Source organism: Mytilus trossulus, chromosome 5 (assembly GCF_036588685.1).
Source record: "Mytilus trossulus isolate FHL-02 chromosome 5, PNRI_Mtr1.1.1.hap1, whole genome shotgun sequence".
Taxonomy (NCBI): Eukaryota; Metazoa; Mollusca; class Bivalvia; order Mytilida; family Mytilidae; genus Mytilus; species Mytilus trossulus.
The window spans coordinates 56,625,063-56,752,192 of NC_086377.1; the positions used below are offsets into that span (position 1 = coordinate 56,625,063).

General features: G+C 32.8%; 5 protein-coding genes across 12 annotated transcripts; 3 read left to right on the plus strand and 2 right to left on the minus strand.

The window, feature by feature from the left end:
- The first annotated feature begins 28,106 nt into the window (after nucleotides 1-28,106).
- LOC134719738 (heat shock 70 kDa protein 12B-like) lies at nucleotides 28,107-37,329 on the plus strand. The gene is made up of 5 exons (XM_063582699.1): nucleotides 28,107-28,269; nucleotides 30,413-30,729; nucleotides 31,545-31,763; nucleotides 31,957-32,092; nucleotides 36,220-37,329. Exons 2-5 carry the CDS (start codon nucleotides 30,430-30,432, stop codon nucleotides 37,263-37,265), a joined length of 1,701 nt encoding a protein of 566 aa, XP_063438769.1. The 5' UTR covers nucleotides 28,107-28,269; nucleotides 30,413-30,429; the 3' UTR covers nucleotides 37,266-37,329.
- An 8,522-nt stretch (nucleotides 37,330-45,851) lies between these two features.
- On the minus strand, nucleotides 45,852-58,301 carry LOC134718946 (uncharacterized). The gene is made up of 3 exons (XM_063581814.1): nucleotides 58,098-58,301; nucleotides 48,929-49,061; nucleotides 45,852-47,095 (listed from the first exon to the last, which is right to left on the minus strand). The coding sequence occupies exons 2-3, from the start codon at nucleotides 49,058-49,060 to the stop codon at nucleotides 46,169-46,171; spliced, it is 1,059 nt and encodes a 352-aa protein (XP_063437884.1). The 5' UTR covers nucleotide 49,061; nucleotides 58,098-58,301; the 3' UTR covers nucleotides 45,852-46,168.
- LOC134718944 (uncharacterized) lies at nucleotides 58,245-79,535 on the plus strand. Of its 8 annotated transcripts, none has more exons than XM_063581808.1 (4): nucleotides 58,245-58,421; nucleotides 67,540-67,680; nucleotides 73,689-73,826; nucleotides 74,509-79,535. In XM_063581808.1, exons 2-4 carry the CDS (start codon nucleotides 67,663-67,665, stop codon nucleotides 75,514-75,516), a joined length of 1,164 nt encoding a protein of 387 aa, XP_063437878.1. In that variant the 5' UTR covers nucleotides 58,245-58,421; nucleotides 67,540-67,662; the 3' UTR covers nucleotides 75,517-79,535. The 8 variants fall into 8 exon arrangements, with proteins under 8 accessions (XP_063437878.1, XP_063437876.1, XP_063437877.1 ...); XM_063581806.1 differs by having other exon boundaries at nucleotides 58,404-58,508; XM_063581807.1 differs by lacking the exon at nucleotides 58,245-58,421 and adding an exon at nucleotides 58,431-58,514.
- A 2,715-nt stretch (nucleotides 79,536-82,250) lies between these two features.
- Nucleotides 82,251-89,953, minus strand: LOC134718107 (uncharacterized). The gene is made up of 6 exons (XM_063580600.1): nucleotides 89,851-89,953; nucleotides 86,917-87,047; nucleotides 86,154-86,278; nucleotides 84,646-84,877; nucleotides 83,222-83,386; nucleotides 82,251-82,457 (listed from the first exon to the last, which is right to left on the minus strand). The coding sequence occupies exons 1-6, from the start codon at nucleotides 89,951-89,953 to the stop codon at nucleotides 82,251-82,253; spliced, it is 963 nt and encodes a 320-aa protein (XP_063436670.1).
- A 7,673-nt stretch (nucleotides 89,954-97,626) lies between these two features.
- On the plus strand, nucleotides 97,627-101,967 carry LOC134718947 (uncharacterized). Its single transcript, XM_063581815.1, has 3 exons — nucleotides 97,627-97,780; nucleotides 99,079-99,213; nucleotides 100,686-101,967. Exons 2-3 carry the CDS (start codon nucleotides 99,082-99,084, stop codon nucleotides 101,682-101,684), a joined length of 1,131 nt encoding a protein of 376 aa, XP_063437885.1. The 5' UTR covers nucleotides 97,627-97,780; nucleotides 99,079-99,081; the 3' UTR covers nucleotides 101,685-101,967.
- The last annotated feature ends 25,163 nt before the right edge of the window (nucleotides 101,968-127,130 follow it).

A 127,130-nucleotide genomic window follows, 5' to 3' on the forward strand; every position in this document is an offset into this window, starting at 1 on the left:
TTCATAATTCAAAAATCACAACCTTCATGAAAAATTTGTTTTCCTGAATAATCTATTGAAATTTGTGGGATTTTATATACAACTATAGCAGAAGATTTCAAATACATAATTTTCGGCATTATTTTGTTGTGTAAAAATCTAAAATCACACAATGACTGTACCTTCTTAGTTAAAACATTTATAGTGTCTTGTAAAAATTGAAAGTTTTCATTTGATATAGCACTGACTTGTGTTTTCTCGTTTTCTTTTTCTTGGTGACATTTTTCAGCAGTTATTGCTGCTGTTCTTAACTCAATAATTTTAGGGTCTCTTTGAACTATAATGGATTTTAACGAGGTTTGAGATCCTTTCTTTACAATTCTTAATAATAAGTGTTCTGGAATGTTTTGATTGTTTGCTTTTATTTGCAACCTATCTAGAAATTTTACGGCCTTTTCTGTTGGTAGCTGTGCAAGAAGAATATCGTCATCTTCATATGTATTCTTAAACATATCCTTCAATGCTGTTGTTAGGTGATCAAAGTTTTAATTGGTTCAGCCAATCCTTCAAACCATGTCTTAGCGGCCCCTTCAAGATAGAAGGGTAAAGCATAACAAGCTTCCTTATCGGATATTTTTTGAAGATTTTTCCATCTCATAAACTGTCTCACCCAATTGTCTGATTTTATGTTGCCACTGAATTTGTTTGGCTGTACCGGTATTGATTGAAAAATATTTACCTCATCATTACAAGGCATGTTGATTCCAACGGCTTTTGGTTCTGTTCTGCTCCCAGATCGACTACTAGTAATTATTCTGCTGTTTCCTCTGGAGTTAAGCCTGCTGATCTGAGTAAATAGTTTGATGGCTTACTCATGTGTAATAAACTATGAGGAACTGGTTCGTTCCCGTTTGCCTCCACCATAATATGTTGTGCTGATTGAAAGGGGGTTCTTCTTTTCTGTATTGTAAGTTACTAAAATAGACAGAAGTTCTGTAAAATGATGTTTTATTTTCAGGTTCTAAATATCAAGTCTACATTGTATATTCAATAAACAATGACAATCAATTACGAATAAACCATGCATCAATAAACAATGATCAACCTTTACAGTCTCACATACATTTGTAGACGAAACGCGCGTCTGGCGTATAACAAAATTTAGTCCTGGTATCTGTGATGAGTTTATTTATTATACAACTTATTTCAAAGGGGAATAGTTAATCAGGGGAATTAACTTGTAACTTTCAATAGTTATAATTTTCATGAGGACGTGAAGCTTCCAATATGAAATATAGATTATACTAAGAAAATGATTAAGATATAAATCATGTTTTTCTAAAATTTCAAATTATTTTCTGCATTGTCATTGTTGACATAAATGTCATGTTGAGGAATTGATTTCACCTCACCTTCGTCTTCGTCCGGTGCATTTGCTTCAAACCAGTCGGCATTACAATTTTGCAATTAAAAGAGAGACGAAAGATACCAAAGGGACAGTCAAACTCATAAATCTAAAACAAACTGACAACGCCATGGCTAAAAATGAAAAAGACAAACAGAAAAACAATAGTACACATGACACAACATAGAAAACTAAAGAATAAACAACACGAACCCCACCAAAAACTAGGGGTGATCTCAGGTGCTCCGGAATGGTAAGCAGATCCTGCTCCACATGCGGCACCCGTCGTGTTGCTTATGTGATTACAAATCCGGTAAATAGTCTAATTCGGTAGGTCAAATTCATGAAAGGGAAGGGGATTGTAGTTACGACGTAAGGAACATATCCGATATCATTTGTGAAACGGTTATTCCATAACGGTCAACCAACTCGTGATGGCGTCCGTAAAATTTACGAAGGGATGATTTCAACTTCACCATTTGGAACTCTTGATTTAATAGCTTCCTTGTGAGCATTAACCCTCTATCAAGAAAATCATGATAGGAAATGCAAGCACGGGAATATCGTATCAATTGAGAGATATATACCCCGTATGCAGGTGCTGCTGGAATGTTGCTACTTAGAAATGGAAAGTTCACAATTGGAAAGCTGAAATCATCTCTTTCTAACTGTCTAATAAAAGTTCTAGTTTAGAATTAAAAAAACTCTTTCTTTTACTCTAGAGGTTGCATTATTTCCCTGTTTAACGGGAGTTTTACCTTTTTATTTTTGCCTGGTCTCTTAGCTGGGCCTTTTTTATTGTTTTGTTTACTTAAGCCTCAATTTCTTGGTCCTCTTTCATTGTTTTGTTTACTTCATTTTCTTAAGTTGGTGGGGAATCCCCCCCCCCCCCCCCCCCCACACACACACACACACACAACAGACATTAGTTGTCTCATTTTAGGTATTATATGAACCAACTCAGCCACTTCAGATAACTCAGAAAAACTAGCGTCGTCACCCGACGTTAAGATGAACACAATGTCCGCTGCTACTTGGTTGTCTTGTGTAAGACCCAAGTCTATATTAAACATATAAAGGACACGATTCGTGTCTTTAGATTCAGCAAATTGATTTTACTTGTTCGCCGTTCCAGCCTTAGAATAAAATGAGTTGATAAATTCTGTCTCCTAATCGAAGCTAGGGGATCATATAACCTCCTTGGTTTTATCAATAATAAATCAAAACGAAAAAAGAAGGAACTCATTGAAAAAGTGTCGAATTGTCAAAACCCCCGCTTGGTCATTCTAGGTTAAAGTGTTCATTGATAACTTCGATTACATTAATGGACAGAGACAACTAATTATTTGTTTGTTGTACAATTAATAAACTATTGTCTAAATTCTATAAGGCATTCAAAACTTTATGATTGGAAGCTCATTTCCCTAATCACGATATAATAAACAGTGATATAAGTAAAAATAAATGTTCCTGTCATAAACAATATTACCTACGGGCAATATCCCCGTACTTAATCCTATTGATTTTTAATTACTGATAAACCAAACTATAACACGGTAATTAACAACTTGCAGTTATTTCTCATGAACAGTTTAATCAATTTTAAAAAGTAAATTATCACTGACATTCGATATATTTATTATAGATTTAATCAAAATACTTGTTTCTTCTTTCAATAAAAACACGTGTTATGTTACAATGTTTACCGCTAGTCAACGCTATACTAGAACTGTATAACATAACCGGAAATAAACATCCGACTCCATTTACATTTCTCTGGATCATTCTTCGTTGAATTATAATTCGTGGTTCGCGGTGACCCACGAAACCCACGAAAATTGGTATACCACGAATAAAAATGAATCCACAGTATTGAAAAAAATAACTTAAAGAACATAAGTAGTCATGATTATTCAGGGGCGGATCCAGAACCTCTATGACTGGGGGCCACCATGGAAAAAAATAAAAGAGCTGTATACAAATTTATACTTGTTAGTTGAAACAAGAGGCATATAAGCATGTGCACAATAGAGTATGTTCAATAAAGTTTATCTACCAGAATGTCTTGTAGTACTATTCCCCTTGTATTTCTCCTTGCATACTGCATCACCACCTCCTTTGGATTAACATTCATGTTCCTATGGGCATACATCATGCATAGGGATGGTTACCTGCTTGTTGACGATGTTGATCGTTAGTGTGTCTTCACAAGTCTCAGTCTGCTTATACTTCTCTCAAACTCACAGGAGGTTGCTGAAAATACTCTACAAAATTAGGAACCCATTTGGAATATAATATTGTTACGGTTTTGTAATGATGTGTTTATATCAGAAGGTGGACCACACTCTTTTGCCCATTTTTACTCCCACATATGCATTTCTTGCTCCATTGTTGATGGAGATGGAAAATCATCCATAACGTACTGAAAATCATTAGTTGACGATTGATAAATCTTGGCAGGTATTACCTGACGTCCTATGGATGTCTAACTTTGTACGGCAACCCAATTAATAAAATCAACGGTACCAATTTTGTTGCACCAGATGCGCATTTCGACAATACATGTCTCTTCAGTGATGCTCTTTGCCAAAATATTTGAAATCCAAAGCATATATAAAAGATGAAGAGCTATAATCCAAAAGGTCCAAAAAGTATAGCCAAATTCGTGAAAGGAATCAGAGCTTTGCATGAGGGAGATACATTCCTTAATTTATAATAATTTCTAATATTTTGTAACAGCAAATTTAAATAACACAAAAAAATCCGTATTTTCATGCCAGTACCGAAGTACTGGCTACTGGCCTGGTGATACCTTCGGGGACTAATAGTCCATCAGCAGAGGCCCATATCAAAATGTTAAAAGCGAGATGTTTAAAAGCTTTAGATATTTTAAAAGTTGTCGGCAGCACCGACTGGGGTGCTGATCGCAACATTTTACTCAATTTATATAGATCTCTAGTTAGATCTAAACTAGATGATGGCTCTGCAAGGAAGTCCTACATACAGATTCTCGATGCTGTGCATCACCAAGGTTTGCGTCTCTGTCTTGACGCATTTAAAACCTCACCAGTTGAGAGTCTGTATGTAGAGGCTGATAAGCACTCACTCTCTGACAGACGTTTGAAGCTTGGACTTCAATATGCTGTCAAACTAAAAGCCCATTCAGATAATCCTGCCTACAGCTGTGTTTTTAATCCGATTTATGAAGATATTTTTGCAAAACATGAAAATAAAATTTCTCCGTAAGGTATACGTTTAAAACCATATTTAGCTTCTTATGATTTAAAATCTGTTGCTCAAGTTACAACTTGCAAATGTCCTCCATGGGAACTTCCCAAACCAAAAATGATATTTGATCTCCGTGAACACAATAAAAATAAAACAAATCCTCTTTTAATTCAGCAACACTATGCTGAAATTAAAGCCGATGATCTAGATTTTTCAACTGTCTATACTGATGGATCAAAAGATGGTGATAGAGTTGCATCTGCTGCTGCCTTCAGGGACAGAGCTGCAACCCTCCGTTTGCCATCTGATGCATCCATATTTACTGCTGAAGCAGAAGCAATAATTTTGGCTTTGAAATTTATTGCTTCTTCAGATAAATCCAAATTTATTATATGTTCGGATTAACTTTCATGCTTACAAGCTATACGAAATACTAAAATTAAAAACCCAACAATCCTGAAAATTTTATATGTAATGAGGAATTTAAAAAATTTTCTGAAAGAAATAATATTTCTATGGGTTCCGAGTCATGTTGGAATCCTTGGAAACACAGCTGTAGACCTTGAGGCAAAGAATGCCCTGGGTGACCCTCTATCTAACTGTGATGTACCATATACTGATTTTAAATCTAATATTAGAGAATATGTTTTTAATTTATTGAAAAATAAATGGAGTAAAAAAGACGATAATAAATTGCATGAAATTAAACCTAATTTTGGCAAACCTTTTAATAATATTATGTGCAGAAAAGATCAGTGTGTTATTACTAGATGTCGTATCGGTCATACTAGAATAACACACGAGTATTTTTTAAGAATGAAGATGAACCACAATGTGTTCCTTGCAACTGAAAGTATACTATTAAACATGTTTTAATTAATTGTATTGACTTTGCTGACATTCGTAAGAAACATTTCAATGTCAATAATATGTATGATTTATTTAATAATGTTCCATTTACAAATATTATTGCTTTTTTAAAAGAAATTGGAATTTATTATAGAATATAAAAATGTTATTATATTTAAATCGATTTTAATTTTTTATCACGTTATTTTACTGTTGATTTTTATTTGTATATACTCAATTTGCTTTAGTGAAGAATTTTAGTACATTGAAGGACTTTTTGTCTTATTTTAAAAATATGCTTTAAATTGTAAAAAAAATCGAATTAGCTCTCGCCGCGATATAGCCTTTTTGTGCTAATGCGGCGTAAAGCAACCAACAATCAATCAATCAATCAATTTAAAAAATGAAGATGAACCACAATGTGTTCCTTGCAACTGCAAGTATACTATTAAACATGTGTTAATTAATTGTATTGACTTTGCTGATATTCGTAAGAAGCATTTCAATGTCAATAATATGTATGATTTATTTAATAATGTTCCATTTACAAATATTGTTGCTTTTTTAAAAGAAATTGGAATTTATTATAGAATATAAAAATGTTATTATATTTAAATCGATTTTAATTTTTATCACGTTATTTTACTGTTGATTTTTATTTGTATATACTCAATTTGCTTTAGTCACGAATTTTAGTATTTTGAAGGACTTTTTGTCTTATTTTAAAAATATGCTTTAAATTGTAAAAATATTCGAATTAGCTCTCGTCGCGATATAGCCTTTTTGTGCTAATGCGGGGTAAAGGAACCAACAATCAATCAAACAATCCTATGGATGCCAGGATTTTCAGGTTACCAAACCTTGAGTTCACTTATGTTAACATGTGATCAAGCAGAGGGATAGTAAATTGTTTTTTTTAATAGTCCTCTGTTGATTCACATGGCACATTTGATCTGGTTGTCTCCCTGCCACATGTTCTTAGTTTATATGGGGTTAAATCTAAGGCCAACCTTAATATTTCTGTATACCACTTAGCATGAAATTCACCAATGTTGTATCTAACATTCTAAAAGCTTCCTTGGTGAGGCCAACTAATTCAAATGCATTCACAACAACAACAGCTTTACCCAAAGAAAAAAAATATATATGGTTTATTAGACTTTATGATATTCTTTTTGTTGTCTGCCATTGTAATTACTGAGCTGATCAATGCCCCTTTTATAGTTGCAAAGCTGGTCTGTTGTAAATAGTTCTAGTAAATAGTGCATCAGCATAAAAGTACCAGATGATCCCGGGTTTGTATCACAGAAGTCATTTTCTGTTAGACGCACATACTAAGGAATGTGGTTGAATAGATGCATAGGCAATACTAGGCGTTGCATAAGTGCCTGAAGTTGAGGCGAATCTGGAGAGATTATATAGGTGTTAGCGGTAAATCTGGTAGATGTTGAGGAATTCTCGGAGTTGTAGGTGTAGTTGGTGTATTAGGTTGTCCGATAGAAGTGATTAGTAACGACGTAAGGTGTGTTTTATCTGTTTAGAATCAAACTCTTTAATTACATTGGCTTGGTTTGTCATTATGCGTTCCATCTCAGCTAGTCTGATGTTGTTGAGTTCCAGCTGTTTTTCAATAGCTTTGAAAGACTGTTGCATTGATAAAGCCGGTGGGTCCTTGTCTGTTGGTATTGTTTGCGTTGAAACTGCTGCATACATTGGTAGCATAATTGCTGGAGTAGTTGTTGGAGCGGAAAGTTGAGGTGGTAGTTCAGGCGAAACTGACGGCGACATGTACTGGTACGGGTCGTTGATCTCCTCTTCTGTGCTCAACATAGCTAGTTGTTAGACCCTCTTAGATTAGTTGAGGAACGAACCACTATTTGTCTTTTGCGTTTATTTGTGGTATTTAGTTGCGACTCAGATGATGAAGCTGATTTAGCTGGCAACTCTGTGGGGATGGAGGTGATAACGGTGTAACTGTATACTCTGCTTTCATTTTTCATAAGGATGGTATCACCATTGTCTTGTATAGCAGCTGTTTCCGGGTTGTCGGGAATATTACCGTAAATGACGGGATACCGCCCGCGCTTTTAACAAATTTTATTCAAATTGTCGTATATTAGTTATATAAATAAAGTTGAATTCTTTGATTCGCTGTTTTACGTCATTCCTGCTAACAAATTGAAAACTGTGCCTTTACGCCTTATTTTTTGTCAATATTTTTAGTATTTGTATTGTTATCTTAGAAAGTCTTACTGATTGAAATACTACAATAGGTAACAATTTGACAATTAAGTAGTGTCAACACTGTGATTATGACCCGTGTATATAGCATATTAATCATGAATACACCGTTTGGTGGTGCACCTGTCAGATGTGGAACGTACAGATAAGGTAATAGGTAACAGGTGAATATACTATTGGTATCGGTATCGGACTCGACCCGGAACTTGTTAATTATTGGTAATATTAATTATGTGGAAAACAAAAGGGGTCTGGAGTGGTGTAATTTTTAATCTACACCTTTGTACTATATTAGTTGTATATAAAATTGAAATCTTTGATTCGTCGTTTTAACGTGATGACGGCTGACAAATTGGACCTCGTAATTTTAGTATTATAGATATATATGTATTTATAAATCAAAAAACGACCAACAACACAATGACCAGATACTGTATTTTGCATAAATTTGCTACAACTCAAGAGACATGACTTTACCATTATTGCGGATAATTTTAAAACATGTCTTACGAGTTCATCATCAAATGAGTCACGTCTTTCTGTTATAGGAGCTTCATGTACTTAGCATTTTCTTTAACTTTCACTTCACTGCGAGGTAAAGTTCGCTGTAAATGATATCCTATTATTCCTTTCTACACTTTTGTATCTTTTGTAAGTTTCAACAACATTACTTCTATGGCCACTTCTTGGCGTTACCGCGGTATTGTCAAAACCCTTATTATATAAAGTGGTCACACAAGTAACCTTACCAGATTACGGTCAGTGTGGTCTACGTTTATTTCTTTACATCAAACTTATAATAGAATACAAAAATCTTAAAAGGCTGCATTTTAAGAAATAATATATAAAACCACAAGAAGAACAAAATAACATATGCTAAAATATATACATGTACATCTCACAAAACAATGATAAAATATAACCTTTTTTGCACTAAATGCTTAATAACTTTTTTCACTTTTGAGATAAGCACTATTTACATATCAGAATTGAACTGGTAAAAACAGATAAAAACATCTTTTGTCTCAACACATAATATAACACATTTACATTGAATGTCATGCACAACATGCACAAAGAAACTATTCACACACTCATTTTAATTTAACCAAACATTTGCATATAGGATGTATTTAAAAAATAATATATAACACACTTTTAAAGACAATCAAGAGCACTATTTACAAGATGTTTTCTCAAAACAATATATTGCACACTTTTGAAGACAAGCAAGAGCACTATTTACAAGATGTCTTCTCAAAACAATATACATGTATAACACAGTTTTGAAGACAAGCAAGAGCACTATTTACAAGATTAAAATTACAGTGTTAAAAACAAATGCGTTATATAAGAAAATATCCTTTAAACAAAATTGAATCCAAAATGTTTCAAGAATGTTATAACGAAATTGCAAGGAGAGCATTCTGTCAGAATTTTCTTTATATTGAAGTTGAAAGAAAATAATACATGTAATACTAAAGCACTAAACTGTCATGAAATTGAAATAGTGACCTAACAATACACTATTGCAAAAGTACTAGTCGTTATATGACATAGTAAAGCTATGAACTTATAAACACAGCTTTATAAACAAAATAAGACTAGCTTCCATGTAGCACTATATATACATACATCTATTATATACATGATCAAATTTACGTAAACAACCAAATACATGTCACACAATTTAGTGAATTAAAACATGAAACCAAGCTGAATAAGCACTTTTTACAGGATTAAAATCATATTCTTTGTTTTCAAAATTCCCATAGGGAACATACTTTATATAATCATATTGTAAAAAAAACCCACTGTGTTCATTTAGAGATTTTTTCTTACAGTCACAGTATCAGAGAGGCATTTTCACTGTTAATGAATCGCATGAAAAAAACATTAACAGAATACATAAAGAAAAAGTGCTGCATGAATCTCTTTAAAATATATTAAAGCACTTCTATTGACTATAGTATATCTATTGATCTGTGTGAACAGCAAACACGTTTATTTTTTATAGAATTTTGGTACAACACAAATTATATTAGTAACCAAGATCATTTGCATTTTTACGATACGTGTAGTGATCCAAGTATGGTAATCACTTCTTGCCAATTATCAACAGCAGATTTATTTATATCTTGGAATGCTGAATGGTATCTTCCGGCTACAAATTTAAATGGTCTCAATTTCCTTAGATCAGGAATCATCATAATCTCATCACCTGCAGCATCTCTATGTTTATACTTCTTACAATAACACCGGAAATACCTTCAAAATGTTCAGCAACATCTCATAAGTCTTACACAAAGTTTTTGTATGGTTTACTAAATTTAGTTCTGGTATATATGATGAGTTAATTTGCTATGTTTTGTTCAGATCTATTTGAATACATATGTTTTATGTGTTTTTTTTTATGGTTTCAACAACATATTCGATCTGCAGATCTGCCGGTATATGTCCATCAGGTTTTCCAGTTGTATAACCTCTGCAGCTTCTTTCTCTGACAAATGTACTGATTTGTTGTATTAATAACCTGTGTATTTCAAAAGCATATTTGCTATTGTTTGATTTTGCTTAAAAACAGCCATGCTGTGCTTCAACAATCGCAACAATTTATTCTGGTCAGGGGACATGCACACATCAAGTAATTCTTTGAATAGCAATCCCAGTTCCAGAACCATCCGACCATAGTTCATCACTTTATCTGTTTCAGGTGGTGTTTCTTTGTTCTTTTCTGGCAGTCGTGGACTTCTTTTCCATTAGCAGCCGTACTTTCAAATTCATGAATTGACCATCCATCATTGCAAAAAAGAAAATTCTCTTCAAGTTGATATATTCATATACATGTTTGCTTGTAATGCTCGAGTTCAGACAGTTCAATAGGGTTATATATTATTTTCAACCAAACTGAAGTTAACATGTTTTATTACAAGAATTATATATACATGTATTTATATATATATGCACATTGCTATTTGAGTCAGGGCTCCCTATTGACGGCTGTAATGCTTATTTTTAATACTTTAGCTCTTGGACGTGGAAAGTTTTCTCATTGGCAATTATACCATTTTTCTCATTGGCAAATTCCACAAAGCATACCACTTTTCTCATCGGTAATCATATCATACATGTGTCTTCTTATGTTTACAGTACATCTGACAATTACTTTTTTGAATTTTACACACATGTTGAAGAGTATTCCTATCCCATACTAACATACATGTACATGTAGACAAAATATATAAAAATTGAGAAAGTATTAATAATTTGTACATTGAGAATGCTACGCTTATATTAAATTTTTAACTTGAAAGTATAAAATATTTACATATTTACACTGCTGTTGAAAAAAAGATGAGGTCATCAAAACATACATGTAAAAACGCACCTTCGTGATCTTATTTCATATATGGGTTCTAATAAATTTAGTCGTACATGTTCAAAGAAATAACTTACCAACAGATATGTCAACAACTGGATTTTTTGGTTTATGATTGGGCTATACAAATTCATCAACCATCTTTCCAAAAGCATCCACAGTCCATTGGTTCTTTTCTTCTTTGGTAGTAAATTCTGGTGGAATATTCTTTGTTGGCTGTGAAAGGTGGTCATCTAATCCAAAACACTCTGTCACAAGTTCCACAATGTACGCTTCGCAGAAGGATAGTGCAAAGTCTTTGTCTGCATCATATACATTCTTTACATCAGAGTTTACTTGAGTTCTCATTATCCGATTTATCTCGCACCCTATTGGCTAATTACATGATAAAAGATGGCCAGTTTCATCATACTGAATATTCTTTTTGCCTTGTTCATTATGTTGAATACTATTTGTTGACAATTTAAATGTTCTAATTTTTGTGCATTTGTTGATGGATAATTGTATTATGGGCAATCATACCAATATACTCTAGTATAAGAAACAAAAAGATGATACTTTTTTTATATTTTTTATTTATTTATTCAGTCATACAGATTAACACATAACCAAAAAATATAAACCTTACCTCATACATACAACATACACAAACCATTCATATACATGTAGGACATTCATCTTATATACATTTTTTAAATTAACAATCTCATACGTTTTCTCTCATATGCTCTTGTCACTCATTCATTTATTCCACTGCATACACATTTCTCCCAATATTCAAACATTTATATTCACACTCACACATATAACCTTTATCAAAAAGCACTAAAATACATAAACATGCAGTTATAAAAGTCACAACATAAACATGCAGTTATAAAAGTCACATAATAAACATGCAGCTATAAAAGTCACAACATAAACACGCAGTTATAAAAGTCACAACATAAGAACGCAGTTATAAAAGTCACAACATAAACATGCAGTTATAAAAGTCACAACATAAACATGCAGTCATAAAAGTCACAACATAAACATGCAGTTATAAAAGTCACAACATAAACACGCAGTTATAAAATTCACAACATAAACATGCAGTTATAAAAGTCACAACATAAACACGCAGTTATAAAAGTCACAACATAAACACGCAGTTATAAAAGTCACAACAAAACATGCAGTTATAAAAGTCACAACATAAACATGCAGTTATAAAAGTCACAACATAAACATGCAGTTATAAAAGTCACAACATAAACATGCAGTTATAAAAGTCACAACATAAACACGCAGTTACAAAAGTCATAACATAAACACGCAGTTATAAAAGTCACAACATAAACAAGCAGTTAGAAAAGTCACAACATAAACACGCAGTTATACAAGTCACAACATAAACATACAGTTATACAAGTCACAACATAAACATACAGTTATCAAGTCACAACATAAACATGCAGTTATAAAAGTCACAACAAAACATGCAGTTATAAAAGTCACAACATAAACATGCAGTTATAAAAGTCACAACATAAACATGCAGTTATAAAAGTCACAACATAAACACGCAGTTATAAAAGTCACAACAAAACATGCAGTTATAAAAGTCACAACATAAACATGCAGTTATAAAAGTCACAACATAAACATGCAGTTATAAAAGTCACAACATAAACATGCAGTTATAAAAGTCACAACATAAACACGCAGTTACAAAAGTCGCAACATAAACATGCAGTTATAAAAGTCACAACATAAACAAGCAGTTAGAAAAGTCACAACATAAACACGCAGTTATACAAGTCACAACATAAACATGCAGTTATACAAGTCACAACATAAACATACAGTTATCAAGTCACAACATAAACATGCAGTTATAAAAGTCACAACATAAACACGCAGTTATAAAAGTCACAACTGAAACAAGAGCACTAAACATACAAAAAATCACTATATTACGATCATGAACTCATTAAAGTTACTATTTTAACAAAGCACTAGTATACACATAATAAGCAAATATATGAAGCTGTTTGAAACCGTATGGGATTATTCATTGTCAAAAAAATACCTTTTTTTTTTATTTTTATTATCTTCTTATTTTGATTTTATTATTAACTATAAAATATATTACTAAGAATTAATACCTTCTACGTCATTGTTTGTCCTCACTGAGAGCCGATGGACAGACCACTGTTGAACCGTCCAGACTGTGTTGTTGAACCAGGTACACTTAAAGGTATGTCATCAGCTGCTTGATCTGTGGTGATGCAGTTGCAGTGGTTTGAAGCATCTCAGTAAAAGCTGGTCTGATGTGGTCAGATGGCAGGTATGGCAGAGCAAGTAACTTCCTGATGAAGTGGTGAACACTCTTCTTGGAATCATAGGCGGTCTTCAACCCCAACATGGCAACCTTCCGCATGACTGCTTGGCACCAGTGGAATGAACACTCCTTTATCTCGGCTGTAGGTAAGACGGTCTTGATGGCTGACCCGGCTGCTGTAAATTTAAATGACACATATTAGTGTATACATTATAAAATTATATGATGAAGAGATTATATAATAAATGAAATTTTACACTTATGCCACTTTTTGTTTAGAATGATTGAAAATGAAATACAAATGTAATGTCAGCCATGTAGTTCAGAGGAAAAATAAAGAACTGAAGAGAGTCAATGGACGAAATGTCTTGAAAAATTGGTTTATTTATACAATTATACAAAGTATGTTATTTTGAATTTTAGAAACAAGGACTTTTTGTTTTGCCAAGGCTCCGTGTTGAATGCCGTACCTTGACCTATAATGGTTTACTTTTATAAATTGTTATTTGGGTGGAGAGTTGTCTCATTGGCACTCATACCACATCTTCTTATATATATCTATATTAAAACTCGTTGGCGTTTATATCACATTTTGTTGTATTGTAGTATACTATGTTTATAAAGAACATACCTGACTCAAAGTCCAGACAGAAGGCTTGCACACGTAGGTCTGGTACTACCTGCTTTAATCTTTCGAAAACCTAAAAATTTAAAATAGTAAATTTAAGTTCGTGTTACATATAAAAGATATATAAATGAATTATTATTTAAATGTTAAAAGTAATATTTATAAATCTTGTAACATTATTTCACGTGAACAGCTTACTGCATTGTTCCTAAATGTTGTCTTATAATAAACTTTTACTAGTAATATTATAGGAGACCACATCTTAGTTATAAGAATAATGATTTCATAATCAACTTACTGCCTTGTAGTCTCTCTTCCTTTTGCGTGACATCAGCACAAACACTAGAGGAACCTGCTTGGTGGAATCTTCTTTCTTCAAAAAGGCGTATACAGTGATGTAACTGCTCGGTTAGCAGTTACATCATTTGAAGTTTGACCCTGGGACCTGGCGTGGGACTCTGCTTGTTCAACAGCTTTTTGGCCGAAAAAAAAATTGAAAATATTTTCCACACATGAATAAATTTATTATTACAATTTATTATATGAGCGTGACAAATTATTTATTATTAAATAAATATCTAATATTTATTATTAAACACATTAACTGTCATTTTTTCTGCAATTATATATTTTTTGTATTCCTTGTATCCTTCATTTATTCAATCAGTATTGTATTCTTCGATTGATGTTCTTTATAGTTTTGCACCTTTTTATTCTATTTTTTGTGCACATTTTTCATATAATATTGTTTTTCTTATTCTTTCTAAATCTCTATTCTGTTTACCCATCCGAACCCTCGAGATATTGATACGGTAAATTTTGATTAAACGAACTTTTTTGTACGCTCTTTCGCTTTTCAAAAGGATAAAAAATGAAAACAAAACAGTTACTAGAGAAAGTGAAAGTATTCATTTATCTATCATTTATTGTTAATTCGGCATTTGTAAAATCTTCATTTCTTGTGGTTCGAGTTTCATCACATTTGTCGTTGCGAGGAACTCCCAAAAAAACTCTGGTTAGATATCTGTCTCTTTCTAATTCAGTTGTTGATAATTTTTCTCATTAATTTTTAATTGCAATATTTGTTTTAACATCGTCAACAATCAGCACTGAAAATAGACACTAAGCATCTATTTTTACGATTTCTATGAAAGAACTATTTTGATTTGTCATTTCGTTTTTGACCAGAAAATTTCACCTATCTGCACGTAGTTTATATAAAAGCTGATGGGAAATAGACATACCTTTATCTTCGGGTCGTTACATAAGCCAAAGGCTTTTACTGACCCCTCATCTTGGATTGCCGTATATGATTTCTCATCTCATAATAATATATTTATATATAATATATTAAATTTATCAAAAAAATACACTTATTTACGGGTTCGCAGCTGAAACACTTAAGGGCAAACGATACAGTTTTGATCCTGTATTTACAAGTTCATGAAAATTTGCGTATAGGCTATTTTTTACCTGATTAAATCAAATATGTAATAAAAAATATACCTTCATGTGCTACTTTTTGATTAAAATGAGGTCGAAATTTCGTATATTTGCTCAAAATTCAGATTTGTGGCCGTAATTTCTTTTTTGAAAGGAAGACATTACTTTTTTGTTGTAAAAGATAAACACAAATTGTTTTTTGTTAAATAATCGGTAATTTCTGTATTTTATAAAAATCCTAAAAAAAATATCCAATTTTTAGTCAGAAATAGCTCATATTTATCAAATGGTCATGATCCCCAAGGGTGACTGGGGTATAGAAATATGGTCACTTGGTCTTCTCCCGACCGGCAGTAAAACGCTTGCCGAAGTGGGGCGTCCGTTTGGCTGTGCGGGATGTATCAAGTTCGCAGTCACGTCCGGTCAGAAGGGGACGTTAAATCCGATGCCTCGTGTAAAGAGAGCGCCACGCTCTTTGCACGTTAAGAACCCTTGCAACAACTCTTTGAGGGGTCCGTAGGTGGCCTGTTGCAAGGCAAAATTTCTGTCCCTATCCAATATACCCTCCTTTTCCGGTGGCAGTCCAAATTTCTCCTACCATCATCCCAGAGGCCCAGTCCAAATTTCTCCTACCATCATCCCAGATGGCCTCTATTGTATCAACCTACCTATTGTATTTATTGTGAACTTGTTCTCGTCCTGAATATGCATGAAATATTTGCCACTGGACGTTAAGCAACCAACAATCAACAGTCAATCAAATGGTCATGAATTGAGGAAAAAACGTCATTTTTTACTGCATGTTTATCAAAATTAAAAAAAATCCTCTATTTACAGTTTTATAAAATTTGGGTCACATAATCTCCCTGCAAAATGAAACAAAATGCCGTTTTGAAAAAATAGGGGTCCATGAACTCGTTTTCAAATTAAATCAGTTTGAATGATAAAAATCAGTCGAAAAATACATCTTTTCCCGATATGTCACAGTTTGACGTCGCGAAAATAACAAATTACGTTAGCAACGTCATTACCTTCCCTGTAACTGTATCGTATGCCCTTAACACGAACATATGAAATTATATGTGTTCCATTTTTCGCCATTTAATGAAGACTTAAAATTATTCAGAGTCTTGCCGTCACCGTTAAATCTGACAGGCTATTCCACTAATCCACTACTCTAATTAAAAAAGTTTTTAGTCTATGTGTGGTCTTACACTGTTTTTTAAACAGTTTTAATGAGTGACCTCTAGTATTATTAGATGGTGCTAAAGGAAATAGGTTCATCCATTCGATGTCATCTATACCTTGCAATGCTTTGTAGACTTGTATCATATCATTCCTATCCCTCCGATATTCCAAGGTTGCAAACCCAATGAACGTAGCCTGTCTTCATAATTAAGATGAGAAATATGTTTTACCTGTTAAGTACAGATTCCAGTTTTCGGATGTCTTTTTTAAGACACGGTGACCAGACACATGTCGCATATTCTAGCAGCGGACGCACTATTAATTTATAAATAGCAAGACACATATCTTTATCCATGTAATCAAAAGACTGATGAATAAGAGACAACACTCTCTGCGCTTTGTTATAAATATTACTTATATGTTTTTCAAATTAGATTCAAAAGTTACTCCCAGATCCTTTTCTTCGTTCACTTTAAATAATGCAATCCCATTTTCGGATTCATCCAACATGTTATAACGATATTACAGGTCATTGTCAAGATGAATGTGCAATACTTTACATTTAGTAGCATTAAATTTTAGTTTCCACATATCTGTCCATTCACATAATATGTTCAAATTTTTCTGTAACTTACATCGCTCATAATCTGACGATACTTTAGAACAAACTTTTAAATCATCAGCAACAACTTTCACTATACCCTCTACTACATCAGGAAGATCGTGTATAAATGTTAAGAAAAGAACTGGTCCTAAAACACTTCCCTGAGGTACACCACGTCTGACTATGTTATTTATACGAACACATTGCTTACGCCCAGATAGACAACTTTTAATCCAATTCAAAATGCAGCCCTTTATTTCAAGTTTCAAAAATAAACGCTGATGTGGCACGGTATCAAATGCCTTGAAAAAATCATGGAAATTACTATCAATTAATTCTGACCACTCATCCAAAACCTCTAGGATTTGAGTAATACATGATCTACCCGGACGGAATCCATATTGACTACTAGTAAAGAGATTGTTCGTGAGAATAAACTTTATATAATATTGTCTCTAATAATGGATTCACATATCTCACATTACACTGGTGTGAAGCTTACAGGTATTTAATTACCAGGTTTCAGTTTTTTTTCCTTTCTTAAATATCGGTGACACTATGGCATTTTTCCAATCTTCTGGAACTTTGCCCTCTTTGAAAGACTTATAACATACACATAACTGTCAATACTAGTATTTACACGCTGTTGATCGATATATTGTGAAAGGGAAAAAATCACAAGTGTTGAAACCAAAGTAATTTAGATTTCCGCACAGTCATCTAGCATCTAGATAATCGGAATGTGCCTCAAGAAAATTTCGTGATAAAAAAATTGTGACCTGCCCCCTGTTCTCCCGGAAAATCTGCCGCTGTTATGAATTGAAAGAAGATAATTACGCTAGCTTCAATGCTAATTACTGTTGAAATTATGTCATTTGCAGATAGTTCTATTGATTGTTTGAGAGAAATAATTTTCCATTAGCTCGGTTGTCTATTTATTCGGATGATCTATCAGTGTTCGATTATATTGTCTCGCTATTTCTTGATAATGCATTCACATTACAATCGAATGTCGGGATTTTCACCGGGCACTCAACCAATACAAACTGACTGCCAAGAAATAGCCTAAACGCGGTGCTTGAAAATGGCGTTAAACACCAAAAATCAATCATCAATAATTCACATTATAATTTGCTTTATAACAGAATTTATGACTAGTTTTCTTCTTTTTTTTCACTCATTGGTCGTTGAGAACTAACATTGGTATAATCTTTCAGAAGAAATACCAAGGTGTTATTTTTGGGTTTTATTTGTAAATGTTTTTGGAATAAAATATACTAAATATAAAAAATGAATATCCAATAAGCGTTATGCTTAAATGATACAGTTTTAATTCTTTACAAATTATAAAAATATACTTCTTGCAAAATACCAGTAAGCTTAATATTCTGAACCATGCTAATTGTTTTCTATTCACGATGTAACAAATTACAATTACACATTATTCAGTTAAAATACTAAGTAAAGTAGATTGGATGCTGCGTCAGTGTTGTCCATCACGTTGATGATTCATTACTTGTATATGTAGGAGGTAATTCTGGTTTAGATTGCGGAATTCTCGTAGATGTAGGTGAAGAAGGTATTCTGATAGGAGTGTTTGGTAACGGCGTAAGGTCTGCTCTTTTCTTTTTAAAAGCTTGATCGTTGTGTTGTCATTATGCCTTTCATTTCGGCTAATCTGGTGTTGTTGAGTTGGAGCTGTTTTTCAATAGCTTTGAACGATTTTTGCAATGAAAAAGCCGGTGGGTCCTTATTTGTTGGTTATGTTTGGGTTGAAGCTGTTACACACATTGTCGTCGAAGTTGCTAGAGTAGTTGTTGGTGAAGGTGATGTTGTAGCAGAATGATGAGATGGTAGTTCAGGCGAAACTGACGGTGACATGTACTGGTACGGGTCGTTGATCCCCACTCATGTGCTCAACAAAACAGCTAGTTGCTTGACCCTTTTAACTTTAGTTGCGGGATGAATCACTCTTTTTCTTTTGCGTATTTAGATGATAGAGGTGATGACGGAGCAACTGCATAGTCTGCTTCATTCTTTTTCATTAGGCTGTAATCACCGGTGTCTAATATCTCAGCTGTTTCTGGGTTGTCGGAGCCAATGCCGTAAATGACAGGATACCGGTCGCCGATGCGGACACGGCCATTTGTAACAATTGTTATTCTAGGACATGTGTAAGTAGTGTCCTCATCATACTGACTCTGAACTCTCGTGTAGCAGCTCTGATAGCCATACTGATTATAATAAATGATGAAGATCTTAGTTTTAATTAATAAAAACAGCTGAAGTAAAATATATATCATTGATGAAAAAATAGACAATCTGCAAACAAAGTAAAGAAAAACAAAAAAACAGACAGAATACAAGTATGATTTTTCTCACATCAAATAATTACATGGCTTGTGTGGATTTCCTTTGATCTATCTTTTCTATTTTTCAATACTTATTTTCCTTTTTTGTTAAATAATTAACTATTATGTTAAGTTAATATTTCTAACACCTTATTTTTATAGTTAGAAATTTAAAAATGTGATTTAATCTTCAATTTTCCTAATGGAATGCCTGTACCAAGTCATGATTGTGACCGTTGTTTTTCATTCTCATGAAGTGTTTGAGCTTTTGATTTTGCCATTTAAAAACGGACTATCGATTGCAAAATGTTTGTGTAGTGTTTTAAGGTTTTGTTACTTTGCTTTGTAGGAGTTCATTTATTGATTTGTCACTTTTTTCTTTTTGTCGAGTTCATCTTTCATCCTCTGTGGCTCAGTTTTGAAGCAGTGTGGTGTGATATAGAGTTGAACGTCACTGTGCTTAAACGGCCGTGGGTAACTTAAGTTACCCACAGCCCAAGATGGAGCCGCCTGGCTTCGGTTAGGAAGTTTGTTCCTATATAATTACAATACCATGAATACAATAGAAATGTTCAGTAATTAAAAAGTTATATAAATCTTTTAAGAAACTCTGCAATGTAAAACGTGGTTTGTTACTACAAAAGAAACGATTACAGCACGATTTTCCAAACCACTTATGATGTTCGTAACTTCAAAACAACTTGTCCGTAACTTTTTTCCTTATACCAATAGGGATGTCCGTAATTTTAGCATGGTGTCAGAAACTTTCAAAGAATTTTTATTCGTGGATGTAATTATTTTAAAAAAGAAATGATAAATAACAAAAAAACGAACTCCTAGAAATGTTTTAATGGGAAGTCCTTTATGGATTGGCAAAGCCAAAAGCTCAATTAAACACACAAAACGAATGGAAAACAACGGTCATATTTCTGCCTTGGTACAGGCATTAAAAAGTAAAATTACAAAAATACTGAACTCTGAAGAAAATTCAAAAAGGAAAGTTCCTTATCTAATGGGGAAATCCAAAGCCCAACCGAATGAATAACAACTGCCATTTTCCTGACTTGGTACAGGTATTTTCTTATGTAGAAAATTGTACGGCAAAATTAAAATATCTTACATTCTACTGGCTTTATAGATTGTTTACTGCTTAAGTTTTAGATGATAAATCATGACATGCAGGTTATAAATCTCACCATTTCCAACTGTAGAAATTACATTAATAGGAAACATATGAAAATCACCTTAGGAGAACAAGTTCGGTGGTCAATCCTTAGCAGAAATACATAGATGAATCAGTCCAAACCTCTAAAGAAGATATGTATGATTTGATACCCGATCTTATTGAATCCCTGAGGTCAATGAAACTTTTAGAAAATTTTAAATCTACCTTTAATTTATTGCTATACTGTGGATTCATTATTATTCGTTGGATACCAATAATCGTTGATTTCGTGGGTACAGGTGAACCACAAAATTAAATCTTCAACGAATAACACATTTTCTATAGGGGTGTATACATACCTCAGCAAAACCACGAAATTACATATCCACGAACATGCAAGTTATCCTTAACCCACGAAATTTGGTACCCATGAAAATAAATGAATCCACAGTAATAAACTGACACCTGTTTAACAATAAAGCCTTCCATCTACTCCTAGATATTGGCATTTTTTTTGCTCACAATCAACAACACATCACACTAAATATAGTGAAGAAATCATACTTTTTTCGCAAACAATTCAGAAATTATTTAAATCATTAGTGAACAATCTATAAAGCTAGAAGTATGTTAGATAAATTTCACCGTACCATCAGATCCTGTTTTATCCTAGGAATAATTTTTAAAAATTTAATGGGAAATCCGTGACATTCTGGTTTTCTTTTTTCTCTCTTTTAGTTTGAAGCATATCGTTATTGTATAAATCTATGTATTAAGTAAGGGGTTTGGTAGTGTTTATTGTCCTTTAAGTGTTGAAATTGACAATCTTACAATTTTTTTTTAAAAATATCCACATCCGAAAATGAAGTTACGGACAGTCTGATTATTTTTGACTTTTAAGTCATGGACATCTTATGCATTTTTTTAAAGTTGCCTTGCGCTAAAGTGAAGTCAAAATTAACAAATTTGTAGTGATGGTAAGTGATTTCTTTATTAAAAAATATTATCAATATTTACATAGATAATGAAAAACGTTGCAAAAAGTAGATTTCGTGTCAACTATCATCTCAACGAGTTTAGAATCCGCCATCTTGGGTCGTGGTTACCCACGGCCGTTTAAGCACAGTGAACGTGTATCGTATAGATCATTGACTCTTTTGACAACTCCGATACGAGTGACATTTTAACAGAAAATCGTTATTTTTTTATAATCTAATATGGCCGATAAATGGGGGGGAGGACAGGGGGTACCCTTCTCCCACCACTCTTCTCCTTTCTCCTACCTCTCTTCTCCTTTCTCCTACCCTCTTCTCCTTATTTTTTTTTTTAATTTACCGGACAAAAGAGAGATTACTCCCTGTCTCCCTTACCCCTGTCATCCCCCTCATAAATGCAAGGGGTTTTTTTTCAGAATAAAAACAAAAATCGCTTAAAGTGTAAAAACAAATCCCCTAATTTGTACGTATTTAGAAGTTTAATTGAAAAAAAAGTTTTATAAATCCCGTTTTGGCAGGAAGGTTTTATTCTATATACAATTCCCTTTTTAACCTTATTTTTAACTTTATTGATCAATTGTTGTTTCTTGTTGTTGTTAATATGCCCCAAGATCTAACTGTACTAAAAGTATTGATCTCTTCAATCGTAAAAAAATATATTACTGTAAAAAAAAAAACGAGGAACTACTACGAAACAGACATATATATAAACATACTATTGCATGACAATGTATCATGTGATAAATTCCATGAACCAAATAATAGTTATCAAAGGTAACATGATCATAATTTAGTACGCCAGATCCGCGTTTCGTCCAGATACATAACACTCATCAGTGACGCTCATATCAAAAAAGTTATAAAGCTAAACAAGTACCAAGTTTTAGAGCATTGAGGATTCTAAATTCCAAAAAGTTGGACCAAATACGGCTAAGATAATTTATGCCTGGGATAAAAAAAAAAAAAACACTTAGATTTTCGAAAACATTCAAAGTTTTTGTTAACATTTGTTATGTAAATAAATATATATTTTTACAATAAAATTGAGAATGGAAATGGGGAATGTGTCAAAGAGACAACAACCCGACCAAAATAAAAAACACAACAGCAGAAGGTCACCAACAGGTCTTCAATGTAGCGAGAAATTCCCGCACCCGGAGGCGTCCTTCAGCTGGCCCCTAAACAATTATATACTAGTTCAGTGATAATGAACGCCATACTAATTTCCAAATTGTACACAAGAAACTAAAATTTAAATAATACAAGACTAACAAAGGCCAGAGGCTCCTGACTTGGGACAGGCGCAAAAATGCGGCGGGGTTAAACATGTTTGTGAGATCTCAACCCTCCCCCTATACCTCTAACCAGTGTAGAAAAGTAAAAGCATAACAATACGCACATTAAAATTCAGTTCAAGAGAAGTCCGAGTCTGATGTCAGAAGATGTAACCAAAGAAAATAAACAAAATGACAATAATACATAAATAACAACAGACTACTAGCAGTTAACTGACATGCCAGCTCCAGACTTCAATTAAACTGACTGAAAGATTATGATTTCATCATATGAACATCAGGCACAATCCTTCCCGTAAGGGGTTTAGTATCATACCATCATAACATATATGAGAAGAACATAACCCGTGTCATGCCAACAACTGTTTTTAGAATAACTGTGTTTAGTTCCGACGCAAAGACCTTATCAGTGACTCAATATTAACGCCAAAATATGCAATCTTTAATGACTTGACAACAGTATCGTAATTATATCCCTTCTTAATAAGTCTATTCAAAGGTTTTGTAAGTTTATGAGGTGAATACTGACACCTTTGTGCTTTATAAAGAATATTTCCATAAAAAATTGGATGTGAAATACCTGAACGTATAAAAAGTCTGCATGTTGAGCTATATTTACGAATGATGTCTTTATACCGATGATAAAATTTAGTAAATGTTTTGACTAGTTTGTGATATCGAAAACCCTGGTGTAATAATTTTTCAGTAATACATAAATTTCTCTCGTTAAAATCTAAAACATTGTTACATACACGAGCGAATCGTACAAGTTGAGATATATAAACACCGTAGATGGTGACAAGGGAACGTCACCATCTAAAAACGGATAATTAACGATAGGAAATGAAAAATCATCCCTTTTATCATAAATTTTAGTATTCAGCTTTCCGTTAGTGATATAGATATCAAGATCGAGGAAAGGGCAGTGGTCATTGTTAGTATTAGCTTTATTTAAAGTGAGTTCACCAGGATAAATTTCATTAATATACATACTGAAGTCGTCATTATTGAGAGCCAAAATATCATCCAAATATCTAAAAGTATTATTAAATTTGTTTATCAGATGTTGTTTTGATGGGTCTTTGCTTATTTTTGTCATAAATTGTAACTCGTAACAATACAAAAAGAGGTCCGCAATAAGTGGTGCACAGTTAGTCCCCATTGGAATTCCGATAATCTGACGATATACGGAATCCCCAAAGCGAACAAAAATGTTATCTAGTAAAAATTCAAGGGCATATATAGTATCAAAGCATGTCCAATTAACATAGTTTTTTTGTTTATTGCTACTAAAAAATGACCTAAAAGAGTTTGAACATATATATTCACATTCTGATTTTTTGAATGCCCATTTAATTAGGTGTGTGAATTTTTTCTTAATGAGAATGTGAGGCAATGTGGTATACAGGGTAGAAAAATCAAAACTTTGAACAGATTCAAAATCACCAATATAAGCATGCAATTTATCAAGTACTTCCAACGAGTTCTTGACACTCCAAAAGTAATTTATTCCACTATTTTCGAAGGCCTTATTTGAACAATTTATTATAAGGTTTTTAATTGTACCAAGTGTGCTGGTAAGAATAATAGACAATTTAGTAGTTGAACAATGACTTGAAGACGAAATAAATCTATATTTGTAAGGGGTTTTGTGTAGCTTCGGAAGCCAATACATAGTTGGAACTTTCATTGTATTTGGCTCTGCTTGTAAAGCGGAGGCTAAAAGTTTATGTTTGTTACAGATTTCGTTTTCTGAAAATGGAGTCAGTTGGAATGTTGGTGAATTGGTGATTTCCTTTTTCAGAACCTCGATGTAAAATTTACGTCAAACAATAATAATATTATTAGCAGCTTTATCGGCCGGGACAAAAACAAATTCCTTGGCTAGTTCTTTTAGTTTATGTTTGATACGAGAAATAGGTTTATTGTGGTTATTGTTAATAGTAAAATGTTCTTTAAAATGTTGAATACGTATATCAACTATCTTCATTACTGAATTAAAAAAAGAGTCCAAAGATTTTTTGTCAGCTTTTTCCCGTTTTACCCATTTCATACAGTAAGTATGGAGTGAGTCGTGGATGATATTACGACACTCATTCCAATTAATAATTGACGGGGGACGATATTTAGGTCCTTTACTGAGAAATGATTTTAACTCTCGGTCTTGAACGATGTTAAGATCTCCTGTTATAACATGGGAAATGGGTCCATAAATATATTCGGAATTACTGCAATTACATGAAGTAGGTGTATTTTCACTGATATTAACATCTTTACACAATTGACTATAATTAAACACAAATTTCCGGGTAGATTTCTTGTAAATATAACAAATAAGAGGTAGCTCAGTATTGTCAAAATATCCAGTTTATCTACAGTTGTACATTACTTTAGACTTATTGACAAAATTGTCTACACATTTGAAGCATATAAGCTTCAAATAGAAATCCTCCAGAAGACTTAAAAAAAATAACATCCTTACAGTATTACAGCTGATACACTATCTTGACCAATTCCCTTTATCAGAACTAGACAAAACAAGACATCTGACTCTATCTTTAATTACAGATAATTAAACTAGCCATGTGTCTAAATAGACTTTCGACATGAATTTGATCTGTACACAAATAAAAACACTTTATAAAGCCAAACTAACCAGAGGTCATTATTTGCAAAACATTAAAATTTACATTATTATTGGTTGCTGATGTTCAAAATGCTGTTATTGATATTTGTTGTGCTCAATTCATTTTGAATGCATATGTGTAAAAGTGTATCCATTGATAGATAACTTCATATCTGGAATTAGTGAACCTGTTCCCGTAATTTGAACAAACTTACGACTACGTGCTTGAAAAATAGTTTCCAGAGATATATCAGGAAAAGGGGGGCGGGGTAAATTCCTTTTTTAGCTCACCTGGCCCGAAGGGCCAAGTGAACTTTTCTCACCCCTTGGCGTCCGTCGTCGTCGTCGTTAACTTTTTACATTTTGAACTTCTAAAGAACCACTGAATGGAATGAAACCTAACATGGCATGAATATTCCTTATGAGGTGCTGACCAAGTGTTGTTACTTTGTAGCCGATCCATTATCCAAGATGGCCGCCAGTGGGGGTCTTAGTTTAACATGGGACCCTATGGGAAATGCAAACAAATGACTTCTTTTAAAGAATCACTGAATGGAATGAAACCAAACATGACACGAATGTTCCTTATGAGGTACTGACCAAGTGTTATTACTTTGTAGCCGATCCATTATCCAAGATGGCCGCCAGCGGGGGACTTAGTTGAACATCGGACCCTATTGCAAATGCATACAAATGACTTCTTTTAGAGAACCACTAAATGGAATGAAACTAAACATGGCATGAATGTTCCTTATGAGGTGCTGACTCAGTGTTGTAACTATGTAGCGGATCCATCATCCAAGATGGCCGCCAGCGGGGGACTAAGTTTAACATCGGACCCTATGGGAAATGCTTACAAATGACTACTTTTAGAGAACCACTGAATAGAATGTAACCAAACATGGCACGAATGTTCCTTATGAGGTGTTGACCAAGTGTTGTTACTTTGTAGCCGATCCATTATCCAAGATGGCTGCCAGCAGGGTACTTAGTTTAACATCGGACCCTAAGGGAAATGCATACAAATGACTTCTTTTAGAGAACCACTGAATTGAATAAAACAAAACATAGCATGAATGTTCCTTATGAGGTGCTGACCAAGTGTTGTTACTTTGTAGCCGATCCATTATCCAAGATTGCCGCCAGCGGGTGACTTTATTTAACACAGGACCCTATGGGAAATGCATACAAATGACTTCATTTTAAGAACCACAGAATGGAATGACACTAAACATGGCACGAATGTTCATTATGAGGTGCTGACCAAGTGTTGTTCTTTGTAGCCGACGCATCATCCAAGATGGCCGCCAGCGGGGGACTTCGTTTAACATAGGACCCTATGGGCAATACATACAAATGACTTCTTTTAGTGAACCACTGAATGAAGTGAAACCAAACATGGCATGAATGTTCCTTATGAGGTACTGACCAAGTGTTGTTACTTTGTAGCCCATACATCATCCAAAATGGCCGCCAGTGGGGGGACTTAGTTTAACTATGTGAAATGCATACAAAAGTCTTCTTCTAGAGAACCACTGAATTGAATGAAATCAAACATAGTCAGAATGTTCCTTTCCTTATGTGGTTGTGTTGTTACTTTTAGCCAAAATTTATAATTTTTTTTATACGATTTCAAAAACCCAAGTAGAATCAGGTGAGCGATACAGGCTCTTGAGAGCCTCTAGTTATGTTAACCTGTTATGACCCTTCTCAAGGTGTTGTTAACTGCTTTTGCCTAAATCGAGGTGGTGTTATCATGTTAACAGACCCCCTATTGCCCCCTCCCTTTTCACAAACCGAAACTGCGACTTTTATGTTTTTTTAAATTCTTATATAATCCATATTCGTTAAATATAGCTTGCCTTTTGGATCAGATTTAAAATCGTGAAATACTAGAGGCATGCGTAGATACCTGGTATGAGCAATGAGATTTAATCGATGTTTTTGTGGAAGGCGTATTTTAATAACACGTTATTGTATTCAAGTTAAACGAGGAAGTGTAGTAAGAAACCTAATACTAGTATACGAATTCACGAGTTAATAAGCAAACATGTCCGTTATACATTGACAATACTATGTTGATGTTCACAAATAAAGGCATGATTTTAAACTAAATTTCCCATGGCGAATGCCCACTTCGGCGTTGGAATTTATGTCCCTTTTTTAATGAAATTAAAGAAAAAGTACAAGTTAAAACTAGTTGATCTTAGTTGATATTTATACTAGTATCCATATTATCAATTTCTACATCATATTTTGTGATCTAGTCGAATATTAAGGATAGGACGCTTACTACTTTATATTCACTTTAACAACAAGACAGAAAATGATTGTTACATCTTTAAAATATTCACATGACGACTTGTAATTAGACCTTACTATTTACTTTGTTACTTTAACTTTCATTATCGTACTTCGCTGGTATACTTTCGGAAAATGTCTTATGATGTGGATTTAATTTTAGCTCTATTTCCTGTTTGAATGACCTAACTTGTTCATATCTCTGATTTGATGAAAATCTTAAGCATATTTGATTTACTTCCTTAATTGTGATAACTTTATTCAAGGTATGACATTAATATTTTTTAACTTAATATAACTCTTCTCATGACAACACTATTTAATAAGGTCAATTATTTTAACTTTCGCCTTTGTTATGAGGTGAATTAAACATATTTGGCCTTTTAAATATTCTTGATCCGAGCGTCACTGATGATGATTTTAGACAAAACGCGCGTCTGACGTAAGTGTAAAATTTTAGTTCTGGTATCTTTGCTCAGTTTATTTATATTATGATTGATTTTGTTCCAATAGACGACTTTCGAGTTCATCCGTCACCGGCAAAAACTCGTCAATTATGCACGCCTTTATGACGTCATTTACCAGATAGAGGGGGTCGCCTGTATCCCTGCACTATTTACGTTCATCAAGCGTCTTAGTGATCGTCTTTGTGCAGGATAAACTAGAAATAATGGTTGCTCTGTAGGTACTTACTGACAATTCCCTAATGACAGCAGTGTTGATTGTCAATTTTGAGAATTCAATTTGCCGAATAATTCGTACAATATAGAATTATAGTTTTCCAACCACTCGCTCAACATTGGAAGGGAAGTGACGACGCCCCTAAACGCACAAATGACGGTGATAAAGGCGCGTATAATTGACGAGTTTTTTCCGGTGACGGATGATTTCGAAAGTGGTCTAATGAAAAGAAATGGTAATATTCGTTCTTTTTTTTATAACAGCAACTTAAGATATGGAATACATTTTAAACAAACGAAGAGAAACTATCAATCTTAACTACTTTCTTTGTATCTAATGATAGATTCACCTTGTATTAATAAGTTCATATTATTTTTTTTATAATTGATCAGATTAAAATCCCTTACTATAAAGCATTTATATTCAGCAAATATGTAATGTACTTTCACAGCAAGCTGTTGAAAGGCGCTCGAATAATTAATTGAGCACGGATATGTCTTAAAATTATCCAATCAATGCATAAATGTAATGTTTAAATACTATTGTGTACTTTTTACTTTACATTTCATTTCTGTCACGAACAGTTGTCAGTATATAAAGGTAAACTATCCACAACTTTAAATAGACATATTCAATATAAGTGAAAACTACGGTTCCCATGTAAAATGAAGGATTGTTTAAAGAAAATAACCTGACATATATTCATGTTAATTGTAAAGGTATAAATTTATATTTTGTTTATAATGAACAAATATCGAGTAAATGCCTTTACGTACCTTTTCTGTTTTCTCTTACACTATATTTATAAAACATGTAGGCACGAGTATTTTATATTGAATTATACCTTCAAGAAAAAAATCCTATAAATTCACATCAGCAGATATATTTTACAATAACTCTAATACAAGTACGCTCCATGAAAGACTGCACTACTTTCTAAAAGCGAAATCTAAACTTTTTCGAATGCATATTACATATATCGACCCTGCTTTTCACTAGAAACATAGTGAGTATTGTGACAGAGCTATCCATGCGTCGTTTGTGTCGAACTTGAAATTAATGTAGACTTTTTTTCTACAGATCCTTACTACACCTGGTAACATGTCTCCTGTTTTTTAAAATAAATTCAGTTTATAGTTCATTGATGTATATCTTTGTACGCTTTGTCACAAACATGTTTCATTTGTTTATTTGACAATAAAGATTGTTATTGTATAGCAATATAATATTTCCAACAGAAAGTAACCAAATTCTAATATTGCACTTGTGCAATAAATCTTCAAAATTTACGACTTCAACGATTGAATCTTAGTTTAAACCAATTTTTACTTTCAAATAGTATATTGCTATACAATAAAAGGATTATTGCATGAATATTGGGGAATATTGTCCCTCGTAGAACATATATTGCACTCGCAAGCTCGTGCAATATAAATTTCTACTCGGGACTATATTCCTCAAATTCTTGCAATAACCCTTTATTATTATTACAATATATCTAGGAACACGGTTGGAAATAAAACAAAATATCATTCATATTTTAATATCTCAACAAAAGAGGCGGAATTGGGAAGAATCTTCGTTTGCAAAAGCAACCTATCTTGAGTTATTTGTTTTGAATGTTTCCTTGAAATTTTCGCTTCTTCATTTAAGAGTTTTCTTTTTTCAAGATCATCAGATTACTAGTACTTTAGCATATATTAAATGCGAGATTAGTTAAATTTTTAGGTGATATGTGATAAACCATGGCTCTACATGTGGTCGCAATAGACTTTGGAACTACATATTCAGGGTATGCATTTTCTGTTAGTCCACCTCACATTGAGTTGAAAGATGTAGAGATATTATCTAATCAGGTCTGGAATTCCGGAACAGTAGAAGTCGCATCGTTAAAGACGCCAACGTGCATACTGCTTACGAAAGAACGAGACATTGTAGCTTTCGGGTATGAGGCAGAGGAACAGTATGCCGATATTGTATTGGATGGAAACTCTAATGACTACTACTTCTTTCATAGGTTTAAAATGAATCTTCACAATTATAAGGTAATAGGTGAATATAATGATAATATAATTACTACCACTGCAATCACATTTAAAGTTCGCCACGCGTTTTATACAATGATAGTTAAGATGTTGATAGGTGATAAATAATGTATTGCACGAGATTTTGCGGTAGGATCCATTTCTCTCTTGCATTGTTATGACAAAATGCAGACAAACTTGCACTTTTTCTACACCCGTTGTCAGGGAGTATTATTGTATACCGTTCGTCGGCCGTCCGTCTGTGTGTCTATTGCGCACGAGAAACTTATTGACAGTTGAAAACATAACGAACAATAGTAATTACATCAACTTTCATTTGATTCGTACGGCGAATGAAGCATGTAACAAACAGTTAACGCACTAGGTGTCGCTCCTGTCAGCAACCCAGTGAGATTCCAAATCCCCCGACCTTAATCCCAGACGGCATATTTTACAGGACCTACTTATTGAAAGTATTGTGTGTTCTCGTCTGGAATATGTAGGAACGGTGTGCGACTGGACGCTTAATAACCAACAATCAATCCACCACCCATTTTTACTTACTATAATAGGTTTTTCTATAACTTAATTCTTATTTTCAATTTTGATCGCAATGTTAGATTACTGAAAAAGTCATGAATTTACTTTTTATTTTTATAAAATATAAATATATATATAAACATATGCTCACACAACTTCCTGTGTTTGCATTTCGAAATACGTACATGTATGTGTTGCATTATTGTTACTTTAAATGTTATTAAAGTGTATTGCAATTTTTAAGAATGATGTTGATACTGATCTTAAAATCGTTGTTGAAAAAACTCTGTTCACAGAATATTACTATGAATATGGTTCTTGAAGATGTAAGAGGAAAACCACTACCTGCCATAGATGTGTTTTCGTTGTCAATTAAAGCCTTAAAAGATCATCTAGACAGTGCCATTGATGTAAAGAATATGGAACTTGATAAAGGGAAAACCAAGTGGGTACTCACAGTACCTGCCATTTGGACAGACACAGCCAAACAGTTTTTGAGAAAAAGTGCTGAAAAGGTGCATTCATTATTATTGTTTTCAATAGTAAAACATAAATAATTATTGAAATTTTTTATCATAACATCAATTGTGTTTTTAATCAATATATACCATACTAGTATATGATTTTCATTTCGTTCATGGCGTGAAGAACTCATAAATATTATTACTAAAACAACAGGTCACACGGCTACATATTTATTTTTGACAGGCGGGAATACCCAGAGATAATTTAACTATTGCCCTTGAACCAGAAGCAGCAGCAATATATTGCCAGACGTTACCGTCTCCTGGTTGCCGGGAAATCGCTGAAATTGGTTCAGTATTTATGGTTGTAGATCTTGGCGGTAAGCATTATGTATTGACACAATATACATTTTTTTTTTCAAATCAAAGCCTTCAATAGTCTAAACGTTGAAGTAGTAGGCTAAACGTCGGGGAAAAGTAGTACATTCTCCGTGCTGTAGGTTGTTTTGTGACTTTATTTGGTTGGTTTTCGTACTTTATTTGTCCTTTTTAACTTTTTAGCATTCGCGCGTCACTGATGAGTCTATTCTAGACGAAACGCGCGTCTGGTGTAAATATAAAATTTAATTCTGGTATCTATGATGAGTTTATTTACAACCACTGGGTCGAAGTCACTGCTGGTGAAGTTTTAATTCCCCGAGACTCGCGGCATCACCAGCCCAGTAGCACATCACTTAATATGTGCTAACATGAATTATCATTTATATAGTCATACTTATAAATTAACTGATTTTTTTTTACATTCTAAGGCTTTTCTACCTCAAGAATAGATTACCTTAACTGTATTTGGCAAAACTTTTAGGAATTTTTGTTCTCAATGCTCTTCAACTTCGTCTTTTATTTGGCCTTTTTAATTTGTTAGCATTCGAGCTTCACTGATGAGTCTTCTGTAGACGAAAGGCGCGTCAAATACAAAATTTAATCCTGGTATATCTATGATGAGTTTACTTTTATGTATACAAGGCTACAGGTGCGAATTAACTTAGACGAGCTGAGATTGGCTCTTAGGGTTTAACAAATAATTATGAATAGCCTCAGTGGCTATATTTACAATAGTTATTCTGAGACAAATTGAAATATTTTCTTGATAATTAATCGAAAAGGGATCCCGCTAACATGTTTAACCCCGCCTTATTCTATATGTATGTACCTGTGCAAAGTTTGGAGCCTGTTTTTCATTTGTTGTCGTTTGTTGATGTGTTACATGTTTGATTTTCGTTTATTGTTTGTACATCAATTAGGCCGTTATTTCTCTCATTTCAATTGTTTTACATTTGTCTTTTCGGGGCCATTTGCTATTTTTTTCAAGTCCGTATGGTGACCTAAAATTATTAATTTCTGTGCCATTTGTTCTCTTGTGGAGAGTTGTCTCATTGGTAATCATACCACATCTACTTTTTCATATTTTAAACTTTCCATACATTTGAGGCCGGTAAAATGGGTATCGTACATTGACCTATAATGGTTTACTTTTTTTAAATTGTTATTTGGATGGAGAGTTGTCTCATTGGCACTCACATCACATCTTCCTATATCTATCATAAAGAAGATCCATTCAAAAATGTCATGTTACCATTTGACTTCAATTTCTGAAACAGAATAAACAAGTACCTAGTATCACACATAACTGTTTTGTCCAGGTTTAGATAATTATAAAGTGTGATAAATTTAGACACTGAAAATGTTATCGTCTTTGGGGGAAAAAATTCCTAGGAAGCGAGGTGTTCTCAAATATCAATAAAAACTATGCAAAATATAGATATAAGAAGATGAAGGATGAGTGCCAATGAGACAAGTCTCAATCCAAGTCACAGTTTGTAAAAATAAACAAGTATAGGTCATAGTACGGTCTTCAACGTAGAGCCTTGGTTTACACCGAGCAGCAAGATATAAAGGATCCCAAAAATGACTAGTGTAAAACCATTCAAACGGGGAAACCAACGGTCTAATCTATATAAAAAAAGAGAAACGAGAAACACGTTTGAACCACATCAACAAACGACAACTACTGAACATCAGATTCATGACTTAGGATAGGTGCAAACAAATGTAGCTTCTTTTAGCGTTTTGATAGGTACCAACCTTCACCCTTATCTGAAATAATAGTATAATAGGCTGACATGAATTGTCATTGATATGGTTATATCTATAAATTTACTGTTTACAAGTTTTTGAATTTTTTTAAATACTAAGGCTTTTCTACCTCAGGCATAGATTACGTTAGCTGTATTTGGCAAAACTTTTCGAAATTTTGGTCCTCAATGCTCTTCAACTTCGTACTTTATTTGGCCTTTTTAACTTTTTTGGATTCGAGCGTCACTGATGAGTCTTTTGTAGACGAAACACGCGTTTGGTGTATATACTAAATTTAGTCCTGGTATCTATGATGAGTTTCAAAGATGACGTCACTTGGCGTTGAGGTTTTTACTTATTCGGATGTGTCTTCTTTTTGTGTTGAAAATTTCTGGTTTTGTAATGTATTTCAGTTGTCTCCTGTAATTAGTTAATACTTCAGTTTTATCATGAACATCTTTTGTATAGTCATTTTATAAAATTTACTGTTTGCAAAAGTATAAATTATTCTAATTAATAGGAATGTTCTGATAACTAACAGAAAACCCTGGCCGTTTTTGACACAACTTTTTGTATCTTTTGGTCCTCGATGCTGTTCAACTTTGTACTTGTTTCGGCTTTAATAATTTTGTATCTGGGCGTCACTAGTAGGTCTTGTGTGGAAAAAATGCACTTCTGGCATATTAAAATTTTGAATGTGTTGCCTTTTGTTGGCTGTTGGTCGTGTGATTCTTTGTCAATTGTGTTCTCCAATTTATTTATATTGTAGTCCTGTGGTGTTGTGTTGTCATTTTGATGTTATATTTCACATGGCCATAAAAGAGGGAGGTTTGGCATGCCACAAAACCAGGTTCAACCCACCATTTTTTCCTTTAAAAATGTCCTGTACCAAGTCAGGAATATGGCCATTGTTATGTTATAGTTCGTTTCTGTGTGTGTTACATTTTAACGTTGCGTCGTTTGTTTTCTCTTATTTTTGAGTGTAAATTCACATTGCGATAAGACGTGTCGTGGTACTTGTCTATCCCAAATTCATGTAAACTATTTGGTTTTGGTATTATATTTGTTATTCTCGTGGGATTTTGTCTGATGCTTGGTCCGTTTCTGTGTGTGTTACATTTTAGTGTTGTGTCGTTGTTCTCTTCTTATATTTAATGCGTTTCCCTCGGTTTTAGTTTGTTACCCCGTTTTGTTTTTTGTTCATTGATTTATGAGTGTTTAACAGCGGTATACTACTGTTGCCTTTATTTATATATAAATTTATGAAAAATTATTTACCATCACACGGTGTTGGGTTCTGTATAGAGAGCAAGATTGAACAATTTATTAAACCTTGGACAGTATAAAAAGACTCATGATAAGGATTGAACTCAAACGATCCAGAGTAACAAATCGCTGTAAATCCAAATGACAAACTTAAGAAAAAGATGTATTGGTTTTGAATTAACATCAATCGTTCATGTTTCATTACATTGTGTTTTATTTTAGTTTTGTACCATTGTTGAAATGTACAACATGAAAACATCATTGTTATGATATAAATGAGTACACTATACTAGTAGCATTCACTACAAAATATATGATCTCGTATTGCACTTATCATGCTTAAACATAAAAGAAGTAAAAGTAGTAAAGGATGCTCGCTCCTCTAGTTTTGTTTTGTTTTTAACCATTTATTTTTAATCCTCTGGTTTATCCAGGTATAGCCATTATAAAAAAAAAATGTCAATTAACCACTGCTTTTCTTTCCATGATTTGATTACATATAGTTTCATCGGTTTTTAACGAAAACAGCTGCCAATGTTAAATGTATGAGAAGTACAGTGAGAATTATTCAAAATTTTCAATGGCTTATATTTTGAAAACAGGCACGCGGACCCTTTATTTTTTTCTGTTTTTTTGTTGTCTAGTTTCTTCATTTATGTACTATCAGTTAATAGCAATCTTTTAAACGCTTGGTATTTTAAAATAAAGTAGCGAACATTCTTCATAATGGTTCCTAGTTCGTAAATCCAAAGCATGCATCACCCGCCGTGCGAATCGATAATCATAGAAACATCATAATAAAGACAAAAATATGATCGAAAAAAAATTGTCTCTTACAATTTTAGACCTCAGAAACATGCATGTGGTAGTTTGGAAAGACACCTGGTATCTATCAATCAATTCTTTACTTTAAAACATGTGTAGTGTTGGCTAACTTTTCCGCATAACCCACAGGGAGCAGTTTAAGTCGAAGGAAAACACTACTAGTTGGTTTAATAGAATATATTATATGTTCCTTCAATCTTTTCAATATATAAAGTATAGGATATAATTAATGGATGTTTCCCATAAACGTGTATAACAAATTTGAACGTGTTATTTGTGATAGGTGGCACAGTAGACATAACGGTCCATGAAAAGAATTCAAATGGGACATTGAAAGAAGTGGTTAAAGCCTCTGGGAATGATTGTGGTGGTACTTCCATTTATGACGAATTTATTCAGATGTTCAATCGTATATTTGGTGAACCAATTATGAACCGTCTCAAATTAGACTTTCCTGATTCTTACTTGTATCTGCTTCGAAAAATAGAAAACGTTAAAAGAGTATATCAGAGTTCACAAACTAGGAATGTGAATATAACTATTCCTCGTTCCACTATTGATAGTCTGTGCCAGTCATATTTAGGGGAAAATATCACTACCGTCATTAATTCATCCAGCCTGGCTAGTAACATTGAAATAATTAGAGACAAAATGCGATTTAAAGCAATATTCGTCGAATCACTGTTCAAAGCAACATGTGATAATTTGGTGTCTTTGGTACAATCTGTTTTGAAACAGTGTGCGTTACCAAACATCTCAAACATTCTTCTTGTTGGTGGTTTTGCAGAATGCAAGATGATGCAAAAAACAATGAAAACTTCTTTTCCTAACAAAGCAATAATCTTGCAAGAGGATTCTTCAACTGTCGTCCTTAAAGGCGCAGTCTTGTTTGGTTATAAATCCGATTATATTTCATCACGGATAGCAAGATATACTATTGGTTTAAAAGTTTGGCCGGCTTTTGATGAAAACATTCATGACGAAAAAAGAAAAGTGATTAGGAATGAAAACGCAAACTGCGACAATACAGTTTTCCCCATTATAAAAATCAGCACACCTATTCCAAAAGGACATACAATTGAACAAATGTTCGGAACGCACAGTACATCCAGTAGCCGTTTTCATTTTTATTACACGGATAGTACGGATGTCAAGTATACCGACACAGGAGAATGTTCATTTCTTGGAGGGTTTGATATGTATTTTTCAAAGCCAGATCAGAAGGATATGAAATTTACATTTAACTTTGGCGACACAGAATTTTCAGTGACCGTATTTGATCCCGAATCAGGATCTGAAAGAAAAGAATACTTCGAAAATCAACGTTAGAACGATTTAAAAAAAATACTTGGTTGCGTGTTGTGAGCTTACAACAGTCGGCATGCTGCATCAATAGCTGTATACTTGTTTATTTATAAAAAATAAATAGTATAATAATAATGTAGTTGAATGTTTGTTTTGGAAATATGTTTTAGCTGCTCATCTGGTTAATTTGACCAAACTTTTAAGCGTATGTAAGCTTTAAAAGACTTTTAACGAAATACAAACAATACAATTCACAAAAATACTGAACTCCGAGGAAAATTTTTAACGGAAAGTCCCTTATTAAAAGAGCAAAATCAAATTTGATGAAACACATCAAACGTCGAATGAACAACAAATTTCGTATTCCTTACTAGGTACAGGCATTTTAGAATGTAGAAAATGATGGATTGAACCTGGTTGGATAGCGCTAAACATCTCACTTGTATGAACGTCGCATCAAATTTCATCATTATATTTACAACGATGCGTGAACAAAAACTTATGTTTTTGCTTATAAGCTTAGTTCACCAATTCATTAATTAAAAATAATATTCAATCAATGTATTAATCAAAATTAATCTTAATCAATTTATGAATTAAGAGTAATATTTTATCAATTTATTAAAGGGATGCTTTATCAATTTATTAAAGGGGTATTTTATCCATTTGGTTTTTTTTTAATATCAAACGAAAATCATTAATGCATTCAATGGCATTGCTAACGATTTTTAGCTAAATTATTCAATACAGACAATAATCACCTACCGGTTTGTGAAAGATTTAATTATTTGTATTGGATTTTTTTTCATAAAGAATAGAAAGAAGTTAGATGTTACATTTAAGTTCCCGTTCCGCTATAACGATTCCCGCCCACTATAGAATTCAAATTTTGGTAACTATGTTGAACACGTCTAGTCATTGAACTTGCAAAATAAGAAGCTCCATTAACTTTCAAACTTTGACTTACATCGAAAAATCGACAATGAGGGTCAGAAGAAAGCCTTAACTACAATAGAAATGAATTCAGATTTTCAATTGTGAACTCGCAATCATATTTAGCAACAGTATAGCAGCACTTGCATATTGAGTATATCACCTAGATGAAACGAATACCAGAGCTTGCATGTTGCACTTGATGGATTTGGGTTGGCTGCTACACAGGAAGTTATTTAATTTCTTTTTGCAGATGACCTTGGGTATTTTACACTTACTCAAAGTGCAGTCATCTTTTCAGCGATTGTTACATTAGTGAACGCACCTTTGCGTATTTTCGCTTTAAACTAAAATAATTGTAAATTGAAAGATACTTTGTCTGTTTGAAAAATGATTTGTTATAAAATTTAAAATAGCTCTCGCAATATAGCCTTTTGTGGTGATGCTGCAAATAGCAATCGATATATAACCTCTGATCGACGGAATCAGAGGAAGCAGGCCGGGCTGGATCTTCGAGAATAATGCAGCGACTGAGGAGGGTGCACGGAAGTACGAAGAAACTTTTTTTTGGCAAATACAATCATATTTTGTCATTCTTAGCAATCAATAATCCGAAGATACCAAATGGATTATCAAATGTATAAATCCAAAATTAGACCGTTGGTTTTCCCGTTTGAATGTTTTTACACTAGTAATTTTGGGGACCCTTACAGCTTGTTGTTCGGTGTGAGCCAAGGCTCCGTGTTGAAGGCCGTGCATTGACCTATAATGGTTTACTTTTTTTAAAATTATTATTTGGATGGAGAGTTGTCTCATTGGCACTCACACCACATCTTCCTATATCTAATGATAGTGCATGGGCAAAAAAAAAAAAAAAACCGTCCAAAAGACAACCAGTAAGCCAAACCAACATGGAAAACTAGACCAATCAGCACGACTCTTTGTATGTCTGTAATGGATTTACTAAAAGGCCTCTTCTATAAATACCAAAGGAACCATTTGGGAAACTCATACGTTGAAAGCAAACCGACATACGCCTTGGAATATCGTATCAACATGGAGATATATACTCCGTATGCTGGAATGTTGTAACATAAAATTGGAAGTTCATAATTATGTATGTCACACAGAATGGGTCTTTGTCCAGTGCTGTCTATAATGTTTGCTCATTCCTGTTTTCTATTTATGTATCATACAGAATGGGTTGATCTTCAATGAAGGTCACATAGTAAGGAGTAATGTTAACTATTCTAGTTTCTTCTATGCACGATAGTAGTGTTATTGGCAATCATACAACATCTTTTTTATGCCCCACCTTCGAAAGAAGAGGGGCATTGTTTTCTGGTCTGTGCGTCCGTGCGTCTGTTCGTTCGTTCGTTTGTTCGTCTGTCCTGCTTCAGGTTAAAATTTTTGGTCGAGTTAGTTTTTGATGAAGTTTAGGTCCAATCAACCTGAAACTTAAAATTGAGAATGTAAATGGGGAAAGTTTCAAAGAGACAACAATCCGACCTTAGAAAAACAAAAACAGCAGAAGGTCACCAACAGGTCTTCAATGTAGCGAGAAATTCCTGCAGCCCCTAAACAAATATATACTAGTTCAGTGATAATGAACGCCATACTAATTTCCAAATTGTACACAAGAAACTAAAATTAAAATAATACAAGACTAACAAAGGCCATAGGCTCCTGACTTGGGACAGGCGCAAAAATGCGGCGGGGTTAAACATGTTTGTAAGATCTCAACCCTCCCCCTATACCTCTAGCCAATTTAGAAAAGTAAACGCAAAACAATACGCACAATAAAATTCAGTTCAAGAGAAGTCTGAGTCTGATGTCAGAAGATGTAACCAAAGAAAATAAACAAAATGACAATAATACATAAATAACAACAGACTACTAGCAGTTAACTGACATGGCAGACTTGTTCAAAGGACCGTGCAATTGGGTAATAATTCTAATTTGGCATTAAAATTAGAAAGATCATATCATAGGGAACATGTGTTCTAAGTTTCAAGTTGATTGGATTTCAACTTCCATCAAAAACTACCTTGATCAAAAACTTAAACCTGAAACTCCCACTTTCATTTTCTATGTTCAGTGGACCATGAAATTGGGGTCAGAACTCTAATTTGACTTAAAATTAGAAAGATCATATCATGAGGAACATATATACTAAGTTTCAGGTTGATTGGACTTCAACTTCACCAAAAACTACCTCGACCAAAAACTTTAACCTGAAACTAGACAGAAGAACGAACAAACGAATGGACGGACAAACGGACAGATGGGGCTTAAAAAAGTAGCTCACCTTTGCTAATTGTTTAAGGTGATCGTTTGTTGTTCGCACTTGTCTTTTTATTGTTAGTGCATAGTTGTCTATTTTAAAAATTAAAACTCATTTCTAAAATGGACATGTTTCAGGGATGTAATGCCAGAAAGCATTTAATCAGTTCTAGTTTCAGAATATTTTTCTTTGATCAAAGTAATATATTTTAGTTTACTATACATATTGTTCTTATTTTTTGTTATTGGCTTTGAACTAGTACTCTCAAATATGTCATTCTGTGGTTGTTTGTTGCTGTATATTTTCTTTATTAAATTGCGTATAAATCAGGCTGTCAATTTTCTTTGTTCTTATTGACTTTTATAATTAGCTAAGCAGTATTGGTTTTGCTCAATGTTGAAGGTTGCTCAGTGGACTATATTTCTTAACTTCTATGTCTGTAGTGGAAATTTGTCTAACTGGTAATCATACCACATTTTCTTATTTTTCCATATCAATAACTAATAATAAAACGTTCACAATTCAATGTTCCTAGTGAAAAACTAAATAAAAAATAAGAAAATGTATAAATTTATTATGCATTTTAGAAGACATGTAACAAAAACATATAAATTTATAAAATTTCAATAACAAATACAAATACATTTAATTTAATATATCTATAAAGATAAAATCATTAATTTGTGAGAAACATTAGTGACAATAATAGAAGTAAGACATAGTTTTAAAATACCACTGAAATTTCCTGACAAGTAAAGTTGAAGTATTTTTGCGATTTATTTCTTGAATAAGGTTTAATAACTGTCCTTTATCAACAAATGTTTGACAAATGTTGGATTTCATAAGTAACATACTGTAAACCAACTTATTTTCGCCGATATTTTTATTTCACGTTTAGCCCTAACTATTCCCCTTTGCAGTGATTTATTTTCCCTATATTCTTAATTATTTTATGTAGTTCAATAAGGAAAGATCCTAGTTTTACATTTTCGGGGCAATTTATATTCGCGTTATTTTTCTACTCACAAAAATAAATCCCTCGCTAAAATTAGTTGGTTTACAGTATGCTACAAGAGAGGCAGAGGGATATTCTAATGGCACACTATGGCAATAGAAATACCAACAAGAATGTGTCCATAATAAACGGATGCATCATGCCCCAATCACACTTTCATTTTCTATGTTCAGTATGCCATGAAAAAGGGGTCAAAACTGTAATTTGGCACTAAGATTAGGGAACATGTGTACTAACTTGTAAGTTGATTGGTCTTCAAATTCATCAAAAACTACCTCGACCAAAAACATTAATCTGAAGCAGGACAGACAGAAGAACAGACAGACAGACAAACAAACGATTGAACGGACAGATGGACGCCTAGACCAGAAAACATAATGCCCATAAATGTAACATAACCAGATGCTCCACAGGGCACAGCTTTATACGACCGCAGTGGTGAAACCCTGAACATTTGGGGCAAGTAAAGACACATCATTCAAGCTTGGTACAGCTCTGAATTGGGATTGTGATTAAGTAGTTGACACATCATAGGTTTCGGACACAGAATGAATGTCGTCTAATGAACTTAAAAATTATTTTTTTTAGCTATTGAGCATTACACTATACTGTTGAAAATTAGTCGCCTCAAAAAAACAAATTTGTAGATAAATTCATTTTAATTTTTAAAATCTGAAATGAGAAAAATTTCTATCTCTTTCTACAGGGTTAAATTGGAATGCACATGAATACAGATTTAATGAGGTCTAATTATTCACTTGCAAGTGTATAAGTCATTATCAATGTTTATTAGCTTAATTTGACAAAATTGAACTTTTTAAGCTTTTTAAGGCATTAATAATTGAACAAAAAAAAATCATACTTTTGAATTTAATGTATCTTATAGCTAGTGCACCTTTAAAATTAATATCAATAAACAGTAACTTCTAAAAATAAATTTACAGCTACACATCTCAAGACAATCATCATTTCTTAATTCATAATTTTCAAGCATTGTAAGGGAGGTAATCAAGTAATCAAACATATATAACAGTGTTCTTTAAATTTTGATTGGATTACCTCCCCTTTACTGCTTTTAAATTTTCTAAATTGTCCTTTAACCAGAAAACCCTTGTTCCCCCCTATTTTGTCCCTAATTGCTTGATTATTTGAACCATAACCCCTCCCTTAATAGTATGGAAACTTGTGGTATAATTTCAGAGGATTTATACACTTAAACACACTCCCCTTTTTTGGCCCCATATTCCTACACATTTGGGACAATAACCCCCAAAATCAATCCAAACCCTTCTACCTGTGGTATTAAAAATTGTGGTACAATTTCAGAGCAATTGAAATGCTTATACACAAGTTGATATCCTGAAAGTAGAAAAATGGTAAGGACCATCATCCCCAAAATCATCCCAACCTTCCTTTTCAGGTATTGAACCTGTTTTTATAAAATTTCATAGAGATCCATGCAACTTAACCAAAGTTATTGTCCAGACACCAAATGTGTTTTCAGATGACGACGCAGACAACATCATACCATTATATGAACACAATATTTGTTTGCGGTTGTATAAAAATGAACGAAAAACCAATATGTAAATGAGTTTTTGCTATTTGGTCAGGTTGTTGTCTTTTTCAGACATTATCCATTTTCATTCTCAATTGTAAAATCCACCTTCTTAGTGATGAAGTGGTCAATAATACAACAATAGAAATGCTTTAATCAGTAATGGAAATTTCATTGGTATTTTTTATCTCATTGTAAAAAAGGTTTTATAAACATAATTAAGGACTCTCCTATTCTCACTGTGACATACTATGTTAAATTTCACTAGTTAGTTTTTTTTATAGAAACAAATTTTCCAAAAGAAATTAAATTTGTTGCATATTTACAGATTATTTATAAATATATATACAGATGTATATCAGAAATGTATATCAGATATACATACAGTACTGTATATACATATGAATATATAAATAAATATATAACAAATAATACACATATTCATATATGGTTAATGCTTTCTTCAAAACACTTTTTTTTACACGGCTGACCACAGTTAAATAATTGTAGCTCAGTTATAAAACTTATTAAGCAAACCAAAAATATTCCAAAACAAGAAAAAAGTTAATAAAACAACACACAAAGAAAAAATAGAACATGTTATTATCTCACAAATGACAATACTGGAAACATATTAAACAGATTTTCAAACATGATTGCTGAAGAAATGAATGTCAATATTCAAAATAAAAATCCTAAACTAATGCTGTTTAAATGTGCATGATATAATTCTATTAGATTCTAAAATACAAATTATGGTCTACAAAGTTTTTTAAATAATATAAAACATAGTAAATATAATATATAAACAAAAACTTGGAATGTTAATATACATATACATTAAAACATCAGTTAAACAATTGTGAGACAAAAGTGAACATGGTAACCATGGTTACTTTTAATACATTACACATATTGATAAATCAAAATTACTGACCTCAAAACTCAACCTTTTAGTTTTCCTTTCTTTAATACAAGATACTCACTCTTTAAAAATACCTTTGAAAGTGTAAAGGAGATTACTCAAACTGTCTACTCTAAAGGTGGTACCCAACACTTTCACTAAAATCTATTTGTCTCGTTTAATTTTCATAAAATTTTGACAAAGTATTTACTTTGACCATTTGACAAAAATATAAAAATTTCAAAAAATTTGAACCAACCATTTTATCAGAAAAAATACACTGGTTATATAGCAGTTTGACAAACACTAACTTTGATTGTTGAGAAGCTTAATATTCTCTTAACAAAGCAATGTAATCAAAATGTTCAGCTGATTTTTACAGAGTTATCTCCCTGTTGTGTTAGGTACCTCCTTAAGTAGCTCTTGACACAGAGATAGGTTTTGCATTTTCTAAGAAAAAGAAAAGGCTGCCAAAAAACTGATTCCAAAGAGTTATGTCCCTTTTTCAATGTTAACATCCTGTATGATATTGAGGTCACCAGATCATACATTAATCAAACAATGGAATGCAGAATCTTATTTATTTAATTTAAAAAACTTAATGCTTGAAAAAAATGTAATTGTTAGTTTTATCATTAATATTTTTTCAACAATAAAACCTCCATACTGTAAAATAAACTACACGTATATAATTGTAAATTCACAACATTTTTAGATGTATTTATCGTTGCAAAATTTGTGGCTTCTCAAAAATAAAAGCAGAAACTAGATTGTATAGGATTATTTTATGCAGCATTTGCATATAAAATTTGAGTTCATTGTACATGCAACACTTTCACAATAATAAATGCACACCAAAATAATTCTGGATTACAGTGAATAAATCATCATACGTTTGTCATTAGCCTTTCGTTCATGGTAAAAAGAATTAAGACTTCAAAACTTAAAAGCATGTACCCATCAAAAAGTGAGTTTGTCATTGGTCAATATGGAACTGTTGACATGTTATGGTATGATTAAATGGTAAATGAAATCAAACATAAATTAATTCACATATTTTTAAAAGGAAAAATCTTACTTTTCAATGCATAAAAATATTTTTTTTTTAAATGAATAGGGAATTACAAATTACCATCCCATAATCATGATAATACTATCAATCCAGCAATTGAATAGTCAAACTGTCGTTTATTTATGCATAAACATAAATAATGCATCCTTTGAAAAAAATAATAACATGTAAACATTGAGTTTCAATATAATAATTGTAAGATATACAGTATACATCATTGAATATATATAAATGTACCTGTATGTGTAAGTAAAAAATGAAAACAAATAAATTTATAAAAAAAATAAATACTGTTTTCTATAATTTAAGTAGTTCCTTATAAACATTATACTATGAGTTGCATCACTGGTAATTTAATTGATATGTCTGGCAAATAATACATATATGTCAAATGTTATCAAAGTGGTACAACACACTACAGGGAGATAAGTCCATAAAATCAGCTGAAAGTTTTAATCACATTCTTATGTTCAGGTAATGTTAAAGCTTTTTAATGATCAAAATAAATGTTTTTCAAACATATATATATATACAATGAAAAATTTCCAATTATGTGAGTGGTTCCAGTTTTCTGAAGAAAAAAAAAATTGTCAAAGGGTCAAACTTCAAATTATACTGTCAAAATTAAACAAGCAAAAGTAATTTTAGTCAAGGTGTTTGGTACCACTATTAATTATCATAAGTTTGTCATGAGCTTTCAATCATCTGATCATATACAGTCAAAAGAATTAAAGACTTCAAAACTTTGATACATATGCCGGTAAAAAAGTGAGATTGTTATCAGAACTCTCAAGTTGAACATGCTCCAGTGGCGGATCCAGAAAATTATAAGTGGGGGCCGCTCTGGTCACGATTTAGTGATTCCCTATATAATCAACCAAAATTTTTCCAGAAAAAGGGGGGCCTGAAAAAAGATACTTTTCAATGCAAAATTAAAAAAATTTAAGAACAGGTTTTTGAAAATGTTTTTACAACCCCCAAGTACTATGATCATTAGTAAAAAAGATTCATTTGGCTTTGGCTATGTTGGCACGGACTTTTTGATTGTCATGGAGGGTGTTGTGTTTAACGTTATACATGTACAGCTATTTTACCAATCCATTAACATTGAACAGTTTTAATTTTCAAATTTTTTAACATTAATTTAACCAATCGCTAACATTATACAGTGACTTTTCTATTCAATTCATTTAAGACTGTGCCATTTGTTAATACAATAGGAGGTAAAGGAGGCAGGGTATCAAAGTCTGGCAACCATTTTACAACAAGAGGCCCAGTGGGCTGTAATCCTGCTTGTCCGTAACGGTTCAACCCTGGTTCCTGCCAGTTGTGACTGAAACCTTGGTGTTTTGGCTGTATATTTGGATAGAGTACGTATTTATGAAATTTCCAATTAAAGTAAATGTACCACATGGTCCACATATTTTCAGCGTTACCCAGTCTTCTGTTTTCTGAATACCATACAGTTGCTAGATTATTGGGAACCAGTGGGTGAAAACTTTTATCTAATGAAGTCTTTTCCCACCAAGTTATAAATTCTTTCCACTGGCTAAGTTTTGGTGAAAAACCCCAACTGCCTGGCATCGAGTACAAATAGGTTAAATGCTTTTTTGACACATTAACATTTTCAAGTGCGCTTTGTCCAGAATAAATTGTACCTACACCTTGAAGTGTAAACCCGCTGATTCTATCGTCATTTTCGTAAGTCTTGTGCACCGATTTTAACCATCGATAAAAAACAGGAGATACTGTCAAATCGTCTTCAAGAATAACACAAATTTCCTGCGGATCATCCGATAATTTCCAAGTTCTCAACCATTGGTTGGTTATCCCAGCTTGTTGGCCACGAACATACACATTTTTCTCTCCATGCACAAACTGTAAATTATTCGCAACCTGAACTGTTTCATTATGGACCTCTCCATTTATAGAACGATCAACCCAGACATCAAGAACAACTCTTTCACCTTCGTAATCTGCCATAAGCAAGGATTCAAATAAACGTTTTAATGACTTCGATCTATTGTAGGTCAGGACAATAATTCTTAACTGTGGTGAAGCATCGAAAAGTACTGGAAAGTTTTTAACCTGAAATTCAATTTATACAAAATTAAATTAAAGTGTTATCATGACTAGAACTTTTAATTAAAAGAAAAGCCTCAAACAATTAGCCAATATGTCAAAAGAGACGGTCAAAATAATTGCCAATTGGCCATGGGTAACTTATATATGACAATATTAACTCAGGGTTCTTACTAAGGTGAGTCCATGAGTCCTGGACTCATCAACATCTGTCTGGACTCATCATTTCCAAAACTTGTGAGTCCACAGATGCATAAATATTGAAATATTTTGTATAAACTAAACACAGTTAAACACAAATATCATCATTTTATAGCTTTAAATTAAAAGAAATCTGAATTTAATGTCATTTCATTGCTGTGGTAGGCCATAAAGACTGAAATATTATATTATATTGCAATAAATTATCTTCTTCTTGCTGTTGGACTCACCATGTCCAAAAATGACAAGTCCCTGGATTGCCTTCAAAAATCCTTAGCAAGAACCCTGAAAACTACTGTAAATTCAGAATTTTATTTTTGCAAAGAATGCGACAGAGTTGTAAACGCAATTATTTAAACTCTTGAAATATTTTATATGAATTAAACAGGATTTTTCTTAAAATTAAAATCGCATGTAAGGAGGCTCACAGATACAAAAATTTCAGCAAAAAAATAAACATTTGATTTTTCATTACAAATTTTATTTAATACACTATCAGTTATTACCTTATGATATGGTACAAAAATCACCTGAACAATTGGATTCGGTTTGGCCACAGGTGACTTTAAAAATATTTTTATCAATGAAAAAGTTCCAAATTATCTCCCTTTGATACACAAATGCCATTTTTGAACATTGAAATTGAAATATCTTTTTGAACTCATCAATGACCTATATTTTTCATTATTGTTTTCAAACAAGCTGTACATTAACTAAATAATTGTAAAATTTAAGTGATTTCTGTAGATTAGTTCTTATTTAACTTTGATATGACCTCTATTTCTTCTCATAGTTCAACAGAAAAAAAGGACATTAAAAAATTTGAATGCTTCTTTCGGAGGCAGATTGTGAGCTTAAATGAACAGTGACCCCATATTTTTATTTGGTTTTTCTATTAAGTATATGATAAAGTTCATTTATAGTAAAATATAGCGAATTCTTATGTTAAAAAAATTAATGGATTTATACCCGCAGGTATAAATCCAATTTTGTTTTTTAATATATATGCAGGTATAAATCCAATTTTGTTTTTTTATATATATATGCGGGTATAAATCCAATTTTGTTTTTAATATAAGAATTCGCTATACTTTACCATAAATGAACTTTATCATATACTTAATAAAAAAATAAAATAAAAAAGCCCCTAATAAATATGTCTAAAATGACAAGATTGCAATAATAAATGAACATAATCATGATAATAATTTCTGAATTAACAGTAACTGGTTTTTTGTTTGAATAAGGTTCTCCAAAATATGTTTCATGATTTTATTTAATGTTAAATTTTCTATGTAGCTTTTTCTTAGGCTGATATTCATATACATGATATATATAGATTCAGATATAGATTTCAGGAACCAGCTGAAGTCCTGGTGTAGAATTTTCTTGTTGTGTTGAAGACCAATGTGTGGCCTTGGGCTGTTCTCTGATCTTTGGTCAGGTTGTTGTCTCTCTGACACATATCATTTTCCATGCTTATTTTATTATAAACATCATGAACATGTATATATATATAGGTTTACTATCATGACTGGTGCTGGCATGTTAAATGCATAGTTGAACGAGTTTTGCATTGCAATTAAGGAAACAGTGTTACCCTCCCCCTTTTAATGATATATAGAATAAGTATCATACCTCATCTATGTGTGGATCAGGATCACGACCAGGAGTGTTATGTACCAGATGTAACATATACCAACACAAAAACATGCCAAAGAATATAGACGATGGTAACCATGACGACTTCAATTTTCTGATCAAACCCATTCTGAAATTATAAATAGACATGATTTTTAATTGTACAAATAATGTAAAATTTAAATATCATTTGGTTTACTGTTATTGAATGTTTATTTCACAAATTTTTATATACATGCCTCTGTTGTTGTACATTTCCATGTTTATTAGGCTGCACTTTGTAAATACAGCCGTTTCTCAAACCACGCCTATTTTAGGGAGATCTAGAATATTCATAAAAAAAATAGTTTTGTTTACATTCTGGTTCCCAGTTATGCTCTATGAGTTGCATCTCACAGAGACATAACATGGGAATGTTACCAGTAAATATAGATGTGTTTATCTTTATATTGAAATCTGTGGCAACTCTACCATGCCTACAGTCGAGGTAGGGGTAGCTAAGAAAATTAGTGTTAACTAGTTTAAGCTCTGAGAAGTTCAGGGCATATAAATGTTGAAAATATGCCGTACAGCTCTATATTTTGACCTTTGAAATTTTTTTTAATGCATATGAACTTTCAATTCTAGGATATGTTTTCTTTTCAAAATTTCATAGTAAAACTTAAAAGTGGTACAGTTTTAGCCCTAAAAGAATTTCTTATGGGAAATTGCATTGTCAATATTTACAAAAATGCAACCTTAAGACAAGTCATTGGTCGTATATATATATGCACTTCATTTTTTTCCATTTACACATGTAATATGCATAGATTTGGAAACAACAAAAATCTGCCATAGATAAGGAAATTACAAAACTGGCATAGATTTAGAATGGCATGTCATACGTCACATTTGCCAAAGATTATGAATCTGCCATAGATTTGGGACCCACCATAGATTGAGATTCACTTGTTGTCGAGTATCGAGTTGCGAGTTAAGAAAATCGAGTTGCAAGTTAAGAAAGTCGAGTTGCGAGTAACGAAAGTCGAGTTGTGAGTTACAAAAGTCGAGTTGCGAGTTACGAAAGTCATGTTGCGAGATAGGAAAGTCGAGTTGCGAGTTAAGAAAGTCGAGTTGCGAGTTACAAAAGTCGAGTTGCGAGTTACAAAAGTCGAGTTGCGAGTTACAAAAGTCGAGTTGCAAGTTACAAAAGTCGAGTTGCGAGTTACAAAAGTCGAGTTGCGAGTTAAGAAAGTCGAGTTGCGAGTTAAGAAAGTCGAGTTGCGAGTTAAGAAAGTCGAGTTGCGAGTAACGAAAGTCGAGTTGCGAGTTACAAAAGTCGAGTTGCGAGTTACAAAAGTCGAGTGCGAGTCACAAAAGTCGAGTTGCGAGTTACAAAAGTTGAGTTGCGAGTTACACAAGTCGAATTGTGTAAAAATGGAGAAACTAAAATAATTTAATTTTTTGGTGTTACTGTATAACATTTTGGACCGCAAAATTTATTGTTTGTCAGTGACACTCAAAATTGAGGATGTTTAAATTATACTAGAACACACCCGTGATATCGCGGGTCCGTTAGGGCGGGTTTAGATATTCCGTGTATATAGCATATTAATCCTGAATACACTGTTTGTTAGTGCGCCTGTCAGATGCGGAACGTATAGATAAGGTAATAGGTAACAGGTGAATATACTATTGTATCGGTATCGGACTCGACCCGGAACTTCTTAATTATTGGCAATATTAATTACGTGGAAAACAAAAGGGCCTGGAGTGGTGTAATTTTAAATCTATACCTTTGTACTATATTAGTTATATATAAAGTTGAATTCTTTGATTCGTCGTTTTTTGGTGATGACGGCTGATAAATTGGACCTCGTAATTTTAGTATTATAGATATGTCTTATACATTGGCTAGAGATGAAGGGGATAATATGATGGGCGTGAATAAAACCAGTTAAAACCCGCCGCATTTTTGTGTCTGACCTATGTTAGGAACCTTTAGCCTTTGTTGCTCTTGTATATGTTTTACTTTTAGTTCATCTTTATATTTAGCAGCATAGAATGGCGTCTATATTCTTGATCTATCTAATATTGTGTTTCGGGGCCTGCTCAGGGCTCCCTCTAGGTGTGTGATTTTAATGCCCCACCTACGATAGTAGAGGGGCATTATGTTTTCTTGTCTGTGCGTCCGTTCGTCCGTTCGTTCGTCCGTCAGTCCTTCTGTTACACTTCAGGTTAAAGTTTTTGGTCAAGGTAGTTTTTGATGAAGTTGAAGTCCAATCAACTTGAAACTTAGTATACATGTTCCCTTTGATAAGATCATTCTTATTTAAATGCGAAATTAGAGAATTTATTCCAATTTCACGGTCCAGTAAACATAGAAAATGATAGTGCGAGTGGGGCATCCGTGTACTCTGGACACATTCTTGTTCGCTGTGTTATAGACCCAATGACCTTTGGTTGAATTGTATATTTTGATTTGGATTCTGTCTCTTTGGCCCATTCCCCGTTTTTAATTTTCATTTTATAAATGTAGATGCTATTGTAAAAACTACATTTGCGCCATTTTACAGGTAAGATTTAATTGGAAAGTATAAAATGATTATTGCTACATCGTGATTTCATAAGTATTTTTTTTTAAAGTATTGGGTAACTTATTAAACTGAGTCACTTATGTTTAAACTTGAGTTATATAGTATTCACATGTTTGATATTGTCCATTTTAAGTTATTTTTATACACCCGTCAAAATTTTGACGGGACGTATTATGGTATACAAATGTCCGTCCGTCCGTCCGTCTGTCTGTCTGTCCGTCTGTCGCACCGTAACTTGAGAACGACTTATCCAAATTTCATGAAACTTAACATAGTTGTTTCTTATGATGGTAAAATGATCTGTATACTTTTTGGTGAAAATAAGATTAAAACTTTTTGAGTTACGGCACTTTGAAACTAAAACAGGGGTGTAATTTTTTTTCACATGTCGCACCGTATCTCAAAAGCGATTATTGATTATGGCTTAAAACTTTAAACACTTCTTAGTTATATTAATCTTAATATCTGTATACTTTTTGGTGATGATTCAAAATTTTATTTTTGAGTTATTGAGTATTTTGTAAAAAGGGGGAGGTTTTTTTTGCATGTTGTGCCGTATCTCAAATACAATTTATGATTATTGCTTAAAACTTTACACACTTTTTTGTTATATTAATCTAAAGATCTGTATACTTTTTGGTTTTGATTCAAAATTTCATTTGAGTGATATTTAGTTTAAAAAAAAAAACAGGGTTGGGGGTTTCACATGTCTCGCCGTGTCTCAAAAACAATATATGGTTATTGCTTAAAACTTTCTCAGAAACTATTTATGATTATTGCATAAAACTTCCACACAAGACGTCGGGCGTATCATGCGCTCATGGCGCAGCTGTTTATTAACTTAATCAAAACCGGCAAAATAGCAAAACTCTCTATATATAAATCGCTATTCTACTGGGGCTGGTAAAATAGCCCCGAAAGGAGTCGGCAAAACAGGCACTGCCATATTTTATACGCTGAAACGAAATATTATTCTAACTATTAAAGTCATATACATTTAATTCAAGACAGGACCTGAACTATAAAATCATTACAATTATCATTGTTCAGTAACATATATTCCTTTACATTTTGTTTAACATCTAGACTTGTAATAATATACAAATGTAGTTTCCTAAATATTTATGTACAGACACATTCTCAAATAAACCTAACTAAACATTTAAAATTTAGGTAATATAACATCTTCCTCGGTTTATCTTTCTCCATTAAAGCATATCATTGAGGGAAAGAAATTCAAAAGCAATTAATCTAAACTCAATAACTCTTTCAGTTATGATTTTTTTTTTTTTTATCATACATCGATTTGAAACTACACACTTTGTCAAAGTCTTAATCGTCACTTATTAAATTAAAAATAGGATCGAATAGATTTAACAGAAGCAATGAAAAAAATCTACCATTAAATCGCAATTTTACAATAAGTTTACAAGAAACCAAAAATTTACTTATCAATTTAAAACTTACCAAAGTCGTGTTTCCCCCTTTCTTTACCCAACAAGAAACTTTCCTAGGATCTGTGGATTGCGGAATATCATTTACATCAAAAACGTTCACGTAAATTAATGACGTCATGTGTTAAAACAGTTATTGGCCAATCAAATCGGTACGTAGAAGTTAATCTGCACGCTCAGGATGACCCTTTATCCCGGACTTCTACGTCGTTCGAGTTAATGAGGGTCACCTGAGCTGTGCAGGTTAACCTCTATATACCAACTTGCTTGGTCAATAACTATAACTTGTTTGCTGCAAATCCTCCTCTTCAAACGCATTAGCCGTTCGTTATTTAGCGATAGTCTACACACATATCTTTGTTTAAAGACTTCATAGGCGGATCCAGGGGGTGGGGCGCTGTAGGGCCTGGGCCCCCTTTTTTCGTTGGAAAAAAATGGTTGATTATATAGGGAATCACTGAAGCATGACCGGAACACCCCCACCCCCACCCCACCACACACACACTTAGGTCAGTCAATGGGCCCTCCCTTATGAAAAGTAAAGTTCTGGATCCGCCACTGGACTTGTTATGTATGATCCAAAATAATGATTAATAAGTCCATACGAAATTCCAATGAGCAAACTATTTTCTCAATGATTTTGCAATTGTGTTATAATAGTTCGCGCGAGATGCAGAATTTCCTATACCATTCTATTTTTAGGATTATTTGTTTTCAAAAGATGATTTATGGTCAGATCGGTTCTTTTTAAATCAAATCAAATCAAATCAAATATGTTTATTTCCTAATCAAAGGGCCCTTATAGGCATATGAATTACAAACAAAATGGATAATAGACAAAACATAAATTAAAATACATATTTAGAAACAATATGAAATTTAAACATTATAATATGATTTATATAAAAACAAAACAATAGTACATATATATACGACATTGTCAGTTCAGCAAAAGAAAGATATATAACTCTTCCCCAAATATTATCATTAAAACCTGTATTAATTCACTTGACAGTATTATTTCTCACTTCTAAGTTTGAAGTTAAAAATTTGCATAATTTTTTAATAAAATTATCATTATCATTTGTCATAATCCATATAAATAGGTTTTGCGAATTAAGTATTCTTAGTTTTGGATATTCCATAAATAAATCATCAAGTAAAATGGTTCTTGAAGTTACATATAGAGGACATTGCAATAAAAAATGGTGTTCATCCTCAGTCACATTCAAATTACAATATTGACAAAGTCTTTCACATCGTGGAATACTCTCTAATTTACCTGACATATTTACCCTGTGTTCATGACGACCAGTTTCAACTCTTAATTTGTGATTACTTAACCTAAATTTAGTAAGAATTCGACAATTGCCATTATTTATAGAGGATAGATAGGTTTCTTTACCAAATGAAAATTTAAATTTGAAATAAGTACTCAATTTACCTTTATCCTGTAAATAAGAATCTCTGGTTACTTTCCAAGTCTCAAGAAAACTGTTTCGGAGACATTGTTTAAGTGATTTTTTAAATTTATATTTACTTAGGGTTTTACAATAAGTCAAATTAAAGTTTAACTTTTCCCCATAAAAGAGTATATTAGTGTACCAGGAATTATTACCTTTGTTTAAGCTATGTAAATGCATATACTCCTTATATGCATTATTCAGCAGGTTTGATGGGGAATTCTCAAGTCTGTGCCAATACATGAAGACTTGTTTTAACATGTCTATGTAAAGAGGATATCTTCCTAGTTCTGTAAGAACTCCTATATTAGTGCACAATTTAGTAACTCCAAGGATATATTTACAAAATTTATGGTGAAGTTTTTCAGACTCCCAATCCTTAAATATATCAAAGAGAGATGATGATTTTCTCTTAGGGGTTATATTAATAGTGCCCCAGTTTTCACAACCATATAAAATAATAGGTTTAATACAATGATCAAATAAATGAAGAAAAGTACCAATACTAGGTTTTGAGGATTTCAAGTCCCTATAGAGCTTAAAACAGGCTTTAAGACTTTTTTGGTAAAGTTGTTTTCTAGCCTCAGTAAATTTACCAGTGTTTTGAATTATAAGACCCAAGTATTTATACTGCTTTACACAGTCTATTTTTTCCTCCCCTATATGGAAGTCATCTTTTATCAAATGTCCATTATTATTAAATATAATTATTTTGTTTTTTTGGGAGTTGACTTCAAGACACCATTCATTACAATGGTTATATAAAATATCAAGTTTGTCTTGAAGCCCTGCTCTAGATTCTGAAAAAATGACCAGGTCATCAGCATATAGGAGACATGGTATCTTTTCGTTATTTAAACAAACTGATTCTGACTTTTCCAGCAAAATTTTTGGAAGTTCATTTATGAAAAATTTAAATAAATTTGGACTTAAAATGTCCCCCTGCCTTACATGTTTATGTTGTAGTGTAAACGCATTGGATTGATTAAGATCGATCTCGTCCATTAATTCTTATAAATAAGTATTACATATGACTGTTTCAAATACCACAATCACGGGAATAACTCAGTTCGGGTACATGCATGTTTTGTTTATCAAATGTGAATCAAACCTGGAATTCGATGTAACAAAAATTTTTGTAACTCGCAACTCGATTTTCCTAACTCGCAACTCGACTTTCGTAACTCGCAACTCGACTTTCGTAACTCGCAACTCGACTTTTGTGACTCGCAACTCGACTTTTGTAACTCGCAACTCGACTTTTGTAACTCGCAACTCGACTTTCTTAACTCGCAACTCGACTTTCGTAACTCGCAACTCGACTTTTGTAACTCGCAACTCGACTTTTGTGACTCGCAACTCGACTTTAGTGACTCGCAACTCGACTTTTGTAACTCGCAACTCGACTTTTGTAACTCGCAACTCGACTTTCTTAACTCGCAACTCGACTTTTGTGACTCGCAACTCGACTTTTGTAACTCGCAACTCGACTTTTGTAACTCGCAACTCGACTTTCTTAACTCGCAACTTGACTTTCGTAACTCGCAACTCGACTTTTGTAACTCGCAACTCGACTTTTGTAACTCGCAACTCGACTTTTGTAACTCGCAACTCGACTTTCGTAACTCGCAACTCGACTTTCGTAACTCGCAACTCGACTTTCGTAACTCGCAACTCGAGTTTTGTAACTCGCAACTCGACTTTTGTAACTCGCAACTCGACTTTCGTAACTCGCAACTCGACTTTCTTAACTTGCAACTCGACTTTCTTAACTCGCAACTTGCAACTCGACGATAAGAAACCCTCCCATAGATTTGAGTCCTACATGATATAAAAAAGATGTGGTATGATTGCCACTTAGACAACTCTCCACAAGAGACCAAATGACACAGAAATTGCATATGTTCATTAATATTATAATGTTTGAATAATCTCCTCTTAATTTTCTCAAACTGTACTTGTAAAAGTTGTTTTTTTCCATCCCTAAAATTCTCTAGTTTTGAAATGTAAAAACATGCCTGTAATGATTTTTCTCTGTAAGTTCATAATTTTTCATGAGAGTTCAATGACTGAGCAAAGGAGGAAAACCTTACCATTACCACCTATGGAGAATAATTTAAGATCTTGACCCATTTGATTGACTGATTCGATCCACAAAAAAACATTCTTATACAGGTAAAACGATGATAAACATATATTTTTTTTCTATAATATGAAATTAAATAGAACGTGAAAAATCTAATTGAACAAGTTGCTTAATCTATATCTATATTTATGCTTATATTGTCATCAGAGGTGTTCAAGGGTCAACTTGATAGTTAACTAGATGGTATCAATTAATTATTAAAGACTTTCAATAGTTTGTATAAATGTTTTCCGTTGTTAAAAATCAAATATGAGAATTTGAGTCAAATCAGTGAACAAAATTTAAACTAGTGCCCCTTTAAGTAATCATGGTAACTGGGCAAGGGCTTCAAAAATTGTACTGGAACAGTATAACATTGTATAAATTGAACAAATAAGTTTTTATTTATTAATTTTATAATTGAATTAGCTAATTACATTTAAGTGATTAAGTAATAAAAGGTATGTAAATGAAAGCATATATTTACAACAAATTCTCTTTTAATATAAAATAAAAAGTATGGCAGAAACAGCTTTTATTACAAGAACAAAACAACCAAAAATTGAATCAACCAAGGCCCAATGGACAAAACTTTCCTTAGCCTTTTTTTTTAATGGTCCTCGTTTATTGTCATCATATTTTCTCACTGTCCGAAAATTGAAAAGACCTAGCTGTTGTAACCCTGTAGATATAAAGATAAGTCTCTAGTTGAGTTAAGAAAGATCTTCTTTAGCTCAATTGGTTAGACATGTTAGACATGTTAGAGATCCAAAGATTCAGGGTTCGAATCCTGCTTTAACCATCCATGGATTTTCTCAACCATGGCGCTGCGAGCATCTGCTACAGGTACAAAATGTATATAATATATTGCCTGGCAGTTCTATGCAAGATTATGATGGAATTACTGTTTCCGAGAAATCTACGTATAAATGAATAATATAAGAAATACAACAGTAGTTGTATGGTACATGCTATTGACGTTCAAATCAGGCTGTCACCATCCACAGGGGTTTGATACAATTGCTGGGTTTATTATGCATACAAACCTTTAAAAAACATGAGTTTGTATGGATAGTAAACCCCGTCAATACACCTTATCGCTAATCCCAGCTGACCCTTCCGCTTGAACTTTTGACGCATACAACAATCACTTTTCCATTGTGACGTCAGATATTTTGTTTTATGACATCAAAATTTTACGGGAACCTGTGTGATATCTGGTAATGGCGGACAAATAGCGATGTGGTGTATTGTAACAAACCCCTTCGTACCATCCATAGATTTTCACAACAGAACTAAGGGCTATCTGGGTTCCGCAGCTTAACAACAATATAACTATAAAATGTAATATAATTAAATGATAGTAATTATAAATGAACGAACCGTACTATGGCCGAAACGTCTTGATTTATAACAGGTAAAATGAATGTGCCATGTTTGTGTGTGTGTTTACTGTTTGTGCGAGCGGATCTTGGTGTGTTTACATTATGATCACATAGCTAGAGCTGAAAGAACAACCAATGAAAGGACATTGCGAAACGCTTATACCTTTTGTTTTAATGTAGAAGTAGCTTCATTGAACTTCCTATAATTGGTTAGGTTTGGACAGGTATGTGATGCTCTTTCGTTGTCAATGAAGCGTGGTGAAACTGGTTCCTAGTTTTACTTGACCATACATAGGTACCAGTAACTTATTCTAACAATGATTATCAATGCTGTTAACTCATTGCCACAATGAAACAGGATTTACAAGTTACATGTTGGAGTAAAAATTAACACATCAAGCGCTCTTCATAATTCAAGGATCCTTTAATTTGAATTGTCTTTTCAGTTTTTGTTCACAACAAAATCCGGAAAAACGAAAAAACTCCGGTTTGTTTTCGTTATTATTAAATTCTGACCGAGTCGCCTCCCTTCATTAATAATTGACACAACACAAACTGGTTCTACTTCATTTTTGTAAGTGTAAGTCAAGCTGAGATGCCTTCCAGCTTTTCTTTAAATATCACGCCCAAATTTAAACCACATAATAATAATTCCAAAGTATTGAGTGCTTTTATCATCCACACGGTCAAAGTCAAGGATATGATTTATAAACATGATGAATTGGGCTATTCCAGAAATATTCTGTCCCCCCCCTATGGAAGACATAAGATGTAAAAAAAAAAATCCATGGAATTTTTTTTCACCATTACCAAAATGTTCTGGAATTCCAGATTTTAAACACGTTATAAAACTTAAATGTACTGGATTTTTTTTCATACTGCTGTCAAGTTGTCTGGAAATTTAACTGTAAATATTAGAAACAATGCCTATGGAAGACATCAGTTAATTTTTTTTTGTCTGGAATTTATCGGTTTCTTTCTAAATGAGCCAAAAAAACTGGAATTTTATACTAAGTAATTATAAGTAACATATTATATGCAACCATAACCAAAAGAAAAGAAACTGTGTATGAAAGTTTCAGGACAAACAAATCCTTGACTACAAGAACTGCTAGCTAACATGTTTACCAGTGTTTAAAAAGGCTTGTTAATGGCTTGACAAAAACACCACTATGCCAGTAGAATTTCGATCTAGCACATGCGTTCTTGTAACCTCGCTGTATATATTTTCTCTATATATCTGTCCCAAGTCAGAAGCCTGTAATTTTAGTGGTTGTCACTTTTACTATATATTTCATATTTGTTTTTCTTTTAATGTTTTGTACATGTATATCAATTTCAATTTTTGGCCATTGTTTTTTTTTTTGTCTGTATTGTTTTATAATTGTATCAATAAACCAATTTTTTGAGACGTTTCAGCTTTATTGATACAATTATATAAAGTGTGTTCCCTATTGGAATTTTGAAAACAATGTATTGTTTTACACAGGTCATTTTTAGGCCCATTCTAGCTTACTATGCTGTGTGAGCCTAGGATCAACTGGAGTTATTTATTTTCAAAAATAATAATAAACGAGCCTGTAGCAAGTTCATTTATAGTAATTAAATTGAAAAACAAGAGTTGATATCAAGCAAAATTCAATTTTCACAAGTTGTTAAACCTTAGTTATAATAATTTCTCTTGAGGTCAACACTCTCAAAGTGTGAAATTAAAAATATGTAGTTTTCATTATTACATACTTTTAATGCTAATTACATTTGTAGGTGAAAGTGTCAAAATAATGGGATCAAAAGCACAAACAGCAAATTATAGCTGTTAAGAATGCATATGGGAAAAATGTTAGGAGAGATAATTGATTTGACCACTATTGTATTATAATATATTGGATACATTTACACATTGTTTAAATTTACCACATCAAAAGATTCTGACATCTAATTAGCTACAGACACTTGTGATATAAACAGGCAAGTTGAAAACTTGACCTTCATCTAAATTTCCAGATTTGATCATATTTAATGAAGCTTGAAATAATGACCATGATGAACTTTTCAGCAGCTCATCCCTACCACTAAATAAATAGTAAATGAAATTGGAGTTCCTGTTTGAAAATGCAAATGATTAAACAACACGACTTAATTGCTGAAGTTCAATTATGAATGAAATAATCATTCCATAAACCTTCAAAGATGAACACTTTGAAAAATACTGGTGTTTTAGATATGAAATGCTTTTGAAAGAATAATGTCTTACTGAAAAATTCCAATATCTTCATAAAAAAAATCAAACCACCCATTTTTTTAAGAAAAAGAACAAAGTTAAAAACAGATCTATGTTTACAATGTATCATTCTTTACATATCCTTCTCAAGCAGAAAAACTTCAAAAAGAATTCAGGTAATACTAGCATCTTTTTAAAACAGATTCTACAATAGGTGTCCAATCCCATAAAAACCTATCAATAGGATTCAAAAGAAATAGAACATTGCTGAATTAGTGAAATGAGCTATAAAATTATTTGTATAAACATCACAGTTCCTACAAAATTTCTCACTGTGCAGAACTAATTAAAGACCATCATCATGTAAACCACACATGTAAACTGATATTCTGAAGACAAAATTCTTTTCATGAAACACTGAATTCAACATTTATTGAAATAGTTAGAAAATCAAAAAATCAAATTTTAAATTTCAAATTATATATATTTTTGATAAAAAGAAAAAGATATTAATAAACTTTAAACAGTAATAAGAAACATGAAAGAAAAACCAAAAAAAACCCAAAGGGGTCACTAGTCTAATGAAGGTTTCCCCTTAATTTTAAACACAATTCTGGGAGAAAATAAACATTGCTACATAGCACTGAGTATCAATGAAATGCCAGAAACATGATTTGCACCAAATATGTGGATATTTGATCAATTTCTATGAAATTATCCCTGATTACAGAAAATGATAATTGAACGTTTAACTTGTACTCTTAATTTATCTTTTCGACTACAAAATTGTGACTTTTTGAATTAAAATGTTGCTTATTTGATTAGTGGTAGCTCTGTAGATCCCCATCTGCATATCTCTTCAATTTAATCATTGCAAGATATGTTTTTATCTTTAGTTAAAAAATTAATCAAAATTTGTTCAGGGTTCTATCTTCTGATTATGAGAAAGCTTCTGTCTAGGTTTTGTAAGTTAAAATTCCACAAAAGTTTGACAAAAGTAATTCAAAATCTTTCACTTACCTAAATGTTGACTGTTATATAATATTTCTTAGTGAATTATGGAAGAATGGGTTGAAAATCTTAATTTTACTCTACACGTCAGGTAATTATCAAGAATGAAGAAACAGTTTCCTGAAATTCCTTGAAGGTTTAAGGAGGAAGGTTGTACATGTATCTAAATGCTAATTGAACAAAAATGTAATCATCAGTAAAACACAGCCCCCCTCTAAATCTGCCTCTGAATGCCTAAAAAATGTATTAAGTTGAGCATTTGGGACCCAAAATATCAAAGAGATTTTGCCAAATACAGCTAACAGCTAAGGTATTCTATTCCTGCAATAAAAAATCATTAGTTTTTAAAAATTTCAAAGTTTTGTAAACAAAATATGTTTATACTGCAAAAAAAAATAGTCCATTATATCAATGAAATATTGAAAAAGAATAAAAAAAATCTCTTAGTTTAGTTTAAACATATTTATTTATAGTGGATTGGGAAACAAGTTTTGCAACTTATATTAATCCCTTTCCACTTTGCAGGTGCGAGTGCTGCCTTGTAGCCGCATTAGCCTACTCTTTTTCGAAATCTACAAGGGTGTCTTTAACGTGCAAGAGATATGGCTCTCTCTTAACACGGGTCAGCCATTTATCGTCCCCTTCCGACGGACTATCATCGTTTCCTTAAAACCATACTCGCAAATGGTGTCAAGGGAGAGCCGAAAATTGAGTTCCTGAAATTTTCATCCCGAACGGGAATCGAACCAGGAACCTTTGTGTTAGTAGTCCGATGCACTAACCACTACACCAAAAATCTCTTAATGCTGTCTTTGTATAGAAGAAGCGTCTGTCAGATAACTAAAATTTAACAAATCTTTTTTTTTTTTTTTTTTTAACCAAAAATGAATTTAAAAGTTGATGACACTAGAGAGAATGGCTATGGCAACCCTAGTTTCAGGCTTGACAAATAGTAAATTGTGAAACAGTATGTCTTATTAAGAATGTCAGTTTGTTATGTGTAATGATTTTTTCTCTAATTTAGTCAATTAATCCCTTTCTGCACCCATTGTATAAAAAAAATTAATCAACGTGTGGGTCATTTGATCTCAGTTCTTCATTGGTTAAAATCCTATTATGACGTCGAATATTCTTGTTTTCCTCTGAATTTCCTATTGTGACGGCATAAAAATATAGATTCTTACACTGTAACAAGTGTATTACGATATTTCTCCACTCGAGACAGTTAAATTTTATTATTTAAAGCGCGAGGCTTGCCGAGCCCTTTAAATAATAAAATTTAACTTTCGAGAGTGGAGAAATATCGTAATACACGAGTTATAGTGTCAGAATCTGTTTCTCTAATGCTTTTTATCGTTCTTTTTCAAAGATTTTCAGAAAATTGTGCTCTTTATAAGCGACGTCATCAGGCAAGGTCGCCTTTTTTCATGACGCCACAATAGGAAAATTGAGAAGAAAACAAAACATTTTGACGTCATAATCAAATTTCGACTAATCATTTGCCGAGAACAGATTTTTCACTAGTGAGGAGAAATATTTTTCTCACACCGGTCAGGAAATGTGAAAATAGCACAAAAATTAGAGAAAAAGGCTGCCATGCCTGATGACGTCACATAGAAAGAACACATCTTTTTGCAGATCAGTCGCAAAGAAGCAAGCAATAAGTTTGCCTGCATATTGTTTGAAAATCATTAGAGAAACAGATTCCACCACCAAACCTCTAGTAATACGATATTTACAACTCTCGATAGTTAAATTTTAAATATTTAAAACGCTCGGCAAGCCTTGCGTTTTAAATTTGAAAATTTAACTGTCTCGAGTGGATAAATATCGTATCACACTCGATGCAGTGGTAGAATCTATATTTATAAACTTTAAAATTTCAAAATTCATGTCAAATTTTAGACATCATTGTTAAGAAAATACATTTTCAGATTATTCATTCGGTAGGAGAACATTGCATTCATTATCATCTTAAGTTTCATTCCAGTTCACAACAAAAATATTTTTGAAAATAGGTGATTTCTTAAAACATCGGTCATTTCTTATTAAATATATTCATGATATTTATTTCTTATTAAATATATTTATTTTTCTTATCTTAGTTACATTTGTACACATGTATATACTTTCATATGAGAATAAAACACTTGAACACAAATTATCAATTTATAAAAGTTCACATTGCCTTGCATTAATTAAAAAAAAAAGGGGGAGATCTTCTGTGTGTAAAATCAAAAGTCAGTAGACAGTTGGCCACAGATTCTGAAAACAATCTATTTATGTGTAACAGTATTTTGCAATGCATAGTACCCAGCTGGTCATTTCTGGTCATTCATCTACAATATTGTGGTAATTATAGAGGATTTCCTGCTGTGAAGACAAACAAGTGTGTTTGAATAAAGGATGTATCAATTATCTGTTAAATTGGTAAATGTTCTGGCTATTGAGCTGAATTAACCCAAAATCTGACATTTGTTTATATGTTATAGGCCTAGGACAAACACTAAATTTCATTCTAAAATTTAGGAGATATCAAATTGCACAATTTATTGGTGTTAATTAATGATGAAAAATACAGATTAAATTCTAAATATATATTAGGTCAAATTATCATCTTCTAAATAATATCACAAGTCTGTGAAACTAATCAGATGTCAGTATTTATAATTACTTTTGATATATACATGTATGTTAAAAACTGTCATTAAGGCATCAAAAATTTTGTCAAACCAAATTTTTCTGTTTTTGTCTTCCCTTGTGATAGAATTTTCCTACTGATGCTGAGTCATAGATGCTGTTAATCCAATCATTTGGAAATTTGCACCTGATTTACATTCAACAGTTTTGTATACATGAAACAAGATAAAAATTATAGAACGCACTTCTGTAAATAAAACAAAGATATTGAAATTTCCCATGGGAAACCTCTTTACAGCTAAAACTGTGCCACTTTAACTATGAAGTTTTGTAAAACATATATCCTAGAATGAAAAGTTGTTAATATGCAAACCTATTTTATTCAAAAGTCAAAACATACAGCTGTGCAGCATATTTTCAACATTTACATGCCCAGAACGACTAAGAGTTTGAACTTATACTAATGAAAGTCTGTATTTCTCCCCCTCCCTCTTTCCCCTTTCACTATGGGTCTTCCTCATATTTCAAGTTGGCCCCTACGTACTATAAATGTCAACGTATACTGGTAATATTTCTAAGTTAAAAAATGTATGTCTCTATGTCAGAGATAAAACATATATATATGGATGATATCATGGAACGAATACATATATACAATACAAAATATCTACATGTATGAATATTATATACGGTATCCCCCAAAAGAGGCATATGCATGGTTTATTTAAATTTTATCAGTGTAATAGCTACCGTAATTGAAAACAGTACAATATTTTGAATGCTCCTGCTCTCTTAACTACTATTGCTGACAGTGTCAGATCTTTGCCCCTCCCCCATTATTTTGAAGTCTTTTCATGTTTATACATGTACATGGGGAATTGATCAATACTCTTGTGTAATATACCTGGAAATAATGGGTCACCAAATATTTCTGTTCTGGAAAATCTTAATGAATATCAGTAAAAAATTTCTGGAAATTATTCGCCCCTTTGAAAATAACATGGAATTTCTTGTGCACCAATAGACAAAAAGTTTGGATTTTTTTTGTCCAGATGGAAAATTTGTTTGGAATTTTAGAAAAAATAAAGGAAAAAAAAAAAAAATCTGGAATTCCAATGTCTTCCATAGGGGGGGGACAGACTAATTCTGGAATAGCCCATTGATGACTTTGATGTGCTGACTGCTGCCCTAAGTAACAAACATTTGTGTCCTGCCTCCATAAGATCACAGGTACCTGTGTCTGAGAAAAACAAACTTGGCATACTTCGAGCGTGTACATAGTACGACATAGTTCAAATAATTATGACGTCTGGGAGGCTATTTTTTTTTCTGCGACGCCTTCCTACGACAACGGCATCCAAGAAAAAGATTTAATTAGCCTTGCCAGACGTCATAATAGGTTGTAGGAAGGCATCCTAGAAAAAAATTAAAATAGCCTTGCCAGACGTCATAATTATTTGGACTAAGTACGACATTGCTCCGAGTCCTGTTGGTGCTGGAGCCGTGGCCAGCATGGGACGTAATAGTTCAAATAATGATGACGTCTGGCAAGTCTAATTTTTTTTTTTTCTGGGACGCATACCTAAAAAAATATTAAAATAGACTTGCCAGACATCATAATTATTTGGACTAGGGATGTTAGAGCTCTTCCATTACATATTTTGACTGTCCAATACCCCCTATTGCTATTTTTGCACTATATCTGTGCATCATTAAAGTTCCTGTAAAATGTTGACGTCATAATAGAATGTATCTGACAGTCTCTGATCCATTTAAACTGGGCCTCAATTTGTTCATTCTTCATTTACATTGTACCTGACACCCTTTACTTTCTCATATTTTCACAGTGATTCATTGATTCTGACATTTTAACTTTCATTTTTAAAATGGTTGTCAAATTACATGAATTAAGAGAGACTTCATGACCTCAAGACTTAAGTACAAAGTACATGTATACAAGTTTTTATTCAAATTTCAGCCATGAACCTTTCTATAGCAGAACATGATTACAAACCAAATGCACTCATTCTGATTCATTCAGCTTATTTTCCATGTTTTCAAATGTAAATGAAGAGGTGTTATAATATATACATGTATGTATTCATATTGACCATCAATCATTTGCATAAATCACCTCCCATAATGCATTATACATGCCTTTTATACTTCTTCCTGTTCTTATCTTTATCATGTGAAAGTCTTTAAGAGTGAACTTTAAAAGTTAAGGGCTTTTTATAGAAATAATACAAAATGTTGAGTAGGGATGTCTGTTATTTAAGGAAAAATAAATCACTCATCGTTTGAATTAAATAATTGTCCTATTGACAAAGCTAGACAGTATACATACATGTGTAGCAGGGTTCCTTCCCCTCAATTCTCAGATCTGCAGTGACATCACAACATGTAACTGACCAATCAATGATTAGCATTTTTGTTATGTAAACAATGTTGAGAGGTGATGCGGATAAGATTCCTCTAGATTTTCCATAGACTTATTGCAAATTAATTTAATTGATATATATCGTAACCAGTTGAATATAGTAATTTTACTCTTTTAATACTGTTAAAGACACTATATAATACATGTATCTCCATTTTGATTTTTAACATACTATAACCTCTGGTTAAAAAATAATCAGCAATATAAATTATCAGTAATCCCCTTCAAATAGATGAAAAATCTAGAGGATTCCGGATGGCATCACCTCCTGACAAATGTAATTGCCAGGATGTCCGGATAGAACATATAAAGCCAGTCTTAATCAACTGAGCTAGGCAATCGATTCTTTGGCTCAGTGGGTTAACGCACCAACTGTCACACAGAACACCAGGGTTGGAATCCGGGTGGTGACGATATGAATTTGTAGAGTAGATAAGTGCTCTCAGGTTACATTTGGCGCCCGACTAAAAAATCCACAATGGTAATCTGGAGTTTAGCCAGGATTTGTGTTGTTTAGATTCATATATATTGTATTAAGATAGGATGACTCTTGTGGTGGGGGAATAGTGTAGCGGGATTGCTTACTCTCAATACAGGTAGAACATATAAAGCCAGTCTTAATCAACTGAGCTAGGCAATCGATTCTTTGGCTCAGTGGGTTAACGCACCAACTGTCACACAGAACACCAGGGTTGGAATCCGGGTGGTGACGATATGAATTTGTAGAGTAGATAAGTGCTCTCAGGTTACATTTGGCGCCCGACTAAAAAATCCACAATGGTAATCTGGAGTTTAGCCAGGATTTGTGTTGTTTAGATTCATATATATTGTATTAAGATAGGATGACTCTTGTGGTGGGGGAATAGTGTAGCGGGATTGCTTACTCTCAATACAGGTAGAACATATAAAGCCAGTCTTAATCAACTGAGTTAGGGAATCGATTCTTTGGCTCAGTGGGTTAACGATCAATGTACATTTGTTTTGTCAAAGTTGAAACATGATACATTGTTTTATAAATATACATTAGTGTATCTTTCTTTTCTCCTCATTGTAATCATTGATTTATATTGTATTCAAAACATTGCAATCATTTGTACTAAATTTAACTTGCGATTATTCTGCCAGTAATGGGTGTCTTTAAAATAATGGACAATAAAATATATATATTTGATTTTATTTTGATTTGATTTGTTATTATTTGATTAAAATTGGTGGGTTAGTTGCACTTGATCTCTATGTATTTGATTGCATTTCCATAGATTATGGATGAGTTTTGTTTCTTTTTTTTTGTAGTTACCATTTTGTATTGCAGTACATGTGTGGCTACGGTGGTGTTAGGTCCTGGTTTAGCAGAGTCTGGTGTTAGGTCCTGGTTTAACAGAGTCTGGTGTTAGGTCCTGGTTTAGCAGAGTGGTGATGATAAATGACATTATGGTGAGTACAAATGTACGGCTAAGGTGGTGTTAGGTCCTGGTTTAGCAGAGTCTGGTGATGATAAATGACATTATGGTAAGTACAAATGTACCGCTAAGGTGGTGTTAGGTCCTGGTTTAGCAAAGTCTGGTGATGATAAATGACATTATGGTAAGTACAAATGTACGGCTAAGGTAGTGTTAGGTCCTGGTTTAGCAGAGTCTTGTGATGATAAATGACATTATGGTGAGTACAAATGTACGGCTATTAAGTTGGTGTTAGGTCCTGGTTTAGCAGAGTCTGGTGATGATAAATGACATTATGGTAAGTACAAATGTGTGGCTAAGGTGGTGTTAGGTCCTGGTTTAGCAGAGTCTGGTGTCAGGTCCTGGTTTAATAGAGTCTGGTTTTAGGTCCTGGTTTAGCAGAGTCTGGTAATGATAAATGACATTATGGTGAGTACAAATGTACTACTCACAGCTAAGGTGGTGTTAGGTCCTGGTTTAGCAGAGTCTGGTGATGATAAATGACATTATGGTGAGTACAAATGTATGGCTAAGGTGGTGTTAGGTCCTGGTTTAGCAGAGTCTGGTGATGATAATGACATTATGGTGAGTACAAATGTTCTGCTAAGGTGGTGTTAGGTCCTGGTTTAGCAGAGTGGTGATGATAAATGACATTATGGTGAGTAGAAATGTTCTGCTAAGGTGGTGTTAGGTTCTGGTTTAGCAGAGTCTGGTGATGATAAATGACATTATGGTAAGTACAAATGTACGGCTAAGGGTGGTGTTAGGTCCTGGTTTAGCAGAGTCTGGTGATGATAAATGACATTATGGTGAGTACAAATGTACGGCTATTAAGGTGGTGTTAGGTCCTGGTTTAGCAGAGTCTGGTGAAGATAAATGACATTATGGTAAGTACAAATGTACGGCTAAGGTGGTGTTAGGTCCTGGTTTAGCAGAGTCAGGTGATGGTAAATGACATTATGGTGAGTACAAATGTATGGCTAAGGTGGTGTTAGGTCCTGGTTTAGCAGAGTCTGGTGATGATAATGACATTATGGTGAGTACAAATGTTCTGCTAAGGTGGTGTTAGGTCCTGGTTTAGCAGAGTGGTGATGATAAATGACATTATGGAGAGTAGAAATGTACGGCTAAGGTGGTGTTAGGTTCTGGTTTAGCAGAGTCTGGTGATGATAAATGACATTATGGTAAGTACAAATGTACGGCTAAGGGTGGTGTTAGGTCCTGGTTTAGCAGAGTCTGGTGATGATAAATGACATTATGGTGAGTACAAATGTACGGCTATTAAGGTGGTGTTAGGTCCTGGTTTAGCAGAGTCTGGTGAAGATAAATGACATTATGGTAAGTACAAATGTACGGCTAAGGTGGTGTTAGGTCCTGGTTTAGCAGAGTCAGGTGATGGTAAATGACATTATGGTGAGTACAAATGTACGGCTAAGATGGTGTTAGGTCCTGGTTTAGCAGAGTCTGGTGATGATAAATGACATTATGGTGAGTACAAATGTACGGCTAAGGTGGTGTTAGGTCCTGGTTTAGCAGAGTCTGGTGATGATAAATGACATTATGGTAAGTACAAAAATGACTGGGGCATCAGACCATTGGCCATGCATGATGGCTAAGGGTGCAGACTTTGGATGGTACAAAATAGAGAATAATCATGACAATGGATTACAAATTCAGAACAAAATGTAGAAAAAAAATAAGGAATAATTTCTTCATTGAATGAAAAAGGTATATAACAAAAAAAGGATAGAAAATAGTATGGTGCATACCAAAAGAAGGAATAGATAATAATGAGCCAAAATTTCAAAAAATTAGAGATTTTTTTTTTAAATTAAATAAAAAAACAGAAATGGGAGACCCTATCCATACCCTTAGCTAGACTTAGTACATTTATTTTGTAATTTATAACTAAGGTAGCACTCCACAGTTAGAAAATAAAATTAAAAATGAGCCCCAAAATGTTTTATCATCTTCTATTCCTGGATTTCTAATACATTAACCTAACTGTTTGTGTTGCACATGTGCATATGTATGTAATCAGTATCTTCCATAGATTCAATTTTCCAAAGTCAAAAGGGTGAAAATAAATTCCTTTTATGTGTATCCATGGCAACATTCAGCTTTTATTTACCATAAAATATTGCAAAAAGGGGGGTGAACATGTCATATATCCCCCCAAAATTGGGATCAAACTAGAATTTCAATGCCTTTGAGTGATACCTTTTTAGAAACTGTTTTCTTAAATCTTCCTAATGATCAAATAAAAAATGGGTGTCTTTCGCCTCATTTTTTCGTAAAATCCAATCACAAAGTTCGTGCCATAAAAAGTTGGAAAAAAACATTACAATAATTGCCGGACCAATGTATGGTATGGACATGCAAATACGGACTGTCATACAGAAAACAGCCTATATTACATACATTACATAACCTTGATGTTCATATAAACCCAATACAAAGGCTATTTTAATACTCAGCTATCCAAAAATGAATTTTATTGCACACTAGCTCTCATATTTAAAAAATCCACAGGGGCCAAAATGCGAAACTACACACCTAACTGTGGAGTGCTACCTAAGAAATTTATGAATCCATCCAAGTAACAATTTATAAAAGTAAACCGTTATAGGTCAAGGTACTGCCTTCAACACGGTGTAATAGCTCACACTGAACAGCAAACTATAAAGGACCCAACAAATTGCTAGTGTAAAGCATGAGAAAAGAGGGGATGGGATGATAAATTTCTAACTTGTGTTAAGAGGGATTAATATCTCTTGCACGTAAAAGACACCTGTGTAGCTTTTTAAAAAGAGCAGGCTAATACCGCTTCAAGGCAGCACTTGCACCAGCCAAGTGGAAAGGGATTAATATAAGTTGTAATAACTTGTTTCCCGATCAACTATCAAATGATAAATAAATCTGTGTAAACTATAAAATGTAATTTCATTAATTTCCAAAAATGCATTTAAGGAGACTTAAGCTTGTTGGTATAATATGAAAAAGAAGATGTGGTATGATTGCCAATGAGACAACTATCCACAAAAGACCAAAATGACACAAACATTAACAACTATAGGTCACCGTATAGTCAGCTATAAAAGGCCCCAAGAAGACAATGTAAAACAATTCAAACGAGAAAACTAATGGCCTTATTTTAGATAAAAAAAAAAAATGAACAAAAAACAAATATGTAGCTTTTCAGAAAAAAAATTAAACATTTATTTTTCATTACAAATTTTATCTTTTACCTTAAAGGGGCACTAGCTGTCAAATTCATGGCCACCAATTTGACTCAAATTCTCATATTTGATTTATAACAATGTAAAACATTTATCCAAACTACCAAAAGTCTAAAATAAACAGTATACAGAGCATGGGGTAGATAGTATGTAGGTTTGTTTCGTGTGTATGTTAGCCCAGACGCCATCTAATTAACTATTGATTTGACCTCAGATGACCATATAAGGGATGTATTAAACATAAATAACGATATAAATAGATTAAACCAACACATGCAATTGGATTTTTATAGGTCTGTTTGATTTTATCTTATAGATTAAAAATTTATGTTTATCATTTTTTTTAACCATAAAAGAATAATTTTATATAGATCGAATCAGTAATCGAATGATTTACTGTAGTTTCACTTTCATTGTTAACATTCTTTTTCTGTAAATAACCTGTACACGTATAATGCATGCGTTGTCGATCTCTAGCTAGGGGTTAAATTGAAGTTCACATGAATACGGATTTAAAGAGGTCAACAAATTCACTTGCAAGTGAATGAGTAATTATCAATGTTTCTTCGCTTAATTTGACAAAATTGAACCATTTTGGCTGCTGAAAGTGAATTATTATTTCACTTTCTTTATTGATTAAACAAAAAAAAATTTACTTAAGATTTTTTACATATCTCATAGCTAGTGCCCCTTTAAGTAATTGTTACTTTATCATATGGTACAAAAATCATTCCAAAAAATCAATTCGCGTTGGCCCCAGGTGACTTTTGAAATGTAGATACCATTGAAAAAGCTCCAAATTATCTCCCTTTGGTGTTTAAATGCCATTTTTTGTCATTAAAATTCCAATATCTTTTTTAACTCATTGGTGACCTATATTTTTTATTGTTGTTTTCGAATAAGCTGTACATCAACTAAATAATTGTAAAATTTAAGCAATTTCTGTAATTCAGCTCTTTTTTTATTTCGATAGTAGCTGCTATTTCTCCTATAAGTTCAACAGAAAAAAGGACATTAACAAAAATGTATGTTTCTTTTGAAGGTAGATTGTGATCGTAAATGAACTGTTACTATTAAGTATAAGATAAAGATCTATAGAAAAATATATCGAAATCCTATATTAAATTTTAAAAAATATTTAGACCCGCAAGCCCCCTTAAGAACAGCTTGTTCAAATGTATATACATATACAAATGTATACTAAAGCTATAGACACTATTTTTTTTATATTTTCTTAACACAACTTATGTTAACTACCTAAATGGTCACTTAATATTTGTAACAGGATGCTCTGAAACATTACAATTTGTTTATTATAAAAATCTTAAGAGACATTGATCAGTTTAGTGTGTAATCTTTGAGTGGGGATTATATCCTGGACATCAGAAATTTTGGATTAATAAGGTTGCCAAGGTCATATTGTTTAACAGTTTAATGACTTAGGCCAAATAAAAACATATGTGTGGTTCCTTTTTTGCCTACCTATATTTTAAGCCTAGAAATAGCCTGCTTTAAAGTTTTTGAAAAGTACTGTTAAAGTCAGAATTTACATCCCATACACTAAGTGGAAAAATATATTGCAAAATAGGAAAAGATCCATACCTACCCATCTACCTTTTCATTTGGGCTTAGTTACAGTGATTAATCCTCTAATGCAGACCTTTTCCCTTCATTGTCCTTTTAAGTTTCAGGAACCTCGTTGGCCAAGTGGTCTATGTAGTGACTACTGTAATGGCTAGCCAGTGAACATTGAGATTGTGAGTTTATAAATGAATCTGATGTGAAATTTTTCACATGAATTTCACGTGAAATTTACAAATAAAAAATTTATATTTTTCATGATTTTAATTTAAATGGAAAATTGAGATGTTATTTGAATGACTCAATCTTTTAAAAATTCATGTGAAATTTATCCAAGTTTCACATGAGATTCACGTGTTTGCTCGTTTGAGGTGATTTGAATTTTATGTGAGATTCATTTTATGAATTTAAATTCGCATAAAATTGAGGAGAGTGAAGTTTGCCTGTGTACATTATACATGTTATACTAAGGACAAACACTATAACAAATTACAAAAAAAATCTGATTTTTTTTAACCTTGCAAAATTTTAGACTTATATACATAGATGCCAACCATTACGATTTTTCCGTAGTTTTTCCGATTTTGCGATACAAACTACGCTATTACGGTCAAAGTCGAATAGTTACGGATTCCCAATCATCGCCGTTCAATTTTGTAAATCGCGGATTTTTATCATTACTTTTCCGTCCTAGTCCGGTATTTAGAAAACGACAATGTAATGTTTCCGGTTTCTCGGGAGTTATAAACCTATTGATGGGAACTAACTGACTTCCGAAGAGGAAAACTTGCATTTTATGAAGTAGCTTTCCCCCTTTCTCTACTTCTCCTTGACAAAAATGTACGAGTCGAGAACATCTAAACAATTAATGAATGGAATTCATACTACAGACAACATGTTGAACGACAAATTTTAGTGCACATCATTTTGCAACCACTCGTCAGTAATATTTATTGGTAAATGCAAGTTTTTGAATGATTACTGAAAACTTTTCAAAAATACGGAACATTTGATAGTTTGTTACTGATTGTCTCAAAAGGGGTTGGCATCTATGTATATATATAATTAACCTAGAATATATCTATAGTTGTTAATGTTTGTGTCATTTTGGTCTTTTGTGGATAGTTGTCTCATTGGCAATCATACCATATCTTCTTTTTTATATTATGTTCTTTTATTACAGAGAAGAAGAAATGGACCGTCTGCTGTGTGTATTGCATTGTGGTTATTTATAGCTTTGTTTGTTCTACAGTTCGTAAACTATGATTGGAACATATTGAATTTCCATTTGTTCAGTGATGGTGAACCACACATGGAGTTTGTAAGTTTTATATAGAAAAATGTTCAAGGGTTAATACAGTGAAAAGTAAAAATAATCATTGATGAAAGATTTAAGCAAAAAAATACAGTCAAGGGATTCAGAATCTTGAGAGCCTAGTGTTATTTAATCATTTTAATTTTGGACCATAAGCGTATCAAATGATTATGTTTTGTTGTTGTGAATTCGAATAACAGAATTCTTTTTAAAATTAAATGGCAATACATAGAATTGAAAATGGAAATGGGGAATGTGTCAAAGAGACAACAACCCGACCATAGAACAAACAACAGCAGAAGGCCACCAATTGGTCTTCAATGCAGCAAGTAATTCCTGCACCCAGAGATGCAACAAAAGAAAATAAACAAAATGGCAATAATACATAAATAACAGCCGACTACTAGCAGTTAACTGACATGCCAGCTCCAGACTTCAATAAAACTGATTGAAAGATTATGTCTATATCACATGAATATCAGGCACAATCCTTCCCGTTAGAGGTTTAGTATCATACCATCATAACATATGTGAGAAGAACATAACCCATGTCACTTATTTAGAATTTATTCAAACCCCAACCCCTTTTTACAGTTTTAAGGTACAGATGTTCCTCTAGCATGTCTAGCGTGCTTGATCTATTATAATAAAAAATCAATGGCATATTTTCACTGTTTGTATTTTACAGAGGGGACCTATCAAACCATTTACAGACAAATATAACATAGGACCGCCTCCAGTTGCGAAGAATTTGCCATATTCCACACTTAAGCCACGCCCATGGGAGATGAAAGGAGATACAAGCAATGACTACATCCATCCACCGAGAGTTACAGAAGTTCATTTAAGAATAATGGTTATCACGTACAATAGGGCGGAGTCTATGCTTCGACTGTTGAAATCTTTAAACAATGTAGATTACTTAGATGACAGAGTTGTCTTAGAAGTTTGGGTCGATAGGTCAAAGGATGGCGTTATAGATAAGAAGACTTTTGACACAGCACGAAATTTTTCTTTTGAAAAAGGTTTTAAAACTGTCCACCAACAGGATAAGCATGTTGGTATATATGGACAATGGATTGATACTTGGCAACCGACAGCTGATAGTAAAGAAATTGCTGTTATCTTTGAAGATGATATAACAGTGTCACCATTTTTCTACCGTTATTTGAAAAAGGTCCATGCACGCTATGACAATAAACCAGAAGTAAATGGTTTTTCTTTGCAAGGTATCAGCATAAAGCATGGGGGAGCTGGCGGAAATCTCCATGCACCCGATAATCATGTAGTCTTCTTGTATCCCATCGTTGGTTCCTGGGGATTTTCACCGAAGAAAGAGAATTGGATAGGATTTCAACGTTGGTTTGCAGAAGCACGTAAAAATACAAGCTTTCAGCCTTATGTTCCTGGTATATTACCAACAGGGTGGTATAAAACCTTTTTAAAACAGGGGAAAACAGATAGTATGTGGACTATGTGGCACATTTTCTATGCATATAGTAAAAAAGAACGGACGCTTTATCCCAACTTCCCCAAGAATGCTGGCATGACCATAAATTGGAAGGAGAAAGGACTGCATTATGGAAAGACACTTAAAAATACAGATCCATTAGTGATGGAGTGGGATCCCCGATTAGACAATCTTCCTGAAGAACCAATACATTTAGATGCAAATGGGAAGATTGTAACATCATGAACATATTAAAAAGTGTACATGTATGAGGGTCTACATGGATTTTACAGAATAGGGAATAATAAGGGAAATAGAGAAGGGGCAAAAATATTATGGAACGGGAAAAAATAAATAAAGGGTGCCAAAATACAGTCTGCACCAAAAACTTCTAGTCCAAAGATAAATATTCTGACAGTTTTCTTATTGTAAAACCTTACTTTTCGAAGGAAATTTTACCACTCTTGGGCAATTTGGACTAGTGGCTAAATGTGCCGACTGAAAATATCTAAATATAGAAAAAAATATAAAGTACAATTAGGGGTCTGGTGGCAGGAATAAAAATCCCCGTAAAAAAATAAAAAGAAAAAATGAAGACCCCATATCCCAGACACTCATATAACTATTGATGTACAAATTTACCATGTAGTATTCTTGTACAGCATGTAAAGTTTATTCAATCAAGTAAAGGATGATAAATAATATATTAACAAATGTACTTTAATGATGAACCTTCATGCATGTAAGAGTTTAACCTGGTAAGTTCACCAATCGTGTGATAAATCATCTTGATGAATTAATATTTTTCAGACATTGTCTGTCATGCCTGTAGACAAATCAGGACATTTTTTAAGTATTTAAATTCATGTTTTATGGTCAATTAATTGTGTTTTAATTTTTCTCTTATTCTAAACCCAATTAATACTGTTGAGTATTGTCTTTATATTTTATCACCCTATTATTCTCTATTCATTATTGTTTTAGTCCCATTTTTCTCTATTCAGTTCTTAATTTTTTTGGCACTTTATATTCTACACTTTTTGTAGATTTTTCTTTATTCACTCTTCTGTAAACCCCATCCAGACCCTCATGATATTTTCCCATCAGAATCTAATGCATCCTGGGTAATATTTTCAAAAAATTACACCAAAACGTTGTGATTGGTTAAAAATGTCATATTCAATGGAAATTCAACCAATGACGTGACTTTATATTCATTGGGGGTAAGAACAATGAAACTACCCATGATTCATAATATTCTGAAACGGCCAATTGTGTCTAGAGAATAGATATCTCTCACTTGATGCAGAGGTAGAATATATACATCACAAGCTTAACTACAACAAATTTTTACATCAATTTATCAAATTGAAATTATATCATTGCTAATAATTGCTGTTTAAAATTATCTTTATGAAATCCAAAAAATATTGCTTAGGGCTACATCATTAACTACAGCATTTTATTGTAAGTATATTTTTCTTGAAGTTACAGTATTGGTATTTGTTTGTTTATTGTCTCGTTTGTTTTGTGGTTTTTTTAGATTTGTAGTTAAGTTTCCAAGAAGTGGTCAGTTTCTGACATGTCTGAAGTGGCTAATTAATAATGTTTTGCTCTGATCAAAAATGAAATCAGTCTTTTATTTGCAATTTTTTCATTTACTGTTAGTTTTCTATAACAGTATCTGATATTTCCTGTATACTTTTATGTTATAACAGTACTTGCATGTAGATCTAGAGTTTTTATATGTTATCATGGTAATGGTTTTAAAACAAGAGACAAAATTTGTGTGTTTCAAATATTTGTTGAAGTTTTTTTTAAAGTATTTTGATTCTCAAATTATTGATAGAAACAAACAGTAACATACATGTACTATTGTTTTTTTTTGGTATATTGGGCAATAAAATAATGATTTGCAAAAGAATGTTGAAATTAATTTCATTTTTTTTAATAGTAATTTTATGATTTGAGATTTATTTTAATGCATAATTATTTTTTTTATGATAATATTACCAACTTTGGCTTGTTTCCATTAGTGAAATTAGACATACTCCAATATAATTACCAATATATACAGTATTTATGAACAAACAGATTATTTCTTCAAAATCTTCTTGCCAGTATATATTGTGCCATTGTAGATTCGTTTATTTCCGTGGGTATGAATTTTTGTCAATTTATGAAAACATGCATTTTTGTGGAAATTTGATTCCATGGTTTTGCCAATCTGTGCATACTAAACTAAAACAAAATTTGTAATTTGTTTAACATTTGAAACAAGGTTGACCTGTACTCTCAAAACCAAAATAAGTATCTACCAAAAATAATGGATCCACTTTAAATACTACATTGTGGGTTTTTAAATGTTTGCAAGGCTCTACATTAAGCATAGAACAAACTTATTCCACATTGCGTTATTAGTAAAATGTGTGAGTGGAAAATTGTTTGCTGTATTGTAAATAACATTGTTACTGGTATAAGTACTACAAAATTGATATGTGGTTTATTTTTATATTGTGTATCGTATTCATGTTTTCATTTGCTTTTGTCATTTTGTCATTCCATTTTAACTTATCATTGTTATCGCTACATGGGTGATTCCAACAATTGTTAAAAAAAGGGAGGGGGGTGCAACCATATAAGCATTGATCATGTTGATCGTAAAAAAAGGAGGGTTCCATGGCCCATTCCAACCCTTGGATCCACCACTGCTCTTTAACACATTCCTCATTTCCATTCTCAATTTCATTATTCTTAGATTTTAGAGTGTATGTATTAATTTTCTTATAAATGATTATTATTACATAATCCCCAATGGCTACCATAAATGCTTGGTGTTTAAAATATTTTGAATCTCTGTAAGATTTCTTTTAAAGTTTGTTTCAATACTCCTAAAACTGTTAAGAATGCATTTCTATATCATTAGGTGTAACCTAACTCATTCTATTATTGATTATCATGTTTATTGCAATATATTGAATATTCTTTCCAACTTTTATTTTTCCTGAGTATACATTTTTTGTTTCAAACTTCTGCATGTATATTGATAGAAAATTTGTATTTCTCTAATGGAGAGTTGTTTAAAAAAAAAGACTCATTGACAATCATACCATATTTTCTATAGTGTATTGAGTAAACTGTAGGAATTTTACATCAAACATTTATTTATCAATTCAAAGACTTAATTTATATAGTTTAAGATCTAGAGTTAGCTCCCCTTTTTGCACAAATATTTTGCTGATTTATAATTGGTTGATTTGGACAGTTGGAAATAAAATCTCATTTATGCATAATTGTGTATATCTTTACCTGTATTTCACTTTGTATGTGCCACATAGGGACAAACACTCTGTCAGTCTGCCCTGCTTCAGGTTAAAGTGTTTGGTCAAGGGTTGTTTTTGATGAAGATTAAGTCCAATCAACTTGAAACTATAAAGTATATCCTTTTTTAAGATAAGACATTCTAATTTTAATGCCAATCTAGAGGTTGTTTCTGATTTTACACTCCAATGAACATACCATAGAAAATGATAGATTGAGTAGGGCATCCACATACTTATGTACAGTACACATTCTTGTTTTACATAATGTTTGTCCTGTTTTTAGAACAATCACCTAGGGGCTAGGATCAATCATATTTTCAGTTTATATTTTATTGTGGAATTTTTCTATGTAGCAGTGCATCATGATTTAAACTATAATGTAACCTTGATCATGTTCATGTATTACCAAATATTTGTCTTTTATTTATATACAATGTAATTTAACATATTCTTATTACCTAAAATAATTTTTAATTTATATTTTTTGTCAATTGAATCGGTCAGGTTAAACTAGAGAGCTTTAAGCATGTACTTCATTGAGATTTTGGATTTTTTTGGAATTGATAAATCTATTTGGCCTTTTTGACTTTTTTGCATTCTAGCATCACTGATGAGTCTTTTGTAGACGAAACACGCTTCTGGCGTATACTAAATTTAGTCCTGGTATCTATGATGAGTTTATTTAAGAACAATTCATGGCTATTTGAAATTTTATGATAAAGTTGAAATTCAAGGCCATATTAGCCTTAATTGAACCTTCAAGTTGTTCTTTCAAAAGAAATACAGCAGTTAAAGTCAAATTTTCTATACATTGAGATTATATTCATATTTTATACTATTAAAGTATGTATGTTAACATGAGATTTTAAAGTACTGCAGATATTGGTTATGAATTGTTACTATGTTTTAAAACAAAAATTTATTAAAAGATATTTTATGTGACTCTTGTTGTAGCTTTCTAACGCCTAAAATATTTGAACTTTCCATGAATGCTAAAATCATTTCAATTTCGGCTTCTGTCACAGAATGCAACACATACTGAAAGTGAATTGGTGGCGGCTTAAATAAACTACTTTTAAAACATTTCAGTAGGAAGAACTGGATGCCTCTTACGTTGTATATTGATGCCATAGCTGGATCCAGCCCCCCCCCCCCCCCACCCCCCACCCAAACCCATTTGTGGGGAAAATTTGGCTCCCCTTATTATAAGACCTGGATCATGCTCAAAGAAAATACTTTGTCAAAATTTTAAGAAAGTTAAACGAGACAAATTAATTTTAGTTCAGGTGTTGGTACCACCCTAAGGACGCTTAACTATGGAAACAGAATACGCATGCTCGAAGCCCTTTCTGTGATTGGACATAATGCTGACATGGTGAGTGATTTGGTTGTGTTTGAAAAAAATGTCTTGTTAATTATATTGTGAGGGAAAGCAAAATAAATATTTGAACTAGATCTTACAAAGATTTATATTTTTAGTAAAATAATTGTATCTCCAATAGCTCTTTGCATCTATGACATCTATTTATTCGGGACAATTATATAACTTTTAATGTAAACTTTGTTGTACGAAGGTCTACGAACGTACATGTCTTTTAGAACGCACCTACGCATGTGAGATTTCCGCGGGTTATTGGTGAATGTAAACCACAGGCCCTTGTCTCAGAAACAAAATCTTATATACCTTAATATAATATATGTTATACTAAATATAAATGTATACTTTGAGAATTTTTTAAAAGACAAGTACCTGTGATGTAAACAGAAAGATACGAGGACCTTAAGTCATTGTGCTTTTGAAGGTTATCGAATTTAAACTTTAGTACGCGTCGGACATCTTTTTTAAAGATAGTTCTTGTTTTATACTTTATACTATTATAGATCAACTATATTTGGAGTATGGAAATATTTTTTAATGTACATGTCAGATTTTATTTGACCTTGACCTCATGTTCATGGAGCATTGCCACGCCTTAAGCTTTCCTGGTTTTGTCTTTTACAAATATTTTAAGCAATAGGGCAACTATATATGTTGCATGGACGGATTGTATATGAATGTCTGGCAGGAATCATCTGACCTTGACCTTTGTTTTGGTGGTTCATTTGTCGATGTTATGTTTTCATGGTTAAGTTTGTTACTTGAATATGATAAGCAATAGTGCAACTTTATTAAATACATAGATTGATTGTAAGATGTACATGTCTGTCTGTAATGGTTCATCTGACCTTGACCTCATTTTCATGATTTATTGGTCAATGTTTATAGTTTGGTTGGGTCTGTTTCTTAGAAACTAAATGTAATTGGTCAACTGTGTCTAGTGTAAGTTGTAAGGGGTACATGTATTTCTCGTTTATCTGACCATGGCCATATTTTCTTGGATCATTCTGGATTATGAAGTCATTTTAAAACTTTATATTTAGGACTAACAACTTAATATCAATGGTTAGTATCAAGAAGGCGAGACATTTCAGCTTGTGCACTCTTGTTTTTCCCGAGATTAATGTTATAGGTTTATTATCACCACCACAATCTATATATATACGCCACATGACCATTTTGAAAAAAGAAAACGAAAGTATTGCATATCTTTATTGTTTATCGTCATCAAATAACAATACATAATAGCAATTGGAATGGTTACAGATATAATAAAAGAAAGCACTAGACTAGAAGAATTGAAAACAATTGCAAAATACAAGCTTATGTTATAAATCTTTCTCTATGGTTGTCAATGTTCAGATCGGTCAGAGACATATATATGTCTCTGGATCGGTCAATTAGTTTCCGAAAATATCACACACAGCACTAGACGTGGAGGCAGATTCTTAGTGGTCGGTATTAGTTACAGAAATAGCATATTACACACTAGACTTTGTTGTTCAAATAGAGAAAAACAAACACAATCAATAACGAGTTCTGTTCATTTAAATAGAGACAGTCTCTGAGAGTCGGGAATAAGTTTCAGAAAATGGCAAATTAAGCACTAGTGTGGTTTAAACAGAGAGAAAAAAAAAGAGAAAATACAAACTATATTATATAACGTGTTCAATTCATTCAATCGCGAAGGCAGATTCGGAGTATTCAGGTACAAGTTTCAGTATACAGCACATAAAGCACTAGACTATATCGTGAAAATAGAAAACAAAAACAACAAAATACACAAACAGTAACGTGTTTAGCTCATTAGAGTCAGAGTCGTCTGCTTTATCAGATGGCTGAAGAACTGCTGATGAATACTTATAACCCATCTGATGCGGTGGAATTGTAGTTAGACTTTACCATCTGTGCATCTATACCAACCTATAGGATAAATAAAATCATAATATAAAAACATTGCCGTTTATACAAATACCGTAACCTAATTATCAGTACATACATGCATCACGTCTTTTTTACACCAGCATATGTAATTTTCAATTACATTGGAATTTCATAATTTGAAGAATGTCAAAAGTATTAGCCATTAAATACAACTCAAGAATGAAATAAACAATGTCAAACTAAGTCTTGTAATGTTACTGTATATAAAAGCTTTTGAGCGTTCTGTAGTGTTTAATGCGATATTGATGCTCATTGTTGAAGATTTTATGATGGCCCACACAGCTTTACATATACACATGTGTATTAACCTTATTATAAAAGTATATGAATTCTTGTTACTGACAAATCTTAGCTTTAATGACGTACCTCAAGTTTAAATCTGTAGGTTCCTTCAGACGGCGCTCTTGTCGTAGTCTGTTGATCGCTCTGGTAAGGTTGGTAGGATTGGGGAGGTTGACGTCTCTGCCACTGATGGTGTGCATCTTCTCTTTTACAATGGCACCAGCAGATTTATGGGTATAGAGAGCAGCTTCTGTCATTAACTGAAAAGATAGAACATCTAATTTAGTTTATAATACATTACAAGACTTTTGTGACAAAGCAAGGCGCATTTTTTGTTGTTCTAGCATTCAAAGCAAATGTGATTGACATTTAAATACAATTGTTTACATTATTTATCATATTCGCTCGAAATAAAAGTGGTCGAAAAAAACGGATCTAATCACTCGAATAATCACGATCCTAGCCAGACAATATACATATTGTAAACATATTGTAAACATATTGTAAGTTATTTGTAATGCTCATTGTTGAAGGTCGTACGGTGACCTATAACTGTTAAACATTAATCTATGGTGGATAGTTTGTTTATTGGTAATCATACTATGTTTATTGGTAAGCATACTTTGTTTATTGGTAATCATACTATGCTAATTGGTAATCATACAATGTTTATGGGTAATCATACTATGTTTATTGGTTATCATACTATGCTTATTGGTAATCATACTATGTTTATGGGTATTCATACTATGCTTATGGGTAATCACACTATGTTTATTGGTAATCATACTATGTTTGTTGGTAATCATACTATGTTTATGGGTAATCATACTATGTTTATGGGTAATCATACTATGTTTATGGGTAATCATACTATGCTTATTGGTAATCATACTACATCGCCTTCTCTTTATTTAGCTATCTTATTTTTATTCATTGAAATGGCAATAGCCTGGGAATCATTAAAACAATTAACCAGTAACAGATATTTCGGATAAATATTTACACTGTCTTTAAAAATTACCTCAGCTCTTAACTTTGTCTTTTGTACAACATTCGGGTCACTACGGTGAATGTGTTGGTGAATCCCTCGGATAAAGTTCTGGCCCCTCTGTGCAACAGTTGCTTTACAATAGATGTTCTTGTTGCGAACACTGCATTTCCAGTGGATAGTACGTGATGTAGAATTCTGAAGAAGAAAAAATGTTTTTATTTTTATACAAGATTAAAAGTTGACAGCAAATGCTGTGTAGTATTTTTTTGTTCATGAATACATGTAGTCCTAGATTACTCTGACGTCCGACGGCTGTTTTGCCAGACAAGCTGGGGCCGTGGGACACGACTTAGCTTGTCTGGCAAAACAGCCGTCGGACGTCAGAGTAATCTCGGACTAGAATACATGATCAATTCGATCAGTGCATGGTTTTCGTATATTGCTGTGTATCATTTTCCAAAATTTTGTGTATTAATTATGTCGTTAACTTTTTCATTGAATTACTTTTATTTTGTCATTTATGGACCTTTACGTGCTGACTATATGGTATGGGTTTGCTCATTGTTGAAGGCCGTACGGAACAAGTTGTTAATTTCTGTGTCATTATGTCTCTTATGGAGAGCTGTCTCATTGCCAAACATACCACATCATCTTATATTTACATATACAAATAAATTTTACCGATTGAATTGTTCGACACTAGTCATTTGAGGGACCTTTTATAGTTTGCTGTTCAATGTGATACATGGCTCCGTGTTGAGCACCTAAAATGGTTTACTTTTATAAATTGTGACTTGGATGGAGAGTTGTCTCATTGGCACTCATACCACATCTTAACGGACCACAGATGAATTATCACGTTGTGATTGGTTAAACACCGTCACGTGGTATCTTAGTATATATCTATTTACTTCATAGAATTAAGTATAACGAATTGAAATAAAATTAACGCATTTAACGAGACAATTAACTGTCCATCTGGTCCGAGACCACCATCGTTGCAGTGTTGACAGTGGTTTACTTGCCATTAATTTTTATACCCATTCCAAAATTATTTCTCCATGTTTAATGCCTCAAATTGTAAGTAGGGGGATGAAATTACACTTTAAAAAAAAATTTGGGTCCAGAATTTTAAAGGAAAGTAGTGATTTGGTCCAGCTGAAAAGGTTGAAAACTAGCACTTCGGAAGCTGTCAAACGATTTCAAGACGCCCTAAACATACAATTGTCCATATTTTGAGTTAGAGCCGATGAAGTTTTCTATAATTTTGACAAAATTTGTTCCAAAAGTAGTACAACACACTGTTCAAGTTTCTTTGAGAAAGCGCAGGTGGGATTTTTTTTAATTTTCATTTATGTTATAAAAGAAATGCACTTCGAAATAATTGTGTTCTCGGACCATCTATACCCCAATCCTGTTGTAATAAACTGCTTTTTTAAAGTTAGTTAAATTACCTTTACTGTGTATGAATAGCCGTCGCTGCTGACCAACTTCTTTGCTTTTCTCATAGTACCACCCTCAACTACCTCAAAGGTTACAGGTCTGTCTTCGATGGAGGAATCTGACGTGATGGATTCGTCTGAGGAGGAATCTGATTGGTCTAGGTTTTTGATGGCGAAATGTGATTGGACAGGGTTGTCGATTGAGGAATCTGATGTATCGGAGTCTGAGCTGTCGTCTGAGTCACTAAAAAGAGAGAAAAAATAATTAATTACTGAATTCTGGTAATCGTATGCATTGTTTTTTTTTTAATCAATGTGTCAATAAGACAAAAACCCGACCAAGAAGCAGAAAACAGCCCAAAAGCACCAATGGGTCTTCAACATAGAGATTATATCCCGCAATTTTAGCGGACTACATCTGGCCCTTAAGCAAACTGAATGTTTTCTAGTTCCGATGACATAAAATATGTTCTGAATTTAGATTTTCAAAATACATTATAGTGTTAAATCTTACCTGTAGATGGTTAACATTGGTCTTGGAATTTGAAAAAAAAATCTGATTGATAGCTGGGACTATATCATAATAGTCTAAGTTGATAGCGACGATTTAAGACAAAAAAATTGAAAGCCAATTCTGACTCAGACACAAAAACATAACTTCCCCCTCCTTGAAGTCAAAATGGTTGCTCCCTAATCATAATGGGGGAAAAGGGCAATGACCCCTAATTTCCTTAAGAGATTTGAAAGAACATTTTACATTTATATTCATGTTAGCGGCAATACGTGATCTGAAATTATGGGCATTAAGCTTAAATCCTTGGCAACTAATCTAACGATTAGGTATTTAAAAGTTACTGCCTGAAATTTTATATATATATCGTCGATTTATTTTACCAACTTTACCTACTTTAAATAATTATATATTTTTTTTATGATATTCTAAATACTCAAATGGATTTCAACATAAAGAGCACATCCCGCACCTTGAGCGGACTACATCTGGCCCTTAAGGTAAATTGATGGTATACCGCCATCTTGGATTGTACAATCACAGTACAAAATCGGTCTAGTTATTTGCATAAAACTGCAAATTTAGAGACAGATTTGCAATTCAATAGTTAGACTAATTTTTCTATTTGAAGAAAACTTATTAATTAATCGTATTATACAAAATGTTTCAACAAATATCATATTTTTGGTTTTAAAATCATTTTTTTTTCAAAATATTATGAGCCATTTAAGGGGAGGTAACTCTTTTAGTACATAATTTATACTTGGCTAATAGGTTTTTTTTTAATTTTTACTTGAGCATCTGGGTCTTAAGCAAACTGAATGTTCACTTGTTCCGATGACATAAAAAATGTTCTGAATTTAGATTTTCAAAAATTTCTACGTCATTTGGTCTTTTATGGAGAGTTGTCTTATTACCAAACACACTACATCATCTTAATTTTACATATACACTCTAATTTAAATAATAATATATAACTCTTGTTATGATATTTTATATACAACCATACCTTTTAACAATTTTATGATAAAACGGTAAGGAAATGTTGAACGATAAGTCTGGAATTGACAAATCTACAGACGCCGGACCAAGTGACTCCTCTAGGGCGGCAACCAGACCGATGTCTCTCTCGTTCTAAAACAAAAACAAATTTGTTAAATAAATAGATTTTACAACAAAAAAAGGAATATTAAAACAAATTGAAGGTTTACATTTTATTTTTGCTATTAAAAAATTATTATTGCGTAGTAAAACTTAGGAAAAAAAAGAGAAAGAAACAGGTCGCTATGACAATGTTTCTAGAAACAATCGTGTTTCTATATATGTTGTAAAATGAACAACATTGAAGATGAATATCATTTTGTGTTGATTTGTCCTGTTTAAAAGCACTTAAATATAATGATTTGCCAAAATAATATTGCTAATGCACATATAGACGATAATTAGAACACACGTGACGGGGACCATAACTGACTTATAAGACACTTTCGCTTAAAGACTTATGGAGCTACCGTGATTTTGATGAAGGGCTGGAGATAAAAATGCAAGATGAGCAAAAAAAATTAAATAGACAGGATAATAATTTATTTAAAAGACGGGATAAACTAATAAAATAAAGACAGTACCGAATAGAGTGAAAAATAAAAAGGCAGGAAAGAGATTACAACTAAACTAAAAATACAGGACAACTTTTCATCACAGCCCCCCTGAAAATGAAATGGTAGCGTCCTTATTCTAACATTCATTAAAAAAGTAAAAAATATATAACATACCTCATGTTGCTTATCTTCTACAACTGGTTCCCACTCAGATGCACATTCCAAGACTGGAGAGCAGTTACAACACTCAAAAAACATCTCTATCTCATTGGACATCAGTCTTCTATAATCAGCCAGTGAAACACCTGAAATGTAAATAAAGCTTAATATAAAAAAGAAGATGTGGTTTGATTGCCAATGAGACAACTATCCACAAAAGACCATAATGACACAGACATCAACAACTATAAGTCACCATATGGCCTTCAACAATGAGCAAAGCCCATACCGCATAGTCAGCTATAAAAGGCCTCGATAAGACAATGTAAAACAATTCAAACGAGAAAGCTTAAGTAGGTTTGTTTGTCTTCCTGAATCTTAGATTGTAAAAAAGCAGATCACAGTTGGTTTAACAATGACGAAAAATTTTAATGTAGGAATGTAAATTTACACCCGCCGCATTTTTGCGCCTGTGAGGAGTTTATGGCCTTTGTTTGTCTCGTATGATTTTTAATTTTAATTTCTTGTGTATAATTTGGAGTCTATTAAAACTATACTAGTATATTTATTTGTTTAGGTTCCAACTGAAGGACAACTCCGGGTGCGGGAGTTTATCGCTACATTGAAGACATATTTGTGGATTCGGCTGTTGTCTTTTCTATGGTCGGGTTGTTGTCTCTTTGACCAATTTCCCTTCTCAATTTTATTACAATTATAATTAGCATTTACATTAAGAAATTATTATTATCTATGTTTATAATAACACTCAAATTTAACAAAAAAAGTTATAATATGTATAGTTTTGCTTGATTATTAGGGAATCATCATAAAATTATTTAATTTAATGCTATAAAATGAGTAAAGTTTTCTTTATATATTTTGAAAGCATTTCATAAGAGCTGTATTTTAGGAATATACCAACATATTTAGATAGCTATAGGTTAAACATGGTCTAATTCATTCTAAATGTCGACTAAAATTGTATGTGTAATTTAAGATTCAACTTTGTATTACATGATGTTTTATATCTTAGACTGTTTTGACGTTTTTATAGACTAATTTCTGCTTAGTGTTGTATTTAAAAAAAAAATATGATCTAATTCGCATTAGAAATACGCTTTTGTGAATACGAATGAAAAGTTAACGTCGTTTGGACAGTAAAGCGAATTTGACGCGCATTGTAATTCGAATTAGTTAATGCGAATCGAATTCGAATAACGTGTGAACTGAGCATTAAAACACTCTTCTCTAACTCAAAGTGAGTTTATTCACAGTCAATTCAGTTGTACCTATACGAATCAAAACCGCCGGGCACTTCGAAAGTTTACCAATACATACACGAACTTGATTTATGTGTGAAAATAGGATTGAAACTGAGGAACATGAACTACTTGAATGTCCGCTTTATGACGATTTAAGGAACGAACTTTATGAATACATAAACAGAAAAGATGAGAATTTTTTAACATGTTTACGAATCGTCTTATGTGTTGGGTGCCAAAACGTTAATATCAATGGTGAGACGCTTATAATCCATCTATCTATTATTCTATTTATGAAGGTCAATTTGCTTTAATTATACACCATATTGTTTTCATTCATTACTCGGAAATCAAAGTTTCAACAACATATTTAGTTTTTAAGTGAAAAAAATCTTAAATACAAGTTTTCGTTATGTGATTTAAGAACTCTGAGCAAGGATTTGTATTGAGAGACTGAGAAATCAAAATTTCTAGAATTCGACTGTTTTTCTTGACTGTAAAAAAATGAATGGTGAAGAAAAATCCTATGGTGTTGAACTACTTTTTATGCTGCGGCCATTTGAAAGTTTCAAATTCAGATGATTTTTACATTATTTCAACTTCTTTGTTATGAATGATTGAAAAATACATATCTAAAAAGAAAGTATTGATATTGAGGGTAAATGTTTCTGGTTAGTTCATTTATTGTATCCGTTACCCAGTGTCTCCAGATTTTGGCTACTGAGAATGACTTGATTTCAGGTTTGGGGAGGGTTGGGATCCCGCCAATATGTTTAACCCCACAACATTCTGTATTATGTATGTTTGTGTCTGCCCCAAGTCAGGAGGAGCCTGTTATTCTCAGTGGTTGTCGTTTGTTGATGTGTTTCGATGATATTTGTTTTTCGTTAATTTTTTGTACTTAAATTATGCATAAAGCATAAAAGAGTTATATAACCGACTTTAAATACATTTTTTATGCTTTTTGCATTATGCTTTATGCTTATGCTAGACCGTTAGTCATGTTAGTTTTCTCGATCGTTTGAATGGGTGTACATTTGCCATTTCGGGGTCTTTTGTAACTGCCTATGCGGTATGATCTTTGCTCATTGTTGAAGGCCGTACGGCGACCTATAGTTGTTAGTTTCTATGTTATCAAGGTCTCTTGTGAAGAGTTATCTCATTGGTAATCATATCACATTTACTTTCTTATATTGAGTGGTGATAAAAATTACTCAAAAGCTACTTATTGTACAAATGTACAGATACAACAAATGCAAGTTTTTAACGACCGTGACTGGAATTACAGCCCTTGCACGGTCGGTCATATTATATCTGCTGCTTACCCTTCCGGAGCACCTGAGATCACCCCTAGTTTTTGGTGGCGTTCATGTTGTTTATTCTTTAGTTTTCTATGTTGTGTCATATGTACTATTGTTTTTCTGTTTGTCTTTTTCATTTTTAGCCATGGCGTTGTCAGTTTGTTTTAGATTTACGAGTTTGACTGTCCCTTTGGTATCTTTCGTCCCTCTTTTATATATAAACATTTTGTAACAGATTTAATTTGATGATAATATTGTTTTATGAGTCATTGATATTTTTCAAATAGTATTGCATGTTTTTGAAAAAACCCAGAACGAGATTTTAAATGAGACTTAAAAGTTAGAAGAATACATCCTTAAATGCACAATAATCAAATACTACTGACCTGTGTCACATAGACGATGCTGCCAACAGGAACATGTCTCACACTCAAAGGCATGTTGACGAGGACGGACCTCCTTCTCACAGTAAGCACATGGAAACGACATCATAGAGGAAATAATATTATGGCAGACCATACCTTCAGCTTTTATAAGTTCACGGCGGAATATCAAAGGAATGACTCAAATTGAGTATATTATTTTATCATTTTTCTATAAAGGGGAAAGTTTGTATTAGCTTGTGCTCAGCTTGGGACTGGCGCACTCTTTTAAGATTATTCTTCTTTTTTGAAACGGTCCAATTATAACTTCAAAGCAAAACATTGTATATTAATTATATTAATTATCACAGCAATTATGAAAAAATAACCGTATGTGTTATCTGCAATCAACTAATTAGTTTTCATTTTTTTCTTCTAAAAAAACATAAAAATAGAATAAACTTTTATATATATACGTGTAAAATAAATGACTTTTTTTGTAGAAAAAAATATTTAAAAAATTAGTAGTAATACTATTTAAAATATTAATAGTTTTTGTTATAATAATGCAAATGTTAATCACAATTTCAATTTAAAAAAAATATTGTAATAAATACAAATAAAACATCATTACTAGCTGTTGTTTTTTGTCGAGCCTGAGACTTTTGTCGCAGAAAGCTCGACACAGGGATAGTTATTCGGCGGCGACGTCAGCTACATTTATTAAAAGCTTTATATTTTAGAAGGTGGAAGACCTTGATGTTTCATACTTTGTATATATAGATGCTTATGTTACAAAGTTTCCGTCAGTGACATGTTCTCGACCTTATTTTCATGGTTCAGTGACTACTAGAAAAAAAGTTAGGATTTTTTTGTTATGTTAAATTCTCTCTCATTATAAGTGATAGGATAACTATATTTGGTATGTGCGTACCTTGCCAGACTTTGGTAATAAAGATATGTATGCGATTCATGCCCGTTAGACAGTTTTCACTTGACCTCGACCTTATTTCATAAATCAGTGAACCATGTTGAGTTATGTGGTCAAGTCAATATCTCAGAAACTATAAACAATAGGTCTAGTATATTCAGTGTATGGACATGTCCAACTGACAGGTGTCATCTGACCTTGACCTAATTTTCATGGTTCAGTGGTTATAGTTAAGTTTTGTGTTTTGGTCTGTTTTTCTTATACTGTATGCAATAGGTTTAATATATTTGGTGTATGGAATGATTGTAACGTGTACATGTCTAGCTGGCAGGTGTCATCTGTTCTCGACCTTGTTTTCATGGTTCAGTGGTCAAAGTTAAGTTTTAAATTCTGGTCTTTTTTCTAATACTATATGCAATTGGTAACTATATTTAGTGTATGGAAATATTTTATGACCCGCATGGCAGGCGAATAGGTTTTATTTGAAATTGACCTCATTTTCACGGTTCGTTTCTCAGTGGTAAGTTTTTGTGCTTTGGTCTGTTTTTCCCCCATAACATACAAGCAATAGGTCAACTATATTTGTTGGAAGAATTGTTACGTGTACATGCATGCCTGTCATGGTTCATCTGACCTTGGTTTCATCAAATGAAAGATAAAGGACTTGTAATCATTTTAGAACACTTTTGGGCTTATAATTCTCAATATAAAAAAAAAACTGCACCAAATTTTAAAAAAGAGGGTACATTTTGTTTGTTTGTCAGATCTAAAGTATTTGTTATGGAACATCCGCAGTTCCGGGAACCAGTTCTTTCTTATATGCCATTAAAGGTATATTGATTATTTTCATTACAAGACACCATAAAGTGTTGCTGTGACATGCAATGATTGACACTTTATTTGAACTTAAAATGAAAGAGGTGAACCAGCTCGAAATGGAGGAAATTAACATAGAAAGCAATGGTGTACCTCGTAAAGGACCACCAACAAGTTGTCAATCGCTAAATTGCAATTTATTATTCAATGAGACAGGCCCTACACAAAGCAATAAAATAATGCAATGAACACACAAAGGTTCAGTTGTTTAAACGAAAGTCTGCACAAGTTGTGACTAAATATTACAATGAAACATTGTAGTGGTTAGTGCATCGGACTACTAACACAAAGGCAGCACTCGCACCAGGAAAGGGATATAAGTTGTAAAACTTGTTGCCCAATCCACTATAAATAAATATGTTTAAACTAATCAATATCTAATAATAAATCACTGTTTCAATTACAATTAAAGAAAACATGCATGTGCGTATTGTTATGCGTTTATTTTTCTACATTGGTTAGAGGTATAGGGGGAGGGTTGAGATCTCACAAACATGTTTAACCCCGCCGCATTTTTGCGCCTGTCCCAAGTCAGGAGCCACTGGCCTTTGTTAGTCTTGTATTATTTTTATATTAGTTTCTTATGTACAATTTGGAAATTAGTATGGCGTTCATTATCACTGAACTAGTATATATTTGTTTAGGGGCCAGCTGAAGGACGCCTCCGGGTGCGGGAATTTCTCGCTACATTGAAGACCTGTTGGTGACCTTCTGCTGTTGTTTTTTGTTTGGTCGGGTTGTTGTCTCTTTGACACATTCCCCATTTCCATTCTCAATTTTATGTGAATATTTTAGTTTTGCATTGATAGTGTTCATAAATATTGGAACACATTCTCAAACATATAAAAAACGATGTGTTATGATTGCCAATGAGACAACTCTCCACAAAATGACAAAGTAACTAACAATTATAGGTCGCCTTCAACAGTGAGCAAAGTCCATTCCGCATAGTCAGCTATAAAAAGGCAACCTTTTTATTTACGGACACTTATAACAAAGTATTAAACAATAAATACAGTGAAACCTGACTAAACCTAAAACTTGTATATATATAAACCAAACATGTTTTAAAGCACTATCATGTGCATTTAAAATTATATGCGTTATGAACCTGATAAATCCAAAGCATTGCTAAAAAAAAAAAAAAAAAAACTGAAGTCCCGAAGGGATCGGTTTAAACAGGTTTCATTGTAGTTTATTTGGACGACTCATCCACGCAGTTAGTCTTTGTAGTTTGGTGACTCACTTTATATCTTTACCCAGTTTGGCGATAGATTTGGATTCCCATTTATCTTGCGACATTTATCATATCAATATAAAAAAACAAACTTGGATATAAGTAAAAACAAAGTCAAGAATCTGATGTACTGTTTATAGATTAGAACGCTGGTTTTCCCATTTGAATGGTTTTACACTAATTATTTAGGGGCCCTTTATAGCTTGTTGTTCGGTGTGAGTCAAGGCTCCATGTTGAAGGTCTTACATTGACCTATAATGAATTGCTTTTATAAATTGTTATTTGGATGGAGCGTTGTCTCATTGGCACTCATATCACATCCTCCTATACCTCTTTATATGGACGAATCATTGGGCCCAATGAAAGAGGCAACATAAATCCTCTTTGTCATAAAATACTGGAAAGTAAACGCCCAGCAAAGAACAAAATTATGCCAACAATTGTTTTTTAAAATCGTCGATCAAAATGGTCGTACGCCATCCTCGATATTCACCTGAATCCGATACTGGACTACTGTCAAGCACAATAAGTCATGTTATCGCTATGCAAACGGATTGGTTCCAAGTTAACGTCCCGTGGCAAATATCACATGAATATCAAAACGATACTATGGAAATGTATTATAAACATGAGCACGTGTCGTTGTTCTGATTGTAGTCAACTCTTTAAATTTTTTTCTCGATCAGTCAATGTAAAAAAGAACAACAAAAAGTCTTCTTTAATCTGTCGTCTCATTTGCAATTATTTTCTAATTGTCAATAGATATAGGAAGATGTGGTGTGAGTGCCAATGAGACAACTCTCCATCCAAATAACAATTTAAAAATTAAACCATTATAGGTTAAAGTACGGCCTTCAACACGGAGCCTTGGCTCACACCGAACAACAAGCTATAAAGGGCCCCAAAATTACTAGTGTAAAACCATTCAAACGGGAAAACCAACGGTCTACACTGAAAAATCTAGACATAGCGATCCAAGGTTCCTTCGGCGGCAGTTTCGGCGTCGTTGACATTACGGTTCAATCTGTGACATAATCTATTTTAGACATTAATTACTTGGTCAAACTTTCATCATTTAATTTTACTTGAGCAGAATTATGGTGGCCGGTTAAGGCCATTTCGCGTTTTCGCCCATCATATTATATAGGGCGAAAACGCGAAAACGCGAAATCGCGAAGTCGAAAACGCGAAAACGCGAAGTCGAAAACGCGAAAACGCGAAAACGCGAAGTTTGAAACGCGAAAACGCGAAGTCGAAAACGCGAAAACGCGAAATATTTTTTCTTTCCGATTTCGCGTTTTCGACTTCGCGTTTCGCGTTTTCGACTTCGCGTTTTCGCATTTTCGACTTCGCGATTTCGCGTTTTCGCCTTTTCGCGTTTTCGCCTTTTCGCGTTTTCGCGATTTCGCGTTTTCGCCTTTTCGCGATTTCGTCTTTTCGCGTTTTCGCGATTTCGCGATTTCGCCTTTTCGCGTTTTCGCGATTTCGCGTTTTCGCCTTTTCGCCTTAAATTATAGGTATATTGATCCAGTATCCACCCGTTTATAGTATGGATCACATTTCCGACCTTACATTGATTACGTGCTACGTGTACAATGTTTCGAGTTCTTTCGGAATTATATTCCAGGTAACTCTCTTCAGAGGTCGTCCGTTTTATTTTTATTTTATATAGCTACATACCAACATATAAATAAAATTCTAAACATCTTTCCACACAAAAACAAAATATTATTTCATAAACGTATGAAGGATGATGGATATATTTTATTTCAAGGTACTACGGAAGAAGTTAAACTTCTTTTCGAAATAGCAAACACAAACCACAACCTACTGCAATTTACTTATGAAATTGACAGACAAAGTTTGAAATTTCTAGACCAAGAAACGTATAAAGGACAGAGATTTCAAAAAGAAAATATCTTAGATATTAGATGTTTCACAAAACCAACTGAAAAATTCCAATATCTACACCAAAATTCTAACCACGCTAAAAGTTGTTTTAAATCCTTTATTAAAGGTGAAGGAATACGAATTCTTAGAAATACCTCTGATCCTGACAATTTTAATGAAAGAATAAACTTATTTACAGAAAAATTAATACAAAGAGGTTACAAAATCGCTTTTGTAAATAAAATATTAAGAAATATTTCCCATACAGAAAGATTAAACAAATTAACAAACAAAGAAACAAGAATAAACAAAAACACAGATAACTATAATATATCTTTCATAACACAATACCACGCTAATGCGGAAAATTTACAAACCATTATAAGAAAACATTGGCATTTAATTCAAGACAACCCACAGTTCAAAAATCTCTTTGATAAAAAACCCACAATAGCATTCAAAAGAAACAGGAACATTGGGGAAATGGTTAAGAAACACTTGAAATAAATCAATGTCTCCCAATAGAAATTAATTAGACAGTTATACTAAAACCAAAGGAAGGTGCGTTGACAATGAAAAATGCATATTGAAACGTATCTTAAACAATAACCAAAACCAGTTATCCATACGTTGATAAAACGAACAATAATAAATAAAAGGTACAATAATAAATAAAATGTACAAAATAATAAACAAACAAACATTTAAAAATAAAAATAAAAATAAAAATAAAAAATAAAAAATAAAAATAATAATAATAATAAAAATAAAAAATAAAAATAAAACGGACGACCTCTGAAGAGAGTTACCTGGAATATAATTCCGAAAGAACTCGAAACATTGTACACGTAGCACGTAATCAATGTAAGGTCGGAAATGTGATCCATACTATAAACGGGTGGATATTGGATCAATATACCTATAATTTAAGGCGAAAAGGCGAAAACGCGAAATCGCGAAAACGCGAAAAGGCGAAATCGCGAAATCGCGAAAAGGCGAAAAGGCGAAAAGGCGAAATCGCGAAAACGCGAAAAGGCGAAAACGCGAAATCGCGAAAACGCGAAAACGCGAAAACGCGAAATCGCGAAAACGCGAAAAGGCGAAAATGCGAAATCGCGAAGTCGAAAACGCGAAAACGCGAAAACGCGAAGTCGAAAACGCGAAAACGCGAAGTCGAAAACGCGAAATCGGAAAGAAAAAATATTTCGCGTTTTCGCGTTTTCGACTTCGCGTTTTCGCGTTTTCGACTTCGCGATTTCGCGTTTTCGCGTTTTCGCCCTATATAATATGATGGGCGAAAACGCGAAAACGCGAAAACGCGAAATGGCCTTAACCGGCCACCATACAGAATAGAAGCTTTTTACGACCAAAAGACATGAGCAAAATTTAGAAACATATTTATTTTCATTTTCTGTGTTTGAATGATATATGGATATATTTTTTTTTACAATTAGAGCTAATTCGTAATGCAGGTAGGGCAAAATTTGTTTAACTTGATTGCTGTGTGGGTATATTGTACAATTATAATTGGAATAACTTCAAATCAAAATTAGATATAATATGTACAGGTTTTACTATGCCTGTTTAACATTGGCCTTTAATGGTTTATCTTTTTAAATTGTTATTTGGATGGAGAGTTGTCTCATTGACACTCACACCACATCTTCCTATATCTGTATATAATGGTTGCAGATGTCAATCTTAAGCACAATGATTGAACAAACAAAGCAAGCAAGCCCACCAAAGTTGTATTCTACAAGCATTAGGAACTTAGCTCTAACATTCAGGTTCAGTCTATATTTGAAGCAAAAGATAGATTTTTTTTTCATTTTCATTTACAGACGATCTGGGATTAAATTTGTTTCACATGATAATTTATTTTAAATTAATGGATTGTTATTAAATTTGGACAGAATCTTATCTTCAAGATCAAGAAATAACATTTCAAAGTAATAACATCAAAACACAAGACATAAGAAAAATACAAACTAAACAAAAGCGTATTTAAAACAATTAAAAGAAATATACAAACTAAACAAAGGCGTATTTAAAACCTCTAACAGTAACCTGGAACTTTTTTAAACAAAACATCCATGATATTTTTAAACGTAACGTGAACATGTGGAAGCTGAAAGACTACAATCGTGCAATACTATTTTCAAACGTACTGGACAGCTGAATAATCAAAAGTACATTCGTTCAACGGTTTTTTCAAACCAAATACAGATCCGAATAGTAAAAAGTAAATTCGTTCAATGATATTTTCAAACACGATCTAAAATCAGAAGAAAAGTCAAACGTACATCCGGACAACGGTATTTTCAAACGCATTTATGTACAACTGAATAATCAAGAATATTATTTCAATGGTATTTTCAAACGTACAGTACATGTATATAAATAATCAAAAGTACACTCGTTCAATTATATTCTCAAACTTAAAGTACATGCTTATAAATAATCAAAAGTACAATCGTTCAATAATATTTTCAAACGTTAAGTACATGTATAAATATAATCAAAAGTACAATCGTTCAATTATATTTCCAAAAGTAGAGTACATGTATACAAATATTCAAAAGTACAATCGTTCAATTATATTCTCAAACGTAGAGTACATGTATATAAATAATCAGCAAAAGTACACTCGTTCAATAATATATTCTAACGTAATGTACAGCTGAATAATCAAAAATACATGCGTTCAATCATATTTTCAAACGTAAAGTACATATAAATCGAAAGAAACAATATTTCCTGTTTGTGTTACACTGTGGATTACAACTACAACGAGTAATTAAGATTAAGATTACACGTAGTTGTCTACATCCTGTTTGGAACCTCTTTAACTTCATTGTCTGTTTATTTAATAAGACACATCCTTCGATAATCGCCATGACGCGTATGCAAAGGTCCTGTTATTTACTGTCTTACCTCGATGATAGATCACTTTATAATTTATAATGTTTTCATAAAAATAGGAAAGAGATCTTGGATTTGCCTGTCACAAAAAAGTTTCAGTAAGTTTCATAATTTTTATTTTATTATTATTCTGTTTTCATTAATTGTTGTTTTAATAAGTTTTTTCTTCTTCATTTTTTTTTATCTTTTTATCTTATTACCTATCTGTTTATTTTTTATTTATTTTTTACTTATTCGTTTATTCGTGTTGTATATACATATTAGATGATTAAGGAGATTCATATTTATTCCGCATCTTTCTTGGCCATTTCGAAAACAAATACATGAAATATTTGCCACTGGACGTTAATCAACCAACAATCAATCATGTTACAATGCAGCGGCTTATATAAGTACTTCAAACTTCATTATTTTGAAAAATGCAAATAAAAATATTGGTGTTAAAACAAAGAGCATGTACATGTAACAGGTTCCAAATGTGAACAAGAGAATGTATATAGATTGCTTGCATTAAAACAAATGGGCGAGAAAGAAATTTTGACACCAAATACGTGCAAACCAGAATGAGTTGTTTGAGCCAGGTTAGGACTAGAAATTCAAATATTGGATTATTTCAACGAATGCCCAGATTTCTCTTTCAGTACAGTTATTATTGATTTTTACAAAGAAAAACATAAAAAAAACCTCAGACAGTACGGGTCAGCAACATCTTGTTTTTATGGTATTTTCAGACCTGTGTACTATTATAATATTTTACATAGACTCCGGACTATTGTTCTATGTACGTGTGTTACCGTCGTTGGGTTGTCGTCATTCTTACTGACCGATACACTTTTATATTTTCATATTTATTAATATATTAATTAATGTTTCGCTATCTAGGATGGTCTAGATCGGGGTGGGGTGGGCGGATTCTGTATTCGTTTTATATGTATACTTTATTAAGATTTTTGGTCCCTTTTCACTACTTTTATATTTTAGCACCCCATTATTCTCTATTCTGTTAACCAGACCCTCATATTGTAATTCCAAATTTTGATTCCTTTTGATTTTTACACTGACACAACATCAACTCCAATATAACGGTCGGACCATATGCGTATAAACTCGTTCTGTTATTAATGGGTCGGACCATTTGAGTATTTGGACCATATAGGTATTGTGTTTTTTGGTAATAAGCATTAGCAAGATTTCATCGCTTTTTTGGGGGGGAAACGTGTTCCTTCAGACTACGTGCGACTTCATAGGCAGATGGTTCAAATACTCATATGGTCCGGGACATAAAAATACAAATGTACGAATGCAAATATTTCATAGGCACAAACACAACAATAATTGGCAAATATCCACATTTCAGTACATTCAGAGTAAAAACAAAACTTTTCTTATTTTTCAGAAAATGGGCAGGATGAAGGCAAACGACAATGGAGTCAAAATTCTCGTGTGGGTAGTTGCGATGTTTGTACTGCTTCAGTTTCTAAATTATGACTGGAATATATTAAACTTTCACTTGTTTGGTGGATCACGATTGGTAAGTACCGACCAAAGCCTCGTTCTGAATTCAATGAATATTCATTGCTAAATTGTGCTATGTCTGTCTAAATATACATGGGGGATCCATTGATTTCCGGGTGTTGTAACCCCCTTTTATGACGATCAATGCATTGGAAAGGCTCTTTTCCTGGGTTGGAATCTCCCCTCTTTAAAAAAAAAAGCTGGATCCGTTACTGGTATGATTGTCTATCGTTGGTGTTTTATCAGATATTTGGTGAAAAGAAAGTCTATTAATTTTTGTCCAATTGTATCCGTTTTTCGAGCAATATTCTTTTTTCTGTATACCAAATCTAGACACTAAATATTACCAGTGGAAATTCGATGCATGTTATCATATATGAGCAATCGGAAAAGAGTACTTGTAGAAAATCCATCAATTAATAAGGGAATAGATGGCAAAACAAAAAGAGAGCATTGTATGTGCCTGTCCCTAGTCAGGAGCGTATAATACAGACGATGAGTGGTTGTCGTTTGTTTATGTGTTACATATTTGTTTTTCGTTCATTTTTTTACATAAATAAGGCCGTTAGTTTTCTCGTTTGAATTGTTTTACATTGTCTTATCGGGGCCTTTTATAGCTGACTATGCGGTATGGGCTTTGCTCATTCTTGAAGGCCGTACGGTGACTTATAGTTGTTAATGTTTGTGTCATTTTGGTCTTTTATGGATAGTTGTCTCATTGGCAATCATACCACATCTTCTTATTTTATATAAAAGGAGAAAATCGTTCACTATAACCGTTGGTATGCATTGAAAAAGAATGAGCAATGCAATCCACATTGTTTAGATTTATATGAGGGTCTGGCCGAGTTTGCATAATACAGAACAATGGACAAAAAATACATTACATTAAAAGAGCAATAAATCTAAAGAATAGAAAGAAAAACATAGGCAAAACATATAGAATAGAGAGAATAACGAAGTGTTGAAATAGAAAGAATAGAAAATAATTCTGTGTATAAATAAGAAAAGGAGAAAAATGAAAGAAATAAAATACGCCATCCACATCCTCTTATATATAATGTTTTAAAAAAAAAACTATATTTTTCTTTACACAATGACACATTCCGGTAATATATCAATTTCCATTTGATATAAATTGGTTTATTAGTCTTTGTTGAAGACATTGAAAAACTATATAAAGTTTTTTGTCCAGTTACAAATAGTATGAAAACATCATTGATAGTTAGATTGAGATTAGTAAATTTATTCTAATTCTTTATTGTTATATAAGTAAAATGATGATGCTTGTGACTTTAAACAACGAAAAATAACTGGTTTACATACAGATAATGTTAAATCTTAGCTGAATAACTCGTCAGATTTTCCAATGAAACTCAGTTCTTTAGGCCAAAAAAGTCAAAATGGACTAAGAACAGTCAACATCGATAATAAAAACATTGAATTCTTTTTAAAAATTGTGTAAAACTATTTTTCTTTTTTTTTCAGAGCAACGACATACATAGAAATATTCCATATGACTCTAGTGAATTCAGAGCACGACAAATTGAGGCACCCCTGAACTATGAACCGAATGCACACATAGCAATGATCCCATTCGGTACTCCTCCGCCTGTACATATCCCGGATGTGGACGCTCGGATAATTGTTATTACATTCAACAGATCACACTCTTTACGCAGACTATTGGAATCTCTGAACAAAGTGGATTATTTAGACGACAAAGTTGTCATAGAAATCTGGATCGATAGAAATAAAGATAATGAATTTGATGAACAGTCTTACGTCACGGCTAAAAACTTCAATTTTGATAAAGGACTAAAAACTATAAATATTCAGAAAAAGCATGCCGGGATATATGGTCAGTGGATATGGACTTGGCGACCAACTAAAGACACTAAAGAAATATGTGTCATCTTAGAGGACGATTTGTCTGTTTCAACATTTTTCTACCGGTATTTGAAAAAGGTGCATGCGCAATATGATCATAGACCGGAAGTCAATGGCTATGCTTTACAAGCTTCAAGTTTGAAACACGGAGGTGGAAAAGGGCCCCTTAAGGCACCAGAGGAAAATATTGTCTTTCTTTATCCTGTTTTAGGTTCATGGGGTTTTTCACCAAGTAGGGATAATTGGATCGGATTTCAAAATTGGTTCAGGGAAGCTCATAAAAATAAAACATTTCTGCCGCTTGTTCCCGGCATTTTACCCACTCTTTGGTATAAAAAAGAGTTGAAGGCAGGGACACATGAAAATATTTGGACTATGTGGCAAATCTATTACGCATACAGTAAAAACGAGAGAACTCTTTATCCAAATTTTCCAAACAAAACTGGAATGACAATTAACTGGAGAGAAAATGGACTACATTTCAGCAAGGCCGTAGGATTCGCAGGTCCTTTGGTAGAGAGGTGGGATGAAAGACTAGAAAACTTACCAGGCGAACCAATCCATCTAGATGTGAATGGAACTATTGTTAAATATTAAATTCAGTCAAAGTTCAAATATTATTACGCACTAGGTTGAATATTTGGTATGTAGGAACATCGTGAAGTCATGATTAAGTATAGGCTTTTAAAAAAAGCTGGTATGGCATTAAAGTTTGCTCTCAGATAAATTAACTAAAGCGCTTGCATGACCTTATTGTTTGCTTTCAGAAAGTAAAAGCATTTGATGGTGTTAATACAAATATTTTGTTGTCACGTGGCTGTTTTTCAATTGTACAATATAGAATGCTATAATTGATAGATTCTAATAAAAGTAAACTTAAGTACTGTGTGTATTTATTTTTCGACTTTCATAGATTGTTTTGTGAAATAAAGAAACACAATTAGAATATGTATATTTATTTAACACGTATGTAATTATTAAATGTAGCCGATTGTTTTGCATTTTCAGTTTGAGGAACGAACAATGAGATTACTTACCCATAGTCCTTTAGATTTTGAAAAGGCGAATTGATGGAGTGTATTTCTAAAATTTATACAGGATTGAAGTGATGAGGATGGATGGCTGGTTAATATCCAGTGGCAAATTAGTGTGCATATTCAGGACGACAACATGTTACAATCATAAGACTATTAACCCTACTTTATGCTAGACCGACACGCTAAGCATGACTTTCAACGTGCCAATTCACAAGTTAACAGTCCACGGGAAGATATACCACTTTCCCTGGACACATTATTCTCACTCCGAGCCGACCAGGTTTAATTTGCCCTAACTCCTTATTGTCACGTGCTTAGCGGAGAAAAAACTACTAGTAATACCAATTTCAAAGTCTTTGGGATACTGCACACGAGGCGAACACGCTAACCCAAGACCATCTTGTTGTTGTCGAAACTGAATCGATCGAGTGACGATCATATTTCTGTTTTACATTTATAGTATATTGGCAATGGAATATACATATTCTAAGAATAAGGAGAGGTAGTATGATTGCCAATGAGAAAACTATCCACCCAAGTTAAAATTAAGTGGATGCAAGTTATTATAGGCAACCGTACGGATTTCAACGTTTAGAAAAATCAATACGGTATAGTCGGCCATAAAAGACACTGACATGAAATATATGAAACAATTCAACATTTGGACTCTCAAGATATAGGAGATGTGGTATGCGTGCCAATGAGACAACTCTCCATCCAAGTCACAATTTATAAAAGTAAACCATTACAGGTCCAAATACGGTCTCCAGCACGGAGCCTTGGCTCGCCACACCGGACGCAACCTATAAAGGGTCCTATAAATTCCTAGTTTAAAGCCATTCAAACGGGAAACCCAACGGTTTAATTTATATTAAAAAAAAACGAGAAACACTTATGAACCACCCCAACACACGACAACCACTGAAAATCAGATTCCTGACTTAGGACATGTGAAAATAATTGAACCTTAATATAAACCGAATCAATAAAAAACTTTTTTTTAATTTTTTTTTTATCTTTTTTCGTTTGGAATAAAAGTAAGGACATGTCAACTATAACAAGGACACTGGGGAACAGTCTAAAATGTTTGTCCACACTATTTTTCACCCTGTGTCCACTCCGCCCAGTCAAATAGTTTTAGTGTGTGATCGAGCTACGATGAACCAAAAGGTAATATATATCGGCTATTAGAAAAAAAAGTATAAACTGTATTTGTACTTTTATCCATCTGATTAGTTGCCTTTTTCAACCGATTAATATAGTTCGTTCTTATGTTGTACTGTTACATTACTGTCCCAGAATATGGGGAGGGTTGGGATCCCACTAACATGTTTAATCCCGCCACATTCTCTATACATGTTCCTGTCCCAAGTCAGGGACCTGTAACTCGGTGGTTGTCGTTTGTTTAGTTCATTTCTTTGTACACGAATTAGGCCGTTAGTTTTCTCGTTTGAAATGGTTAACATTGTAATTTCAGGGCCTTTTATAGCTGACTGTGCGGTATGGGCTTTGTTCATTGTTGAAGGCCGTGTGGTTACCTATAGTTGTTAATTTCTGTGTCATTTTGGTATCTTTTGGAGAGTTGTCTCATTGGCAATCTTACCAAAACTACTTTTTATATTTACAATGTTATTGTCGAGAGCACAATCTGACACGCTATTCAAATCCTTATCAAATTGTAAATATCAATGACCATTAATGAGGGCACACATGTCTTCATGGAAGGTATCTGATTCGGGAAAAACTAAACATAACTTTAAGTCTTGTCAAGCCGCTCAAGAGACTAACGGATAATGCGTACTAGTAATTTTATTGTTCATACCTCCAAAAATTATGATAACGTCACGTCATTAGTTGAATTTCAATTTTTAGGACGTTTTGGGGCAAACCACTGAAAAGATTTGTACCCAAAATGCATTAGTATCCGAAACGGAGAAGTAACCGACTGGAACAACATATAAAAAAGTCAACCCTCTCCGGGTAGCCATGAAGAAGCTTATTTCAATTGAAAGTGGAAATTTCTTGTTAAATTTTGTAGGCACAGTTAACATTATTTACAGAATAACTAATCGAAGAATTCAAATAGAGACAAATATTCAACGAGTGACCGAACAACACATTAATTCACGAATGCGCGTAGCTCGGAGTTAATTATCTTGATTGTTGTTCGGTCACGTGTTGAATATTTTACGATATTTGAATTCTTTAATTAGTTATTCTTTTTATTACATTGGCAAATGGCTTTTATTTTAAAGGAATTAATGGTAAACCTTTAAGGAACTATATCTTTTTTCTACGCATTCACAATTTGTTTTGATCCGCCGTTATCGACGTCTTGACAACGCCTATTGCTGTATTACGCCAGAGAGTGAAATAACCACGTTTATTACACATGGTAAAATTAATGTAATTTATTGCAACCAATGTAATAAAATTGATTACATAATTATTGTATAAGTACTATATATACCATGGTTTTTACGAGTTAACATATTTAAACAAACGAATCCGAAGGATGAGTTTGTTTAAATATGTTAATGAGTAAGACACATATGGTATATAAAATTTGTTATATAAATAAAATGATTGACAGCTTCAAGACCTTCAACTAATATTGGAAATTGATGATGTTACAGTTTTATCCAATGAAATGGAAGCTCGCGCAAGTCACTTTTGCGCCTCGTCTATGATCTTCTGTGTATTTCATGTAATAGAACCCCTGAATTAATTTGTAGAAAGTAAGGAATAGTTTTGGGCCCCGTGTATGATTGTATGCTCAGGTAATTTCATAATGTCATCAGATTGAAGTAAACAAAAAAGTCGGATTCCAGCGACAAGGATTAAATAATTATTCTAATGACGGTAAGAATTTTTTTTTGTTTTGTTTTCAAGGTATCATACAAATTAATCATATTTTTCGGAATTTTCATTTCATTGAAAAATGCATATTTATACATTTATAGTACAAACTGCTTTTCTTCCGTCAGTTTATTAGTTCGATTATCAGATTATTTATTAGAACACAATTTTAATTCTTAAAACACTGTATTTAAACAGTAGCGGATCCAGGGAGCGTAGTTAGTTTACGTCCCCCTTATTGATAGCAAAAAAAAAATCCTGGTTTTTTTCACAGATATTTGTAGCCGATATTTATTCCTTTGTCTATAGGTACCCCCTTTTTAAATCGAAATTTAATTGAATTTTCTCAAAGGAAATGGTAGTTTTATATTTTTTTTTCAAAACTGAAAGAAGAATCATTTAGTAATTGTTTCCAAAATTAAAGAAATTCGTGACAATCCGATATAGTTTGAAAAAGTTTTTATGAGATGTGGTACACATAAATTATTGCTTTTTGTTATACAATGAAAACAATTGAAGATCTTGACCTTTTAGTACGTTTAACAGTTTCCTAAATATTTTAGAGGCGGATACCTTTCAAAAAGAAGGTGGAGCTTCAGCCATGGAATAACATGAACATGAATATGTTATACCATGGCTGAAGCTCCGCCTTTTTTGCTTAGGATTCTAGTTGAGTTGCATATTTAATTAGCAAAGTATGGTACAACATCAATTTGCATATAATATACCATGGTTTTCCCTCACCACACTTTTTAAGCAAATTGTTTCTTTCAAAAAAACATCAAAGGAAACAATCCAATTTATGTTACAATAATACTAAGATCTACTAACATTGCATTAATTAATTTGAAAGAGTAGTCTGTTAGCTATCAATAAATACCACTTTTATAAATTTTCAAGCATTATAAAAAAAAAAAAAATTCCAGCATTTTAAAACTGGGGAATTGGAGGTGTAAAATCTTTGTATTGTGCTACCTTAAGGTAACCACAAAGTGTGGAAAAAGTTTAAACTAATTTAAAATATGACCAATATCGGACAATATGACTTGACGTATAACTGCCTGCGTGTATAGTGAAACCAGAATTAGCGTGTCTACGAGGTTCTGGATAGGGGTGTGTGATAACTTCTGTCTTTTAAGGACATTTTCTGTTTCTGTAAAAAATAATGATTATTCCGTAATGTACTCATGAAACTGAATTAACAATTATTTCATTATTCTTTAATGTTTTGTGTTGCTCATTTTTCTCTAACTTTTTTTTTTGAAAGGGGGGGGGGTGTGGGCAACTGCTTTATTCTGCGAAACCACATCAAGACCCTCATGCTTATGCAGCTACAATGCCATGAGTGTATGTAAGGTTTGAACATGTAAATTGGAGAAGTAAATTTAGTAGAATACTATTTTAGAAGTCATGTGATATTAATAGCAGTCCATCTTTTTGTAGTAGCACTCTGCAGGTTTTATTTTGGTACTGCTTTTTATCTTGGCTTTTAAACGGCATTCACACAGTTTTGCACAATTACAAAACAAAGAGCTGTTCTGATTGGTTGCTTTGTGATGCGGCTAAGGTTTGTGTTATTGGGAAGAATGAGATAATTTTCCTGGAACTGTTAAGCTATGAATTAAAGAGGATAAGGAAAACAGAATTGACATCCAAGACCCGATCACAAAATTTAGTTCCATCGTGACGTAATTAATAGACTCAGAAACACTTAGATAGGTTAACCTTGTCGTATATTTTGTCACGGTAAGGACAAATGTTCTAGATATGCAAACAGGTGCTGTGCGTAAAACTTGTTTGATCCAACCGCATTTTGTGCTTACGCCAAGTTATCTTTGACATGTGTTGTTTGTGGTTGATTGTATATGTTTTGTATGTAAAGGTAAGTACATGTAGATGCAAAACCAATGGTTCATCTATCTTCCAGAGTTCAGATTACGTGGGTGTTGGGAGCTAAAATTCACCGTACAGCTTTAACAATCAGCAAATACAATGATGCTGACATGACAAACAATCAAAACGAAAAGTAAAAAACAATGGCTTAGTTTATAACCTAGCCGACTACAAAAAATAACAGATACCATACCTGGGACTGTCATGTAAAAGGGGAACACAATCTCAAACTGTTTAAATCATGTGTGGAATGGCTCGACTCATCAGATGACCCACCGAATAAGAAGTATCACTGGGGTTCGTACTTTTAAAAATGCTACATGTTATCAGGATATGCTTATCCTTAGCAGAAAGAGTAAAATCACAACAATACTGAACTTAGAGGAAAATCAATTCGGAAAGTCCATAATCACATGGCAAAATCAAATAACAAAACTCATCAAAAACGAATGGACAAGAACTGTCACATCAGACCACCACCAGTTGTTGGCTGTGTTCTTATTGCGGTAGTCAGTGTTTATACTACACCTCTCATGATTATAAAAGACAGAGGATACAAAGAACCGCGATCGAAGAGTACTTGACGTTACTGAAAGCAAGTTCAGAACATTTTTTAACTCCAGGTGTCCGGCTGTTAGAACCCCCTTTTTAAAGGTCAGTGCTTTTGAATAGGGACATATGGTTGAAAATATCTCCCTTTTAATCCTGGGTTTGACCCACCCCTCTAATTGTAAATGGCTGGATCTTTCCCTGTAACTAAAAATAAAACATATGATATTCTTCCTGACTAGAGTATAGAATGCATGAATAAACAGTTTTTTAAAGGCGTAAACTATTTAATAAGATCAGCCTAACGTTGAATTTCGAAAAATTTCTTCGTTTCAGAATTTGATTCAAGATCTACCACAGTCACTGAAAATTCTGTGTCTCCAAAGTTAAATTCAAGTTTCAATTCCTTTCTTTTGCCTCCTTGATTTTCAAAGCAAATTCTGAATTCTCCCAGAAGTGTACATTCTTCTGTGTCCGTATACATAACATTCTCATTACCCGTGGTATACACTTGAATTAAGCAGCAGTTCTTTTCTTGCGTTGAATACATTTTATCATTTGTATGTCCTAACGGGATAGATGTGTTGATTTCCATGAATGTATCAAATGTGTTTCTACACTTTGTCTTTCCGTTGTGAAATACTTTTCTTTTCTGATCATGAATACTTTCGTTAAAAGGCATATAGCAACTTACACCATAAGTATATCGTGCTATCCGTGATGATATGATGTCGGATTTATAACCAAACAAAACTGCACCTTTTAGAACAATAAGACCGGAGTCTTCTTGCAATATAATATTTATGTTTGGAAAAGCAGTTTTCAAGGCAATTTGTACCATTTTACATTCAGCGAAACCACCAACAAGAAGAGTGCTTGAAAGGTTTGATGTAGTCCTCTGTTGTAGAACGGACTGTATTAAAGCTATAACATTATCACACGTGGCTTTGAAAAGGGATTTAGCGAATACTGACTCAATTCTTATTTTGTCTTTACATATTTCAATATTACATGCCAATGTGGATGAACTGACGACATTTTTAATATTTCCCCCAAAATTGGACTGGCAGAGATCATTAAGAGCTGCATACGGAATGGTTAAATTCACTTTTCTAGTTTGTGTTGGTTGAAATGTTCTTTTAACGTTCTCTATACTTCTTATAGCAAATATAAGTAAGATTCTGGACTCTCTGATTTCAGACTGTTTAAAAGTGGTCCGCCAAATATGCGAACGAAAAGCTGGATAAATGCATCATCAACCGAAGTACCGCCACAACCATTCCCAGAGGCTTTTGTCACTTCTTTTAAAGTGCCGTTCGAAATCTTTTCATGAACCGTTACATCTATTGTACCACCTTGAAAATAATACGTAAATTATATAAAATGGATGTCATAAATGTTTATTCCAGCTACAGTTCACACAATGGTTGAAAGATTCCTAAGTAAATATTGTTTGGACTGATGTTTAAAGTAATCATTTTTTTTCTTTACAAACTCTTTTATAAATCTTGGTATCAAAGATACGGATGCCACAAAACCAGGTTTAACCCATTGTTTTTTTCTTAAAATGTCCTGAACCAAGTCAGGAACATGACCCTTGTTATATTATAGTTCGTTTCTGTGTGTGTTACGACGTAGTCGGTATAGTTTCGGTTTGTGCACTTTGAACTAAAGGACGCTTAGCTATGGCAACAGAACACGCATGCTCGAAAGTCCTTTCTGTGATTGGACAAAATTCTATCTTGGTGAGTGATTTGGTTGTGTTTGAAAAAACGTCTGGTTAATTATATCGTGATGGAAAGCAAGTGAAAAACTATAAATATTTGAACTAGATCTTACAAAGATTTATATTTATATTAAAATAATTGTTTCTCCAATATCTCTTTGCATCTATGAGTCGACAGCTGTTTATTCGGGACAATTATATAATTTTCAATGTAAACTTTGTTGTACGAACGTAAATGACTTTTAGAACGCACCTACGCATGTGAGATTTCCGCGGGGTTTTCGGTGAATGTAAACAGAAAGATACGAGGACCGTTAATACTGAACACAAACAGAGAAAACTTGATTTAAATGGTAAATCGAAATGATAGTTTTAAGCATATTATACTCAAATTTAAATACGTCGGATATCTTTTTTTAAAGATAGTTCTTGTTTATCAATCGATTTATGAATTTCGAACAGCAGTATACTACTGTTGCCTTTATTTATATACCTACAGATCGGGATGTTTTGCTATAATTATTTGCAGCTCTGGTTTTAAGCATTTAATTTCTAAAACAGACAACTCATCTATCTAAAAAAAAAAAGAACCCACCAGTCATATTTGTTTTTGTATATTATGTTTTTCGCTATATGTTTTGTTTTCTGTTATTTAGACTAGATCTCGTCAAAAATCTGAAAAAGGTTAAGTCCTCTTTGCTATGCTTAGTTAACTTTAGCAAAACAAAGCTGCTGTTATTTCGGACTTTGTGTCTCATTAGTTGGAACACTTTAAAAGGCTTAACTGTGACATCGCAATAACCAACAACATACCACCAAGATCCGCGACCATATATCTTGATCCAATTTCCGAAATTTCTCTGCAACTAGCTGACGGAAATGTTTGACAATATATCGATGCTGCCTCTGGTTCGAGTGCAATTGTTAACATATCTCGTGATATTCCAGCCTGGAAAAGTAAAATTAAACTGATTAAACAATGGCTATATTGTCCACGACATTTTAAGCGTTGCCCTACAATGGAGCACTTCAACTAATCGCATTTCTATGGTTTCCGTCATCGAAATAGGGTTAACATATTTAATCAAGACTGAACATCCAAAATAACTCACTTTTTTCAGAACTCGTGTCGTTCTGATGCTTGTTGAACACAATAACCGATTTAACAAAATTGGTTAATGAGTGGCGGTGCATAAAAGCCTCCTTATAAAGAAACTTTCGGTATGAAACCCCGTTTTCTATTTCATTGTTTTCCTTTTTTAAATTGAATGTTTGTAATATTTCAAATTCTATCGCTTCTTTAATTGGATTAAGTTGGAGAGGGATGCAGTCGGCATGGCCTTCTCAAGGAGATACATATATGATACATGTAAAGACTTTTAACAAGTATCCCTCCATCTCCTGATCATACTCCTAGACATCACCTGTGTGTGTGTGTCTTACACACGCGATCTTTCAATTACAGTAGTAAATACGTGCTGTACTTTTATTTTAATCTTATGAAATAAGACAATAGTGGAAGTACGCATGAAGTTTAACAGCACGTTTCCTATAAAAAACGTGTCAAAATGATTAAAAGCTAAAGTTACACCAATACCACTGTGATTGCAATACCCAACCACATTTTGTACGTGCCTGTTCAAAGTCAAGTGTCTGTAGTTTAGTGATTGTCGTTGCTTGATGCCCGTCATATATGTTTTTCGTGAATTCGTTATTATAGATAAGGTTTTCTCAATCGAATTGTTCCACATTTTCATGTCTGGACATTTTATAGCCGACTATGTGATAAGGGATTTTCTCATTATTGAAAGCCGAGCGGTTGCTTATAATTGCTTACATTCACGTTATTTGAACTGGACTAGTGGATGGTTGTCGTCTCATTGTCGATGAACCACCACTTCTTATTTCATATTTTGGAATAAAAATATGAATGTTTTACCTTTTCGGCACTTTTTCTCATGAACTGTTTGGCTGTGTCTGTCCAAATGGCCGGAACAGTAAGCACCCACTTCGTTTTCCTATAATTATATATCGTCTAGTTCTATATTCTTTATTTCAACGGTGCTTTTAAGGTGGTCTTTTAATGCTTTGATTGACAAAGAAAACACATCTATAGCAGCAGTGGTTGTCCTCGTACGTCTTCAAGAACCATAGTCATACTAATATTCTATAAAATAATTATTATATTGAAAAAAAATATCAATAAAATATCAATAAAAGGACAGAGTAAAAAAATATTCTGAATTTGATAAAGCTTTTGTGAATATTTCCCAAAAATGCTCAGTAAAATTGAAATAGGAGTATAGATATCATAAATGGATCAAACTTCAACTTAACTTATATCAAATATAGATTTTGTTTTAAAGGATGCTTTGTAGTAATTTTCCATAACATAGCCTTTTTCGCTCACTTGTTATGTTTGTTATTTTTTTTGGGCATAAATCTTATACAATGCAACAATAGACATATAGTCTTATCGTAGATTACAACTAGTATGGCTAAATCGTAATTAATCTTGTGCTAATTTTTACCTACTTATATCAAATTTAGTTTCAATATAATAGACGGAAAAGAATTAAACCAATGGTTTCAACTATGGATAAAAAATGTGTGACTTAAGTAAAGACAATAGCGCCTTTAAGGAGTAGGCTGCTGATTCGGTCTTTTTGGTAATTTTGCCTTTTAGTTTGTTCTTTTATTTTGGAAAATTTATAAGATGTGTGCCTCCAAAATATTTTCCTAGTTTGACATGACTAAGCTTCGTCATTTTAATATCAAGGACGCATAATTATGTTGCAAAGTTAGAAGTTATGAAACTAAAAAGAACTTAAACAATATTTAAATTCGCCTAATGTAAATGACTATAAACTTCGCCATTTTAGTACCAAGAATGCATAAATATGTTGCAACGTTAGAAGTTATAAAATTGAAAAAAAATCTACAAACAATAGCTAAATTCGCTTAATGCAAAGTTTTGCTTTAAATGTCCCGTATGTTATTCAATTTTTTTTGGTCATTACTGCAAAAGAAAACATAAACATAGAAAATATCCCGTATGGTCATAACACTTTTATTTCACCTTGTTGTTATGAAGATTCATTTTAAATCTATGAAAGAAGTAGTAATCCTCTGTATCTCCATCCAACACAATGTCTGCATACTGTTCCTCTGCCTCATACCCAAACACTGATATTTTTCTATCTTTGGAGAGCAACAGACACGTGGGTGTCTTTAGTGATGCAACTTCCGCCGTCCCAGAATTCCAGATCAGATTAGATAAGATTTCTACATCCTTAAGTTCAGAATCTGGTGCACTAACTGAAAATGCATATCCTGAATATGTTGTCCCAAAGTCTATGGCAGCAACATGGACAGCCATCGTTTATCAAATGTAACTTGAAAGTCTAAAATAAAATGTGTAGCTGTGTAGAAATGATTAAAGAATCATCTAATTAATATTTAGGAAATCAAACCAAAAGCTTGATCAGTATATCTTGTGATTTTAAGTTAAAAGAATATAAATATAATTGTAAGAATTGAATTTCTATATTGATACATGTACAAAATAAGATGAAATTGTAAAAACAAGCAGCAGTCAATTCTTAAAAGCTCGACTTTATTCTGTAAATTGTTCATTTTTGCAGTCAGTATAGTATCGCTATTTTTTTTTTCATTTCATCAATTTGTCTATATACTTTCGCACCCAAATATTCATTTTATTCTATTTTTCAAAAAGTTTCTACCACATGCAATTGTTTTCTATCCATTGCAATATCTATTATGCTTATGTACCACATGCACTTGTTTATTATCCATGATAAGCATGATATATAAAGATGGTAGATCTTGTCATGAATAGAGAAAAAAGTGAAATAAAAAAAGTACTGCATTTCAAAAGAAAATTCAAAACGGAAAGGCCCTAATCAAATGGCAAAATCAAAAACTAAAACACACCAAACGAATGGACAACAACTGTCATATTTCTGAACAAGCATTTTTAAGAAGAAAATGGTGGGTTAAACCTGGTTGTATAGCTAGCTAAACCTCTCATTTGTCGGAAAAATATTAATTGACAACGATGTGAGAACAAAACAGAAATAATAGATTAACATGTCACAAATAAGACTAAAGCAGTCAACTTTGTGTTATTATCTTAATCACTACAAAAAACCAAACATATATATTAACAAACATTTACTATGACAAAATTACACAAATATTTTTGTCAGATTTGTTCTTAATACTTTAGTTTTAGAGATTTAAACCCAAAGTAGCAATTTACACCTATGTTTTATATTAGCCATAACGGCTTTTTTGGTTGGAAGGCAGAAGGGATCATCGGACACATTTTAAACTAAAAACCCTAATGGTGATTATTGTCAAGTTTGGTTAAGTTTGTCCCAGTAGTTTCAGTGAAGAAGATTTTTGTACAAGATTAAAAAAAAAAATGACGAAAAATTGTAAAACATATGCTATCAAGGCTGATAACTCCTTGATGGGTCGACTGACTTATTTGTAGATCCTACTTTGCTGAGCATTATTGCTGTTTACAGTTTATCTCTATCTATAACAATATTCAAGGTTAAAACAAAAATCTGCAAAATGTTATTAAACATACCATTTCAAGGCAGCAATCCAACAACAGGTTGTCAAATTCATCTGATAATTCATGGGCGGATAGATGTGAATCTGATAACATTTGTACTCATGTAGGATTTGCTCTAAATTCTTTGGTTTCAGAGATATAAACCACAAACTGCATTTTACCCCTATGGTCTATTTGCAGCCATGTCGTCTATTTTGTTTGGCAGGCGGGGTAATCGGACACATTGTTTAACAACTAGATACCCTACTGATGATTGTGGCCATGTTTAGTTTAATTTTGCCCATGTGTTTTAGAGAAGAAGATTTTTTAAAAGTTAACAGACGGCAACGACGGCGGACGCCAAATGATGATTTTTTTGTTATTGACAAGTGTCTGAACGAAATCTGATGCAAATGAAAAGAAGAAAAAGGTCGACAGGGATAAGCAGGGTTTGTTCTAATAGGAATGCTGACAATTTGTTGAAAAGTCTACCTCCAAATCCAACAAATATGTTGCCAAAAAGTAACTCCAGCATACTGATCACTTGTTCCTCTGTGTAACAGTACATTACTTATTTGAGCACAAAGTAATCAATTTGTAACGTATGCTACTATTTTTATGTTGAAAAGCACTGTGGATTATTTCTTTTCAATTTCAAATGGAGATAGGTGGTATTCAGCTTTGAAAAATCAAAGATTTGATGGAACTAATTTCAGAAAAAGATTAAGAAATAAAATTTTTAAGAAGATCTTTTTTTAGAACCAACATATGGTTAGTACCACTACAAGAGTAAACAGTTGCACAGTATTTCTGAAGACCCTTTTGCACTGTACAAATTTTTTTTCATGCTAATGGAAAATTCTTTACATGCAGATGAGCCAGTAATGACCAGTTGTTCGTACGGAATTTTGTGAAGGTTTTACAGAATTTTTGGTACGGAATTTTATGAAGCTTAGATGGTCATTATCAAAAACATGCAAATTTAGATGAGGGTATATTTGGAAAAATGTAATCAAAACATTTAAATGTGCCCCTCTATTCTATAGGATGGTAGCAACTTTTTTCCAAAATATGCAATGAGAAAAATGAAGAGTTCCTTTAATTTGAACAATTTCATGTCCTCCTTTGATAGAATCGTGTCAGTGGTGTTACCAATTTAAAACATGCACTTCGCAACTAAACATAATCGTTAAAGATTAAACAACCGTTCTGATTTGCTGTTGAGGTATCCTGGTTCCCCGGACTACGTTGCAGGTATTACCTATTAGCATACTCTCTCATATTGGTATATGTGTAACATACTTAATATTGCGATCGGGAACCAGTCTACTGTTGAGGTTACTACTTATTCACATTATTCAAACAGCTATGCATTCTATTTAATCATAATTTCAGAATACATTGTTGTATAAAAGTTAGCTGTCATAATGATTGTCGTTTTTTATTAGAATATACCCTTAAACTGAATATATGTAAAATGTTGAAGGCTGAATGATTAGAATAATGCATATCCTCCGTATACGACCTGAAAACACTTTCATTTGTTAATAAAAAATAAGAATTATTGTATTTTAATACAGTAACACCACTGACCCTTCAGTAGCTCCAATGACACAAAAGTAACCTGTTGACAACACATTTCAAATTTCACTTTTATTATGTACTAAATAGAAAACCAAGAACACTGTGCAAAAGAAAAAGAAGAAAAAATATATATTACCAACAAAAAACTAGAGGCTCTCAAGAGCCTGTGTCGCTCACCTTGGTCTATGTGCATATTAAACATTGGACACAGATAAATTCATAACACAATTGTGTTTTGATTATGGGCCATGGTGATGTGTTTGTAGATCTTACTTTACTGAACATTTTTGTTGCTACAAATATCTCGATCTATAATGAACTTGGCCCAGTAATTACAGTGGAAAATATTTTCTAAAAATCTACAAAAAATTATGAAAAATGTAAAAAATTGACTATAAAGGGGAATAACTCCTAAAGGGGTCAAGTGACCATATCGGTCGTGTTGACTTATTTGTAAATCTTACTTTGCTTATTGCTGTATACTGTTCATCTCTGTCTACAATATTATTCAAGATAATAACTAAAAACAGAACAAAATCTTAAAATTACCAATTCGGGGGCAGCAACCCAACAACAGGTTGTTAGATTCATCTGAAATTTCCAGGGCAGATAAACCTTGACCTGAACAATTTAACTCTCTGTCAGATTTACTCTAGATGCTTTGGTTTTTGAGTTATAAGCCAAAAACGACATTTTACACCTGTTTTATCATCTTTAGACATGGCCGCCATCTTGGTTTGTTGACTGGGTCACTGGACACAATTTTTTACTAGGTAATCCAATGATGATTGTGGCCAAAATTGGTTCAATTTGGTCCAGTAGTTCCAGTGCAGAAGACTTTTGTAAAGGTTAACGATAACGGACGACGACAGACGCCGGACGTAAAGTGATGGTAAAAGCTTACTTGGCCCTTTTGGCCAGGTGAGCTAAAAAGGAGAAAAAAATAATACGTAGGCTAAAAATCCTCAATTATATAACATCACATTAATAACCAAAAAAAAAATGTCAATAATGTTACTAAAAAGTGTCATTGGCGTTACCAGCATACACCAGTTTTTGAAAACTTTGTATGTGTAATGTATGATATTGTTAAAATGTTGTTAAGTAAGTATTGTTTTTCATAAATAATATGATGTTTCGCTTGTTAAACACGAAAGAAACACAAAAATGGTGATTGTCATTATATGTTCAGTGGTTTAACTAAACTGGTCAGTGGTGATAATTTATCAAATTGGTCTCACCATTGACAGTAACACCAATGACTTACAGGTATGTTTTTAGATTTAGTAACAAAATAAGTGCTCCATTCCCTTATTTTAAATGTTATTCTTGGTGCATGTTTCTACGGAAGCGTTTTAGCGCAACATTTTTTCCCCTTAGGTTTGCGTTATAACGCAAACATAGGAAGAACAAGAATGTGTCCAAAGTTCACAAATGCCCCACACGCACTATCATTTTCCATGTTCAATGAAATTGGATAAAAAATATAATAAGGCATTAAAATTAGAAAGATAATATCATAAGGAACATGTGTACTAAGTTTCAAGTTGATTGGACTTCAACTTTATCAAAAACTGCCTTGACCAAAAACCTTAACCTGAAGCGGGACAGACGGACGAACGGACAGACAGACGGACGAACAAACGAACGGACGGACAGACGGATGAACGGACGCACAGACCAGAAAATATAATGCCCCTCTTCTATCGTAGGTGGGGCATAACAAAAATGTGTGGCGCTAGTACGCTTCTGTATGTTTCTACAATCAATATATTTCATTATTCAAACTTCATGACATTTCAAAAAATATTTTTTATAAGGTTACACCATGGACACTTTTTACATTTACCATAAAGTTTTTACTTACTTTTAAGAATTTTTCATTAAATTTTCAAGATAAATGTTTGTTTTCTTTTGCATAACATGCTAACAGGTAACCTCGCTTAGGAAGAAACTACATTGTATTGTAAACGATGGAATCTTGAGAAAGATAACTATTACCCTACCAATTTGTCTTTTGACTTAAGAGATGAGACTTTTTCTTTTGGTGATTTTTTTTATTATAAAACCAACATACACCTCTCAAATCGTTAAAACATTAAAAAAAATGTGATAAATCCTGATAACAAATGATATGAATAATAGTTCTGTTTCAGGTCTAAAAACTTTTTGAAGTAAAACAATAACAGTTAATTCTGGCTATATCCAAGGGTTTAAGAAAACATAAAGGATGTTTTTATAACAATTCATACTGAAAACTGTATATAGTATATCAAAACATTCATATTTATCATATGAAAATGTTATTTTGGTATATTTTCAAATATTTTCATGGCTTTGACTTAAAAAGACCAAATAACATAGTTTTGCATGTTTTTTTGGTTTTTTTTTATAATGACCAAGATATCCAATACAAACAAGGTAAATCCTCCGATTTTATGTCGTTGAAGTCATGAACAATGAGTACTTATGATTTGCAAAAATCTCATCCTTGTCAAATGATATGTTTTTGGATGGGGGATTACCTGAATGCTCATTAATTCCTAATTCATTTACAAGACACTCGTCGTAGAAGACAAGTGCCTGTGGTTCTACTCTCTTTTCGTTATATAAATTGGCGATTATTCTCTATTCTGTAAACCCCATCAAGACCCTCACATGTAGTAACTGCCATATGAGGGGTCCCGCTTCAGTCATTCTTCCGTGATTTCCTATATATTTCAATCAAACTTTTCCTATGAAAAGTCCCCCTAGTTCCACATATGTTATATTTGTTATAAAATACACAGCTTCTTTACTACCTGTTCAACAGATTGTGTAATCATGTATAGTCGACATTAGAATTTTAGATTTACACACTGTAATTGATAAATTTAAAAGGTCTGAATTGCATACCTTGAATATTAAACTGTTGCAGAAACAGAATAATTATCTATATTGTGTAAAGCAATGTATCCTTATTTATCAGTTTTAATTTAAAGATTTATAGGTCGACATTTTGAAACCTAATTACATGTTGTTAGTTTACCTGTATTTTCTGAAATTCAATGATAAAGTTAAAACGAAAATAAAAGTAGAAAATACTGGCGGATCTAAAGTGGAACACCATTTCCGTATTCTTTATCTTTTTCTCTGTGTATTTATTTGTCCATTTTCTTTTATGTTCTTTACATTTAAGCACCACATTATATTCTCCCCCCTTTCTCTATTATATATGCCAATTATCATGTATTCTGAAAGTTCAAACCCCCATCTATAGCCACATACATGGGACAAGTTAAAGGTATGAAACAGGCATTTGATAATTGAAATATTGGTTATACATTCTTCGATCTTTCTAAAGTATTTACATTGTCTATAGTTTTTTTAATTTTTAAATGTGGAAAAGATTTTTTATCCTCAAGTATTGAAGACAAGAAATTATCTTAGTTAGTCAATATTTGAGAAGATACTCTCTGTATGAAGTGTGAAACTTAGTATCAAATATAACTTTAACAATTGATGTTACTTAACTTGACGAAAATTTAATATTTTATTTAAAGAATAAGTGTGACTTACCTTGAAGAAAGATATCATAGGAAGTTATTTGCATTGCGCATGACAGATGTTATCACCCAACAAACGATGCATATGGGTATTCGAGCAGAAAACGTAGCTAAAATAAGACCTGTTTACCACAAAAAAGTTATTTTCGGAAAATAATCGAAATTAATGACTACACCTTATATTTGAATATTTCAAAGTAAAAAGAAATTTATTGTTTGTCAATGGTATACGTGTACAATTCTATTGACATATTTAACATGTCAAGAAGTGAATTATAAAGTTACAATTACATACACTTAACAAATGTTACGGAAGTTAATCATTATACTAAGTAATTGTTTTTCCCATCCGTATAACACACTCTTATTATATCTTTAAGTTGTCCTTTTATAAATGCTTTCTACATTTGTGGACGATCGGCATACAGTGGCGGATCCAGAATTTTCATAAGTGGGGGCCCACTGACTGACCTAAGAGGGGGCCCGCTCCAGTCACGCTTCAGTGACTCCCTATATAAGCAACCACATTTTTTCTCAAAAAGGGGGGGGCGCCCCCCCCCCCCCCCCGCCCCCTAAATCCGCCTCTGGCATATGCATATATATATTAAGAGTTATGTCGCTTCGTCATAATAAAAGTGATACAATTTACACAAAGCAAAGACTCAAGTGCTGACCATGCATCTCCTGTCACAGTCTGTGAAAGGTATTGTTTTTTTTTTGTTTCGGTGCAATAATTTTTCCCGCACAATTTGATTAAAAAAAAGATAAAGGGAAAAAAAAAAAAAAAAGATAAAGCAACACGGATTTGATTTGAAACATGTAAAAAATTATTTTGATTTGGATGGTCAAGTCTGTTCTTGCTTTAAATTTAGCCTCTTACAGAAGCTAAACAAATTGTAAAAAGGGTATTTTCAGGAGTAATGGAAAACAATTGTTTGTTTCGATTGCAAATAAGATTGATTGATTAATTGTTGGTTGCTTAACATCTAGTGGCAAATATAACATACAAACTGTGCGCTTCTAACTGAAATAGGCTGAGAATCAATAAATAAATTTATGGATAGACAGAGAATTGCAAACTAAGCTAGATTAAAAATATAGCCCAATACTAAGACGACTGTCTAATGATCTTAAATGAAATTATTCCTGTTAAATGTAATGAATCAAAATATAAAAACTATTCTACATACTGCAGGCCTTGACCATTATGCTATCAGAAACATACACGTAAAACATCTTTAATAAATGTTACGGCAGTGAAACAACCAATACTAAACCATTCAATATTTTAGGAACTTTTATCAATTATTTGAGGCTTGTAAACGTAAGTAATTGTATTACGCAAATGTTGACAACTTCTGCACAACAAGGTTAACATTTTTGGCAAGAACGAATAGTCTGCCTATAAAATCCAGGCTTCAATGTATGAATCTTATAACACACAAATGGTGCCAATAGACCACTTTCGAGTTCATCCGTCACCGGCAAAAACTCGTCAATTATGCGCGCCTTTATGACGTCATTTACCAGATAGAGAGGGTCGCCTGTATCCCTGCACTATTTACGTTCATCAAGCGTCTTAGTGATCGTCATTGTGCAGGATAAACTAGAAATAATGGTTGTTCTGTAGGTACTTAATGACAATTCCCTAATGACAGCAAGGCTGATTGTTAATTTTGAGAATTCAATTTGCCGAATAATTCGTACAATATAGAATTATAGTTTTCTAACCACTCGCTCAACATTGGAACGGAAGTGACGACGCCCCTAAACGCACAAATGACGGTGATAGAGGCGCGTATAATTGACGAGTTTTTTTCGGTGACGAATGAACTCGAAAGTGGTCTATTATGTTCCTCAGATGCTGTTGAGAATATGTTGTAAGTAATGTTAGATTGTCCTTCCGTCTATTAAAAAAAACCCCAAGAACTAACATCTACTAGCATGTGCCATTGAAATCTGAGTTGCCGCCCTTGACACAAGTAGTGTACGATTCATTATAGGCAATCTTTGTTACTTGTATTTTCAAGATTCAGGTAATAGATACATTGTTCCAGGAATGAAATTTTGTAATTACGTCAGACACGCGTTTCGTCTACTAAAGACTCCTCAGTAACGTTAGCATATTTTTTTTTTTAAAAAGGTGAAGTAAAGCAATAAGTTGAAGAGCAATGAGGACCAATAATTCCTAAAAAAATCATAAAATTTTTGCCAAATACAGTAAGTTAATAATATATATAATAGGTACATGTAGGAAAGACTTGTCATTTAAAAAAAATCAAACTTTTGAAAACAGTTAATTTATAATTATGACCATATCGATGAAACTTTATGTCAACACAGAAGTGACGACTTTTATAAATGAATATTTTTTCATGAAAAAGTAAAACCAAAAAAGTACTGATTTTCGAGGAAATTTTAAAACGGAAAGTCCCTAAGTATATGGCAAAATCAAAAGTTCAAACACATTAGACAAATGGATAACAACTGTCATATTCCTGACTAGTTACAGATATTATTTTGAGCTTGTTTTATAGCTTAAAAAACAATCTCACTAGTCTTGTATGACAGTAGCGTCAAATTCCATTTTATTGACAACGATGTGTGAACAAAACAAACAGACACAAGCGCTAAAAATGTCAAAAAGAGGAGTACAGTAGTCAATATTGTGTAATGTTATCACTGTAAAAACTAACATATATGTAACAATGAAGCACCAAAAGGCACAAAGACAAATCACACCAACAATAAATGAAAGCCAAGAATTTTAAATTTTACAATCAAAGCAAAATTTCAAAACCACGGGATGTATAAGTACAGAGCCACGATTATATGTATCAAAGAAACACAAAAAGCTCATTAGAATATAGCAAAAATGAAAGACAAGAATACAAAAATTATCTATGAACAACAACCAATTGAGCGGATGTTTAAGTACAGGGTAATGAATATGACCCAAACAGGTTAAACAGTTAAAGAAATATTTAAAATAAAAAATAATATTAAAAATGATAACCGTACTATTTTCAGTCACATGTCAAGATCAATTGGCTGATAGGTAACCACCTAGTGACATGTATTAAGGTAATAGGGTTATATATATTAAGTAATGATTGCATTGGTTGATTTGTGGTGATTCACGCCACCTTCAAACCCATTAGCTATTTTTTGGAGACCACTTTTAATTGGTGAAGGAAGCCGGAGTTTATGGGAGAGAAATACCGACCTTCCTCATGAAACTGACAATCCTATTAAATTTACGATTGGAGTCATGCACGTGCGCCCGGGGTTCAAACTAACCACCTTAGAGTTTATGATACAGCCAAGATTGCCGAAACACCTTTAACCAAACATGCAAACCGCTTTGCTAGCATATCATACGAATAAAAGAAAAAATGTGTTTACATCTATTGAACTAACTATCTACGCGCTGCCACAAAACCAGCAAGAAACTGTGCTCTTACAATCATATTCTCTTAGTAAATTAATATCATTTCATCTCTGAAACGAGTTAAGGAAAGGGGGGGGGGCTGTGCAAAACCAGAAAGAATATTTAAATAACCTATTTATAAGGTACATCATGGGCTTCAGCATTCAAATACTCACGCTTTATTATGTAAATATTTAGCGTTAAAATTTACTTATGATAAAATAAATCAATATAATAAGTACATAAGTCAAAGATTATTCTTGATAACTTGTTATATTCGAAATTGATATCTTGATATCATAACGTATATCATATATGTGACACTTCATTTAACATGGCGTGTTATGATAATATCAGTTTGTTCTTTATTATGTTACACTTGGTAAGCTTTACTTTCTTTCTGCTTTCTAATATTCTTGTAAGTGCAAATTACAATTTCTGAAATCAGTTATGTGTATACAATTTTTTTTTATATATAAACTTATTAATCTTAATTTGTAAAAAATATTGCTAAAAGTTAAAAGTTAAAATTAAATATACAAGACAAACTTTTCCGACTGTAATTCGAATAGCATATAATTATCTTTTGTTGTTGCTATTGACTTGTTTGAGTTATATAATTCATTTCGATATTTTGTATGTCGACCTGTGTGGCTTTACTGCAAAACGTTATGAAAATATTGCGAAATAGTGTACTTTATCAAGACAAGATATAAAAAATATTGACCTCATGTAGATGCACACCGATATATTTATGTCGAACAAACTATAATCGAATTAAAGTATATCGAAAAACTAATAATTTTCTTATCCAAGACAAAGATTACCTTAGCCGTATTTGGCACAACGTTTTTGGAATTATGGATTCTCAATGCTATCCAACTTTGTACTTGTTTGGCTTCATAAATATTATGATATGAGCGTCAGTGATGAGTCGTATGAAGACGAAACGCGCGTTTGGCGTACTTACTAATAATCCTTGATAACTATTAAAGTGACAATCAGATTTGTAAACATATTATCTCAATATTTCGAGATATTCCGCTTTTGGCTTTTGTCCAACATTATTGCTTTGTGTCCGTAGATTTAGGTCCGTTTTACTTTTGTCATATAGATTTGCTTTTCTTTCGACCGTTTACATTTTGTCCGTTGCTTTCGGTTCGTTATGCTTTTTTCCGGTTATATTGCTTTAGTCCTACAAATTTGCTTTTTGTCCGTTGCTTTCGGTTGGTTTTTCTTTTCTATTCGATTTACTGTTTGTCAAATGATTCTGCATTGGTCATTTTTAAAATGTTCATATTTCATTGTAACTTCGAAACTCAATGATATATTTGAAATAAATACAAACCTTTTTGAACTCTATAATTGTGTAGCATTTGGAGTGTCTGATCAATTTGTTCTGAATTTACAAGAATTATTGCTAAGCATGCTTTGATTAATCATACGCTTCGGTTATTGATAAGTATTGGTAAAATTTTGACCATCGTTATTATGAGCATTATTAATTTTTGCCCCAACTTCACAATATCTTTATTGCATATTTTCTGTGATAATTTACTTAGTTTACATCTTTTAAACTAGTATCCCTCATTTAAGTTTACCTTCTGGTTAAGGGGAGCACTATTCGGTAAGATATTATTTCTGCATATATAAGTATTCATAACATAATTCATTTTACAAAACATATTTGATATATTTTTGTAATTACACATACAAATTCTATTTTTGTTGTTGTATTTTTTGTTTCACTATTTTTTGTTTGTATAGTACTCAGTTTATGTCGAAATGAATATGTAATGCACAATTAAGTAGGTTTATCATGTTTTAGATAAAACACTCTTCCGAGAACAGACATTATCTTTCCATAATGACAATTAAACGCAACATTTCTTTAGAAACAATACTGTTTGATGCAATGTTATGTTGAGTTTGGCAGAACTAATGATTTGATGACAACTATTTTTCCTATGATAGTAAGATTTATTTAATTCCAATCAGATATATTTGATATACTTTTTAACAGTTGTTTTTTCTAAGTTTAGGTTTTGACATTCTTCTTTATTGTAACCAAAGTAAATTCCAAGGCTTTTGATAGGTGCAGTACATCAATTTATATCTTTACCTTTTTTTCCCGACTGTATTTTAATAGACAAAGCCATATCCATCAGATTTTGTTTTATTCAATTTCAAACGTGAGAGAGTACAACATATTTTTATTAGATTAATTGCTAGAGCTGTAACGCTTCTTTTGATTAAAGAAATAGAGTAGTACCGTCTGGTAACTAGTTGATTTTCAGGATTTTACTCTTACTGTTTATATTTTTTTTAGTCCTTTTTTTTTTTTTTTTTTTATCTAATCTTTATTGTTATACCTTCTACAGCTAGAACAAGAAGTAATGATGATAACGTATATCCTTGTCGGATCCCGCAAGATGGCCTAACACGCGAAGAAATCCATAAATTATTAATAATGCATCCTTTAGTACCAGAGTACATGGCTGAACCCACCTTATAATTTATTGTTTTTAAATCCAATTATTTTTTAAAGTCTCAATCATAAAGTCCTATTCAAATGAGTCTAATGCTTAAAATTGTCATTAATTTCGAAAGAATCTGAATAATCTATTATCTAATTTGAAAGCCAATTACCTATTTTTGACATATGGTAGTAGGGGTTTCCATTTTTGTGCTAAGGCATAAGCAAGTAATTTAGCATTACAGTTTAAAAGAGTAATGGGTATATCAGTGTCTAGTGAAAAGGGGGCATTTGTTTGTATATCAATTAGAGACTTTAAACTAACTTTCTGAGTTTTAGATAATTCTCCTTTTTCATAGCAGTATTAGAGCATTATTAATAATAACTTTATATTTGAAGAAAAAAATCGCCTGAGGTAAACGCCATAGGATGGGACACATGGGGAAGAAAATATGGTGTCACTATCTTTCGGTATGGTTTTTGTCTCGCCTTCGAAGAAAGTAGCTAAAAGCTACACCTAGTGATTGCTTTTCCGGAAGCGACAATTTTTTTTCTGCTTGAATTAGTTGAATATGATCTACTTGTAGTATATTATTGTTATTTGATATCAAAATGCATTCATATCTGTACACATCAGTTTGACTATTTTGAAGTCTACTGAGTTATTGAAAAGCCACTTTAATTGATAAGCAAGTGAATTTTAATATTAAGTTTTGGTATTTTCTATACGGTTCCACTTGTTTGGCTTTATACATATTTTGATATGAACGTCACTGACGAGTCTTTTGAAGACGAAACTCGTGTCTGGCGTACTTAATTATAACCTTGGTACCTTTGATAACTGCTATCACATATTAGTTAGATGACTATTGCGAGGCTCTGTCTCCTATGTTGGCGTAAAAAGGTGACCAGCTTGAATTCGCTAATATCGATGTAAATACTACTGCTTTAGCGAGATTGAAATGAACTACTAACAATAAAAAAGATGAACAGACCAAAATCAAAGGACAAAGAGTAAAATCGTCGGACTTAAAGATAATAAGCGGAAAAAAGTAAAACGAACCGAAAGCAACAGACAAAAGCTAAAAGTGTCTGACAAAAAGAAAAAAACATAGAACAAAAAGCGAATACCGGACCAAAAACACAGTATCGAGCGCGCCGTTGTCAATCATTCTATATATTCAAATCGAAATATGTCGACATAATGCAACACATATTTTTTCCAATTATTGATCCATCATAATATAAGGATCATATAGCAGTATTGTTCTCGAAATATTGAGATAAATATATTTATAAGATGGAGATAAATATTTTGGGAACATGTTTATTTGATATAAATTAGTTCGATTGTAATTTGTATCGGCATAAACATATCGACATCTACTTCAAGTCAATATTTTTTTATATCGCATTGATATGATATAAAACAATGTTTCGCAATAGTTTCCATTATTTTTTGCGATACCACCACACTAGTCGACATACGGCATACCGTATGACATAACGCAACAAGTCAAAAGCAACATCATCAAAACATAAAATTGAGAATGCAAATGGGAAATGTGACAAAGAGACAACAACCCGACCAAATATCACCCACACATAGGAGCGTCCGTACATTTGTATGTATACTGACCGATTTTAGAAACGCAACACTAGATTATTTTGTGTTATTTTTGAATAAATGTGTCACCGACAAAAGCGATGACTACCTGTTATAAACGCCAAAATGATTGTCAATCAGGTCAACAAATTCTGTCTGACATGTTTTGAGTTCTGTTTTAAATCTTCTGATTTTGCATTGTTCACCCATTAATTGGTTTTGGCAATTATGCGATTGAAACTTGGCGGCTTTAAACGTTTTCTTTCAGTTGATTCCTTGGCAATTCAGTTGATATGAAACATTTATGGCATGACTCTGTACTCAATGGCACTCGCCAATTTGATTTGCAATTGACGTTGCGGCCGTTAACACGTCTGGCAAATGACGTTGCATAATCAGATTCTGTTGACGTTTCATTGTCACTACACGTTGATCTGTTCATTGATGGCTAGCAACACATCTTGTCTACCTGTATAGTTGTCGGATGGACAGTGAGAGGAGTTTCTAAAGTCAAACAGTATGGTTGCAGTACGTTTATGTTTTCATGTTTGCAGTATTCTAAGTGGCTATTTCAGTGTTTTATTTCTCAGTCTGGGCAAAATTGAGATGCAACATTTTTAAACTGATTTAAGTGAAGCAAAGGATAGAAAGAACCGTTTCACTAAGCCAAAAAAACTGAAACAATCTTTCATGGGTCCGAAATTTCGCTTTAAGAAATTCGTGCGACTTCAAAAATTCGGTATCTTTTGTAAG

Coding starts and splice junctions, on each gene's coding strand:
- LOC134719738 (XM_063582699.1), top strand. CDS start 30,430: ATGGCTCTACATGTGGTCGCAATAGACTTTGGAACTACATATTCAGGG. Junction 30,730..31,544: donor TGAATCTTCACAATTATAAG/GTAATAGGTGAA, acceptor CTCTGTTCACAG/AATATTACTATGAATATGGT. Junction 31,764..31,956: donor TGAGAAAAAGTGCTGAAAAG/GTGCATTCATTA, acceptor TATTTTTGACAG/GCGGGAATACCCAGAGATAA.
- LOC134718946 (XM_063581814.1), bottom strand. CDS start 49,060: ATGGGTTTGATCAGAAAATTGAAGTCGTCATGGTTACCATCGTCTATA. Junction 47,096..48,928: donor CTGATCCACACATAGATGAG/GTATGATACTTA, acceptor ATTGAATTTCAG/GTTAAAAACTTTCCAGTACT.
- LOC134718944 (XM_063581808.1), top strand. Junction 73,827..74,508: donor GTGAACCACACATGGAGTTT/GTAAGTTTTATA, acceptor TGTATTTTACAG/AGGGGACCTATCAAACCATT.
- LOC134718107 (XM_063580600.1), bottom strand. CDS start 89,953: ATGTCGTTTCCATGTGCTTACTGTGAGAAGGAGGTCCGTCCTCGTCAA. Junction 87,048..89,850: donor GCATCGTCTATGTGACACAG/GTCAGTAGTATT, acceptor TTTACATTTCAG/GTGTTTCACTGGCTGATTAT. Junction 86,279..86,916: donor TAGAAGATAAGCAACATGAG/GTATGTTATATA, acceptor TTTTTGTTTTAG/AACGAGAGAGACATCGGTCT.
- LOC134718947 (XM_063581815.1), top strand. CDS start 99,082: ATGGGCAGGATGAAGGCAAACGACAATGGAGTCAAAATTCTCGTGTGG. Junction 99,214..100,685: donor TGTTTGGTGGATCACGATTG/GTAAGTACCGAC, acceptor TTTTTTTTTCAG/AGCAACGACATACATAGAAA.